Source organism: Sturnus vulgaris, chromosome 4 (assembly GCF_052056855.1).
Source record: "Sturnus vulgaris isolate bStuVul1 chromosome 4, bStuVul1.hap1, whole genome shotgun sequence".
Lineage (NCBI taxonomy): Eukaryota > Metazoa > Chordata > Aves > Passeriformes > Sturnidae > Sturnus > Sturnus vulgaris.
In genome coordinates this window covers 50530032-50666042 of record NC_142246.1, presented here as the reverse complement: position 1 = coordinate 50666042, position 136011 = coordinate 50530032, and the positions used below count along the sequence as shown (strand labels likewise).

The window sequence follows — 136011 nt, the reverse complement described above, 5'->3', positions numbered from 1 at the left end:
TAGGAAAGGAAAGGAAGGAAAGGAAAGGGGAAAGGAAAGGAAAGGAAAGGAAAGGAAAGGAAAGGAAGGAAAGGAAAGGAAAGGAAAGGAAAGGAAAGGAAGAAGGAAAGGAAGGAAAGAAAAGGAAGGAAAGGAAAGGAAAGGAAAAAGGAAAGGAAAGGAAAGGAAAGGAAAGGAAAGGAATAGGAAAGGAAAGGAAAGGAAAGGAAAGGAAAGGAAAGGAAAGGAAAAGGAAAGGAAAGGAAAGGAAAGGAAAGGAAAGGAAAGGAAAGGAAAGGAAAAGGAAAGGGAAAGAAAGGAAAGGGAAAGGAAAGGAAAGGAAAGGGAAAGGAAAGGAAAGGAAAGGAAAGGAAAGGAAAGGAAAGGAAAGGAAAGGAAAGGAAAGGAAAAGGAAAGAAAGGAAAGGAAAAGGAAAAGGAAAGGAAAGGAAAGGAAAGACAAGGAAAGGAAGGAGGCCAAAGGAAAGGGCTTCTGAGGAGGCTGGGTCCCCTGTGATTTACACCTCCATCAGCCTGGATTGGATTTGCACATGAGACGAGGGACAGGACTGAGCTATAAATAAGGAACGAGATGAGCTAGTAAAACACAAGACAAGTGCTCCTTAGGTTCTCTGCTGGTTTCAGTGACAAATACAGCTTAATTCTAGGTAGCATTTAAGCCTTGAATACCGTGCAGCCTTTGTAAACCCAGCCCTACTTTGATATTCTTGGGTGCAATTTGACAATACATCTAAAAATATCCGCTCCTCTGGTTGTGTGTACATATCTCTGCCAGCATGTATACTGTTACCTCCTCACTCATTAGCAGCTACCCACCAATCTTAGTCCCAATTAAAAGCAAAGTAAAAGAAAGTAAAACAAGCTTTATGTCCACACCTAAACAGACCAACTAGGGAAGTATTTTATTCCCCATTGCAGTCAGTATAAAAACTCCCATTGATTTCAAAAAGACCACAATTTCAATCATTATTTTAACTTGAGTGAAAATAAGAAATCAGAGCATCATATGACCACACTTGCTGGGGTCACGCTGGATTTATAAGCCGACAGCCAGCCCACTGCATTCTTTAAATCTCAAGCCCACTTTAGCAGCAACTGACTGGCCAGATGATTCTGCCAAGCTAGTTCTGTCAAGGAAATAATTTCAAGGATAGTAAACTTACCCTAAAAGGTGAAGTAACCATGTACAGCTACCATAATTATCCGAGTCTTCGATTACAGGTGGATACTTTAATGTTCTAAACAAAACCTTCCCCGATGTTGCTCCTTGCTATAGGGATTAGGAAGCTAGCCTGACTCTCTGCTTGCTTCTTTCTTAAATCTTGGGACAGCATTAGTTGGAGCCACTGGACTACTGAATAGCTAAGAAGAGAATAGAAACTTCTAGGGTGCCTGGACATCAAAAAGGGGCAGGAAATTTGCATCTCATGTGTCCTATAAAGGCCTACAACATTACAGGTGCTGAGAATACCACAGGCACAGAAGTCTGGGAGGAGGGAGAAAACTATCTGTGAGACTGGGAGAAACTGTCCTGTATGATCAAAATAAGCTTTTCCCAAATCCCAAATTTCTTTTAAAATAGTGAATTAATCTACTAGTTCTTAGGGAAGCAGGACAACTATATAAAGAGAACTAGATTGCCAAGCTGGGTGAACCTTAAAATCTTGGCTGTGGTTCAAACCTTAAAAGTAATGAACTGCCATGACCTGAGCTATATTACCACTTCCAAAATGGACTTTATGGATGTGTTCCAGTCCAGCCTTACAGGTTTCATGAAGCCATGAGCACATTTGATATTTGATAGAAAATCCATTAAGTGCAAATTAAGGTGCATCAGCTGATAGGTTTGGTCACCCAACCACTGAAGACATAATCCTGTCATACGATGGCTTTGTAGCCACTACACAAGTGTCAGCATCCTACTGCCAGTACAGGTCTGCTCAGGGGTGCTGAAGTCACACTGCACTGCACTTGTGCTGGGCTCTCAGCAAGGAGTTTAATCTGATTTAGCTGACAGCTTCCGTGGGGCTTGTGTGGTAGCTCTTGGAGACATGATATTCCCTGCAGTGACACTCCATGCAGAAATTATGCCAGCTGGCACAAAGGGGAAAGGGGAAGGATGCAAGGCGCCTTGCTGTAGCTTCATCCCGTTTTTGAGGGAGGGAAGCACATCAGGATATTTTGTCCATCCTTTCAGAGAATCCCTCTATTTCTTTTGGTTCCTGCAAAATGCCAAGTGGTGTGAGTGCAGTACCAAAGGGAGTAAGGAAGCCTCTGAGGCCTGCAGTCAGTAACCTGTGTTTTCCTATGGCTCCAGGAAATCCAGCTGCAGTCTGGGCCCACAGCCAGTGCGGAGTTCATGGGGGGACTGGCCATTGACATCTCTGGAGGGATGGAGTTCAGCCTGTGGTACCGGGAATCCAAAACCAATGTCAAGAACCGGTGAGCACACACTCCCAGCACATGCTGTAGCTTTAGACAGCTCAGGCTTCTGAGCCATGGTAGCACCAATGAGATGAATTTAAATATAAAAGACCTTGCAGATGAGTTAGAATTAAGCAATTAAATAAATAGAATTAAATAGTTATGTGCATGGGAGAATGTTTGTACTTCTCTTTTCCTTCCCACCTGGATAATACCAGTTCCCACTAGTCTCATGTGAATTCATATACCTTTACATGAAGAACAGGCTCCTTTGAGGCCAGGTTTTTTGTATGTATGGTAGGACTGTTGGTAATTAAATTTCCTCCTTTTTATTGTGTTTTGAAATCATTATAATGCCTGATTTTTTTTATAGGGTAGCCATGTTTATAGCTGGTAACACCGAGGTCGATTCATTCTTTGTAAAAACTGGTATGGAAACCACTTTGGAAACAGAAACATCTTTAGACTTCATCTCCACAGTGCAGTTTTCACAGTACCCATTTTTGGTCTGCATGCAGATGGACAGAGTGGACTCTCCATTCAGGTAAGAACTAAGAGCACACACTTTCTGAGATGTCCTTCCAGCCAGCTGCTGAAACTTCTGTCTTTGACAGATGCAAGAGATTAACTACTGATGCCAAATTCTAACTTAATACAATCGGGTGCAGTACAGGCTGTTACACACAGGCCTCTTTGCTAACCCATTCCTCCCTGTCCCTCACCCTGAGACTCAGAAATAACCTTTTTGAAGATCACAACTGATCAGCTCTGAATGTACACTTCAGTCCAATTTTTAAATTTGATTTTGCAAGTGAATTAACTAAAGTGGCAGGACAGTAGTGTCCTCGTGTGCACTCAGTTCTGATGGTGACCTCAGGCTTTGCCAGCAGTAGTTCTCTATTACACTGTTGAGAGAGGAAGTGCAAAGCCATAAATGAGCTGAAGTGGAAAATTTTCTTCATCATCTGCTATTTACTAGTATCAACAGAAATACCTGGTCTGTAAAACTCTTGCAGCCATTGTGTTCTATCATACTTTACTAAGGCACCAGTTTTCCTGAAAACTAAACAAGTGTGTGATAAGGTTAAAAAGATGCTCTTCAGTAGCCAAAGAATAGTGATTAAATTGGGTTTATTGGGTCTACTGCTCTCTCCTCATCTCTATTTGCTAAGACCTAAGGAAGATAACATTTGTAGAGCCTGTGCCGGATTTCCATTCAGTTTTTTTCATCCAAAAGATGGTTAAAAACTTGAGAGGAATCAAAGACCTTGAGAATGTTCAGGAAATCCTAAGAAAACAGCGTCTGCTATTCTGCAGCTATTAAAACATCTGCTGATGGTATCTGCTTACTGTGGAAGTGCCACCTCACCTGTGTGCAAGGTGTTTGCAACAAGGTGCGAGCTCTGCATAAACCTGCTAATGCCAGAGCCCGGTGCTGTGTCTTTGCAGGACTCAGATGACCAAGTATGAGAGCCTGCCCTCTGGCAGGCGCTACACTGCCAGGAGGGGGACAGCAGCCACGTTGGCAGGGAATGAATACCCTCTCCACCAGGAAAACTCCAACATGTGCAAGAAGGTGATCGGCGCAAAGTCTGACTCTGCTGGCGGCTGGTTTTGAGAGCAGGACCTGAGCTCCTGTGTCCTGAATCCCTCAATGACTTAGGCCTGCACGTACCTTACCAACGTGGAGCTTGACCTTGCACTGCTGCAGTTAATGGGAAATTTGCCATTGATTTCAATGGGCTGGGATCAAACTCTCAGTGCGTGCACAGTGTTTACATATTAACCTATATTTAAAACTTTTGTAAAAAAAAAAAACCCTAAGGCAAATAAAGACCAATTTGGTGGCATTCCATGCACTCCCTAAAGGGTGGTGCTTGTTCTTCATTTTTACTTTTTTGTGCCAAAAGCAAAAGTAATCCTTCATTTTTCCTTCTTTGGAGAATACAGAAGTCTGTGTTTTTGACATGCAGGAAGAACAATTATGATATATAAAGAATGATTATTTATAAATGTGTTTTAAAGTATTTAGATGTTTTAGGCCTATGACCAATCCCCATTCAAATATTCCAGTACAGTTAACGTCCAGATAGGACCATGAATTTCTGCCTACTCAGTATTGCCTGTTTAGAAAAAAGCAGGTTTTATTTTACATGATTTTAAAGGATTTTGTGGGTTTTTAAAAGCAGGCAGAACTAGATTATTATTATTTATCTTTTGGGGTTTTTGTATTAACTGCTGTAGTTAAATACAATTGATTAACAGCGTGGGGTTGTGTTTCCAAAAAGACTTACAGTTGCCTTAATTCTGTTCTCATTGAAATCAATGGTATAATTTCTGAAGCTACCAGAAGGAGGAGCAGACTTAAGCCAACACTGACTGCTCATAATGGTTGCCTCCTAAAAATTTGTCTCCCTGTGTGTAATCAAGGAAGGTGCATTTCAAAAAATGAGCACCCACTAAGGCAATTCTGAACTACGAAGAAGGAAAGGATCTTGAAAGAAATAGGTTTTGGATGCACAGCATAGCAAAGCCTGTGCCAAGCCAGAACATTTTCTTCTAGGTAAGTTAGACTTTTATTTCAATGGAAAAAAATAATCACTACTCAGATGAGTCCTCTGATTAAAATTACTTTTACACCTCAAGCAGTGTCTTCATAGGATCTGTGAAGAAAAAAAAAAAGCTTTACATCAGCAGTGTGGATTACAAAAAAAAATATACCCCGTTGCAGCTCAGCTGATCTCTGATCCATCTGATTTAATTTTTATAGGATGCTGTTCACAAAAAAAAGTAAAATAAAAAGCCAAGAACGATTATTTTTTAAAAACCCCAAACCAGGCAGGAAAACCTCATAAATTGTCATTTAAAAAATTATTACAAGATTAAGAAAAAAAAATCCAAATTCTTTAGTGTTGTAAAAAAACAAGAGTGCAGAAATCTGCCAAAATCAAACTGTCAGTGCCATGAAATAGTTTGTTTGTTGTTTTTCCTGAAAATGCTGGCACATTTCGAGTCAAAGCCTAAATAAAACAGGTAAAAATACAGTGTGAAAAAATTGTTTCCAGTCTTATTGTCTGTTACTTTCTGGGAAGGGAAAGCCTTTCATTGGAGAAGGAATGCTGTTGATTGGGATAAGAGGAACCATTTTACTCATCTTGACAATATGAAGCAATAACTTAAGCTGGCACTCACTTGTCCTGGGCTCCCTCTCTAATCAGGAGATGGATGCACCATGGGCTGGAGATGCCTGCCCAAACCCTCTGTTATTACTGCTTGCTCTTTGTGTCACACAAAACAGAAATAAGAGCAGAGCTACTTACTCTCTCACATAGCAAGGACAGTCTCCTCCTGCAGTGACCTGACACCCTAAATATAGAAGGTGGACAATGAAATATCTGCCATCACTATTTTACGTGGAAAGAGTCAAGATACCAACAGATGACACCTCAGACCTGCTCTGCCAGGCTTGCTGATCCATTTGCAACCCAACATCAAAATAAAAAGGTTCTAGATAATGCAATTTATATCTGTAAGATCTTTGATACCAGCAATCCTCCTGCAAGGCTTAACCCTTCTCAGTCTTATCAAATTGAAGAACCAGCCTGTAAAGGGAAATTGTGGACCTCCCACAGCTTTTACACTCAAACAGAGCCCCTGAGACCCACATTACTCCTTCAGAAGTGATATGTGTCTTCGTGGATACCCCCTGGCATGGCAGCAGATGCTTCTGAAGCTATCTGACCCCAACAGCTGGACATAATGGGGATTCCAGGAGAGGTTTAGTCCAGCTGGGTAATGGAAGGCCATGGCTTTCTTACTTGGGCTCCATAGCTACGGAAACAACAAAAGTAACAAACTTCTAAAAATAAGGTAAAATTAGTTGCTCGAGCTTGCATTTGAAAGGAAAAAAACAGTTACAAACAGAGCAAATGTTCGAAGTGTTTATCAGATCAGTGGGGGTTAATCAAGATGTAAAATATGTATTTAATGGTATTACATGTACTTTTAAGTAATCAGCAGTGGTAGCAATTAAACAATTCATACCTGAAGTTTAGAGAAGCAGACAAATGCTCAGTCTTTTCTACTTGGAAGCCACAGAAGGAACAGTGCAATGGTAATCCAGCTGAGGCCAAAAAGCAGCTCACTTGCAATAGAGACTTGGAAACTTTCCTCTTCAGGTTCCCAGGAGTGCTAATTTTTAAACATTATTTTTCATCTACTCTTAAAAAATAAATATTCATATGTATAGGAATACAGTTTGGGTTTGGCAGGCAGATTACTTGTTCTCAGTAGTGACAAGCCCAGGGTCAGCAACTCTAAAGTAGGTGCCTTTTTTTTTTAAGTGTTATGTTCTATATTTAGATAGCTTGTTTAGATCTGACATCAGGGAATTATCTGCTTCTCATTTTACTTTGATCCTACTCCTTTTGACAATAGAGTTGCGCTTTTACCATCTTGGTCTCCTCATTCCTACCAGTGATATTTTAATAACTGTGTAGAAATTTACTAGATTTTCTCCAACAATCCTTGAAAATCTCAGACATATTCCACCTTTCAGTTTATTTATGGTATTGTAAGAAATCCTCATACTTTGATTTCAATGGATTCGTGTAGTGTGAGGCACTTTGTGGCTGGACAAACTCTGATTGCAAGAGGGGACCTCTTAGGGGAAGGTTAAAGTTCACGTCTCTCAATTTATTTACTTTTGACCTCTCTTTTGTAGAGGTTTCTGCTTCAATTTTTCATCTATTGTGAGAAACCAGCAGTGCTGTGAAGGTCTTGTAACACAGCTCCACTGAAATCAAGGTCCAGGAACTCTCCTTCAGGAAAAGTAGAGTTCCCAAATTTTTCTGGTTCACAACCCCAGGTCCCTTTGCAATTTTGGACTTCTCTGATTTGAACAAAGGGATCCAAGGCCTTTCTCTCTGCTCTGCACACCCAGTATTATTTTGTGTCTGTTTTGGTCACCCTTTATCTCCTGGTAACTCACTTGCTCTTGTTCAGCCAAGCCAGTGGGGCTGCGCTCTTCCCAGTTCATTCCTCCCTCTTCCCCATTCTTCCTTTCAACATCTGTTCTCATTCCAATCTTAAGTCTTTCGGGGCTGCCACGCGTGTCTCTGTATGGGAATCACTGCCTAGACATTAGCAGTGAAGCCACCAATTATATCTATTATGGATGCAGTGCTAAGGTACAAATTCCAACGAATCTGGAAAGAGAGGGAGGGAGGAAGTTGATAACACCAAAGAGCTGTTTTACCAGTGAACCTGTGCTTCCAGCAAGGTGGGAAGGTCATGAAGATATGTCTCAGAATGATAAGCAAATTCACAGCAGATGTCTTCATACTGTTCTGCTTGCAGTTAAATTATGAGGTGTGAATTTCCAAAAGTTTTCCTTTAAGTATCTCCGGCAAATGATTAAAAGGAAAGACCATTTTAATGTGCCCCTTACATACTGAAAAGTGAGAAGCAGAAGTGTTCTTTTAAAATGCAAAAGTAATAATTTAGTTTTCAAGTGTATTTTGGGATTTTTTGGTGTTTGACTCATGCTTTTTTAAACACTTGGACTTAACAACAGAAACCTTCTCAGTCTTCATGAAGATAGAAGGCAGCAAAAGATTTTTCCTAGTAATAGTTCTAGCAGTAATACTATCCACTAATAAACTCATCTTATCTTTGCTTATATTGCCATATTAGGCAATGAAAATACCAGAAAGTGAGCAGAAAAAAGTTATTTACCTCACCAATTGCTCTCTCTGAACACATTACAATAGACAAAGATGCAGTTCTTCGGATCCCCAAACCCATACACCAGTCAAAGTTAGTTCACTGAAACTGGGGAGTTCTTTCCTAAATTATACTTGCTTAAAAAAATAAGCAATGCCAACTTCCCTTTGTCCTAAGATGAAAGAATAAAGAGAGATCAGATCGGAAAGAGACTTTCAATACTGGTACAAACTGGGGAGACTCTGAGTGCAGAGTTTTTGATCTGCTCTCTGGTGAAATCCTTTCTATTGCTGTTCACATGTTGAACCAAGTAATGCCTCTGTTTTCACTTGTTCTGCACAACAGCCAAGGTAACTTTGCAAATGTACTACCAAGCAGGATTGCAGGCTTACTTGCAGTGTGTCTTTTACTGAAAAATACATTTTATTTATCATAACATTCAAGAAAAAAAACAAAAAACAACAAAACAAACCCCAACATAATACAAATGCCAACTCATTCAGTTACAAACTTTGGTACTTGGCAGTTTCAGACAGTCTGTTCTCCCGTGGCTGTGATGCATTGAAGTGTTCCCACTGTGCAATTCCCAGAGTGACTCCACCGTCCTTCAATCCCAGGCCCACAGCACCCCGCAGTGGGATCACTTTGGCTTTCAGCTACACACTTGCCACAGTGTTGTCTCCATTGAGAGCAGCTCAAAGAGTCCATTTCTCTCCAGGTGTACATCTCCTGTTTCTTAATTCTTCCTCCACAGGCAGCAATCATCAACACAATGCGTTCACCATTTTCCCCTTTGCCTTACAGCCCACCCCTCTCATCAGACACACCACCCACATCCTCTTAGCAATCATTATCCTTACTTCACATTTGCACCTTTGAATATCTTTACACTGATAACTAAGCACCCCTTTAAAAATGAGAGAATAAAGAAAGGGGCGGGGGGAAAAAAGAAGAAATTTTTTAAAAAAAGAAATAGGTGAAAAAAACAGCACAAGCATTTTTGAAGCATTTGTTCTCAGATAGCCACAAGTTAATGGCAATATATAAGCATAAGGAATGACACTTTGGCCATCAACACTAAAGAATAAAGGTAGCACTGAATACAGACAAAGGGGGGAAAACACCTCACACAACCCATAAATACATTTCAAATCATTCACCAATTGATTCACCAAGGGCTAAATTTGATACTGAGTGAAACCACCCCTGTTGCAAAAGACCAGAACAACATTCTGGTTGGACCATCACTCCAGTCCTGCTCAAACTTTTAATTGGATCCTGACCTAAAATGCTGGTGCAGCCCTCAAACCCTGACAGCAGGACTGGGAGGGAACTTGAGTGGTGCACAGGATTTTGCCATGCTTTGCACATGGGGTGAATTTGAGCTGTAACATACTCTGACTGCACTGTGAAACATATAATACTAGCAGCTTGTGAGCCCTGACATGGAGGGCTTGACTCTAATCCAAGATATGTGGTTACACATCACCCCATCCATTGGAGAAATTCACCACTGGGTATACGTGGAGGAGCACCATATGACCACGGTTTTTTTCTGGTGATCTTTTGTGGCATTGTCTGCTGGGTCCGGCTTAACTCAAGCCCAGAGCTCGGGTTTTGTAAAGTGAAGGACCTGGTGCTCAGATCTGCAAGGCACTCAGAACTCTGGGATGAGTTCAGCAAAGCTTTGCATAGATGGGTGAAGGAAAAAAATCCTTCCACTGAAGTCCCCAGGAATCTGCTTAGACATCTGAAGTTGGAGATGCATGTGAAGGCTTTGCTGGTTTGTGAAGTGAAGCACCTTGCAAAACTGACCCCTTGATGCAAACAAGAAGTCTTTTTAGTAATAGACAAAATCAAGTAAACAGTTTGACATTAGGATTGACACATTCCACTGAAGTAATCTCCCCTGAGAAAATAAGTAGCTGTTGGTATTCCCTCATTTCATTGCTTTCATCTCCATAGGCAGTGAAAAAAAAACCCTGCAAGCTTTTCCTCCAACAAATACACATTGAAATCCTGGGCACTTGTTTTCTATGCATTTTTGTTTTCCTTTCAAGTACACCGGGTGAAACTGTAAACCTGAGGTTGTGTGTGCAAACCTATATCTTGTAAACTGCAATGTGAAACTCTGCTCTGAGCACCGATATAGGGAAAGGTAGGACAGGAAGATATTCGATGCTAGTATTATACTGAATGTCCTGCACACGTGTGTGTCACAGGGAACCCTCTACTCTGGTACCTGCACTGTCCTGCAGTCCCAAGTACTGTTCTGTTTAACACTGATACTCTAATCACAACACCTACGGACTTTTCAGTCATGAGAAAGGTGGAGAAGCATTCATCTCCTCTATGAGGCAGTCAGCCCGAATCCCAGTGGGAGGTTAAAGCTTGTAATGCAGACTGTACAGCTGAAGAGCACAGCTTAGATTAGCCTTACATGATATGTGCTCTAGCTGGGCACACCAAGCTCTTTAAAAAGGGTTAGAATATTCACTGGATTTCCACAATGATGAAAATGAGTGAGAAGTTACATGAGAAATCACTTGCTGTCTGCACACTTGCAGTGCATTTCATCCTGAGGCAATTACAATTTGTGCCTGTAAACAAATAAATTGCATTGAAATACAGTCTCACACATATGGTTAAAGACAGTTCTACCCGAGTTTTCTGTACCTCGTGAGTTACTCAGGAAAATGAAAACCCAGGGCTTGTTTTAAAAATGGCTGCAGGAAACCTCGAGAACAGGTGGAGAAAAATCCCGCCTGTGGGCAAATGCTTAAATAAAGACTTCTGGGGTTTGCATTTAGACTTTAAAATTCTAATCTGTTACCTCAAAAGAACTTTATGTTTTGTAATTCAGGTTTGCTCTTACATTTATTTGCTTGCAAAATGCTTCACTTAATCAAAATTTCGGGCAGGGAACAGACTATTGAATTTTAGTTTTACTGTCATAATAACAGTTCTCTGCAAAAGAGACAAACTAGTTGCTGATAATGAAACAATCACTTTGAGTAGAGTTGGACATATAAATCACTGCACTGTTAGTAATCTTATTGTATATTTTCTTGTTCAAAAGGTAAATATTTTCTTAGCAAGTTGTAATTGTAGCCCTCAGATAAACCTGTCAAACAGCTAAAGAAACAACTACATAGTAATGAGGTTGTAACATTTAAAAATTCCTCTCACAGGGCATTGACTAGGATTATGTTTTCAACAACATTTCAATTTAAGGAAGAATAGACTGCAGTGTTAAAGAAAAACAAATGCTGTTCTCTCCTTTAGAACCAGGATTTTAAAATATTACAATCAATATCTGGTTTCCCAGTATTTAAACACTGTCATAATTAAGGCAACTTGTGATATTCAACACAGTACAGAGGAGCAAACAAAAAATGAAAGCAATCAAATATGTTTTCTGACATTTACACAGTTTGTTTTAAACCATGCCAAAAAATAGACAGTAAAGATAAATTTAACACTACAGCTCTCGGCATTTGCAATTCCAAGTGGGAAGCAGAGAGTACAAAAAACCATCTGATTGCAAATTGTGACTAACACCTATATGGCAGACCCTCATTTATTGTAATAGGAGAGAGCTGAGGGCTTTATTCTGTTTTTGAAGAGCCAATGGGCTCATCACAACACATTCCAGGGACCTGAATGAAGCTGTGTGGTGATCCACACTGAAACACTGCTGCATTTACACCCTGCATTTTACAAACAGCATGGCTGCCATTAGCTACCAGCACAGAGGCAATGCCTAAAGCCTGCAGATCAGCTTCAGAACGAAAAGAACTTTGCACAAAATAATGCAGTAATTTAGTGTTGCTCACATAATTAAATGTAGGCATACTCCAAAACAGGGGGACATTTAGGAGAAAACCAGAAACTTACATGCTTGTTTTGTATGATGAAGCAAAAAAAATTGAGAAAACTGTAGAAGCAGTTTTTAGGATTAATGTTGAAGTGTTGCCAAGTGTATTCAAATTAAAGAAGCGTAATTCTTCTTTCTTATCCCTGTGAAAAAAACAAACAAACAAAATCAGAAAAGCATAATTAATAGAGATTGTTAGAGAGCTGCCACAGCAATCTGAACAATCTTTACTCCTCCAGAGACATGCACTAATACCTCCTTTCTCATCACACTATTCTTGCTCCTCATTTCCTAAGTTACTGCCAACAATCAGACAAAGGGCACTCGACTTTTTAAACTAAGTCGAGTTTTTTGAGCAGAACCCATCCTTGCTGCTCGAGGTGTGGAACATGCTGTGCCTTACAACCCCACAGCTCCCAGTAGGCTGGACCTGGGGAACCCCATGGCCATAGGTGGAAAGAGGGCAGTGTGATCTATGTGGGATTTAAGCGATCCATCCGCTCAGTTAAAGACCTGGGCACTTTTCTTATCCAACACATCATCCAGCATGGAATACATCAGGAAAAGGGAAACAACCCATACCCACGTGCTTTAAGATTTAAATACTGGGTCAGGGAATCATCCTGGGCAGGAGGAGTTACTAGGGCCACCATGAGCTTTTATTGGTACCAAGGCTCAGCAGTATTGAAATGTTTCCTAAGTAGCCACAGTTTTGAACACAAGGTCATGCTTATTTCCATTTGTAGACTGATTTACTAGATCAAATGTTAGAGCCTGTTTGGTTCTTGGAATATTCCAGTATTTCCCACTCAAACTGGATAAATTTTGTACCAAATTCTCAGCAAAGGCATCAGCTTAAGTTAATCCTATTTGCTGCATATTACGCTGTAAGTTGACTTCTTGATTTAGTAAAGTAGAGCATACATCCTGGACAGAGAACAACTAAAACTAAAAGTTTTAAAATACCAATTTATGAGCCTTTTAAAATAATTTTAAATGCTATACACACAAAATTAATTTTAAAGGCAAACATAGATTATATTATAGCAGTTAGGAAGAAAACACAACTAATAAATACATATGCATATATATTCCTGTACCTATAAGGTGTTTATGCTCATGGTTTAAACAGAACAATGAAAAATACCTTCTAATATTGGCAGTACAATTTACTACAGTTGCTTTCTACTTTGCTACCTGTTCTTTTCTCATTTATTTACCTAACAGGAGGAAGCAACTCCAGAGGGTAAAATGTGGGAATAGTCACAAAAGTTAAAAACACATTTTCACTCACTCATGCTGGGAATGAGCTCCTGTCAGGCAGTTCACTCTCTACAGGTCGGTTCTGTCTATGCTTGGATGCAAGTTTATTTGAACTGAAAATTAGCATCAAGGAAGAAGTGCAGCAGGCAAGGACGATGTTGCTAAAGTTCCCCATTTACTGTGAGTGAAGAAGAGGAGGAAGAGAAGCAACCTTATGATATATGCACAACCTCAGAAATATGCACATATTTTCCACTCTTTTCTGCATGTCAAAAACTTAAGAATAGTTCAGAAATGGCAGCTTGGATTTGTCAGAACACAGACTAATGGAAGTGCTGGAAGAGCAGCAGATGTGTAGAGGATTTGGTGTCAATCCACCACGGGCATCACACCATTACCAAAACTTCAGGTCACAATGACCTCCCACAGGTGACAGAGAGCAAGATGGAGCAGTCCTTAACACAGTGATACAGTTTGTGAATGAAGGTGTGAAAGAAATAGAGCAAAGAAGGGAAAAAGATAGTATGTGCAGTGCAGAAAGGAATTCAGGAGTGGAGACAGAGAGCATTCATTCAGCTCATTTTGCCTAGTAAAAAAGGGGACCTGAAAGGACAGTACTTTATTCAACTCTCACACTCAAAGGATGAAATCTGGCTGGTTTAAAATCCATTTTAGGATCTGTATAGCATTGCTGCAATCAAAAAACCCTGATGTGGTGTGAAAGAAACTAGCTGGAATTTAAAAAGTCACCAACAGTTCACCCTTAGATTCACATGAAATTATACTGCTGTTCTTGTTAGGGGAAAAATACCATGCTGAGCAAACAAATGCTTTTCATTAGGAATGGAATGGCAGAAGATAGAGGAAAATAATGGAAAACCAAAGACAAAGTAGATAATAAAAGAGAGAAGATGAGAAAAAATTATCCACAGGGGCATGAAAGTTATGTAGGTGAATGAAAATAACAGGAAGAAGAAGGCTACAGATGTGATTCCTCTCTGGCATAGACCTAATTTTCCACTGAGAGCTAAGATACAGGAATAACCAAAGTCTAATGACAAGTTAAACACATTCTGAAACATGTAGTTAATATTATTTATTTTAAGAACTGTCAGAACAGGTCAAGGGAAAAAAGTGCATCCATTGTCCAGCAGCAGGACACCTCCCTCAGCAGGTCTGAGACAGCCCAGAGGGAGCACCCCTGTCTGTATCAGACAACGAGTGACTCGGCATGATCAAAGATTGAAAGGATGCTAAAATTAAACTGAAGTCTGCACACTGCTGAATGACCTTCTGTACTGAGTGTGCACATTTTTGCATCACCCAGTCTTTTGGGGCAGCTTTCACAAACTTTTGCAGTGGTAGAGCTCTGACTCAGCACAACAAAGCAGAGTTTCTGCTTTAACTTCACCAGTGAGAAAGATTAATTGGGTAAGAGCATCACCTGCCTCACCAGGCACTGAATACAAGCTGAATACATCATAACAGGATGAACTAAGGGAACTGAGGGGCAGGGCACACCAGGAAATATGTTTTTCACTTTTAAAGAGTGACACAAAGAAAAGCTGGAGGTTTTTGTTTAAATAGCTACTGTTACAAATACATTTACTACATACCCCATCTCTTCAAAAACGTCAAGTCTCTAATATGAAATCTAACAAATTCCTTCTGCTAGCAGTGTCAATTCAGCCTCCAGAAATATACGAAAGAAATGAACTACTTTTTGCCATTTCATCTAGGTTCTCTGACTTTACTGGCAAGATGAACTCAAGTAGCACAGCAGAGCTCAAGTTAAACTGGCATGTTGCCTGTCCTGAGTGACCCATAAGGGCCAATGAAAACAACTGCATCCACAGCCAGGATAAAAGAATGAGACTTTCAAGATAAAATAATTACAAGCAGAGAAGTAAGTGTATGAATCACATTGATAAGGTTTCATTCAACAAATGATCTACTACATAGTAGATGATGCAAACTAAAAAAATATATTAAAGCAAAATAAATAACCCAAGTGCTGAAAGACAAAATTTGCCCTCAAGCATACAACTGGACAAAGCTGAGCATGAACTGGTGACAAACCCAAACTTCTGACTGTTGCCACTCTTCCACTCTTTCTCTTTGCCTTTTCATATACATCAAAAAACGAATGCTGTGAGTTCTTGGTAAGCCACAGAAGATTTGTCAGCTCTGTCTAATACTGCATGTGATAAAGTTGAGGCATGCATTCTAATGCAAGAGGCAGAAGGAGCAGTGACACCAGTCCTGAAGGCACTTCCATAATATTTCAGGTCTTTTAAAATGAAATCTCATGATTCCTTGGTTACTTTGCACAGGACATACTGCACCACACTGGTTCCAGTGCATGCTGTATGCCAAGTCCTGTGCCCTCCTCCTTGCTCCAGAACAGGTATTCAGTGCCCCTACATGTACATCCCTGAACTGGGAGGCTGGCTCTCAGTTACAGCCCAGGTAGCTGGACACTGTCAGGACTCTGGCACTCCAAGCTCAGAGTTGCTGTGTAAAACTGCTTTGCAGCAGTGCCCTGGGGAGCCCTCCTGCAGCACAGGCAGCTGTGGGCACCTCTGCCCCTGCCAGCAGCCCCATGGTTCCAGAAGAGCACCCCTGGGACTGCTCCATGCGTCCTGCTCCCTCACCCCACCAATAAGAAAGACCCAAAATAAGGATTTGCTTCCATCAGACCCCTCTCCCACTCTTCTTGAGTTTGAGGAGAAGCAGGTTCAGGGGAAAGAGAAACATGATCACCTCCCCTTGGGAGGAAGAGGTGAGAGGTGAGACAAGAGAAGGATGTGATGCCAAGGTGAAGGGGCTCTTTCATGGCTTGCAAGATGGGTCCAGATGATGGATCCAGAGATGCCCAACCACACTGCCATCCCCGGGAGCAATGGGAAGTGCCCCAGCCATGGGGCTGCACAAATACAGTCTGTGTGATGAGTAGCTATGGTAAGCTTCTCTGAAACTGCCAAAAAAAGAAGCTCCAAGGAATACTGAACTGCACAAAGGGGTGTACCTAACCTCTCTGTATTTTGCACCCTGGTGAGGGTCCCTCTGTGGACCCTCTTTCCCCTCCGGAGAAGCTGTGGCACTGCTGTCATTTGGCCACTAACCCGGTCTACCGTGACCCATCACGGTGACCGCCGGGCCCGACGGGCAGCAGCCACTCACCCGCGCTCTTCACCGGTGCTCCACCACAAAGCGCATGGTGGTGCCGTCGAAGGAGGGCGGCGCGACGATCCGAGGGCCGGTGGCGGGCGCTGTGATGCTGATGACCGGCTTGGCCTCGGCTGCCCCGTGCCGCGGCGGAGGCGGGCCCTTGCTGGTAGCCACGAAGTAGGGACTCTCGGCAAAAGCTGCCTCTGCCGCGGCGGGGCTGCCAGGCTGTGCCGGGGCACTGGCATCGCTACCCGTGTGGGACAGCGGGCGCTGCAGGGCGCCAGCGGGCAGCACTGTGGCGGCAGGCAGGAGCCCGGGGTAGAGCATGTACGTGGCGCCATAGGCACCGGCATTGAGGGCGAGGGGCGAGAGAGGCAGCGGGACGGGAGCGACGGCCGGCTGCTGCGGCACCGGCACCTCCACGTACTGCCCCGTCTCGGGGTCGAAGAGGCGCCGCTTGAGGGGCTGCTGCACCGGCGTGTCCACCAGGTAGTACTGCCCTGTGCTCACGTCCAGCAGCACCTTGCGCTGCGTCTGCGGGAAGGGCTCGGCCGCTGTGGCCGCGGAGGGCACGGAGGGCGAGAAGCAGAGCAGCGGCGGCGCGGCGCCGGGCAGGGCGGTGAAGGGCAGCGGCGGGCGGTACACGGCGGCAGGCGGGCCCTCGGCGGGCGGCGGGGCGGTGGCAGGGGGCTCCTCTGCGGACTGGGGTCCGGACGGCGGCCTGGGGTTGCCGGGGGGCTTGGCCGTGCCGAAGGGCTGCAGGCTGCACAGCGCCGTAGCCGCCGCTGACGCCGACACCGGGCCGGGGCGGACGCCGCCGCTCGCCGCCGTGGCCCCCGGGGACGGAGGGGAGCCGGGCTCGGTGGCCGCCTTCAGCGGCAGGGACAGATAGTTCCCGCAGTCGGGGCCGCGCTCCACATCGCCGCCGCCGCCGCCTCCCGCGGGCAGCCGAGGGGAGCGCGGCGGTGCCGGGCCCCGCAGACCGCCCTCGGGGGGAGGCTTGGCCGGCGCGGGGGCTGCGGCTCCGCCCGCCCCGCGGAGCGTGAGGAGGGCGCGGGGGGCGGCGGGGGGCTCGGCGCGGGGTGCGGAAGGGCCGCGCTGCCGCTGCCGGGCCAGGTTCTCGAAGGCGGCCGCCTTGGCCGAGACCTTGTCGGCGGCGCTCTTGGAGGGGCGGCGGGGCAGCCGCTCGCCGCTCGGCCCCTTGCCCGACGGCTCCTCCGCCTTGTCTGTCGGCGGCGGCGGGGGCGGAGCGGCAGCTGCGGCGGGTCGGGACCCGGCGCCCCGCTCCTGGCTGGCGATGAGGGAGAGGACGTGGCTGTCGGTGATGGGCAGAGGGTCGCTCTTGCGCTTCCACTCGCGCTTGTTGAAGCTGTAGAGTTCCTCCATGCTCCGCACCGCCGCAGTCAGTTTCTCCAGCGCGTTCTGCACCGGCGCTGCCTTGCTCTCCTCCCGGGGGTCCTCCTCTGGTCCCCGGCCCCTCTCGGCGGGCGGCGGCGGGGGCTGGTGCCGCCAGGGAGCGGAGGATTTGGAGACGATCTTGAGCACAGCCGGCTGGCGAGCATCGCTCTTGTTCGGGGCGATGGTGGCCACTGGCAGCCTGCCCGAGGTGCGGTGCACCAGGACGGTGCCCTCTGGGGGGCAGGCGGGGACTTTGCCCGCCGCCTTGGTCCCCGCCTCGGTGGGCTTGGTGCCGGGGTGGCCGACCGCCTGGCAGGTGATGACCACGGGGGAGAGCGACCGGGGGACACCGGCGATGACCAGCTGCTGCAGGGGCTTCTGCTCCGGGCCGCCTTGCTCGGAGGCGCCGCTGCCCTTGTCGCTGCTGTTATCTCCCGAGTCAGCGCTGTAGGAGCTTTTGATGAGCTTCCGCACGTCCCGCACCTGATGGAGGATCCCCTGGGCTCTGTACTTGCTGTCCCTCACGTCGCGCACCAGGAATTGTGGCACTTTGTCGGAGCCGTCGCCGGCCTTGAGAGGCTTGAGCGGCTGTCCCCTGCCCTCCTCCGGCGGTCGGCCTGCGATCTGCGGCGTCAGCAGCTGGGCGATGCTGAAAGCGGCGTCCCGGGGCTGCTGCAGGCTGCCCAGGCTGATCTTGATCTCGGGGGCTTTGGGCTTGGCGGCGGGGGGCGAGGCGGTGGCGGCGGCGCCGGTGGCAGGCGAGGAGACGGCGGCGGCCGCGGCGAAGCACTTGGTCGCCCTCTTGCCGGGTTCTTTCTCCCGAGGGGTGTGCTGAATGGCAGGGACGAACAGGCGGGACATCTTGGTGGACTTGCCGGCAGAGATCTCACCCAGGTCGGCTCGCCAGTCGTGCTTGGGAGACAGTTTCAGCTTACCGACGGGTGCCCTCTCCTCCTTCCTTTCCGCCTCTCGTTCTTTCCAGGACCTGAAGGCGCTGTTCTGACTGCGGAGGAAGGTGGCCTTGATGGCCTCCGAGGCGCTGCGTTTCACCTCGCACAGCTCCTCTGACAGCGCCCGGTCCAGGCTGCGGTTCCCCTCGCGGGGCGTCGACGCCTTGGAGGCCGGAGACCGGCCCCCGCCGCCCTCGCCCGCATCCTCCGCCGGTGTTGCGGCGCAGTCCGAGCCGCCCTCCGAGTGCCGGGAGTTCTGCCGCTGCACGCCGCCCTCCCGCTGCCGCTCCCGGCCGGCGCTGCCGCCGGTGGGATCCGGCTCCCGGCCCGCGCCCGGCCCGGTGTAGGAGGTGTCGGTGATCTCGCCCCGCTCCATCTTGAACTCGTGCTCCAGTTGCATCTTCTTGGAGATGACATTTTTGAGCAGGCTGGAGGCGAACCTGGACTTCTTGCTGGACCCCTTCCCGCCGCCCTCCGCCGCCGGCGGCTCCCCGGCCTCGGCGGCATCGCCGAGGTCCAGCAGGGTCACCACCCGGGAGCCCGCCCGCAGCCGCCGCGGCGTTTCGACATGGGCGATCTCCCCGTCGAGCTTGCTGACCACGAACTCAAGGGCTTTGGTCTGCGAGCGGCCGGAGCGCAGCAGGCTGGGCTCGGCTCTCGGTCCCAGACTACCGCACTTGAGGTCCAGGTAGGTGGACCAGCGGTTGATGCCCAGGGCATTGTCGGACAGGGAGGCGGAGGAGGCGCGGGAGCCGGGGCGCAGGGTGTCGAAATAGGGGTACGCCAGGCTGCGGAAAGCCCTGGCCGTAAGGTTTCGCACCTCTTTGTCGGCATCGTCCAGCTCGCTGACGGCGCTGGAGGCGCCGCTGGAATGCTCCCCTGCCCTGGCGGCCCCGCACCGCGTCTGCAGCCGCGCAGGCACCGCGATGAACTTTTTCGCGTGGTCGCGGACCGCATCCTGTTTTAAACTCGCACTGCGGTCTGGAGCCGCGGCGACACGGAGACTCATGTCGCCTTCATGCTTGGCAGCGTAAACAGTATTTTGTTTTCCGTGCACGTTGCTAGACTCATTTATAGCCCGGGAAGCAGCTTTGATTGATAGGAGAAGCTGGGCGGCCTGACTCCCGCCGGGGAGGCCGGGCTGCTTGGACCGGCTTTCCCCCGAGCTGGCGCGCTTGTCCCCGCCGGGGGTGTCGTGTTCGGAGGTAAGGCTGACGATCTCGGTGCTGCTGGTGTTGTCGATGCTGTCCGTCTGGTTGTTGGGGTCGCTGGTGGTCGTGCTAAGGTAGCAGCTATTCTCCTCCTCCTCCGTCAGCGTGTCCCCCGGGGTCTCGTCGCTCCCGAAGGAGGCGTAGTCAACGAAGGAGTAGATCACGTTGTTATCCTCGAAGTCCCAGCGGGCGGCCAGCCCCGCATCGAAGTCCATGTCGTGGTCCACCTCGCTGAGCTGGATCTCCTGCGTGCTGATATAGTGCGCCTCGTCGCGGCCGCCGCCGGGAGGGGTGCCCGGGGGGGTGCCGGGGGGAGTCGCCTTGCGCCCCGCGACCTCATCCTCCACTTCGCTTTCGTAGCCGAAGGAGGACGAGGAGGTTTTGCCCTCCGTCGACACCGGCTCGCTCATTGCGGGAAAGTCGTCCGCCTTGGTCACGGGCGAGGGGCAGGAGGAGGAGGAGGACTCCGGGCAGCCCCTCGTCTCCGGCGTCCCGCCGCTCCCCGCCGCTCCCACGGAGCCGGGGCCGGTGTCAGCGCCGCATTCCGCCGCCGCCGGGGAAGGAGGGCGATCCCGCCCGTGGACCAAGGATGCTGGCTCTGCTTCCTCCCCCGGCGGTGCACCGCTCGCCGAGTCGCCATCCCCGGTCCCACCGGCTCCGCTGTCCGGTGCGGAACCGGCCGCTCCCTCCGCGCCGCCGGCCGCGGCCAGCTCGAGCTTCTGGCGGCTCTCCTCCGGCCCCTGTGGCGAGCTGCGGATCTCCACGTACGCCGCCTCCTCCTCCTCCTCCTCCTGAAAGGGCGCGTCCAGGCCGGGGTTCGGGCTCGGGTCCCGTTCTGCCGCCGCGCCCTCCGGGCCGGCTCGGGGGCTGGCGGGCCGCTGGCCGGGCGCGTCCATGCCGGGGCCGTCGGGGCGCGGCAGTGGCCCGCGGGGGCGGGCAGGCACGTGCAGGGGGTACGGGGGGGCAGCGGCCTCCCACGCCCTGCCCTCCCCTCCTTGCCCTCCCCTCCTCTCCCCTCCCCTCCTCCGCTGGGCACGCCGGCTCCCGGCCCGGGCGGGTATCGCCGCCGGGGGGCGGAGGGGTCGGGCCGGGCTCAGCTCCCCCCGCAGCGCTCCGCGGCACAGGGCAGGCAGTGCGGCCCCCTCGGGGGAGCTGGCCCTGCGCATCCCAGGTACTAGGGGTTTTCCGAGATGGTCTTCGCTTGGGCGGCCCCAGGCGCGGACTATACATAGAGTCGGCGTCACTTAGGCCGCCTGAACGGAATCCTATTTTAAACATCTGTGTTTGCCGGAATAAAGGCGCCCGGACACACCTTGGAAGGGGAGAGCTGCCCTTGCCTACAAAAATGCTGCCACTGCCCAGCTCCCCGGGAGCCGGCGGCACCGACTGCGGGAGACAACTCCCCGGGCACCGGCTGGGCGCGCAGCCTGCCAACAGCTAGTGCACTGCCCTCGTTCTACACGCAGCAGTGGCTAAACAGCTCCTTTCTTCCCTAAATTATCCCTTTGCACGCTGTGTCCCCATTTGCAGAAGCTGTGGTGACATAGGGACGCCCTATGGATGGCAGCCTGGCCCTGCACCTTTACAGTGGTCCAGAGAGCCACCGGTCTCCAAGAAAACTTTTTCTTTCCAAGAAATGCTGGTTTAGACACAACCAGCACCTGAGACCTATTAATAGGCATTTCTATGGCGTGCCTGACGTTTGGTGGCTGAGAGCTTTACTGAGAAGTCCCCAAGATGACAAACCAAAAATCAGTCCAGCACCATGGAAGTTTTGAAAAGGAAAGCTGTTAAACACTGGGGAGGAGAAACAAAGGAAAGTGAGCAATGCTGAGGAGCAGCCCTCAGGCGTACAATGCAGATAACATCCTAAATTTACAGGTTTTAAAACAACCTCCCAAATTTACAGTACCTGAACACTGAGGTGAGCAAACTGGCACTGGGCTGGTAACACTGAACTGAGGTGGGGGAAAGTTGTGGAAATCCCTAAAGTGGTTACCAGGATCCAGGACCTTACAGCTGCAGGCACTGGCATGGTGCGCAGCTCTGCCAGAGATGCCACAGGAATAGAGGAGCCAAGATGCAAAGCTGACGCCAGCCCAGAAGTCTTCCCAGCGCTGTCCATGTCAAAACAAGGGTTTCCCAGTGCTCCCAGCTCCTCATCCCACCCTGTAGCCACGCTGCTCTGCTGCCATCCTCTCCATGGGGTTGCACTCTTCCTGCTGCCTCCAGGAAAAATTACCTGCCTTCTTTACTGAACCCAAGAACAGTCTTGTGAGGCTCCCTGCAGCAAGGGCAGGTTCATAGCCTGTTTCAGATAAGGGTCTCTGCTGCCTGGAGGAAAACAAGTGAGGTGGCTCCAGTTTTTAGTACTTCTCATAGATACATGATTATGTTTTAGGCTGTAGATTGACAGGATGGAAAATATTACTGAAGGACCATGAGATACTTTAACAGAAATACACATACCCCAAACCCGGAGCATTTGGAGCAAGTCGGGTCCCATGCAGTGAGGCTCTCCCCAGGCAGCAGGGATAACTGATTTCCATCCTTACTGAATCTGTCCTGCCTCCAGAGTGCTGTTAATGAGAAGCTGGGCACCAGTTTTTATGAGTACTAGGCTCCCTCAGCCTTCATCTTAGCCAGGTTTATGTAGCTTCAACTCTCCTGGTACACAGAGCAACTGCAGTTCTCCACAGAGCTGTGGTAAATGGCATCCTCATCCCTAAACAGCTTCACTGGGTGTTGTGTCCCATCCACACGTGTTACAGGCTTGCCCCTCTGTCTCAAGCAGCCACAATAAAATCATGACGTAACTCGAGAGAGGCAATATTTTAGCACATTATTAAGAGAGATCTTAGTTTTAATTGATGCTGGGCTGAGAGTAGATCCTCAAATACAGTCCTTTCCAAATGCCTGGGATGCCAAGGAATGTGTTTTAAACCCTGATCATTCATTGTACTTGGGTGACTGCTGGCAGCTGTAGCAGCCTGGCCTTCTGCTCTGCCTCTGCCTTCCACCAGATGCCTCCTCTCAAGCAAGGTGTCCACTCCAAGTTCTCAATGCCCCCACACTCTGATCTCCCATACCAGGGTCTAGGGTATCAGTCTCTCAGACTTTACTCCGTCTTCTACTCTTTCGTTTTCCTCCATTAAAGGTACACAATGAATCAGATCTTTGCTCCCCAAACCTGCACAATTAAAAGTGGTGGTGGTGGGGTTTTTTTGAGTAACAGTTGTTCATGTATTCCTGCCAAGATAGCCAGACAAGATCCCCACCAAAATGAGCATCAAAACTTGACTCTTTATTTATCCATTTTCACAGTCTAGTTTCTAGCTATGGTCTTGAGATGTTTTTTTCTGCTCTTTTCCTTTGGTGGTATCTTGAACTTAATCTACTCAATCAGTGACTCTCACAACTGAGGCAGAAACCACAATGGAGCACTCACACATGTATGTTTATAACATACTTATGTCTCCAGCACAGGGAATTTATGCCCCTGCTGACAAAAATACATACATAAAATCCACACCTGTTCTCCACTTTCAGTCATGGCTAGCCCTGGAGGCCTGCATGCCTTAGGCTGTCAGATCAGGGTATTTCCCGTGGCACTGAGATGTTGCTACAGGGTCCAGAGCCACACAAATCTGAATGTCATTTGTAAAAGTGAATCTTTGACACCCAGCTTAAGTGCTCTAATCACTGTATGGTGTTAGAAGAGAGGAGGGAAATGAGAAGGATTTCCTCCTCTTTTTTTTTGTATCAGAAATTTCTGTTCTGATGTGGTGCCAGCGCCTCAGAGATGCTTTTGCTGCGAGTCTGGCCCTGAGCAATGCGTAAAATTCCATGGGGTTTAGGCTTAATGCCTTGTCCCCAGCCTTTCCTCTTAGCTACCATAGTGTTAGCTTTTGTAAAGCCTGTTTTGGAGGTGTCTAATAGCCTCCATGCATCGCATTCAAAGCTTGGGTGCACAGCTTGAACCTGGAGCTGACTCCCCAGGTCTGCTCCCCTGTGGCACTGCCTCACAAGGGATCAGAGTGCTTCAACAGCTTTGCAAAGGTGTAGATGATTTTGGGTTTAAGTTTTTTCTGTCTCTATTACAGTTGCCAGAAAAACTCTACTCAGTGATAGACCTGTTAGTCACTGTCAAAAGTACACAGAGAAATTGCAGCTCCATCACATCTTCTTGCAAGTAGCAATTTCTTGCTCTGTGCTGGCATGACATCTCCACTGACTGTTAATCAGATCAACATGATTTGGTTAATGATGTGGGACACAAGTAACTAACATGTCATCCTTATGATTCTAGCAATACTCAGCTGAAGCATGCATTAGCATCAATTACTCTCTTGTGGTTTCCACATTTAAATCTCTCTCACTCATTAAAGGTACCAAAGCCTAAGATTTCTGCATCCAAATCTATCATGAGGTGTTACTGGAGCTCACAATCACAGAAAACCTGTATGCTTGATGCCTTTTGTAACATAGCTGGTACTCTATTTTTAAATGCTTTCTGTTAAAAATAACAACATACACTTTTTAATCACATTCTGTCCTTTGCTCATAGAGGTTAGGTCAGACAGGTAAAGGTGATGTGGAAAATGCAGATAGGCTGAATTAGCTCTGCACCTCAAAAGACATTACTCATGGAAGTAACGGGGAAGTGGGATTTAAAAGGCATTTGAGAAGAGGCACTTAAAAGCAGAATCAAGAGATGAAGAATGAGGTTAAGGAGACTGTAACTATACAGTCACATAGGAAAAAAGCATAGGAGTTTTTTTCCCTCTAACTGAGACACACAGGAAAGTGAACAACCAGTGGGGGAGTATTTAGTTGAGTTTTCTGTGACTAGGGAAAGGTAAAGTATTAATCTGTTATTTTAACCTTAGAAAATGTTAATACCACTTTACATATTTTAGCTCTTACAGTGTTAAGTCATCACAAAGGAGTTATAAAAATCAGACTCATGCAGAAGAAAAATCAAAATATTATTTTCATGGAGAAGACAAACACTGTTCCAGTAACTAAGATGGTCTGCAGAAGAGGTTATACTTCTTGCATGGAAAGCAATGTCTTTAACAAAAAATAAGGAAACAGCACAAGAATTCTGCTGAATCCCGTGCACACAGCAAAAGACACTCACTACAGGTTCAGAGAGAGATGAAGAATGATAGAGTCATAGGGAGAAGCTTTAATTTTTGGCTGATTATTCTCTTGAGTAGCATTTCAATACTGCTGGATTAAATTTTTCTCTCAGTAATTTTCTGGTAACATTGCACATTGTGAAAGTGAGCTCTGTGGTAATCTTTGAAATCAAAGCAAAAAAATACATTACCGGAATTTAGAGGGATTTCTCTATGTGTGTGTGTGTGTTTGTGTGAGTGTGTGTTAAGGAGAAGGAAAAACTGAAAACAGCACTCTAATTTTCTCTCAGGACTAGTACCCAAGAAGGAGTGAGCAAACACCAATAGGAGAGGAATTTGTGGAATAGAAGAGGTGGATTTTTGGCTTAGCAACAAACAGTGAAGCCCAGCACACATTATATATCTCCAAGTGCTACCAGATATACTGAAAGGAAATACAATACCTACACACGTGCGTTGGAATGGAAACTTTCTAGCAAAACCAAGCAGAAATAAAATTAGACTTTTGTAGCCTGCACTGAAACTGTGTTTCTCATGGCATTTAGTCTGAATGAAAAAGCAAAAACTAGGTGAAAACCAATACCTGGATGACACAATCCTTTCTCTCACAGAGACCATGCTAATCAAGGGGATCTTTCTTTCCTTTCCCATCCCGAGCCTGTTGAAGAGATTGAGGGGCTCTTCTTAACACTCAACCTGCAAATGTAAATCAAATGTGCACTCCTTCCTGGCAGACCTCTCCCTCTCAGTGAGAGTCAGACCTTTCAAAAGAAACTCCAGAGCTGGGTGGATTTCAAGACCTTAACCTGAATGCTTGAGCTTGCAGGATTCAAAAACCTTGGCTTGGCACTTTGAATGGGAGGCCACTTTTCCTCCTAGGATGAGATAGGATCAAGTTCTGGCCGCTGCCTTATGCTCCGCAGTGCATTCCCGTGTAACTGAGCCCCTGTGAGCAGCAGTGGTTGAAGTGCTGGTGAAACAACAACCCCTGCCCTGCCCGCAGCTCCCTCCGGCCCTTGCTATAAGCAGCTCCTGCTGGATGCCTTACAGGGGCTGCAGAAGATATATATGCTTTTAAAACAGATCCTCCCCCTTGCTACCCATCCTTCTCTTCCAGACCCCAAAATCTCATGCCAAAGCAAACAGGCAGGAATATAATCCCAGAACGAGTTTAGATTTCTGCCCTACTTTCCAGTTGTGCTGCAAATACAGTCTAAATATGTGTTCGTGTATTTATATGGGGTGTCTGCTACTCAGACGAAATAAATCAAATACTTGCTGAATTTTGTGGATGTCAGATTAAACTGTGTCTGCAAGGTCAGTGATACAAGAGAATAATCTGGTGGCTGTTACATGTAGACAGCAGTAGCACATGCAAACTGCAGGAATCTGTTCAATAAGACTAATTATAAACACTTTATTGCTTTCACAAACATCCTGGCAGGTGCCTGTCCAGCCTGCACTGACAAACTTCTACTTGCAAAGGCTTCATGGCTTCCACAGGCCAATTCCCTGGCACCTGATTGTCCATATACCATCAGAAAGATGGTCCTCAGGTCCATCTGGCTTCTCCTTGCTGGAAATCCATTATTTCTGCTGCAGATGGAGGAAGAAGATGAGTCCCAGTATATGCTAGAGGGTTTTTTTCATAACTAAGGGTGACCAGTGTGCTTCCTTCAGTTTCCAGGTTTTACTAGGCCTAGATTCACTTTGCCTGTTGAGCATACAAGCTGGATCTCCCATCGCTGCTCTTCAGATGTCCTTTAGCCCATCTCTAGGGGCAGTGAGAAGTGGTGCCTACAAGATAACCAGATGGAGCCTCCCCCTCAGTGAGAAGAGGGAAGGAATAATTTTGCATTCTGCTCATCCCTCCCTGGGTAACATCTGTTGTTTTCATGTTCATGTCCTTCAGCTTGTGCCCTATCCTGAGCAAGTTTTCCATTCCTCTGCCAGGCACTAATGAAAATACTGAACAAACACTGTGGTGTTGAGCCCCATAAGTTCACTACTACACAAATGATGCAGTATTTGTAATTTACCTTCACGCACAATCCAAACAGTCTTTTCTCACCTCACAATTTCACCAGCAGTGCTTCCCTACCTGGCTAACAGAAGAGAATCATGCCCTGTGAAAGGCAAACCTATTTCTGCTCTCTCTGCAAAGCCCGTTGCCCCATTTTAGAAAAACTCACCCAGAACAAATCCCATCAAACTCACATTGGTATTTATCTGTTCTTTATGTTTCTTTCTTTTTGCCTTTGGAGTGCAAGTCTATGCCCACGTTTCTTCAGGGACTGAAGTGACACTGACTGATTTCAACTTTGCTGTTCCTTCCCTCAGGTCTCTCAAAATCCCTCTTCCACAGGAGCAACTCTCCCAGGTGGCTGGGTCTGTTCAAATCTCCAATCATGGGCCTGCTTTGGAAATGAACTTTTCCTCAGTGACCCTATTCTTTGTACAGTATTATTGGGTAACCCGAGAACTGCAGATGTATCTGATTATTGGAACTGTGGATATGATTGCCAAAAGAACCCGAAACCGTGACCTTTCCTTGAGTTGTTATCAGCCAAGCTGGTGGGGGGAAAGAGAGGTGATTTATGACCATTCATTAAAATTACACAAAACTGATTATAGAGGTAGATTTCAGCTGAAAACTTCAGGCTCAAAACCTGCCTGCATAGTTCAGGGTATTTGGACATGAGAAAACAAGGAATTATCTCTTGAAGTAATGTGAATGTAAATGGATTTTATTTTTATAATTTTTTATGTTATATTTTAAAATATATCTTATTTATAGTCGAGGTATTTTTCTTAATTTTCTCATGGTTTATTAATTACTTATTTTTATTGCTAGGTTTTGTTAAATCTAGTTTTATTATTTTAGTATCTTTAAAAATTAGTTTTTAACTGGCTAGGGGCCATCACATGAAAACATGACACACTACCATTTTTTTCCCCACTTACTTTAGAATTAGAAATGCAAGCAGTCAGTCTGGATTTTGTATGGGATAATACCATTGCTTTAAGCAATCAGCTGCTTTGCAGAAGGGTTTTGAACTCTGGCAACAATTTGCTGACAAAGAAGAGCTCCCACAGAGCTCTCGAGCCGTCAATTGCAGATCTGCTCCAAGACCGTAACATGAAATTGCCATGCTTTGGAGAGCAGCCAGTGTCGGATTGGGATCCATTTGCTCCCAGCGTTCAATAAATAATGTCGAGAGGGCCCCGTGGAAAGCGATCCCAGCTGGTTATGCCCTGCTCTGGCCACGGGGATTATGTTTGGGCACCGAGTGGGGTACAGTGAGTGCAGCCCCATCCTGAGGTGTTTCTCACGGGACTCCCAGCAAAAGCCAGCTAAAGTGCCTCCCTCCCATTGCCTGGCAGGGACAAGGACACCGAGCAGGCCCTGGGGCGAAGCTCCCTTGGGATGGAGGGGTTATATATAGGGGAGCTCAATAAGCACCATCATGATCTGCGTGCCCGGAATTAAGGTCACATCCATGCTTTTGTGTGTGTTTCTCCACTGGTTCGCTTGGCTTACAAATTAAATAATTGCAGGTGAGAAGCTGGCTACGTAATGAGGAGTTATAAATCCAGCCAGTTTGCATCTGGGAAAACCTTTTAGTCAGTACATGAGGCAACTGCAGAGCAAAGTAAGAATAAGATTTTTAAATCCACGTGTAAAATCCATTGTAAAGGTCAGGTTTATAAGGAGACCATCCCAAAACACTAATGACATGACGGTTTTATGAGGCTGGAAAATGATAGCTTGGCAGAAGCTGAGTAATACTAGAGCAAGGGATTTATTTAAATTGGACTACTTTTTTATTTTTTTATTTTGTCCTTGATCCTTCCAGATCTCACAGAGATGAAAAACGTGTAAGTAGCTCCCCACACTCAGCTGACAAGTGAGGTAAGAAAAGGTTATTTATGTGAGGCATTATTCTGTAATTTTACCCTTCAAAATATTTTTTGAAGGGTAAAATTTGGTTTTACATATTTTTCTGCAGAATATGTTATTGCAAGTTTTACAAATTTCAATGCCTATACTTTGCAAAAAATACATAAAACATCTCTTTTATTTTATGTATTATTTGCAAATAATACATAAAACCCAACTCTTAATAGCTAGCCTCAGAATCAGAAATAGTAAGAGTTTCTACAGGAACTTTAACACAGTTTTAACTTAGAGAAACTGCATTTATCCATAGAACAGGAGGACAACCTCAAAACATACAATGCTTCTCAATCAAAACATAGCTATAGATATGCTATTGCATATTATCTATAGTTAAACAAAACATACATTATTTATCTATAGCTACACTTCTGTGTTTCCCACAATTCCTTTAATCAACAGTGAAAAACAGGAGTATTTTAAAAAATAGGAAAAATAGAAATACTTTGAACACAAAAATGGTGTATTCTCTTTTCTGCAAGGAGGCTGAGGTTCTCTCTCCAGTTCTGCTACTTTCCTTTACCGTAGCATTTTGAGAACACAGATGGTGTCTCGGCACCCAGGGGTGTGGGGTTTAGTAAGGTGCTCTGCACAGAGCATGCAGGCCTGATCCTGTGAGGTGTTGAGTGCTTCCCAGGAAGTGATGAGCTCTCTAAAATCCCTGTGACTTACATCCCCAGACCAGGCAGACACTGGCTATGTCTCCCCCGACACCCTCCTGGGAATCCTCCTCTCTGTAGCATGCACCAACCTTGTCCTCAAGTGTCACCTTCATGGAGGTTCTCCATTAACAAATTGATCATCCTGGTAATGAGGCAGGGGGATTTTGGGCAAATACTGGCTGCTGTGAAGTTCATTCTGCCAAAATACTGAAGCACTTTGTGACTACGTACCTGCTTAGCAGTGGGGACTGGTGTGCAAACCCTCTGGGGCAATGTGCTCCCTAGAGCCCATGGATGCTGCAGGTCACTCCTCTTCCCTCAGCCCCAGAGGCCAGGGCCAAACCAACCCCCATGGGGCAATGTTCCTCCTCCGAAGAAGCCTCTCGTGCTCAGAGGCTCTTGCAGTTACTGGGTGGCTTCTTATCCTTCCACCTGCACTGGCACACCATGGCTGGAGGATCATGGAACTGAGCATGGATCGTATTCTGCTTTGGATAACTCTCCAGGCTGAGGGAAATGAGAAGGGAAGCCTTCCCCTTCCTGTCTTTGAATGGTTTCCAGACCTCTCTGTGCATCAATTTGGGAAAAGAAAGCAAAAAACACTCTCTGTTTCAGAAAATCTGAACACTTAACAACTCTTCCTCCTCTTATGAACCATTTGCTGAACTTAACCCAAATGAACAGATAGGTTTGAAGTGGTCAGTTAGTAAAGTGACCAGTAGGAAATTGTATTTGGTCACACTCTAGTAATAGTTATCTTTTGCTACCAATACAAGCCTAGATGGCACAGAATGTTGCTACCCGGTGACACGAGTAACAACTGTATTAGCTGCTGGCTGCAGGGCAGCACGTAGCACAGAGATTCCTGAGACAGTTTTAAATTGGCTGGCTGGGGCGCTGGCCATTTGCTCACCTGCAAAAGCAGAGCAGTTAAGTTAGGGTACCTCATGTTTGGATATCTTTATGTGAGCATTTTTTCCTCATCATCACAACACACCTTCTGCAACTGTGAAGGCCCTTCAAGGGTCAAACCTGACAATGTGCTCCTTGTCAGAGAGATTTCGTTTGTTTTAGCATTTGTGATGGGAACGAGATTAAAAATATTTTTTTAAAAAGAGAGAGCCTAGACTTTTTTTCCCACAAAAGCTATTTCACACCTGCTACTCTGTACTTTAAAAGATAGGAAAATTAGAACCTTAGCTGAGTTTTATCCCTTTATTTTACATATTTCAATAACTATGTCCTGACCCTGCTAGGACTAAGCCCAGAAAGGAGAAAATGCTTCTAGAGCATAACTTTTCACCAAAACTTAAAGAACAACTGGCAAAGGGAGAGTTCAACCCACCTAAAGTCCCAGCTGGTCTGTCATTAGCAGACAGTAATTGGCTTTTTACTTCAGATGAGTCACTTTGGAGCATAAAGGCATGCATTGTATATATAATTATGTATACTGGGGAGTCTCAGTAAAAAGATCTGCCAAATGGGTAGCTCTATCCAAGCTAGGATCAGTGATCTGGCTGAGCCTAAGTGGTTAAAGGGATAACAAACAAAATCTGCTTTGTGCTTTGGGCTGTTTTGTTGATTGGTATAAAACTGTATGAGTGGGTTTGTATGGAAAAAATGTAGTTATATATAAGCTTAGTGCCTTGACAGCACTGCAGGGATATATTTAGCTTGAATGAACTCCTGAGCCCTGGCTTGAATGCATTCAACTAGGGCATGTTGCTCTCCATGCTGGAAAAAGAGGAGTCCATTAAGGTCTTATTCTGGTGCACCAGCAGTTCAAGCCACTTAACTTTCCATGCAGTAAGTCACATGAATTGAATATATAAAGCAAGCAGAGAACACAGTGTAATGATTTTTTTATTCTTGGCTGATAAAAGGAAGCACATGCTGATCTTTTTAGACAAATCACTCTCTCAGCTGAAACCTCCATACCTTCTCCTGTGAATATGCTGAAGAGGATGGGCACTTAAAGTGGTTGGGCAAAAATCCAGCATCACTTGACAATAAAGCTTTACTTAACACGTATCCTGTTGTGGCTGTACGGTTGTTTTAGTGATCAGATCCAAACAAAAGCAGTTACAGGGATATGATGGCAACTTGAGAAGAGCTGTGCAATGATGGAGAGAGCACAGCCCATAGACTGAGCCGAGCAGACCAAAACTGGTCTCTACTGTACATGGCCAGGCTCTCAAGTTACATGATTTAGGCCATCGTGATAGAACTAATCACATATATTTGGGGGAAAGGCACGATTTATCAGATCCTAACCCACAGGTTCACGTTCTCTCCCTTTACCCAGAAATGATGGTCATCCAAGGTTACAGGAGAAGCAGCTGGGACATCAGCAGCAGCTCTCCTGGCAGCTGCCTTCGTCGGTTAGGCAGCTTTGCCATTCCACAGCACACGGTTTTGCAGCTGGCACAAAAGCCAAACAGACGAGGCAGAGGCACGCATACAAAACCTTTCTGCCCATGCATGCATTAATGCCCCCTGAAGAAAAGTCACACTGGGCTTTCACAGAGAGCTCTCTGGGTACCAGGGTGGAAGAAAGTAATGACATTCTTTTTTTTTTGCAAGGTAGTTTGGTTCCCAAGCTTGGTCACTCAGGAAATGACTGGGGAGGTGAATATTCAGTGCATCACAGTATTCTGCTGCAAGAGGTGAAGACATGATTGTCATTTATCACATTCTGCCTAGATCTTATTTTCAGATGTCATGTTTATAAAGTTAAGCACTAGAAGTAGTGAAAAAAATACTTAGTAAGAACATATTAAAAATGCACCTGTGTTTAAAGAATATCTCAAAAAAAAAACCACTAAAAGTTCATGGAATAGCTTTTTCTATTGTGCTTGTCAGATGATGGTATGACCTGTGACTGAAGTCAAAAACTGTGGCTTTGTTTTGGGAGGACACCATCCCCCTCCTCCATTAGCAATCAGGAAAGTCAGCAGAGCTATTACTATTCCTCATAATGCTTTAATTCAGATTCGTGGAAAATTCTGAGTTAGAAGGAACCACAGGAATCATTGAGTCCAAAGTTTTCTGCAATTGTTTAACCTTCCTGTTCTTTTTGTGCAGAGTGTTTCCCTGAAAATGAGTATCATTTACAGAAGAAAAACACAACGTCCTTTGAACAAAAAAGTTTATCTGATATTTTGTATTTGCAAAGTAGATAAATTAAACCATATCCAGGGCTCGTATCTGGGTAATTTCCATTGATCAGGTGCCCATGAATGTGAATCTTCTCCCATTTTGACCAGAGAAACAGTTTTTCTGTTGGTTTTACAGCACTTCTCCAGATTTACGCCAGCATGAAAGCACAACTGAATGCTCGCTCCACCTGCTGAGTAACCTGCAGTACTGGCTGCTCCAGCACTTTCACCAGGCACCAGCTGGAGATTTCCACCCAGCTGGACATTACTTGACCTAAGTTTCTAGACAAAAGAGCATGGTACTGTACCGTGTTGGATTTTTATTGATCAGGCAGCATTTTAGCAGCTCTCCTCAGTCTAATTTTAAATGCAGTGTACCATAGCAAGAATCCTCATTATCTCCTTTGTGCTGGACTGGACCAAATTATATCTCAGCTGAAGTCAGGAATAATAATAATAAGTGAGACATACAGAATTTTTTTGCCTTCAGAACCTGGTACTGTCCACAGACCGTTTTTTTTTATTGCATTAATGTGATTTTGTCACCCAAGTGTTGAGGCAGAGATGCAATAGCTGCACTCGCTATTTATAGAGGCACAGTATAAAGATCAACAGATGTTTTCAGCACAGCCCTGTACTTCAAAGGTTACTTGCGAATTCAGAGCATTAGGAAAAAACGTAATTCAGAAATTCACAATAAAAGCCCTGAATTGTTGATGTTTTCTAGAGGATCCACCAGTTGTTAGGCTAATTGCTGCTGTAGTCTGACTGTTGGGGGCTACTTCCATTTTGATCAACAGTGGTTTAAAACACGGAAGAGTGGAAGAAGCAAGCCAAAGTTTGAGGTGCAATAATCACAGCAACACCTCAGACAAGGTACATGTTAAATTCTTGGCTCTTGATTAGAAGTTAATTTTGTTGCCAGTCCCAAACATTTAAAATTGAAAATTAATCCAACTTTTTTAAAATGGTGTAGATAGACGTACTGGAACATCCAGTGGTCACTGTCAAATTCTTCCTTTAAATCAAAGGTAATTTTTAATGAGAGCTGACGCTGAAAACCAACCTACATACCAGAACACAGCACCAATTCCACCACATCGTGGCAACATTGCTGGGCAGCTGTGGGTTTTCACTAACATCACACAGTAAGTACAAAGTATCCCCTTCAAAATACACCACATTTTGGAGACAGACTGATTGCAGAATGCTTCCAAGGCAAATTTCAACTAAGTCTGTACAAATGCATAATTATTGGTCTTCTCTTTGAAAACCTCTTTCTCTTTGGGTTTGTTTACCTAGTCTTGTTTAGTGCTAAGACTCTTGCCGAATTTGCAGGGTGAGCTGCCTAAGCAGTAGTTATTTCAGAGTGCTTTAATCTGCAGGGTAAGTAAATGCACCATGTCTGCACAAAAAGCAGAGGCAGTGCAGGTGGAACAGCCCTTAGGCATCTACGTGGTCAAGGCTTTTTTATAGGGACTGGGAGCTAATCATAAAAATGATCAACATTATCACTGTTAATGAAGGATAAAAAAGCTCAAGCGAACCATGTGGTAGAGCCATCAGGAAGGATGTCAAAAATTGGCTAATAAAATTTAGTAAGTGTGAAGTTCATTTGACCTTTCCATATGGAAAGTGAGCTCTCCATACAGATTGGACTCTCAGGGCTGCCAGATGGGAGGAAATATCTGCTACAATACCTTCCCTGCTCTCAGTTTAGCCTGTTGAGCAGAACAGAGCCTGCGCTTTCACACATCTCTCGTTACATCTGACAGCAGCATGGATAACCATCACGGAGAATACTCTGACCTTCATTAGACATTCACAGAGCCCTGAGCCAGAAGTGGCCGACTTTACCAGCATCCTGATAAAATTCACCTCCTGCACTTGAAGGCAGCCCAGAACACGGCTGTGCTTGGGTCCTTGGCATGGTCTGCTTGTGCAGTGGCACAGAGGAGAGGCAGATGAAGAGTTTCTTTCCAGAGGGTCCCAGTGAGGCTCCAGTAGCCTTCATCAGGTGGTCACTATGCTCTGCTGTGCTGGGCCTAAATTACAGTCCTTGTTGCCTTAAAACATTCCAAATGGTACAAAGAGATGGACAGCACAGTTTCCTACTCAGGGATTAGAGGTGACCTCTGCCCAAATATGCTTGACTACTTTTACCTGAGCTACTTTTGCTTTTGCAAAGTAAGGATGAGAACTTGCTTTATTTGAACTTTTTCAAACTGATCTGACAGTCTTGTGGAAAGTCTCAGAAAAATTCAGGTTGTTGTGGATTTTTCCAACACCTTCTTGTCTCCCAGCTATAATTTATAGCTTATGTTCAGTTTAGATGTTTGCCTCTTACAGACGAATTATTGCAATACTGCATGTTGCAACCACATTTTAAACAAGCTAACACCTAGCACTCTCCTTGATGGGGCCAGTGTCTGCAGGAACCTTGCAGAGTCCCCTGCTAAGCAACAGCAAGGGAGATGAATTTAGGGGCACCTAAGGGGCAGATTAGCACCTGTGGGACAGAAGAGACATCTGTTGTGCCCATATTTCAGCAGTGCTAATCCAGGTCAGGAAGAGCAGGTTTGAGGCCCTCAGGGTCTAAGTCAATCATATTGAAATGCTGTGGGTGGTAGACGGTCTAATCAAGCTCTGCATGGGTCATGTTCATTCAGGGCAGAAAACATTTGGGAATTTTAAGGAAAGCTAAACCCTTGCCAGCCGTGCCTGGCTGAAGTAGGTGGCAAAGGAGAAGAGGGATCAGCTGCAGCTGTCTTGTCTTAGTGCAAGAGCGCGGGGGTGGCTGTGCAGTTCCCAGGAGCTATTTGAGAGGCTCTGGCTTTGGGCACAGGGACAGTGTGCATGGCAAGAGGTATACAAGGACACCCAGAACGTGCCCACTTTGTGCAGGGCAGTGCAGGATGAGTGTGTCCCCCATCCTCACACATTCCTGCACCTTGCTGTGCAGAAGGAGCAAGGACTATATCCTGCTGTGACCATGTGCATTCAGCCAAGGCAGTTCCCTGCTGCATAGTTCTTGAGTGTGGTGCCTACATTGCTGCTGACTCTAGAGCCAGCTTACCTGATGTTAACTTTGGCACGTCGACACCCGGCTCCCTTGCACGTGTGTTCTTCACTCACTGGAAACCGAATTTACTGCCAGGGCAGACAGCCTCAGTTAGGCTCACAGAGATACAGACCTCATGCAGCTTTTCTCCCTACAGCCTGGGAAACCATGCCACATCATGACTTACCTTCCACCTCCTTTTCTAAGGAGCCAATATATTTCTTACCATGCCCCTCAGCATTCAGCTGGGCAGCCTAGCTGAGTAAATGCTACTAGAATAATAGAATAATACCTAGTGCCCACTGTAGAGCACTGTTCGTATCCAAGGGCGTTTAAAAGCATTGAGTTTCTTCAGCTCTGAGTAGAGACATTTATGATCCTGATATATCTAGGTTGTAAATAATTTCTGAATATGGCGAAATGCATGAAGAAATAATTAAAGAGATTATGGCTATAAAGCCAATAGCAGTTTGGGGAAGAATATTACACATACAAGTTCTCTCTGAAAGTAACAAGACAGACCAGCTTTGACCATATCTTTTTGGTGAGAAAAGCTTTTAATAAGTCTTTGTACAGAAATATCCTTTTCACTGCTTTTTCATAGTTTATGGATGTGATCGCATTCCATTCATTTCCTTTACAGGCCACAGGGTGGCAAAGATGGCTTGGTGCTGGCTTCTGCACAGTGAGATGACAATCTGGAAACTGAGGTCCTCAACACTTGGATTGGTGGAGCCAAATGGAGCTGTCATTGCCCTGGAGTGAACAGAAACTGCAGCCACAGCAGCATGAACTCCATTGTTTGGATATGCAAGTTACAGGCCCTTCCTACAGGAGGGACACAGGACAAGGAACAAAACAAAGATTCAGATGCTACAGTAGAAGATGGGCTTCCAGGTAGAGTCCATAAAAGGCCAGGTCTTCATGTGTTCCAGGTCTGCATAGCCTAAAATGGACTGATGGTACTTCAAGGCCCTGCTGATGATTCATGCTGCAAATAAACTTCAGGAGGCAGCAGGTGCCAGCACTCATCAGAGGATGAAATGCAATTGTTTTCTAGTCAACAGAGTAATTAGAAAAGTATTTGTGCCATCTTGCTAAAAACACAAACTGTGTCACATTTATTTTTAGGTGCAGATATCTATCCAGGAAGAAACCACAACCAGTTACGTCACACATCAATAAGAGCTAACTGCTGATATCATCACAGAGTCTACTACAGAGCTTTTTTAAGTGGCCAGCTACACAAATCCAAGGTTATGTTTTCCTTGCCACACAGCAAGGAAAATTATCTAAGCTTTAACCTACATCTCAAACTACCTGCTTTCTCAGGAAGTAAAATAATCTCTGGGATGGAGGTGTTGGGCAGGGAAGAGAGACTATGAGGAGCAGGGTTGCAGCCCTCTACTCCTTGACACCCTTTTATCCCACACTTCTGTCTTTTTAATCATAAAAATTATCCCACACTTCTTTTAATCATAAAAAACCCCCAACCAACTCCTATATCATCAACAAAGCTTGTGCTACAGAGCAGACACACGAGTCTTGGAAAAGGATGTGTTAATCTACTTGTATACAAATTAGGAGGGTTATGTCAAAAGAAAGAACTTTCTGAAAGACTTCCTTAGAGTACCAGTACAATAGTTATCCATTGTCTCACACTTCCAATCCTAAAAGGCTGTTTGACCCTCAGTTCTTTCTGAAAATAACCACATCATTCATGGTGCAAGGTTCTGAAATTATTCTTTCACTATTGCCACCAAAAATTAGCATTTTATCTACATCCTCTTCACTTTTTTGAAAATTAGGTCAGCAAACCCCGTGTGAACAAACACTACTTAATTTAGTAAGGCCATATGTCTTCTGACCACATAAATAATTTAGAATACATAACTTATTTTGAATATTTAGCCAAAAGACCAGATGCAAATCCACACATATCAGCGGATAACATTTGGGATTAATAGTTGTGTTTTAGCTCTAATGTTAATGCTGGGGGATTAAGAGCTAAGAGCTCTGATGTCATTTTGTCTTCTTTTTCCTCTGAATTTTTATCATCATCCTCACTTTTTATGGCTACATACTGAGATAATTATGATGCAATTACTACACTGACAAAATCTGCTTTTAAAAACTCATGAAAATGCCCTTGATAAGTGCACAGAGATTGGGCAACAGACTTATGGATGGAAGTCAGACTGGATGATCTCCACATGCTGTTCTGTCTTCAATTTTCCCTTAATGTTTTTACATGCTTGTTTATATGCCAACGTTTAATATTACCCTTCTGTACATTGGTTCATCCAAACAGAAATAACCCCACAGGGCAGACAGGCCTTGGAGGCTGACATTGCTCCACTCCTCTTGTGCCTTTTCAGGCCAAGCTCTGAGGAAAGGCACTGCACTGTTCCCTAAATACCACATGGGCCACATCCCTGGGGAGCCCAGCAGCTGTGGCATCCAGGAAGATGGGCACACAGACCTGGCAGCTACTGGCATGAAAAGACCTGCAGAGAGAGTCAGTTCCTCCAGACACCAAGCCTCTCTTTCTCCTTGCAGGTAAGGATGAGGTGTTGCTGTGCATCATCACATCCCCCAGGATGAAATTCTCCAGCATGGGCGATGCTCAGGATAAGTAGCACTGGGCAGGGTCTCCCCAGCTTGTCCCTTGCCATCGTACACCTCTTGTCTTCTACCTTTGTCTCTGTCACTTCGCAGCTGTCAGTGGCCTCCTGACCCTGCTTCTGATGGAGTCTCACATTTCTGAAATCCCTTGTACTTTTAGTCCAGCCCATAAAACAGCAAGGATAAGCCATTAGTGCTTTGGTACTGAGAAAAGCAAGACATCCACTTGCCTCGGTTAAAAGTGATGTTCTCCCAAACCGGCCCTTCTGCAACATGATATGGTGGGTACTGTGTTCAGTGAATGCCATCCCTGTCCTGCTTCCCAACAGTGCAAGCAATGTGTAGTCCCTGTGTTTTCAAAAGCACAGTCTATCTTGGGCACAAAACTATAAAAACAGCAAATTCTCCTGTTTCAAATATCCACCAGCTTACTACCTGCCCAGCACCCAGGCAGCAATTCCCGGGTAGGCTGGTATACCTGCTTCTTCCTCAGACAGCTTTCTCGAGATCCTGCCTGCCAGTGTTTCCCTCCTCCTGGATACACACATATATTAGTTCATCATAGGGACTTCTTTGCTTTACTACATCATTTTGGGAGCTACAGATTGTAATGGAACCTCAGTTTCTCCATCACAGATTGTGTGTATGATCCAGAGACACTTAGTGTTAAGGTTAAAGAACTATATCATTTTAATTAAGCCAAAGATTAAGATTTAAATTCTCATTCTAATGAAAATAGATATTCCCTACCATCATTCTTGAAACAGTAATACTATTCCCTACTTAAACCCAGGAACAAATCCATCAGATATTCTTAACCTATAGGTTGCATTAGGATCCCTCAGACTGACACATGTTTACAAATTCCCTTTTTTTTCCCTCCTTAATGACATTAGCTTTGAGGAGGAGCAGCTGTTTATATCATGACCCACAGGTACTGAGAGCTATTTTAATATAGTCTGCAAAAAGTAATTGCTAGGACTGCAACTACAGCCAGCAACGAGGCTCTGGGCTTGCTCTTTTATTATCTGCCTCTCACCATTTCATTCCAGGTTGTTTCTTTCTTTCATCTTTCCTTCTTCATTACTTCTAGTTCCTATCTACCCTGTCATTACTTTTTTGATAGCTTGTCTGGCTCCCTGACCATTTGCCTACAAGTTTGAATGGTGCATGTCCTGTGCTGCAAGAAAACATCCGAGCTTTCCTTTGCTTTCATGTTTCCCAAGAGTTCACAAGCTGCTTTCAGAACCCAAGCCCCCCAGGAGTGTTATTATGCTGTTATTATTCAGTGCCTGGGGCTACTCTCATCCATCTTTCTTCTGCTGGCATTATGGAAACACTTGTCCAGAGCATCATTTCCACCCCTCAACACAGAAAGGCTCTTTCTCCATGTAGTATCTCAAAGGGTTTTTTTTCCCCAGTGGTACCTCAAAGCATATATTAAATGCACACAACCTTCCCAGCCAACAGTTCAGAATTAGATATATACTTTACCTTAGTTACTTTAGTTACCTTAGTTACTTTATCTACTCTGAAGTAACTAGGTACAAAATATTGTTCTGATGCTTAGTTTTAAAAAAGGTATGATATTACCTACATTTTTTCTTTTGGTAACAACTTTTTCTCCTTTACTACTGCTTTAGTGTAAGTGGTAAAAGCACTTAAAATACCGTGAACTTGTTGATGAAGTTAAAAAGGTAGGAAAGAGAAGTGTGCTTGGATGACTGTTTTCTGCCCTCATAATTTCTGCACTCCTTTACTTCCTCTCATGGTATTATTTTCCTAGTGCCACAGAAATGCTCAGAGTGTTTGATTTTGATGTATGGCTTAATGGTGGCTTGACTTGAAAGGCATATTTTATTCTGTCTTCAGTGAGAAGGCAGGGTTCAAACAGGACTGCTCACCCTTCATTAGAAAGGCAAACCAGAAGTCCCTGGCTAATCACCAAGACATGGATGTGGCCCTCTGAACCTCTCATTCTTCCCACTCACCTCCCATGGCCTAAAGCAAGGCAGCCTGGAGGTCTAGGTAGGTGCAAAGCCAAGAACAACATCACCCATGTATCATTTATTTGGTCTGCAGTATGCATCCTTGATTTTCTGTTCCTGATGGGATGAGGCAGGGATGCTGTGATATGACAACTACACAAAGAGCACAACATCTAACTGAAGTCCTGTGCTTGTCTCCTGATCAAAACATAAAACAAACGAACTATCCTGACTAGCTGATGAGAAATATTGGGCAACTCTGTAACTGTCAGACAAAGTCCTGCCAAGAAGGAAAATTCCATTTTTTCCACTCCTCCGGCTTCAGACTTCATGTGCTAACCCTAGTTGCAGAAATTTAAATCTGGTCTTTAAATTTCGGTGACAGGCTGCCTTTGTGGCTTATCTGGATAGTTCCAACTCTATCCCAAATGGAAGGGGAGGGGTTCAGAGCAATCACTTAGTAGTGACTGATGAATTCATAGGTATTACCTTGAAGAATTTCACGATGATCATACCCCTCAGAAATGACAAACTGTCATTGCTGTCTCTCCTCTCTCTCCACTCCTTTTACACTTTATTTCACATGACTATATTAAAATTACATTCAGAATTACTTACAAAACAGCAAGTGCCTTCATTCATGCATACAGCATTTGCCTTTCTGATTAATGCTCCCCAAAAAGCCCAGAGAGCTCCTGACCATCACCACTACTGCCACCATCACCCCTCCAGAAGCCTGTGACCACTCTCCAGGGATGACTGTGACTGATTTCTCTGCGCAGGTGTCTGTTTGCAAAAGGTGGGTGAAGCATGACTGCCTCAAACCTGTGCTCTGTAGCACATGAAGGGAAGCCAGTTGAGCCCAAAATCAACAGTATGTTAGCAGGCCCATGAAGATTTGTACTCTCCTTCAATGCTATGGGGGCAGCAAGCCTTACAGCTCATGTCTATCACAGCATAGCTCAAAACAGTGCTGTCAGCAACAGAAGAGGTTTGTCCCAGCTTTCCTCAATGTACATGCCGGCATTGAGTCCCAAGGTGGGAGGTCAGCAGTGAAGGAATTCATGGTGCCAAAAAGCAGCTCAAAATTCTCCCACCACAGAAACCCATTGCTAACTCTCATCTGTGGCATCCTGGGCCCTGTCAGTGACAAGAGTGACAGACAGCTCTCTGGCAGTATTTATAACCACAGCCACCACTGCAGTATCTGGTGAGTGTGGTATAAATACAGACCCAGCAATAACCAGGAAAGCCCAAAGAGTGAGCAAGGAGGGTGAGTGTCCAAGGCAGCTGAGAGACCTGCTGATTCAGTGCATCTCCCTCAGTTGTCCTTAACAGCAGGTTGCCATGGACTAGAGGTTGGGAAGATTGAAAGAAATGAACTTTCTTTTTCCCTCTCCCCTCCAACAGGTCTTTCTCACTCTTTAATTGAGCCCTTCATTTGAGTCTCCAACCACCGCCCTTTGCGTTACATCATAAAGTAAACACGTTACTATTTCTTCTTAGGAGACGATTTGGCTCATGCCTTCCAGCCTGCAGCACTCAAAAGATGAGGTCAGAACTGACATCCCTGCCTTAGAGATGTAGAAATCCGTGCAAAGGGAAAGCACAGAAAGCATCTTCCCTCAGAAAGCCTGTAGCTCTGCTCAAAAGAAAGAGGTTCATGATTTCACTTAAAAATCCAGTCACAGGGCTTTTAAGACAACAGGTAGAAATGGGTTGAAATGCAGGGGAAAAGGAAATTGTTGTTCAAGAAAAACTCCTGGACATGCATCTCTCTGTCACATGTTTAGTTCCTTCCCAACAAATGTTAAAGACAAGTATTTCCAACTGTCTGAACAGCTGACTTTCAGCAGTAAAATAAGTGAGAATTTGAAATATGAGCTTTGCACGTTGATTTCTTTCTTCTCTAGAAATAAATTGCAATTCTCTATTCTCAAAGGAAACCTTCGAAATAAAATAGAGGCGGTGAAGAATCCCTCACACAAACAAGGGATTTGCCACAGGTATTTACAAGCGTGCAGCTGGCATAGGGGAGCCCATCTAATCTAATCATACTTGAGTACAGCTCCTCACTAGAGAAGGAAGGGCACTTTGCTCTAGTTTTTCCACTCAGGATACTTTATTTTATTCTGAAGGAATGTGACTGCCACAGCAGCCGACCTACTTGCTGCAATTCCCACAAGAAGGGCTTCCTTTTGGACTCAGTTGCTCTGCAGGGAGCTGGACTTGTCAGCAGCACCCTGGTGCACACAGAAAATACTTAGCAACTGCTTTTTGTCACGACTTCAGAGCCTCTTGTACAAAGGGAAAGGCTGGAATGAACTGTTCTTGAGAGTAAGATCAGATTTAGGTGAGTGAGATAGGATTTGGAAGCCCCTTTCTGCCTGCAGCAGTGGAAATGGGGGGGGGGGTGCATGAACTGCACTTACAGTGCAAACCTTTCCTATGGCTTATGGAATTATAACCATTTTACTAATTTGAGCTATTTCTGCCCTTGCAAAAGAAATGTTCTACTTTGGAATTTTGTTGCTGGAAAACACTAAAATTACTGCTCACCTCTTTGCGTTCAGAAGGGCATATGGACATTACCTCGTGTGAACAGCATTTTTCCATCTGTCCTGGCTTGAGTCATTTAACAGCCTGGCTAAGGACTCTCTCTCCCTGGTAATTTGGCACACCAGGCTCTTTAGTAGATCACCAAGGTAGTCTAAATCAAGCCCAGCTTTATGTCAGACCCTTGCTTCTCTGTGTACAATCACTGGGAGAGCTTTTGGGAAGAGCTCTTTGGCAGATACCTTCTTAGCCCACGTCTTTGTGTAAGGTGCCACAGCACCAGCTTGCTTTGCCTTGGCTTGACTGCAATGCTTGCTCAACAATATTTTGCAAGTACAGGACACCCTTCCAAAACATCTCAGTTGTAGTCATCTTTTCCCCAGTTTTGCAGCAGGCTTCAGAGGAAATTACCACAGTGACTTTGTTGTGGAGGCTGCTTTTTTTTTGCAAGAAAAAAATCTATAATAAGAAAGATCTATTTATCACCCTGACAGTATGAGGGCTCCCTGAAGCCACGGGGTTTGATCATGAAAGATCTTATGCAGCCTTTTTTTCCTTGCAGTGTGTGCTCCTGTAGATAACCATCTGTTCCCTGAAGGGCCTGACAGACCCACAGTACCGGCTATGTGCCAGCTCCTCCTGGAGCTTTTCCTCTGGAGCTCCTTTCCTCTTTCCTCCCCTGCTGCTGCTGTTACTCACCAGTGTGAGCGTGTGTTTATGCTTGGACATCCCTGAAGCAGCTCTGCTTCAATGTATTGTATTTCTAAACATTTCTAATGTTAAAGCAAAATAGGAGGACAAAAAGATAAGGGGTGTTCTGGTATCAAGCTATTTAACTTGCAAGAAGTATCATTTACACTCCTGGTATTTAGATCCTAAGGGAAGCATAGAGTACTTAACTACATGCTGGTGGCAGAGAACAGCCAGCTGAACCTTCCCACAATGTGAAGCAGCCCAGAAATGTGAGCAGAACCTGCCACTTAAAAATCCAAAAAGCAGTTTTCACCTTGAATCCCAAACAAGCAAAAGCTCGTTTTTCAAAGTGCTAATGGGGGCTGCTGCTGCCTATGTTATTTCTTGTAATCATGATAGCAGATGAAGAATCAAAGTGACATTTTACTTCTTGGCATCAACCAAACTGCCCCCACCTTCACCCTCGCACCTGACTCCACAGGTTTTTTTTTTTCTGGAGATGTTGATTAAGATCCCTATTTGTGAGCTGGTGAGACATGTCCAAGGTATGCTGGATGTGCAGCTCCATTTTGATGAACATGATTATGAACATGCAACCGTTATTTAAATGGATTTTTATCACTTACAAAATACGCCACAGAATAACTGCTGTTCAGCTTCTTGGAGCTTTGTTACAACCAGCTCAATTGCTATAAAGTCATGGTCTGCAGCTTTGCCAGAAACACTCTGACACGACTTGCAAATGATACAAGTCAAAATAATGTTCACCAACCCAAGCAGATAAATATTTTGCTATATTCTGAGATTTCTACACTGAACCTGCATTTTGTATACTGAGTGGTTTTGTTCAATGAACTTTGATTTACAGAGTTTCAGTTTATTTCTGTCAGTCTCAGGACTGCTGTTAAACCTGTACTAAACCAAACTTGCATTTCAGCAGCATTTCCCAAACAACTGAACTTCGTTTTAGCAACTTAAAAATAGTTTCAATTTCATCAATGTTTTTCTCTGCCATGCCATTTCCATCCCAGAAGACAATGACTTTCAAACTTTCATTAGTGATACAAAAAGGGATTTGCTTGTAAAAGCACCTGTGTTCTGCTCCTCTGTGGTAGCAGAACCACACAACCCACCTGGGTTTCTGACTATGTGTCTCCAATATTTGGTGCTATTCTGTGACCAGTTTGGAGCCATGCCAGAAGCATAAAAGCTCACAGATCTCTGTCTGACGCTGGCACACGCTGTCCCAGCACATTTCTGTGTGTTTCAAGGAAAACAGCAGCATACATGTGGTGAAGTGCTGCAGGCGCCTGCAGCTCTGCACTAAAGTCTCTTTGCTTTCATAGATGTTTAGAGTGTGACTTTTACCTGGTCCTCAGGACTGAGAGGATGACTCCCAGGGGCAGGATCCTATGATCCCTGCAAAAATATGGCAGGGAAGCCTGATTTATACTTGAAGCTCCTGTGCTTTTTTGTATTTGTGCAATATTTTTTACACCAGTTAGTAAAATGCTTTCTGTGTGTATAGAGTATATACTTTGGCCAGCACCATGGGGTTTTTTTTAAGGCTACAAAGATCTGGGTTGCTATAGACAAGAAATAGAGTTAAAATAACTGAAATTTCCTGAATATAAGTTGAGGGCTTTTACCCTTCCTAATAACACACTTCCTAATAGATTACAGACCATGGGGTTTTGGTTTTATTCCAGCTCTGGTGAACAGATTCCTGGACTATCAAATGCTTTCAAAGCAAGAACGAATTAATTAAATTTTAATGTTCATAAAAATAATGATGTAGAGAGCTAGCACCTTATGAACTTCATGTTTCAGACTCAGGATTTCCTGTGAGCTCACTCATAGCCCAGTCCCCCTCCAACCCATGACATGCCCTACATGTAAATACTGGAGAAATGTCAATAAATAAAGGTGGCCTACAAGAGGTCCCAAATTCTGGATCCAGGTATTACAACTCACAGTCTGTCAGAACTGAGAAAAAAAGCTAACTCACACACTGAATAAACATGCAAATTTAATTTCTGAGTTTAAAGAGGAGATTCTCAACAGCCTGAAACTAAATCAATCAATAAATATTATTTTATAATAACAATAAAAGCCCCATGTTTCTAGGAGTCTCCTCCACTTTCTTTACAGTGTTCAGGCTGTGTCTCAAATCCCAATTTCCTTGATTCTACATCTTAACCCAGAAAAATCCCAACTGGTTCATTCTTGGGTCACCCACAAATTCTCTCTTTGTTCAATTACAACTTGCATCTCAGGCACCTGTACTGCAGGATACAACTGTCTTTTGATTAGTTTCGCCTATCTGCAGTGAAATTAGATCAGTGGCTAGACTTGGAGCACACCCACAGTGTTGACAAGGCCCGAGCTATATCAACTTTACAGCAGTTAAACATGAGTGCACCCTGCTCTGCTCTAAGGTAGCAGATCCAAAGGCCACTACCTGAGAGCTGTATTTCATTCAAACCAGAGTTAGTCTACCATGCCAAAACCACGGTGACAAGGACACATCTGAGCAAACTCCCCAGCCCCTCACTATTTCACTAGTTTATGTCAATCAGTTTGGAGACTTTTAACATATGAGTTATGTTTATCTGAACCAGTTTTCAAGGTCTAATTATAACACGTGAAGTGGGGTGAAATTGCTGCTATGAAAGTCGCAGTATAAATAAGAGGGCTTGAAGGGCTGAAATGTTGGCACAGGCCAGACCTCTGTGTCACGTGGGTGCCCAGTGCAGCTGTTGTGGTCCATGGTACAATAAATAGCTATAGGGAAGGGAAGCAGCATGGTCAGTCAGGATTTTTTAATACCCTTTACTGTGCTACTTGGCCAAATGCACTCACTTTGCAAAAAAACCCCAAAAACAAAAAAACAAAACAAACAACAACAACCAAAAAAATCCCAAAGACAAAAAAGACAATATCTGCAGTTTAAATACAAAAAAAAACAACAATAGTCCACATGCTTTTTGAAGGCTCTGCAGGAAAGCATGGCAGAGTTGCCTATGTCCACTGCCTTTCCTCTTTTCACACAATCCTCCATAGATGACCCAAGCTCGGCTTTCCCCTCACCAAAACCAGCAGAGTCCATGCTCTGTTGCCTTGAACAGGGAGAATGTGCTGGGCATAGCAATGTGCACAACCTCTCCCACTGCTGCAGGAGAGATCCCCTGCCATCGCCCCGAAACGGGCATGCACAGATGATGCCTGCAAGCACGGGCAGATGGACATCTCAGGTAAGACCAGGCTTCTGGAGAGGATCTCTATTTATAATCTGGGCCCTGCCAGAAGACTGCTCTCGGGTGTTAATGTGACAAAGTGTTGGTTTTTAAAGTCACTGAAATGCCTGAACACGGAATGGAATGGAAGATGAAACTGCTGCTGGCTTGTAAATGGCCATTGATGCCATGTACTGGTGGGAGAAGCAGCCATCCATACCAGGCATTTGCAGTGCATTGAACACCCATTAGACCAATCAGGGTCCACAAAATATTAGTTACAAAGCTTCTGCATCCTTCCTAAGTTAGGCTCTTATTCATTTTAGGAAAAAATCGACCTGCCACAAGCCATATGCATCTTTAAACTAGCAACTGGCAGTGAACTGTGCTTTTGATGAGGCACTGGAAAACACCTGGCATCTGTAATTCCAACAAGATGTCTTCTGGGATAACCCTAACATATTATGCTCACATAATGTTAACATATTAACCAATACTTCCTCTGCAAGAAAAAGGCACTCTAACTGTAATCATGGTTCTCAGAAAGCAAGCTGCATCCCCGTTTTGACCCAGATTATCTTGCTTTATGCATCAGCAGTGCCATAAAATGAAAAATGATGCAACATTCAAATGTTTTCAGAGCTACTGACATAACATTTTATTTGAGTAAAATAATTTTTCTCCTGAGCTCCTTTCTACTCAGGTCTTGGTATGACTCCTAAAGCTTGTCCCTGTATCCATAAACAGTTGCATAAGGTGACAGTGATATCAAATTTGATAGTGCACAGATATATTTGTATTATATATTATTATTATTATTATTATTATTATTATTACATTATTGTATTTATTATGTATTATATGTTATTTGAACCTAAACTTTGAAGTTGCATAGAGGAAAAAGGAAAAAAACCCCAACATATGAGCTCTAATAAGATTGCATGACAAACAGTTTTACAAAACAGCAAGTAAGACTTCTCAGCCTTTTTTCCCCTTACCTTCTCTCTAGTTTAAAATTTCATTTTGTATTCTATGACACTTTTACCTAAGCCTAAAATCATATGCTGCATCTCCATCAGTTCTTGTGTATGGTGGACACCGGTGTGTGTGTTCAGTCCTGCTCCGGGTGCAGTGTCTGCCTTAGGCTCAACAATGGGATCTGTGAAGAGCTGGGAGCCAGAACAGAGGTGGACCTGGCACCCTGAGCTTTGCTGCAGCACAGAGTTATGGGTTGGCTTCACAGGCAAGCAGGAATCCCTGGAGCAAATCCCAGTGTGAGGACATTCAGGTCTCCAACCCTAAAGGTGCTCTCCAACCTAGATCAATACAGCCAAGAGCCATCCTTGAGGGAGTCAGGGGAGGCTCCTCCTCTCTTCATCTTTAATTATTGGGTAATCTCAGAGCACAGACTTGTCAGCCAGGTCTGATTGCTCTTGGACAGAGGCTGAACTGCCAGCAGGTCACTTGGCTCAAGGCACCACATAGCCCACAAGAGGAGCTGCCTGTCTCCAAACTTGCTCCTCACCCTGCCCTTTGGCAACAAGACCTGCTCTACCCCACCTCCCCATGTGTGCTGCCACTAACAGCCACTGAAACTCACATTTTCTAATTTAAAGATAATTTCTAGGTGTTTAGGTTTATTTCTTGAGATTATCTTGGGATTTGGCTGGACAGGAAAAACATTTGCACATCATCTATTAAGAGAGCATGACATTGCCCTAAAGTAGGAAGTTTTAAGGAGGCTGGCTGTGTCTAAGAAGACATGAAATATGTGTTGAAGGCTTCAAGCACACATGTACATTAAACAGTGGATTGACAAAGTTCCTAGAAAGTTTCCCTTGTAGAAATGAAACTAGAAACACATAATCTTCCCATCATTATCCACATTATTGAAACGGTGAAAACCAAACCACGTGCAGTAACACAGCTGTTCTAGCTAGAGGCATTTAATCTCTCACTATCATCTCAAAATATACATGCTCCAGCTCCTGGTTATGCACACAGCCATTAAGGGCTAGGAAAATTTTAGCAAGCATCAAGGGAAACTTCCTGTACTTATTTCCATGTCCCTGTTTAAGTTCAGAAACCATAAAAAAATTCCTCCTGTACTTAGCTCTAGAGGAGTAGCTGAATTAGAATAGAGGAGAATAGAATGCTAGTATTTTTTTTTACTAAGGGCAAAGTTAAGAGACGTATAAAGCTGAATTACTAAATATCTCTGGGGTCTCATACATCATCATATTCCTTTGTGACATGGCTAAGCCTATCGTAGTTGCAGGAAACTCCACAAAGGCTTGGGAAGGCATGGCTGTTTCACCTCTTGCTGTGCTTAGGTAGAGACAGGTTCCTAATCCAGGCCTGGGGAATGAACCCTAAAAGCAACACAACTATTGTGATCTTTAGTTATAGAAACTCTGCCCTGCCCAAACTGTGGAGAAAATGGGGCAAGAGCAACCCTTCCTTTTGCACAATTTGCCTTCAAGCCATTTTTCCCTAGGAAGCTGGGTAATTTCAAATTCCTTTTCTCACCACCGTTCTGTGTTTCCTATCTGAATAGACTGCAGACAACACAGGGCTAGCTGGCATGTTCTGGAAATGTGTTGACCGTGGACATTAGAAACACATTAAATAAACATGCCTCGTGTGCCTCAGAATCCACAAAGTAAACTCATCACTATGCTGATATCCAGTATCTGAAGTGTTTTCCAGCATAAAAATTATTTCCAAAAAATGCTCCGAGACAATCTGTGCCACATTCAGAAGGGAAGAATCAGGTTAATTTCAGAAGATGACATTAGTGTGCATCCTGTGTTTGGACATGGTGCAAAGACTTCTGTAGCTGCTTTAGAGAGTTTCACAGAATGCCATGGTGTCATACCTGAGTGTAATAGGGATTAGATGTCTTGGGCACTGCAAAACTATCAAATACAGTCACCTAAGAAGAATAAATCAATGGCCAACTCTCTATTGTGTAGGAAACCTGTACTCTGTGGGTGCCCACTGAGCTCCATCCCAACCTGCCTCTCATCCCAATTAACAATGTTAACAATGGCTTTGTAATATATCTGTTTCTTTTACTTTCATTTGGGTAAAATCACTGTTTTTGTGATTGACCATCTTTGCTTGGATGGTTCACAGCTATCTATAATCTCTTCAGGTTACTGGAAGGTGAAATGGTAAAAGGTAAAAGGAAAGAAATTAAATTTTCAATTCTTTCCTGCCAAGGTCTGTCAAGTAACTGGACTTACTTAATTGTACTTTTGCAGCAATCATGTCTATTTATTAGTCACATGCCAAGCCATATTCTCTTTTATTTAGTGTATTTAAAAGTATATCTAAAAATTACAGCTACATGAAAAAAATTTAAAACTTTCAAACAGGTTTAAACAATTGCTGCAAAAAAACTGGAAAACCTTGAAGAACCAACATGATCCTGGGATCTGACCACTGATCTGACCTTTGAGATATAAGCTCTCAAAGCAATCCCACAATTTCTGCCCAAAGAAAACGCACAATCTTCAAAAACGCAATCATGAAAGCAAACACCTGCTGGATTGAGAGACCTGGTGGCTGCACTGTAAAGCATTTACTGGGTTTTGAAGTTTGCTGGTAAATATGGCATTCTGGAATAACCTAGTGTGACACAACACGGGGAATAATTGCACACGTATCAATCGTTATTGACCCTCCCCATTTTGACAGCCACAATTCTCCTTTTGTTTTTCATGACCTAAATGTAAAACAATAGGGGTTTGGCGTTTGTTTCCTGTGAGATGGTACAGTTATTCAAGAAAGACTTGAAGAGATTGTTTTTTTTAATTAAATCACACTTTGGTTTTTAACTGACAGCTGTGAGGGGATGACTAGAGAGCTAAATTGTCTTTTGGGGGTGCTCTGTGGCCAGCAGCGCTCGCGTTGAGCTGCAAACACCAGAGCACTGCTGCTATCTACAGGTCTGCACAGCACTCACACTGCACACGGAACCAGTCCTCCAGCAGGGATGCCCGTGCTTGGGAACAGGAACAAAACACAGACACTGAAGTATTCTGGCTTTGGGGAAGTGCAAGCTGGCAATCTGTAGCCTTTCTGTCCAGTGGCTAACCTGTGTCAAAAACCCCAAATCAAGTGGGCTTCATTAAAAGGAAAGATAGTCTCTGCTACATGAGAGTACAATTTCTGCCTTTTTCTTTTTTTTTTTTTTCCTTCCTACAAATGAAGAGGAAATATTGCACTCTCAGGTGCAGAGTAAGAGGAAGCATCTGCTCCCAGATGGGAAACCCCTCTCACCACAACACACTAGTGCACAAAACACCACGGTGTATACGAGGGCTGGAAACCACCTCTGAGCCTTCATTGCTGAACTTTTAAGACCATTTGGATATAATTAGAATTTACTAAAATTTAGTTGTGGCTCTTTGTTGTTTGGAATTTAATTAATTTTTCCTTCTATGCCTTTTCCTCTGTAATCCAGAAACATTGATAGGTGCTTTTCTGCCTCTATCAGTAAGACAAACAAGATAACCTGGAATGAGTTCATCAGTGTTGAAATCAAACACAGTGGCTTCCATAACAGGAGAACTATAAAAACTACACCTATCCAGCAAATACAAGCAAACAGTGAAGACATCAAAGCATCTATTTAACCAAATGTTGTGGATTTCAGAGTCAGGTTACCAAACAGAGTATCTGATCACAAGCTTTCAACAAGCAATAGAGGAAGGGACAAACTCAGAAAAAAGAAGAGAGTATTTTTCCCCACTAAAAATTTTTTTTTCCTAGTAAGGAAAAAACCCCAGCATATTTGCAAAATCTTTACAGCTGAATGTCTGCCTGTTTGACATGAACACAAGAAGCAGAGCACCTTGCAGCCACAATTAAAAGCTCAAACAAAGTACAATCTGATCTGACACATGGAACCTCTCTGAAGATTTTCCCATTTGGGAGGCCAGAAAAGCTCAAGACCAGCAAGAGCTGCAGGCTGAAAAATCCTGTTCCAGATGACTCTTAGCTCCACACTGAGCATGCAGTTCATACAACTGCTTATGGGGAAAATAAATAGCTGTTCCGTCTCTTAAAATACCAGTTTTTCTGGAAACAGCTGATTTTCAGTACTGGATACCTGGTGAAAACTTCAGTATGACTGGAAAGAAACATTCGCTTTTTAATTTTTTTTTTTTTTTTTGAGTCCTGTTCTTTTGTCAAAAAAGTTTTGTCAGGAATCTGCTACACCTATAATAATTACTGTCCATGAAGTATCAGGGAATACCAAATAACCTCTAGTATTTTATTGCAGGAGATCATTTAAGCTGCTGGAAAGGACACCAGATAACGCTCAGAAATTTCTCATCCACAAAGCTCAGTCCTCTTGATACTTCCAAAGGGGGAATGAAGTTGGAAATTTCTAGCAGTTTACGTTCGTATTCCTGTTTCAGATTCAAAGCCGGCAGGATCCTGGAGGATCACACGGGAATCAGGGGGTCAGGATGCCGGAGCCGCGGCGAGGCAGACCCTGGGCAAGGAGCATCCCCCCTTCCCTGGCAATCCAGCGGCAGGGCCATGGAAAGCTGCGCTCGGAGGGGCAAGCCACAAACCCCCTGGGCTCTGGGGGCTGTCTGGGAACAGGATTGAACACCTGGCACTTGCAGAATAATACACAAATTTCACCTCCACAGATTTCCTCGCTGAGTACTTTGGCGGATACAGAAGAGGCGAGGGTTCAATCAAGTCATTGATTGATGGCAGGAGAAAAGCGAACGGACAACGAAACCCTTTTGGAACACGAACTTCTGGGAGGGCCAGATTAAAACAAAGGGAAGTATGAATTATTTTGGCGATAAACCCAAGTGCCAGCAGTATGGGAGCGAGCACCGCTGGAAGCCGGGGGCTCCGGCTGCTCTCGCCGAGGGTGGGAGTCTCCTCTGGGGCCGGGGCGCACCGGGGCGGGAGGCGCTGGGCCGGGCAGGGCTGTGCCGGGCCAGGAGGGGCTGGGCCCTTCCCGGGGAGGTGCCAGGCCGCACTTCCTCAGCCCCACGGAGGCGGCGGAGCAGCCGCGGGACCATGGCCCAGCGCCGGGAGCCGTCGGAGGGGGAGCTGATGGCGCTCGGGTAAGCGGCGCTCGCGGGCCTCACCCAGGGAGCCCTCAGCGACAGCCTGGGGGTGCCGGGACACCCGGCACCTGGGAGCTGTGGATTTCGGGATGAAATGAGGGATGGGGTAACGCGGGGTCTGTCGGAGCGAGGCCCCCAAAGGGCTCCGTGTGTGCTGCGGCCCCTCGGAGAAGCCCAGCGCCTCGTCCCGGGGGCAGGGCTGAGAGGCTGGCACAGGGGACCGGGAGAAATGAATAATTAGAAAACCGGGAGCGCAGACACACGGTTCGAATGTAGTGGAGAGCTGGTGGCAGGGGTGCAGCTTCCCTCAGGGAGCCTCAGTGGCCTTGAAGCCATTGCCATCGGATAGACAATTCCCAAAGGTGGCTGGGGCTTCAGGAGGGAGAGCAGCGGATAATTCACAGCCACTCCGAGGAGGACATCACGCTCACCGAAAAGCAAAACCCAGGAGCATAAAGGAAGGCAGAAGGTCGCAACAGACCATGTTCCTTGTCTGATGTGTCTCGCCCGTTTTGTCCGCCAGTTAGTTCTGGATTTTACAGGAGAGAGGCTTGGGTCACTTTGTCATGGGCTGCATTGCCGTGGGCAAGAGGAAGCACGGGCTGGAGGAGCAGCACAGGTGGGCGCAGGCAGGACGGGATCGGTGGCAGCAATGCAAAGGGGAGGCAAAGCAGAAGAGAGGTCAGCGATCATTCTGACAAAACAAAAAGGCTCTGGTGTCGCCTCTGCCTTCAAAAAGAATTGATGAAAAAAAGTAACGGTGCTTTGCTTCCTGAATACTTGTAGACTCGGACCAATGCGTTGCTTATTTTGGTTCATTCACTTAGTGAACAAATTGGAGTGCAACAAAATCGGTTGGAATTACTATTTCCACACTGGTGCTACTTTCCTGTATAGAAAAGAACCTTTTAATGAAATGCTTGTTAATTGAAGCACCTAACAGGTATGAAATTAAGTAAGGTCACTTTGCAGTGGTACCCAGAGTAGCCCATTATATACCTTTTCTTTGCATCAGTGAGATTACGCTCATCCTAAAACAGTATCTATAGGGAAGAAGGAAAGAAAAAGTAGTTGCAGCTGTTGTGGGAAGCGTGATTCCCAATTACCAGACTTTTATAGATTTCCACAATGTGGTCTGAGTTAATATATGCCAGTAACATCTGCCTATAAACAGCAAGGAGTTAATACTCGTAGATAGCCTTGTAGAAATGCAGCTTGATGTGTTGCTTAATGTGGTTTCCATGAGAAGGAAGGAGTACAGATGAGCAGGCTACAAATACACATTTTTAAAGCTGTACCTGCTTTATTTTACTTCCACTTTAATGGAAAACCTAAACCCTTCCACAAAATACTAAGCATCTCCTTCAGGGAAATGTGTTGAGTTAAATGCGTAGAAGTTGAATAAGCAATGCCAGGCAAAGATTTCCTTCAAATTATTAAACAAGGCCCTTGCTTTTCAGCTAGTACTAAAACCACTTTTCTTCTCTTTTTTTTTTTTTTTTTGTCTAAAGATGCAAAATAAGTCCTCATGCAGCAGACAGTCTTGTAGCATAATCTGAAAGAATGTAAATACCTTTTCAGGTGTGACAAATAGGTGTATCACTCTCCAGAGCATACAATGAAATTTTCAGTCATCACAAGGGTTTTCCATCCTAAACTTAGTCCCATACTCTCACAGTGCAAAGTTCCCCTGACAGCTGATGCAGTGTCCAGCACAACTGAGACCCAGTTCTAGTGAGGAGTGTTGTCCAGCAGAGACAATAGTCATCAGCATTCACATACCTCTGTGGGGGATTTTGAAGCAGTTTATTTTAAAGCTTCTGCTTTCTGGTGCAAAAATCAAAGAAGTTGGATAAGATTTAAAGAAGTGTGAAAATGGAAGGACTTTACTCTTAAGAGGCCAAGTACCAGGATATACTCACAGTTTATCAGTTTAGCTGCTCAACAGAATAGAAAGTTGTCAGCAATATAGTGAAAATTGAGATTATAGTCAGCTTCGTGTTATTGATGTGTATTGATGTGTGGACCTAATGCTTAATAAAAAGATCAAAGTAGAACACGTTGTTAAAAACTTGTTGCTTCACTCATTAGTTTTGTCCCTAAATCTATCAAAATGTTTAAAAGGGAACTCTGAAGTTTGCCAAAAGAGACATAAGCACCTTTAAAGGAAAGGAAAGAAAATAAGGCTTTAAAGGAAAAGGAAACTGGCAATGGGATTCTTCTCTGAAGGCCTTGTTGGTTATTCCTGGGGTCGATCCATTTTCCAGTTGCCTTTGCTGCTGTTAGAGCTGAAAGCAAAGCTGGATACTGCAGCATGGAGCTGCTGTGGCTGAGCACGTACTGCGTGAGCTTGGGAAATTCCGCTTTGCAGTTATTTGCGCAAGAGATGAGAATGTGGAGTATCTTGTCATACGAGTAATTACAGGCTGGTCTGGTAGCACAGTTTCCATCCCAAGACAGCATAGTTTGGGTTACACTGTTTGTCTAAAGGGAAAGGCACAAGGCAAGAGGAAACAAATTTTTTGTAGCCTTTTTTGCTCCTATAATCCAAATTTCCTTTGTCACCCCTTGCAACAGAGCTTTTATGCTCTTCCAGGTCTGACAATACCATTACAGATGATATTTGTAAGGCTGGACAATGTATTTCAGGCTTAGTTTTAGTAACAGAAGAGAAATTAAGCCACAGGCCTAAATCAGGTGATAATAAAATTGAGGAACTCAGGAACATGTTAGACTGGAACAGGGTAAGTAGTCATAAGAATTTTTTTCATCTCTTTTTTCTAATTTAAGCACAATAAAATTAAAGTGACTAGAAAGTGGGCCAAATAATGGGTGAAAATCAGAATGAAGGCCGTTGAAAGAAAGGGGAGAGAAAGTGGAAGTGCAAAGCAGAAGCTGAACTAGTGAAAGTCTATAGTTAGAAGACAAACCTTAAGACTGGATACAATGATGTTATTTCCTCTTATTTCTATCTTTAAATTATTTTCCCCCATATAATGGCATCCTTATATTCCAGCAAAGTACTTTACTCAGATTTGTGATTAAGTATTTCAGTGTAACACATTAAAAGGATGTCTAAAAAATACCGATTTGTAATACACCTGTAACTTCTTTCTTAGCAATCTTGCCCTTTTGGAGATTCTCTAGAGCTCTGTCAACTCATGCACCATTAATAACATGGACAAAACTTCACTTTTACTGATATGAGGTACAGAGAACCCTTTTGCAATTTTCAGATGATGGGCAATGCTTCTAAGGTGTGATATTAGGAAAAAAAATTTTTAAAATCCCAATCTACTAAACTTGACAGATAAGAGCTAGAAGTTGCTGAAATACAGAGTGCCAAAAATAGAGAAGTAGTGAATCAGTTTTACAGTAATTTTTGGATGTTATACAGTTTGCACATAAAAATGGCTCTGAAGAGAATTATCCAAGCCACTCTGCATTCACCCTTTCATGCAAGAGTGTTTGTGTTCCTTGTGTATTTTGTTATTGTTAAAAAGTCCACCTGATGCCAACTACAAATTTATTCAGCAGCACCTATTTACAGAGGCAAATTTTTGCAAAATATCCACATGATTTCTTTGAAAACAGCATTATCAGGAATGACAGATGCCATATCTAAGGATTCTCATCCGTAGGGGACACAGAAATGAAGTTGCATTGACATTTTTCATTGGAACAGCTTAGGCTGTTAAAGAATGAATAAACATTTTGAGGATGATGTTCTAACCTAAAAAGGGAGTTTCCCACCCTAAACTTTGCTGTAACATATTCCTGATCTTCACCACAGTGCAGATAGCTCTAGTCACTGCATTAACTATACAGAGACCTTCTTAAGAAGAGGTTTTAATGTGAGTGCATCCTGTTCTGGAGTTGTGATGATTAGCACAGCTGCAGGGGCACAGCTGGTCAGCACAGACATGTTCTGCAGTAGCCACCAGCTTATTCCATGGGGAAACCCCACTGGTGACTGGAGGGGCTGATCTTCAGGGCAAGGCTGTAGGCTCTGATTAGTTTGGGCATTCTGGGACGTTGGGTGTCTCATTTCCTTCTCCTTCCTGTAAAAGCTGTCAGTAAAGTCCTTCCTCTATGCTGTCACCACTGCAGTGTGACCTAAAGAATAAGCCGGTATCTGAAAATGTTTTTTTTTCAAAGGGTAGCAAAAGTGATCTCACTGGCTGTGCTTGCCCATCCTAAGACATGCTTTCACTGGCCATTCCAAAGAGCAGGAAGAGTGGCGTGGTCATTCAAGAACACACACTGACAACACAAACGTGCTTACATGGACAGGATAAAGAGATTTAATGTCATTCAGTATGAAGTTAAAGTAACAAGAATGAATAAATGGCAGCAGCTATAAACTCTGAGCCTGAGATTGCTAGTCAAATTGCAGAAAAGGAACCCCAAGAAGTTGACCACGCTTTTTTTCTTTTTTAATAGAAGAAATGAAATAATTAGGAAAGAGAAACCTCCCAGAAGTATGTATACATATCAGGAGAGTATACAAGGCCAAGGGCAGCCAGAAGAAGCGGCTTTGAAGCAGGGAAGGAATTTCATCTGTCTTTCTTGTGTTTCTCAGAGAAATCTCAATCAAGAACCTCAGGCAATTTTTACACTACCAATGATTTTCAGTCTGAAAGGTGTCAAAGTACAGAGCATATTTCTGGATTTGTTTTGTAGTGAACACAAGACTCTATAAAGATGACTTTTGGAAAGACCTTCAAAAACATTCTGATTATCCAACATTGTCCATTGTGTTCAAACCCAAAGATTTAAGACAATTCAGCTCTGCGAAGGACTTTCTAGGGGCTTCAAAGAGATGGCTGTTTGTAAAGCATTTTAATTTCCTTAATGTCTTGTTATAAGATGGCATGAAGGTAGATACAGTATTGTGTTTTGTATCACCAGTTCCCTGCTCCAGATGTAACTCAGAAGACAACCAAAACTTCAGCTGAAGGTGGACTGCCTTTTACAGTTTTGCCAAGTAACTCCGGTCTTGATTTACCTGCCAGTTTCAAAGAACTGCATAAAGGATTTTTTCTGAGACAGATAAATAGAAGGATTCTCCCTGTGAAAAATACTTACATTTGCCTGAAGTATACCTAGTAGTGTCTAACCACAGGACTGTTTGGGTTTACTTTTAGTCCTGGTGATTTCTACTTGTACTGTCAACTCAGGCTTGATTGTGAGAGCAGACTGCATAGGTGTGTATTTGTTTACCTTCCTGGTGGCCTGTGGTACCAATTCTAAATTTTCTGCAGCATTTTAATATTTTACCTGCGCTTATGCAAGAGGAGCAAAGTTTGTGTGACCATTTTCACAGCGGAATATTGAAGTAACCTGACCAAACCATCTCTCACAGTCAGGAAGAAGAAAACACCAAAACTACGTGTGACAGTCCCTTTGACACTGAGATCTGCGTTACTGTCTCCCATCCATTTCTATTTTTTGAGCTGAACAAGAGGAACACAGAAACATTTGAGGGATTTTTGTCTGATACAGCATATTTAGGCAAGAAACTAGTGCAGCCTTGTCAGCAAAGTTTTAAAAGTGCACTTTCCCAATTAAGGGTTTTGTTGTTGGTTTCTGGTTGATCTGTCTATTTTTTTGTATGGTAGTAATAATTCATTAGTCACTGGTCTTTTATGTTTAAAGAGAGAGTGGATTTAAACACAGCATTTTAATTTAAGGGACTTCTCTTTCAAAAGTTTAGTAAAAGGGCATTTTTTGGAAACAAGGTAACGACGCAGTTACAAGCAACCTCAAACTAAATTCACCTCCTTTGTCACAATGACCTCTCAGATTTTCTCAACATCTGCTTCTTTTGCACAGAAGTGAGCCAAGTAGTGTTACAAAATCCCACCCCAAACAGTCCTGCATTCTCAGCTGCAGGTCTGGCCATGCCAATACGATCCTTCCCACATCAGGGATGATCTAACCTTTGCCTGTTACTTACTTGGACAGTTAATCCCAAAGCAGATTTTGGCTAACAGGTGTTCCAGAGGATGACACTTTGATCTTTAAATGTTCATTATTTTATTCTAGATGTAGATGGACCACATTCTAGAGCCAAAGCTCAATACCCTGCCTGTATTGAGTTTCACATGGATCTTCTCTTCCTCTGGGTTAACAGTCTGGAGTCTCTCATAAAGCAATTTATCAGCCAGCTGGCCTTTAAAATAGGCAGCCGTCCAAATTCAGAGTTAAAGCTTTGTGTGAGATGCCAAGTTTGGTGGAAACTTGGGGTGAACAGCTAAGGAGAAAGAAGATACAATTACACCTGGTTTCATTTCGAAGACTGCCATGATACAAGTTCTGGAAAGTGCTGCCATGGCACTTCTGCTTTCAGTGAAACGATGTTTTTTTGGCTGAGGCAGTGCCAGGCTTTGTTCCCAATGCTACAGGCATTTTAAAGGAAGGGAAAGGTGACCTGGCACCACTCCACATACAGACAAGGAAAGCTTGCTCCCAGCAGAGCCTTGGATGTAGTATCCCTCCCTCCTTCTGCTCCAGGGCCTTGTGTATACGTGCATGGCTATGGTTATTATCATGTGCCTTGCAGGATTGCAGCTCCAGCCTTTTATAGCTCCAGCTTTTTGTGTTCAGTCTCAGGTTCATTTCCAGTGAAATCCTTGTCTCTTGTAAAAAACTTGAGTGTTTCCATTGTGGAACATTCTGAATGGAAACAAACCAGTAAACTACACTTCCTGGACTTCTTTGCAGGATTTTTTTCCTGTGAAGTCCTTGCAAGACTTTTCATATAAAAATGAAGTTAATTTTCACTGAAGATAAATTTAAATAGTGTTTAGATGTTTTCCTTTGTTGCTTGGATCACACCTGGCTGAGAGGCAGTAACAGCAATATATCTTAATTTTCACTGAAATTATGTCAGGTAATTTTGGTCCCTTTAATTCTAAGCTTAGGCACGCATATTTAATTGCAGATCTTGGCAGTGAAGATGCATTGCGGGAAACACAAAGTTTATGAGGAGTTTAAGTGCTGCCCGTTTGCCCAGAAGAGGAAGTGTACCAAAGAATATACAAATGGCAGGAAGTACAGCTTCTGAAAATAGACAAAGGATTCTGTGTACCCCCCAAAACTGCTTTCACCTTATCAGCACAAACCTGGATAATTTGTTGCTCATGCAAGTAGAATTTTCAGGGTTTTTAGATCCAGCAAAACAGAGAGCTGTTTGCACAGAGCTTTGTGTTAACGAAAAGTATTTTTTGACTGTGTTAAAAGGAGGCCACTGCAAGGGGCACATATCTGTGTAAACTGTGAGTGCCTGTGATAAGGGTGGTAACTCAAAATTGTAGAGGAAGGACTGCAACTAACACTGCTTTTCCTACCCCTGCTCCAAAAAGCAGCAGAGGCCAGTAAAGAGCAGAGCGAAGGATGCTTTGACCCCTTGTGTCTCCCCAGGTGGTACCATGGCAATCTCACCCGGCACGCAGCAGAAGCGCTGCTGCTCTCCAACGGGCAGGATGGGAGCTACCTTCTGAGGAAGAGTAATGAAAGGGAAGGTTTGTACTCCCTCTCTGTAAGGTAGGCTATGGGCAGAGTGAGCTAATCCAATGCTGCACTTCCTTCCATGTTTGAATATCCCATGCATTACAGGTTGTTTTTTTTTCCTAGGCCTTAAACTATTTCGAAATACATTCCTATTGATATAATCTCACTAAATGACATTTTGCTAGGGGAAAAAATTGGATTGGATTTCACAACTGCTCTCACTTTTCCAAATTATGAATGAATCTTACTGGGAGAAAACATGATTCTATAGAATGGCTGTAAATTTTCAGTCTGTGTGATAAAAATCTGCCTGTCAGTTAAAAGAGCTCAGCTGGTGGGAATAGAAAAGTTTTATGATGAGGACAGCAGCAAACATTTAACTGGTGCTAACCTTACTAGTTTCTGAATCCCTGTGTAGGAACCATCATCTGTGAAGGATGATCCAGTGTTTGACTGCCTGGTTTTACTGCTCTGTTCTGTGCTGAGGTTCAGTCTTAGGCAGGTCTGCGAGACGATATTAAATAGCACCTTGTGGATGATCCATGTCAGGGCCTTGAAGTCAATTACTGCAATTTAGGACACAACTGTTCAGGATACAACCAATACAGAGCAGAGGAAGCCCAGGCTGGTTACTTCACTACTGAATCACATTTAAAGAGTCTCCCAGAAGGAGAGAAGCCACAACATTTTAGCAAGGCAACCTAAGGACACATATATTAGGCTCACAAGGCAGTCCCTGCACATCGGCTAGGTGGGGGTAACCAGCCCCAAAAACATTTGTAGCCTTTAGCAACTGTGTGATACAAGAAGCCTCTAGACCAACATTTTAAGCTGGTGCATGCAAGCTCATTCCTGCTGCAAACTGAGCTTCTGAACAATTCGTGGCTGCAACTCAGCTGAATCATTGTAACTTTTAAAAGTCACTCTGTGTAATGCTGCTGGTTATTTATACCGCTGACAGGAGCACAGCACATGCCCTTCAGATTGTGGCTTTCTGCATATTCAGGACAAGGAGCTGTTACAATTTGGAAGAGTAGTTGCTTGGGAACTGAGGAAAGTCCAATTTGCACATATCCTGTTCCCCAGGAAAGACAATAATGAGATGTTTCACCCATTTCTGACAGAAGATCTAGGAGCAAGTGTGCCTATATACACACTGTTGAAATTATTACCACTATAGGCAGCCCTTTATACAAAGGGTGCCCAACAGATCTGAAGGTGATGTTACAAAATGAATATTCAGAGTTGCAATGACTGAATTGAGTGCAAGTGTTGCCAAAAAGAATAGTGTCATTTCAAAGTAATAGCTTTCCTTAAAATAAGTAATTTTAAATTAATCATTGTTTTTCTGGTTAGTATTTTTTTACTTTAAAATGTTAAGCATTATTTGATATAACTACCTCAAACAATTAAAATACATATATGTGTATCTTGAAGGTAGTTTTAAAGGGCAATCAGGAAACAACTTATAGTAATAAACCAAAATTTAAATAGTTCTTTTAATAGGAAACAGAAGTGTTAGTTAATGAAAATAAATTTGCTGCTTTAACAGATTCTAGTCTTAGAAAACCTGCAGAAGTCAATTCCAGGCCCATTTCAATCTCTTGTTCAGCTTTTCATGTAGCAAGAGTTACTTACTGCATTGCCATATGAACCGAATAGCCCAGTCTGAAGTTTGATCTTTTATTCTGTTCTGTTAGTTTCTGTTTTTTCTGGTGGTACATCTCCTTTGAATACTGATTTTGATTTTGAAAGAAAACTTAACATTAACCAGTAGAAAAATTGTAAAACATTTTAGTTTTTTGACTAACATTAAAACTTAATTTTAGAATAGGTAACTCAATTTTGTTCTGATACATTTCTGTAGAAAGGATAACTTCAGCAGTTCTAGCTATCATTTCTGTCATTTTCCTTCTATCCTAAAATGTCTTCTGTAGCTTTTGCTTTATTTTCTGCCTCAGCCTCACAAGGAACTTAGGTCAAGATTATAGTTCGATGTTTTTCAAGGAAAAAATGCTTAGCCATCCCTTGAGGTTTTTATTGACAGCTGTAGGAAGAGAAACATAATGCCTGAAATCCCCTCCCCCAGCTACATAAGTTTGAAAAGGAAGTAGGAAGCAGAGTAGAATTTGCTCCCATTGCAACATTGTCTTGAGAAATTAAACAAAAAGATGGAAAGCCTTGTAATTGCAGTAGTCACAACAGCTCTTCCCTGGAGTGGAGCATTTGTACTTGGCTTGCTGTGCCCCAGCTGACAAAATATCTGGGAGGCCCATAGAGGCATCTTCAACGGTATCATAAATACTGTTCAAAGATAAATGTTTAAATACCTGTTTGAAATCATAATCTTATTTGGAAGTGGCAATAAACAATGAAAGAGACACTATAATTAATTTTCTTTACCACATTTTTTCAGTATATTTGCTATATATTTCCTCAGACAGTTTACTCAACTATTTTGGATGCTAGTAACATTAACAATAGTAACTTTTTCACTGGAGAAATACTTGCGATAAGTGCTTCACTGTCTTTTGAAGTCAAAATAATCAACCACCCAGGAAGTGAGACCATGCACACTTCTCTAAATGCCATCAGGTTTCATAAACAAAAGCTGTTACTTCCCTTACAGAACAAGGACCCTGGTTCATGTTTGTCAGTGCCCATCCTAGTGGAACAAATCATCCAAGTATAGAGACAAAGCAAACACATTCTAAAGCCCTAAATATTTAAAACTAGGTTATTAAACCCTTGTTTTGGTGCAAAATGGAGGCAGCCTATTTTTCAAAGGGAAACAGAAGACATTTTCAGTGAGATTGGGATGCTACTTGAAAAGCAAGACATATACTGAGTACACCTTCAAGACTGAAGTCCAGTAAGTGAAAGGATTTCATCCTATTTAGGCAGAAGGCTTGAAATCTCTTTTGTGAGTCTTTTTGCTGATGCAAGAGATGAATTAACCAACTTGGCCTATCTAGGCTTTCATTATCTCATATCTGTAAATCAGCTATTGAAATCTGATTTTCAAATGCTTTGAGTATTAATGGCTGTAGTATCACTACAAGGACAGTGATTGCCAGCCTGTGAACTGGGTCAGATTCTCTGTAGTGAAAGCTGCCATTTAAGGACTGTATGTGCCAAATGCCTTTGGCATTTATGTTTTGACAAATTTCCCTCTATTTTAGGGGAAAAGATTCTGTGAAACACTTCCATGTTGAACATACAGGAACTTCATTCAAATTTGGATTTAATGAGTTTTCTAGCTTGAAGGAATTGGTCATGCATTTTGCAAACCAGCCTTTAATTGGAAGTGAAACAGGTAAGGAGAGCCATATTGTGTATACGGACATATTTGTAGCCATGCTTCTTTGTGGAGATCTAACTAAAAGGAGCTTCTCACATACTAGCAAATAGATCTGCTAAAGTGTTCATCTTCATAAATTCCACTTAAAAAAATCTTTCAAGTTCTTTGAAGTTAAACCATGCATATGCTTATTGGGCTTTTGCTAACCAGGGCTATGAGCTCCTTTCAATTTCTCAGAGGAGGAAGCATTTCAAGATATTAGGAGGATTAGAACGTTCTCAAAAACAGCAAAACCAAAGCATGGTGCTAGTGAGGAAATAAATATGCATCTTAGAAGTTGAAATTCCTCAATAAGAATAAATGGAAAAGTGACTTGAAATTGTTTCATCTCACTTATTCTTTGTCCAAGGAAGGCATTTACATTGTTATGCTCATCTTTCTGTAGGGAATCTCCTGTTCTGCCTTCAGCGCATCACCATGCTGATGCCACCTGCCATCACTGATTTGTCTCACTTTTAAGAGAGAGAAGAACACTGGTTTTTTTTTAAACAACCAATGTGCTGCCTGAATTAAGGGTCAAAATACTAAACTTGATTCCTACATGTGAATTGAACACCATTGGACTAGAATCCCTGGAGAAACAAAGTGGATATTATTACGATAATGTCAGTTTTATGTTTAGCTTCAAGTGTAAGAGTTGAAGACATGTCAGTGCAATTTAATGCCGAAAACTTCAGTATCCTCTGTGGCAAGTGTATGCAAATAACTCAGAGCAGTTCTCATTATGTATGCAAGAGTCCAGTTAAGTGGTGGCTGGCACATGCAATAACTGTAACATGTTACACACTAAATATGCACCAGTACTCAGCTAACACAAACATTAGATTCAAGGGCTCTATGCCAATTTCTTCTCCTGAGAAAAATGCAGTTGTACACTCAATATGGCACTTGCATCTTTCAAAACACACTTTTTAAATTGCTTTCAAGAGTGGTTCAAACACAGAGCTCCTACATGTATCCTCTGTTCCAGTGGATACATGTGCCTTTTTCCTGGGAAATCAGGCATGCACTCACAGGCCTAGCTCTGCAAAGATTTCAGATGACATAAAACTTGTATTTCCCCATTCCTCACTCCTTCACTGCATGTGTTACAGACATTAATGAGCAAAACATTGTTTTTATCTGATCTCTATGGATGGGATCAACACTTGTCGCCTTAAGATTTCCTAATAAGATTCTGCTGGCTCTGTGAAACCTCTAAGATGTGCTGCAGAATAAAAAAAAAAATCCAAAACATTGAACATCATATCAAGAAACCTTCCACCTTACCATACCATGAGAAACAGAGAGGAAGAGAGAATTAACACTCAGGCAATATTTCTTCAGATACAGGTGTCAAATTTCTCCTGGGTCATAACCATCTTTTGTCAAAAATAGGGTATGGGCTCATCAGACTCAACTCCAATCCAAGCATCATCAGATGCAGATGTGGCAGAATAATCTTGCTACAGTGCAGCTTTTGCTAGATCTTGTGTATAATTACCAGATTATTCTTCACAATTGTCTTTGTGGAAGAAAAAAATCCACAGAGAACTTATTAGAAAACAAATACTGCAGAAAATGTTATATTAGTCCTTCCAGTTCTGCAATGGGGCTTTTTATCCATGGTGTACAGATGATGTACAGATTCTATGTAACAGCTTAGGAATAATTTCTCTGGAATGATGATGGAGCTGTTCTCAATTTTATTTTAAATGGTAAAGCATAATTTTCCTGCAAGGCCAGATAGAAATAAACCAGTGTTGACTTTCCACCTATGGCAAGTTGAATAGATCACACTTGCAGACACCCCCCGTGTCTGCAAACAGATTTCAGCTGGTTACTTCAAATACAACTTTTCCACTTCTCTTTTTAGCCCTTCCCATTACAGAATACTTTTAAATTACTCACACATCTGTGGGTTTCAAGTCCAAGTTGTTACCAGTTCTAGCATCCCTCCTCTTTAAGAGCTGCAATATCAACATAAAATGCAAATGGAGCAGCATTTGGTATGCTGTGACATTATTTTAAAGAATGGAGTTAGACAGTGGAACAGTTACTATTTTCAGGATCTTCTTCACTATTTTGAAAAGTACAATAGATTCACTATTGAGAATGCAGATTTTTTTCAGAGAACATGCAATAAACATGACCTAACTTGGAGAAAAAGAAGAATGGCTATAATGAAAAGGTTTACCTGGGAAGAGCTGTGTTAAAAACTGTTGAAGGTGATGGTAATATGAGTTTACTGTTAGCAAGCCTGTAGCCAAAGCTTTGACAGATTAAGTGATTTAAGCATCAGTTATTGGGATGTTGGCAAACCAAATTACTCTTATGGCCTCCTGTCTAGTTTAGCATCCTGACTACCCTCCCAGCCAGTCTCTTGGGCAGGAAAGAAATTTAATGAGTCAAGAGATTTCATGCAAGCATTTGCAAGGGTACAGGTTTTGAAAAGGTACTGTATATTTACAGTTTTCACAGCTGCCTTTTTAATTTTAGGAAAAGGTTAAATTAACCATTCCTCAGAGATGTAGCTACTGACAAGTTATTTTTTAAGCTCGACTTGCCAGATGACTTGCTCCTGCTCTTTTCTCTCCAGGAACTTTAATTGTATTGAAGCATCCCTACCCATGGCAAGTGGAAGAACCTTCCATTTATGAGTCTGTCCGAGTTCACACTGCAATGCAGACAGGAAGGACAGAAAGTGACCTTGTCCCAAATGCTCCCTCAGTAAGTTGTGCTCTGGTGGGAGGGGTGCTTCTGGCCTGAGTCTAGCATGATTGCTGGAGTGAGCTATGGAGTAAGACTGGTTATTAATCCCTTTATGGGTTTGTAAATACAGGAAGTCTTTGCCAAGGAAGGCAAAACAAATACAGACTTGCTCAGTACAGTCCCATGGCAAATAAAGGCTTTTATAAGTGTTGTCACTTCAATGCTGTCCCTGGAAAAACTTTGTCTGCAGCTGAGCTGGGTGAGTCTGACTATCCTAACAAAGAATATATGAATTTAATTCTCATGTTATCTTTTAGATAATGTTTATTAACATTATCATGAATTAAAAAAAACCAAATGCACACGCACAAAAAATGATCATACATATTTGCGTCACCTATACTGACATTTGAGACTCACTTGGACAGCAATTAGAATTTTTAAATCCCTTGTAAGCCATATCTAAGTGAGACAGGTGGTTTCTCCAGAACAGTTTGCTCTGAACAGAAAGCATATACTGTATTTTTGGGGGAAAAGAGTAAGAGTTGTATTAACTCTTAATATAACATTAAAATGAGGTAATGAAGTTGCTAGAAGAACCACTTCTGATGTGTCTCACAACCAACCCTTCATCACTGAGTTACACTTTAAAGAAAGCTTGACTCCAAAGAAGCTTGACTTCCACATACCACCAATAAAAGCAATATTTTTTCAAGAACAAGTGGTAACTTGGCAAGATTTTGATTTTCAGAGGTCTTCAGTCTCACAGCCAGGTCCCTACACAGAATTCCAGTATCTGAGAAGTCATAAGGTCCAAGTGTCACTCATGAAGCCAGAGAAACTGTTCAAATCCCAATTTTTCAAAAAGCACGTTGAACATAACAGTTTTTCTTCCCAAGCGTGGGCCTGGTTGAGAGAAGAGAACAGCTCAGTAAAACAGCACTCTCCCCTGTCTGCATTTGAGGAGCATTTTCTGGGGATAATTCCACTATTATATATCTGGGAATAAAGCCACTAATTGGATAATTCCAGTTCAGTTAAACCCCATGTGCTTCTGGTCACAATACATACCTAGGCAACCATGCAGCTTTCCTAAGCAAAGTGTAACTGCAGCTCTTTTGCTGTGTATGGCTGAGAAGGTGCAGGCCAGAAGCTCCCTGAGGGAGGCACAGTCCAGGGGGCTGCCTTCAGAGCCAGCACAGCTCCATGCTTACCCTGAGATGGCTGGATCCACCCGAGGGGAGCATTGAGGGCAGCGGAAGTGTCTCTGAGGGTGTCCCAAAGAGCAAATCCATCTTCCTGATGTAGGCAAAGGGAGGGATGTGGGAAATAGATGTAGAGCTCAGCCTCTAACCTCAATCCCTTTCTTTGTTACTTCACAGCTTGGTACCAAGGAAGGATATTTAATAAAACAAGGCAAAATAGTCAAGGTAAGGAAACTCTTACTTGTTGCTTCTGCTCTGTGATCACTCACAGAAGCTAAAGATGACCTGGAGCTGAAATTGCTCCACCTGTATTTCCCTGCAGACAGGAACAATTTGTGTTTTGAGCAACAGCAAAGCACAACTGTAAACCAGAGCAAGCCAGCAGCTTTGAAAGTTTTTCTTTCCTAAGAAGTTTTAAACTAAACTATCCCAAGAGTTACCATTCGTTCTTGATTTTTCAGAGCTGGAAAACAAGGTGGTTTACACTGCATAGATATGAACTTAAGTACTTCAAAGACCAGACAGTAAGTAGCAATTCTACCTTTTAAACATCTACTCAGGCAGCTGCAGCCTCCTTGTATCTCTGGCTTCTCACATCTGTATCACAGCTTTCCAAGCTAAAGCTTCCCAAAGTGTCAGAGGGGTCAAACCTATCAAATAAAGTCAGTTTTGCTGATGGCTTCAACGGGAGAAAGTAAGTTTTACAGCTGGAAAACATTTATTGTGCTCTGCCAGTCTTAGCTACTGGATAGAGTTTGTAGGGCTTTTTTTACAGTCACGGAATAGTTCGGGTTGGAAGGGACCTCAAAGATCTTCTTCTTCCAAGCTCTCCACCACAGGCAGGGATACCTTCCACTAGACCAGGTTGATCCAAGCCCTGCCCAGCCTGGCCTAGAATACAATTTTGGGTTGCTTTGTTAAATGGATTTTAAGCTACCAGCACAACACAACCTTTATTTGTAGCTTAGACACAACATGACAGAGACCGTGCTGCTAAAATAGTTCTAAAAAATACTGGTAGTATCCTTTGCATTCTTTGATTTCATCCTTTTATTTCAAGTGGTCTCATGGGATACATGAAAAACCATTAATTTAAAAATTCCTTTTGACAAAGATTAACCTGCAGCATTCTTACAGTCGCTGCTCCATTTCTATCTTAATCTGTGTAAAGATAAGAAACACGTCCAGAGTTTCTTTGCCTTTACAATGCCTCTGTTTGTGGTTCCTTCATAAACACAGCCAAACTGTTCACCTCTGCCAAGCCCTATTTCAAGCCTCTAACAGATTTTTGTATGAGAGCAGATGCAACTGGCTTCTCTCACTAAATATTAGCATTTCTAAACAGTTATGTTTTTGCAGGGCTATCAGTTTTCATTTCAGTTCAAAACAACTTAAGTTTTCAGGATAGCATTCCAAAAAGCAGCACTCCATGAGTGACTTACCAGACAAGATTTCCTGTCTTTGTCAGGAATACGACCTCCTTCCAGGCAGCAGCTCCAGTGTCTCCTGGCACTCCTGTTGTTGCTGTGGGGTTGCAGGTACCTACACGTGAGCAGCCTGCAGCTGACTCTGGAATACCATTTGATATCACACCACAGCACAAGGGGCTTTCTTTTAATATAGGGTATTACTAACAGCCACTCAGTCAGCAAACATATTAAGAGAAGGTAAGAAAGCAACAGACACCTCCATACACCTGATGAAGGACTATGGAAACAGCTAAAGTGTGTTTGGGCAGAAAGCCATTCAGTTGCCTTTTCTGAGGTCTTAACAGTCTGAAGCTGAAACAAATAGAGGAGGAGCTCTCACCTAGGGAGAATAAAACTCCTAAGGGAGATAAGTTGCTGTTATACACAACCTAAGTCCATGCACCTGAGCTTGTCCAAAGAAACTTTTATACATATATATATATATCTATCTACACACGTGTGTGTACACATGCATGCATGCTTCTCAGGCAGCCAAACCTACTTTGGCTTTGCTTCTATATTTCTCCTTACCCAGCTCCACCCTTTTAAGGCATTTAGGAATTAATTAAACCTCCAACACCTGGCTAGGTCTGATAAAACCTATACCCATGCCTTTGCCTCTGTAAACCTTAGCTGAAAGTGTTACCAGAATGGCTGCTGTTTCAGTTATATCATCCAAACCCTCAGCAGCCTCCATGTATCCCAAACATTCCTGCAGTAGAGATCTCCTCTTGTTGCTTGTCCAGATGTGAACTGTCCTGCATTTTTCATATTAAGCTCACTTCATATCATGATACCACTAATGTTATGCTTGCCAGTTTGGGCTTATAGTGTTCCAGCCAGTGTTACTATGCCTGGAAAAGTCTGTGAAGGTCCCTGTAAAGGTCTAGATGCACTGAAGATGACCTTAGATAGCCTTATCTTCTGTTTTCATGTGTCCACGTTTTAAAAACTTTTTTCTTCAAGGCTACAGAACCTATTCGAGCACTTGACTTGACTGAATGCTCAGCTGTGCAATTTGACTATTCCCAGGAAAGAGTCAATTGTTTCTGGTAGGTTGCAGGATTTTCTTCATATTGCTGGGAAATTCAAAATAGAAAGGGAATTTTGAAATGTAAACAATGTGTGCTTCTTAAACGTCCCTTGGTGGTTGTGACCCTACTCATCTTCTAATTCACAAGTCTCTTTCTGTCAGCCAGTCTCTGTCAGTTCTGCATGGCTTTGACAAATTAAGCCTGCCAAAAAGTGAGCCCATGTGTAGTGGGCATTTCTAATTCTAGAAGCATCTATAATCATCCCCTAGACTCATGGATCTTGGGGTCAAACACTGATACCGGTCACATAGTAATCTCTTCTGTGCCCAAATGTGGGTCTTTTATCCTTAAAGACCCTGGGCTGTAAATGACTGTCACCCATTCGTGGTTAACCACCCTCTTGGTGGCTGAACAGAGCACAGCCTCCCTGCCCTGCTGTCTCAGTAACTGTTGGTACAGGCCAGCTGGGCTCAGTTTTGGGGAGAACTGCCAGTTGTTCTAGCAACTTAAGAAAGCTTTGTTTACTTACAGTTTAGTGTTCCCACTACGGACCTACTACCTGTGTGCAAAAACTGGGATAGAAGCTGACGAGTGGATTAAAATCCTGCGGTGGAAACTGGTAAGGCTGTGTGCTGTTACACGACATCCCAGGCAGCAGCACCTGGTGCTGCCACCATAATCCCCCAGGGCTACAGCTCTCAGCACTTGCAACAAGGGACTACTTGTTCTGGCTGCCAGGCCAGTTAGATTGGAATATGCAGTTTTCCCATAATCACAGAATCAATTAGATTGGAAAGGACCTCTGAAGGTCATCAAGTCCAATCTTTGATCAATCATCACCTTGTCAACTAGACCTTGGTGCTGAGTGCCACAGACACACCCCTGTCTTTTCTTAAGCACCTCCAGGGATGATGACTCCACCACCTTCCTGGGCAACCCATTCCAATGTTTAACAACCCCTTCTGTGAAGAAATTCCTCCTGATGTCCAGTCTAAACCTCCCCTGGCACAGCTTGAGGCTATGTTCTCTCATCCTGCGGCTAGTTGCCTGGGAGAAGAGACCAATCCCCACCTGGCTACACCTTCCTTTCAGGGAGTTAAGAGTGATAAGGTCACCCCTGAGCCTCCTCTTCCCCAGGCTAAACACCCTGAGCTCCATCAGCTGCTCCTCATAGGACTAATGATCTAGCCCCTTCCCCTCCACTGCCCTTTTCTAAACTCAGGCCCCTTCCTGAACTGAGGAAGAAGTGGACACAGCAGGCAAGGTGTGGCCTCATCATTGCCATGCAAAGGGGCATAATGTATCTGCCAGCAAACCCACTTCAGCGTTTTTGGGGTGCACTTTTAACAGGCATGCTCATTAGTAAGAAAAAAGTACTTCCATCCCTTAGGATGTCATTACATGTGCTTATGGAATATGGATCATCAGCCCAGACCGCATGTCCTGGGTCATGATGGCAGGAATGAGAAGACAATATAAAGGCTTGAAATCACTACTTCCTAAAAAAGACCAGGACTTGGGTTGGTTGTACTCACCCACATCCACATGCAGGCAGACAAGCAGTAATGGACTGTCTTTCTGTTCCAGTCACAAATCCGGAAGCAGCTGGAGGAGCACAACGCCACCCTCAGTTCCTAGCTGTGCACCAGAGCTTCTGCTCCAGTGGCAGGAATTGCCTCTCTCCGAGGGGAAGGCACTGCTTACCAGAGGGCAGCCTCACGTCTCCAGTCTGTGCCCCCACACATACGTCATCCAGCTCTGCACACACGGGATCCTGCAGCTCTGGGTGCTCTGGGGCTGCCGAGTCACACTTGGAGGCAGTTGCAGAACCAGAGTGTGGGTTTGATATGTGTGGTGTATGCCTGTAATGCACTTAATTCAAACAGAAGTGGGCACTGTTCAAAACCTTTGTAGTTATTCAGAGCACTCAATAATTTATTGCAAGCTCCATCACAACTAAGCATCAGTATCATGTTCTGCAACCTTGAACGTTTTATTTAAAACAGGTCCTTTCTGGAAACATTAAATACCTTTTTATTTAACCTGTTTAGGCTTTAAACCAAAAGAAAAATGTCAGAATTGCATTTTGTAAATAGTATCTCTATTGCAATCCAGAGAGTAGTATTTAAAGGCCCTTCTCGAAGTGACAGATGTATGACACTTAGTTCTGGTCAAACAAATTTTTATATGGTTTAGCCTTTATACCACAGTGATGGCTACAAGGGAATGTCTGTTTCAAACAACATCTGTAGGTAATGGTGAGCAGCATCACATAAGCACACCTGTATACAAACCAGGGTTATGAGAAACAGTAGCTGCTTCCTGCCACTCATAAGGCACGCATTTAAGAGAGTTGTGGCTCACTAGAGAGACAAGAAGCGGAACCCCATGATGTTGGTGCTGTAACATCTCAAAACAGATGTTCCATTTTGGAAGCAAAGTTTGATACACTGGAGAGGCTCAAGACCAGCTTGACCCAGCTTCAAGATCCCCTGAGCAATCCTGTGCCTCCTCGAGGGCTGGGCAAAGAGTGAGGAACCCTTTTCTCCCTGCATAACAATCAAATTTATGCTGAAACAGCATCTGCAAACCTCTCCTGCTGTGAAATACTGCAGTCTGTATTTGGCATTGCTTATGCAGAATGTGTTTGATAATTGCCTTTACTGGGAGAAGAGTGCAGAAGAGGAAGGCAAAAGCACATTGTAAGAAGAAAAAAAAAATCTAGATTTGGACATATAAATAGCATTTTATTTCAACTTAGAAACTCAAAGTATTTGTAAATATTTTTATACAGATTGTTTTCTGAATAAAATGTCATTATAAAACTACCACAAGTCTTATATTCCTGTACTGTAGTGTTAAAGCTTTCTTCTCCTTTTCCCAATAATGAAGCTTTAACAAACTGGCATCTCCCATTTAGTTAAAAACCTTTGTGAGTCTGTGTGAGAGAGAGGCAGCATAAGGGGAAGAGAGAGATTATATTCTCCAACAGCATCATTGTCCTGTGAACATGGCTTGGAAATGGAGCTTGCAGGGAAACCACAAACATAGCCTTCCCTTTTTCACAGCAACTGGCTGCTTCACAAAACACTGGAACCAAGTTCAGCACATAGTGTCACAAACTGAAACCAGTGAAAGAAACGCTTGGGTGGCCTTGGAAGCTGTAAGAGACAGACAGGTTGAGCAGAAGCAAACAGCAAGGGGAGGCCTTTGCTGGAATGCAAACGCATTTTGCTGGAAATACACACACCTTCCAGCTGCTTCTGTAATGACCAGCAACAAAAGTCCCATTCCAGCTTAGTTTAAATGAAAAAGGGTTGCTGAGAAGCTGTAATTTCTTTTTGAGCCAAGAACTCCCAGTTGTCATTTCCAACACCATTGCTTCTCCCCCATCCTGCCTGATGCACCAAAAGTCCATGAGGTGTGAACACGGGGCCATGGCAGCCCCTTTCCCAGCCTGGGGCACACACCCGCCCAGAGCACTCTCCCAGGCCGGCAGTGCTTGGCAGTTGTCATAAGAGGACATGGGAGGGAACAACAGCGTGGGGCTAGGAGCACAGGCTTGATCCCCAGCAGCAGGATCTCTGCACTGCCCTGGGATTTGGCATCCTTCCTGCCCAACTGAGAGATACACTGGTTGGTTTTCAGCCTATAAATTCATGGATTTTGGACATTTACAATTAAGAGACCCATTCTCTCTAGAGACAGGCAGATGTGCTCTGGGATATTACAGTGCAACAGAAGAGTAGACCAGGCTCTGTCATTTAAAAATACTGTATTTTATTTATATTTATTTACTTAAGAAAATCTAAGGGTAAATAAGCTGAGAGTCTCATCAGTGATGAACCCACACCAAGACTATGAGACATGAGATCTTCACAACCATATTACACAAAAACCCCCATGAAGAAGTGAGACATTGTTTGGGTGCTTTTAGCTAGGCATCATGAAAATCCCTAAAGCAACAGCTTCCATAGAAACAGCTTTCTTCCTAGTGGAAGCAGGATGCAGCTAGCATCCAGATTAGTAGCACTCCCTTGCCAAAGTACACCCCATGTAAGAAAGCTGGCATATTGACTGATTGTACCAACACATCACTGCTAACACATTTGCCTCTCAATGCCTCCAACCACGTCTTTGCTCACTCTCTCCACCTGATCTGCTTTCCCACACGTAGTGGTGGCCAGCCTGAGGACACACCCTGCCATGTGCCTGGTGCCCTGTAAAGCAAGAGACCTGGGGGTTGCTCCTTTGAGCCAAAGGCATTGTGCCGGCCTGGCTCAGCTGGCTGAGCTAAACTCCATGGGAGCTATTTTGGTGGGCTCTCCAGTACTGCACAATACAAGAAGCATGGCCTAAAGTAACATCCACCTACAACATACTAGTAGATCATTTCAGATTCAGTACTATGTACAATTTACTCTTACTTAGTAGACTAAGGAGTTGTGGTATTTCTTCTGAGATGTGTTATTTGACTGACGATTATTGAATCTTTCTGTCCACTGGGCTGCAGAGGAATGCTGCACTCTGGCTATACCATCAGGTTAAGAAACTTCAACAACCTGCCTCAGTTCTTCAAACAGGGGCGTGAGCTCCTTCTCCAAACTTACAATCAGCCCTGGAAAGAGAGAAGAGATAGAATATTCCATCAAACAACATCACTGAGAAGCCTCTCTCCAAAGCCTGCAGCTCCTTCCCCCTCCCAAGTCACAGTAGTGCTTTTCCAAGCCTGAAATGTTTCATGTGAGCTACTCACTTTCCTGTGAACACTGCGAAGCACCTCCAGGAAGGATGTCTACAGTCCCTGGCACTAAGAGGCAGACAGTGCAGCACAACTCTCCCCCACTACTGCCTTACTGCTTCCCATAGCTACTGTGGCCAAGAAGCTGTACCAGAATTAAATGCCTTCTGCTCATATTCATTAGCCAAGGCTAGGGTCTGGCTGAAAGATTTCCCCACCCCACAGAACTGAAGACAAATCTGCACATGTTCCTTCAGAATGCTAACTTGACTGACAGAAAGAGACCAAATAGCTGGCTTGTACAGCACAGTACCTGCCTGTGCAGCAAGGGCAACGCTAATCACAGGAGAAATATGCTTCTAGAAGAATAACAACTCCACCAAGCCACCTATCTGTGAATTTTTACTCACACCTTTTCCTTTTCACCTTTCACAATAAGCTGACAAAATTCACAGCAGGAACAAAGTTAACATAGCTTGAAATGAATTCAAGGAATTTATTTTCAATTATTAAAATACCCAGGCCTTAAAATATTGCAATCTTTAAAACAAATGTGTAGACATACCTGTATTGGCATTGCTGCTAGCAATGAAACTCACTACCAAAGGTAAGCGATTGAACTGCACCACCTGCAAGGAGAGAGAAGTGCTCAGCCAGCAGCTAACACATCTTGGAATTTATGGGAGCCCTGATATCCTTCTGCAACAAGCAGCCTCCTCAGTTTAAAGGACAAGCAGGAGCAAGACCCACAGAGGTGACTTCTCAGTGTATCTATTTCTTAAGATTCATGGTTAAAAACAGCAACAGAATTTACACTATAGTAGAGAGAGCTGCACATGGAAAACCTGGCATTTTCCTCTGTCTCCATGTTCTACAGTGTGCTGTCCACCAGAACCCCACCTCAGCTGCAGACTACACTATGGAGACCACACCCTCCACAGGAAACAGGAAGGCAGGCAGGTTTATTGCATTAAAATACTGTTCCCTGTACAGAAGTATCTGTTCTTCCATTAACAGGGAACTGGCACCTTGGGCATAACTGTAAGCTAATAGCATCAAGAGAGTCAAACCAATCTACTGATGTGAGCAAACCACTTAATTCCCAAACAAAACTTGACACACTGTAGGCTAAACAGCTGGTCAGTTTACTGCAGTCATAATTAAAATCTCTCAGGACCACCAGAACTTGTGAAGGAGCAGAAATACAATAGATGATGGACTTCTGGACACAAAAAATCAATTTATTTATGAAAAATGTGAATGGTATTTCAAAGCTTTCTTACCTCAAAGCCATACTGGCATCAAGACTAGCTATGAAGTAGGCTGCATGTGCTGCTTTAACTAATGTTAGATGTCACTAATTATAAACATTTTTTATACAAGAGAACATAAATGCTCCATAAAAGATATGGAAGACCATATGAGCAACACCTCCTGTAAATTCAGAATTATTACACTTTGCCATTGTCAACCAGTACATCTCAAGTTCTGAGAGATATAACAGAAGTTAAATAAATACTGTGAAAGTTTGGCTTAACATTTAAGCTGTGTAGGAAATAAACCAAAATTACTTCAATAGCAGCCTAGGGAAAATCTACCAGAGCTTTAACAACCTTCTTTCTCTTAGTCAGTGTAATGCAGGAACAGCTCAAGTCACTGAGGACAGGGCACACTAAGGTTACTCACCTGGTATGTATTGTAATAACAGATGATACTTTTGTTTTTAGAGAGTCCCAGTTTGCTGCCCTGATCTGTGGCCAGGGCAAAGGTGGACAAAAAGCCAGGCCGCAGTGCATGTTCTGGAGCATTATCATTGGCAACTAGAACAAAACAAGAAAAATCCTTATCTTTACATGGTGTCTCTGACTGCATCCCAAACCCTCATCCAGCTTAGTGCTCTGCCAAAAGCAGAGAAGCATGCAAGACATCTAAGGTGCTCCCACAGGAACGAGCTGTACATCCTTTAATGCTCTCTGTATGATCAAAGCTCCTCATACCAGCATCCTTTCTAGCATACCTAAGAAAGAGTCTTTTCCTTTAGGATGCACAGCCTAATGTGCTGATGCCCCTTTGGTTCTGTGTCCCACATTGTTTGCACCCATTCCAGCCTCTGAACTGATTACTGGCACACAGTAATCACTTGACTGCAAACAGATGAAGATGTGCATGTTCTGCTGGGTGTTTGAATACTCTGGGGCATTCAAAATAAATCTGCAATACTTGAATCTTTGTAGCCTTAAACTATTGTATTCACAAGCCAAAAACACCTGAAACAAGGACTGCAGAAGGAAAAAACTGCACTACCAAAAAAGCCAACAAAACACTGCAAGCTCTCTCTACTACTTAGTGTCAGCCTGTGAGGGACATGAAGATACAAGGACCTTACAGCACTCCAACCCCTATCTCCAAGGAAAACTTCCATGGATTACAATTAGAGGGCAAAAACAAAAGGATATATTTAAAGAGGTGCATAATCAACACCTGAACTTTTATTTCAAGTCCAATTTATATATCTCACTTGAGATACTCAGATATTTCGCATAACCAGGATGATTTTTCTGTACTTCTCCATCCCCAGCTGTTCAATCAGGATTCCAGCTGCAGAGCACAGCAAGAAGCTGAAGTTACCTTTGATAACAGGCACACCATCTCTATCTGAGACTACAATAGCATGAAGACCTTCAACGCTGCCAGAAAAAAAAAAAAAGGAAGAAGAGAAACCATTTTAAAAATACAGTAATTAGTAGGAAAGAGCTTTTTGTGTGAACAAATGTGCAAGGAAGGGGAAAACACTAAAAAAAAATTATGCCTTCACTAATTTAGTATTTGTTTAGTGTTTATTTCTGTTTAGTACAGGTCTGGTGGCCCCAGTAATAAGAAGGAGATCGGACTGCTAGGGCAAGTCCAGAGGAAGCCATGAAGTTGATACGAGGGCTGGAGCACTTCCCCTGTGAAGACAGGCTGAGGAAGTTGGGGCGTGCTCAGCCTGGAGAAGGGAAGGTAGAGTGGAGACCCCACTGCTCCCTGCCAGTATCTGAAGGGGGTTTAGAGGGAAGCTAGAGAGGGACTCTTCATCAGGAACTGCAGTGACAAGACAAGGAGTAACGGATACAAATTTAAAACAGGAACTTTAGCTTAAATACTGGGAAGAAATTCTTTACTGTGAGGGTGGTGAGACACTGAACAGGGTGCCCAGGGAGGCTGTGGATACCCCTCCCGGAAGTATTCAAGGCCAGGCTGGATGGGGCTCTGAGCAACCCGGTCTAGTGGAAGTGTCCCTGCCCGTGGCAGGGGGTTGGCACCGGAGGGTCCCCACCGCCCGCCCCGCGTTACCTCGGCAGCTTCTTGTACAGGAACCGCTTCAGGTCCTGCGGGCAGAGACAGGCACCGCGTTACTCAAGGCCGCTCCGGAGCTCCCTCCCCGCCAGGCCCCGGCCCCGGCCCCGGCCCGACCTTGGCATTCCCCGACCCCACCCCTGCCAGAAGCCACCGCCCGTGTCCCTCCTGCCCGCCCCGCGGAGCCGCACTCACGTCGGCCATGGCTGGGGCCCGCCCGGTGCTGCCGCCGCCGCCACCTCCGCGGGCCTGCGAGACAAGACGAGACCACCCCGTCACCGCGGGCGCGGCCACCGCCTCCGAGGAGGAGAGCGACCGGAGGGAGGGCGCGCTCCGTCCCCGAGGCCCGGCCGGCCGCCCCCCCCCGCCCCGCTGCCATGGTACAGCCGCTCCCAGCCGCGCCGAGAAGGGCGCGCGCTTGGGCCGAGAGACCACCGCGCGGCGGGAGGGGGGTGCGGGGGCGCTCCCTGCCCGCCCCGCCGTACCTGCCCGCGCCCCCGGCGCACCCCGCACCGCTGCGCCGCCGCTTCCCCTCGGAGCCGCTGTCACATGAGGCACGGCGCCGCCCTCCCGGCCCGGAACCGCTTCCCCGCCGCCTCCGCCCCGCGCCGCCCCGTCCCGGCAGCAAAACAAACCAAAACCAAAACAAAGCTTAGCACTTCTGTTAAAGAAGGTCAACAACAGAAAGCAAACGGTTCTTTCTGCCGAGTAGACTTACTGCCAGTTTTACTCTTCCACTGCTGCCTATTTCCCCTACTTTTGGATCTAGTCCATCAAACCGTGGACCTGCATGCTAATACTTTAACAGCTAATGGGAAGAAATAAAATAGATTGATTTCGTGGATGCCTACAGTGTAACAATGGTAACTGCATATCTGTTTTTAAAGTCTTCTATCAGAATGCAGGACCCCTGTGGTACATCTAAAAAATCTTCAAGCCTGGTCTGCACGCAACAATGCTTTTTCTCTAAAAAAAGAGAAGAGCTGCTACAGGCCAAGTAAAGAATCACAGAATCAATTAACTTAGACAAGACCTCCCAGATCATCAAGTCCAAGCTATGACTGAGCACCACCATGTTAACCAGACCATGGCCCTGAGTGCCACATCCAGTCTTTCCTCAAACACCTCCAACAACAGCGATTCCATCACCTTACTGGGCAGCCCATTTCAGTATCAGTCACTTTGTCTGTGAATAATTTCTTGCTAAGGTCCAACCTGAATGTCTCCTAGCACAGCTTGGGGTAATTTCCTCTCATCCTGTTGAGAGGTAGTGTGGGAGAAGAGGCTGACTCCCACCTGGCCACCCTCTCCTGTCAGGCAGCTGCAGAGCAGTGCGGTGCCCCCTGAGCTGCCTCTTCTCCAGGCTTAGAAAAACCCCCAGCTCCCTCAGCTGCTCCTCACAGGACTTGTGCTCCAGACCCTTCCCCAGCCCCATTGCTCTTCTCTGGACACACTTCAGCCCCTCAGTGTCCTTCTTGCAGTGAGGAGCCCAGAATGGACACAGCTCTCAAGGTGTGCCCTCACCTGTGCCCAGCACAGGGGGCAATCACTGCCCTGGTCCTGCTGGCCACACTATTGCTGATCCAGGCCAGGATGCCATTGGCCTTCTTGACCCCCTGGGCACAGCTGACTCATGTTCAGCCACTGCTGACCAGCACCCCCAGGTCCTTTTCCATGGACAGCTTCCCAGTCACTCTGCCCCAGCCTGTGGCACAGCCTGGGGTTGCTGTGACCCAAGGGCAGGACTCAGCACTTGGCCTTGTTGAACCTCATAAAACTGACCCTGGCTCATTGATCCAGCCTGTCCAGATCCCTGCAGAGCCTTCCTCCCTCCAGCACATTGACATTACCAACTTGGTGTCACCTGTGGATTTACTGAGGGTAGACTCAATTCCCTCATCCAGACCGTCAGTAAAGATACTGAATATTTGAACCCAGGGGACATCACCAGTGACTAGAGCATTGTTGATACCTAAAGATTTTGCTTAGATGCCAGTATCCAATTAAAATTTTAAAAAGTGTAAATTAAAATTTAAAAATATATACATATATTCACTTGGAAATTGCTCATATTTCCACACACAGAGGTCCACTGAAGTTCCCAAAAAGCCCAAAACAGAGATAAGCCACTTTTTGCAAGTAATGGAGGAAAAGGTCATTCAAAAGAACAAATTTATTTGAATACTGAGAATCCATACCTCCTTCTTAATCCAAGCCATGCACACACAGCAATTTGATAAGGACTTGGTCATATTAGAGAGATACTTAAAAGAGAACCCCATAAAATCATAGTGTGAGCTTCTGGTAGTATTTTGAAAATGCTACCTTGAACAACCTCAGTCTTCTCATTTATTAAAATATTTTGTACTATACACTAAAAATGTTTAAAAAGGCAACTTTTAAAAAAATTATTATTTGCAGCCATGATGCTCAGTGACTTATTTTACTTATTCCCCTGTCCCTTTTATTTTGAATAAAAACTATGCAAAAGCATCTATGAGATCACTCCTGTATTGCTATTAATGGGAATTTATTCTGCTCTCCCAATGACAGTCTTTCTATACATGGAATAAACCAGTACTTAAAGGAGAAGTGTATTCTGCATGAACGGTAACATTGTAACTAAACAGTGTATTTTAACATTACTTTTAAAAACGTGGAGAAGCCCAATATTCAAACCTAATTCCTGCCAGACTGAGAAGAATGGGAAGTACAGTTTATAGTGGTGTCCTGCTTTCAGCTGGGATAGGGGAGTTACTTTTCTTCCAAGCAGCTGGTACAGTGCTGTGCTTTGGATTCAGTATAATGTTGGTAACACACTGATACTTTGGTAATTGCTGAGCAGTGCTTACCCTAAATCCACGATTTTTCAGTTTCCCATGCTCTGGCAGCAAGCAGGTGCACAAGAAGCTGGGAGGGAGCATAGCCAGGACAGTACACCTGAACGTGCCAAAGGGATATTCCATCCCATGGAGCATGTCATGGTCAGTGTATAAACCAGGGAGGTTGGTCAGGAGCTGCTGATTGCTCATCAGGGACATGCTGGGCATCAGTCAGAGTGTGATGAGCAATTGTGTTGGGCATCCCTTCTATTTCTTGGGTTTATTCCTCTCTCTCTTGTTGTCTTCCTTTTCATTGCTATGGATTATTGATATTTGATTTTGTTTTGATCATTAAACCACTGTTTTACCTGAGTTGGATTCTCCTTCCCGTCGTGCTGTGGGGGTGAGAGCAGCTGGCTGCATGGTGCTTAGTTTGTGGCTGAGGCCAAACCACAACAAATGGCCTATTTCTTTCCTATACTTATTACATTACATGTAAGCAATTTATAGCTTCAGGAATTAATTTAATATTACGTGCTTTTTTAAAAACAAAATGCTTTTACTTTCTTTCTCTTTGACAGAGCTATAAGAATTCAGAATAACAACTGCTTAAGGGTGAATGAAATTTATGAACAACCAACCTTAAAAAATACTCATGCCCTCCCATTTTAATCCTTTTACAGCATTTGTTACAAAATTATATTAAAAATATTTATAATTTAAAGTTGTCTCTGCTGTCTATTTAAATGCATCTGTTACATTTTTAGTGCTGTAATGTTCTACCATTTCTTGGAAAGTCGTAAAAGAAGAAAGATCATTTTTAAAAAATGTAAAAAATTCCAATTTAGACTTGTTTTACCCAAACACAGAACTTGTAGGGAAATGTTCATCAGATGTGAACACTGAACTCGCTCGTGACTCAGGATGCTCCATAAATAGAACACATACTGATGTTATATTTCAGCAGATGCAAATCATCTCCTTTTTTCATTAGGCTATGTCAGAGTCATGCCAAGATTTTTCTCTTTTCGCAGGGCTTTTCTGCTTGCCCTTTTAAAGGATAAAACCAAGGACCCATGCTCGTGCTATCTTTAATTCTAGATTCAATGAAAGGTAATGACTAAATAAAAACAGTAAGGAGCAGGTAGCTAAAATGTTGACAGATTTTTTGTCAAGCTGTTCAAAGACAGTTTTGTTTTCCCCTTTTCTTTCCAATATCTTATTTTAATGAGAACTTCGCCTTCTGAAGAAAGGTCATCTGAAAAAATTTAAGTACTCCACCCTCTTCAATTTGCATTTTGCTCATGAGAAAATTAATTCTGAACTTTCCAGCAGATTCCCTCAACAAATCCAGGGAAGACACTGACATTTCTGAAGAAAAAAACCCTCCAGACCTGAGGAAAAAAAGCAACAATCATGAGGAGAAAAAAACACCAACTTGAAATATTAAAAGAACGTTTGCAGGCCACATTTAGAGCAGCTTAATATTTATGCCACAGGAAATCACAGCATCCTTTTGCACATTACTATATATTTCAAAGTGTGCAACTATTTTATCTGTTAAATGCTAAGCAGCATACTTCCACCAGTATAAACACATTATTTCCTTCTCAGAAAGTACCAATTGGAATAGGTAGTCAAATGAAATGTTGCAGTCTAGGTCTCACGTTAAACCTTTTGGGATGTCTGTGCTGCCATCGGGCACAGCCAACCACATTACTCCAGTTTGCAGAGGGACTGATAGCAGTCGAACCATGCTGACACAGCTCAGCATCCATCCATTTCCCCACTCCTCACCTGCACCAGAAGTGGATGCAGGGCAGACACAGCCCACAGGATTATTATAGGCAGCTTTGCTAAGACCATCTGACTTCACAGTTACAATAATATTTGATAAATGTGTTATATATCCTTTTTCCTGTTAACTAGAAGATCACTTGCAAGCTCAGACTCATTTGTACACGAGAAGGCTCAAGTACTTGCTAAAGCCTTTGGAACAATTTTCTTCTTTTAAAAAGACACAGGAGTACCAGCATGTACTTTGATAGTTTGTTTTCATTAATATAATTACAATACATTCTGGACAGTTACAAAAACTGGGGAATCTCATTTTCTCAATAGATTTTGATAGCATATTTCAAACAACTGGATGCCATTCCATTCCATCTGAACCCTTTTACTATAGTCTTAGCAAGGACATTCAGTACAGCAATAGTATTTTTTTTGTTGTTTCAGCAACTTTTAGTTCTGTTTTGTGCCCCAGGCTTTTATGTCCACCTTGAATGCTGGTTTAGCTGCTTAGTTAAAAGCCTGCAGCCTGTCTCATGTTACACCAATTCAAGAGAAGACATTTCCACTGGGACAGTTTAGAAAAGGCATATATGCAAAATTTTTTCTGGGTCACTTGGAGCAATAGCATTTAGTATATTTGTAAAGTCATATCCTGCTCTAGATCAGAAGAAATTGCCATGAAGTCAGACAAAGTATTTAAATTTTCAATTTAGGAGGAATATTTGGTTCCACATGAACTGATAGCATTGTTCAAAGGTAGTAGTTTTCTCAAACAAAATATATTACCCATAATACAAGCTATCTGGTATTCTCAAATACAAGAAACATTCCCCTGCATAACACCGTTAAAAAGTAAAAAACATCAGCTACTGAACCTAAAAACATTTTCAACGCACTTTGATAAACTTTAAGTACATTGTACTTAGCTGCTTCAGAACACCTCTTTGCATCAGCAGGTGTGGCTACATATAGTTTCCATTTCCAGACCACTGAGTTACACGATCTTCTATCTAGGAGCCAAACAGTAGGCTTGCTCATTTCTAGGAAGCCAGTCCAGCTACATTCTGGTCCCAAAAAATGCATACCCTACCCTCTTCTAACAAGTGATAGGGCTCTGACCATAGGAGCACACTGCAAAGCAGCAAAGCATTTAAACAGTTGGCAAAAGGGTTGAAAGGCACATAGCTTGTCCTTAGCAAAATTTCCCTGTTCCACTTGCGGTGCCCATTGAGGAATCAGTATTGGGACCTAGCTTGAAATAAAAAAGTAGTAAGAAAATGGAAGCCTGCCAGGAAAAAAAATTAGGTCGCATTTTTATTTTAGTGTTAAGATTTTAGAGTTGCATGTTTTCCTCTACCTTTCCAGTGAAAATTAAGAAAGCTATGGATGCATGTTAACCATACGTATGGACTTACTACTACTGGAATACCAAATGGTAGAGCTGCTGCAAACTGTTGCAAGTACTAAAAGCAATGTTTATAATGGTCTGTACAGCATTTGCAAATATTTACTTTGAAAAGAGATTAGTGTAGTTCTTATTTTTCTCAGCATTGCTTAGAAATGCTAAAAAACTACAACAGCTAAACTGCTACTCTACACCAGATCAATATACCCCAACAGATATTTAGGAATATATGCCATTATATTTAAAAATACCAAGTTCCTCTAAGCAGTAAACCTAGAAGATTTTACATAGAGTTAGAGATAAAATATTAAAAATTATTGTTTCAACTCCACACACTTGACATCTGAATAGGAGTGATGTAATTATACTATTTATTCCATCAGTGAGACAAAATGTAGTATGGAACTAAATTTCTGAGATTTTTAAATAGAAAGTCATTTAACTCATATATACACAAAGTGTTCTTTCCACAGATATTTACATAGCAAATATGTTAGAGGAGAACCACTATGACTAAATCTCTACAAGTATAGCATCCTTTCTGAGCTATTCTCTCAGCTGAAAGAATTCACAGAAGCTTTGAAGTAAAATCTAGACAATTAAAGTTACCTATATTTCACAGTAGGTAAAGAAGCCGTTAAATGATATTTCAGCATAAGGTTTCTGGAAACAGCTACACAGTAGAGTTTTACATCCACCCTCTTTTCCAGCATCCATGGTGAAACTAAATCTCTTCTCAGTTTACAGGAGAGATAACAGCACAGGTAAGATGTGTATGTAACTGTAGCTCATCCTTCTCGGTAGAGGCTGGTCAGCCGTTCTAGTTCTTTGCAGTTCTCCATGGACATGGACTCTGCTTTCTTTCGGAGGCGATCGTCTCGATATACTTTTGCTGCATAAAGTAAGTCTGTTTCTTTAAGGAGACAAGAGAATTTTTTTTTTTTTAGTTACAATTTGAGTACTCCGCATGTACAAAACACCTCAGGTTTCAATTCTTGCCCGATTGTAACTTCCCTCAGATGCCACCTAAACAGAACCGCTACAGTTTTCCTTTGCTGGATCTTTGTAATAAATCCATCTTTTTGAGCAGGTAAAGCTGTATCACCCTTCCAGCTCCCTCAGAGCAATTCATACAGCAGTATCTGATTAAAAAGAAAACACCACACCCTACAAAAAAACTCAACAATAAAATAATAAAGAGTCCCTTACTAACGCTGTCAGACCTCATTAAACATTACAAATATAGGCCAATCTCAGTGATCCTGCATTGTTATTGATAGCTCTAGCATCTTGTCTGTGCCCCAAAAACTCCAATCTGAATGTTAAGCTTTTTACTTCAACTAATGCTGATTCAGACTGTCAGTGCTCAGAGCTATTAATAATTAAGAGATCTCTGCATTATACTGGTGCTCAACAGCTTGTCACTACTGAGCATTTTAATTCTGTAAAATCTTTTTACATCTCAAAAGTCACTCAAAATGCAAGACATTCTTAAACGTCAATCAATCCCAGATAGATTTTAACTGTCAAGGAGATTTAACACACAACAGGTATTTTAGATCCATAAAACCACAAAATCAGCTGTTTCTACAATCAGAAAAAAACCAAAACTATTAGAAGCCTCTTACAAAAAATCAGTTTGGGTAGTTTTCACAACCTGATAAATTACAAGTACCAAACAACTGGACTGCAGAGACTAAAGCTGGGCAGGAACATGTGATCTGACTCAGAGAAATGCATTCTATTTGCTTCTGGCCAGTTTACTGACAGTTCATGAATTAATTATTTTTCCATTTAGCTGTGACTGAAGTTTACCACCTGAAAAGTTAAAACCATCTGGTTTCAACACTGATGTAATTTTAGCAGTGCTGCTCCCACAGAGCTCACAAAATGGTCTCAGATAACAGAATAACTGGTTAAAATTGATGCTGATTTAGATGCTCTTCAGTATTCTTGTGCTTTAACACTAAATTCGAGGTTTCTGAAAAGAAGTAACTCATCGTATAATACTAGATTGGAGAAACAGATGGCAAACTAAACCCCCTTGTTTTACAGGACGTGCTGCCTGTCCTTGGTTGCCTGGAAAAGCAGTGTTTGCATGTACTGCAGTCCAAGGCAGATTATTTTTTCGTCTCTCTGGAAACACCTATGTAAGCTTCTGGTTATTTATTTACTTATATAAAAGCAGCAAGGGAAATGAGCTATTGCCATGATAAAGTAATGTGGAGGACATAAGAATTCTTAGAAATCACAGTGAGTTAAGGACAAAAGTTTTGTCATTATCAATTTAGTGAAGTCTTTAATTTTCTGAGAAATGGTCACACATAATAAAAGCAGCAGGTTAAAATTGCTGATAATTTGCAAAAGGTTGTTAGATCACTGAGTAAAATTCCAAAACTAAGTGACACTGGGGACAATTTTAAGGTGACAAACAGCAGGGGACATTACACTTTTGCACTGAGATATCGTAATAATACAAGCACTACCTTCTTGCCTGAGACAATTTATTTTTATAGTAATGCATGACTTCATGAAATTACACATATTACCAAACTTACTTTGTTGCCTCTCCTTCCAACAGTTATTACGAATGTTGGACACATAATCCTCTTCCACACTCTTTTCCACTTTCTGTAATGACACTCCTTTGTATTCATTTCTAAAGTCCTTATTGACATAATAAATGACACCCAAATTTTCTGTCTGCATTTTTATGGTCTGCCCTGTACTTCTGCAAAAAAGGAGGCAGGAGGAGAGAATGACTAAATATTAATTCGATTATTTTTTTCCACCACAAATAGACTTAAAAAAATATTGCCAATACAAAATAACAGTACATTCCTACATTTGCCATTTCAAGACAAATAATGAAAAGAATGGCTCTATAATCTGCTAGAGAATAAAATCATTGCATTTACCTGATCATTAAACTTCTGCTGCTTAAACACTTGATCTCAAAAAAAAAAAAAGTCCACTTTACTAAGGCACTTATTTCATACCTCTTCAGGCAAATATAAGTTAATAATACAAAATTACATTCAAACTCAATCAAAGCAGGTCACTATTCTGTAGCAACCCAGTACAGCCATCTCCATTCTGAAGTGTTTGCTGCCAGCCCTGATAAATTCATCTTCCTGCTGGCATTCTGCAGATTAAAAATCACGGACTGGATGCAAACATTTTCACAGAGAAGCTTTTCTAAGCATTATAACAGCTTAGTTGCAGAAGGGAAAAATATCCTACTCCAGAAATAGAGAACTTTGAAAAACAGGAGGAAAGAAACCTTTCTGTTGTGGGGCTGAGAGCTCTGCAAGGAACTAAGGACCTTTAAACGCATTGTGGTGAGTGGGCTAAGTGCACCAAGATAGCTGCACACTTGATTCAAATTATTTGCTTCTCACAAGAAAAAAAAAGTTTTAAGTATCCTACTGTACAAAACAGGTAAGTTTCACAAGCAGAATTCTTCACAAGAAAATGAAGATTTTACCATCACCTAGAATGAAGCAAAGAACAGACCATCTTCCCAGCCATCATTAAGTTTAACACTTTTATAAGGATGAGAAAGTTGCTTTCAAACTCTTCACCTTCTACAAACACAGATTACCCCCAAAAGAGTAATGAGCCTTATCAGATTTCAGGTTTTGATTAAGTATGTTGGACATGTAAACACCTTTGCAATATGCCATGTTGCATGGACCCACTGCCTTGTACTAGACCTCTCTCCTTCATTACATTCTCACAGCATGTTCTTTGCACCTAAATTTTTTGTTCTGTTTCATCTACACCTCCCCTCCCTTTCCTCACTGTGGGAAATCAAAGATCAACTAATGGAAGACTCTCCACAATGCTTCTAAGTGGGAGAGGGTGATTACAATACCCCCCTCTCTGCTTTAAGTTGATGTAATCAAGCATTACTTACGATCTTGGGTATAAGGCATAAGGAGGGTTAGATACCATCAACTGGCTCAACAAGGAGACAAAGATCAACACAATAATAGGCATCAGCTGAATGACCATAGAGAAACCTCCCTAAGGAACAAAATAGATTCAGGTATTTCACAAATCATCAAGCAAACAGGTAAATTTGACAATACTTAATGCAAAGTGTGACTTTTTGCTTTAAGCCTAAAAAGCTGCTAGGAAAACAGTAACTGCAAACAGTGTGGCATTATCTGAACTTTCAAATTCATACACAATATTCACAGAGAGCTCAAGCTGCAAGAGTTCATGGATTAGCACGTACACAGAAGCAACTACCAAATAAAAGCTGGATTCAGCTACGTTGTATGGCATGATTTTGTCTCATCTATACAGTGATATGTGATTATACAGGACTAGAGATAATTCGTGTATTATCTGAATATTGAGCCGTAAGTTAAATTCTTACCACACCCCAAATAAATTTTTAAATGCATACAAAGATTAGTGGCCAGAATTAGTGGCATAGTTAGGTTAATAATTAAGATAGTGACATACAACAACAGGTTTACAAAACCAGGCTAGTACCTCCTCAAATTTGCATGCCTATTTACCAGTCAGCAAGCCAACCACCTGCTGAAGTTTAAAATACCCAATAGGCAGGTACAAATCCACCTCTACAGTACAGAGCTCCTGTACAATCACACCACTGAATGCAGATTTCATAATTTAAAGCCAATGGTGCTTAAACTTACATCACCCCTCTCTTCCTCCCTCTCGTGCCCACTCTGACGGTGCTGGTTCGGATGGCTGTAGCCAGCACGACCACTAGAAAATGAGTGTACACTACCTGAGGAAGGAACATCCACATTTAAATCATGTACAAAAATACTATTTAGAGCCATTACAGAAGCAACATAAAGCACTTTACATTTCCGCGCATAAAATTGCATTAAATTAAAAATTACAGTTTCAAAGTTGCTTAAAATAAGGATTTTAAGCTCTATGATAGTAACCCTGAAGAACTGACATTTTTGGGATTTAGCAACACTTGAGAGAAAAATAAACTGATACAAATTGTAGAGTTGGGGTTCAAGGCTGGCTGGAATAATTCTGCTATTTTATAATGTCATAAACTCTAATGCCACTCTGGGCAGTACATCTTGACAATTATACTGATGTATACAAATACCTGTTGGAAAGGCCCCTCCAAAAAACATGTTGAACAGATCCTCTGGAGTAATATCTGCCTCACAACCTCTATGGAAGTTGAATCTGCCATTGCTAGGGTGATTGCAAGTTTGCTCGTCGCTGCCTGTAATGTCATACTGCTTTCGTTTTTCTGGATTACTCAGCACAGCATACGCATTTCCGATTTCTGAAGCAAGGAATAAAACACAACTCCCATAAATGTATGATAAAAGTTATTCCAGCATGAAAATTGCAACTTTGAAATCAAAAACAGGTACTGTATGTTACAAAACAACTACAGTAGACCATAAGTCCAGAAACATCTCCAGTTTTCTTAGAATAGGTTCCACAAAGTTTCCCACCAACACTATTCAAAGGCCTTTTATCCTGTTAAGAGGCAGGAGAGCTTTATTTCATTTTCTAGGGGAACACCTACACCTGTGGAAATGTTCTCTCTCACTGCAATTACAAAAAAAGCATCAAGCATTACAATGAGACTCTGAAGCTGGGTAATTGCTCCAGCAGCCTAGCTTAAAAAACCGTCATACACTCAGCAGGTTTTCTTTGGTTTCGTTTGGTAAGCAGTCATTTCTTGGAATGCACCAACTTCACTGTCCACAAGAGTGTGAATGTATTTTTCTTCATGCTTCTGAAGGTATTTTGCAGATTACATGAATAACACAAAGTTTTGCATGATGTAACATGAGGAGTACAACACGCACGTGTGACAGGAATGTGTGTGTCCCTCGGGCAGTAAATATGACCTCAGTGTATGGAGGGGCCAGGCCTGGATGCTTGTCCCTGTTTATGCTATGGTATCACAAATGAACAGCTTCAATTTTGGCAGTAGGAAGGAAAAAGCCTCACTTAGGTAAGCATGGAAAAATCAGCAAGAAAACCCACATATTCTGCTGACTTTAGAAGCTTTTTTCTCACTGTAGAGATATAACCATCTTGCAGATTGATGGAAAGTTTGTGTTGCCACTCAATGAACAACATTCAGTCAGTCATATCCTCATTAAACCATTTCTGCCTTCCTCTCTACTCTCTCCTCCAGGCCTCTCCAACAAAAGACTTCTTTTGCAGCCAACCAACCCAAGGCACAAGGATTATGATTTTTAGTATTGAAAAGCCATCAGTCATCAAAAGTTCATGAAAGGTGCAACACTATAACCTCAACACAGGCAAATAAGACTGTGGCTTTAAAATTAATATTTTAAACATTATCCAATCTAAGCAAAAGTTAATGAGTTTTAGCTATGTGTCTTTTAAGATGCCCTTAGGAAAAAACATCAGCAATTCCTTTAAGTGGAGGAGAAAACCCAAAGAAATGAAGCCTGGTATTTTGCATTGAAAGCATGATATAAACTGACATCAAATATTGCTCTGTTGCTCAGTACAAGGATAAAATCGATGGTAAAAATTTAGATTTTCCCAATAGTTAAAAACTTAGAGAGATAAATCAGGTGACTGCACATAAAGTGAAGTGACCATACTCTCACAATATGCCTGTTTCTTACTTGATCTTGATTATCTGGTGCTAATTCACAACAGATTTGATTCCAATATAATTTTCTTTTCAAAAAGGACATAAAAATGAAAAAAAACACTTCTCAAAAGTTTCAAAGGAAAGATTTTTGATTAAATTGGTAAAAGACAGCAGAAGTTATTATATTTGCACCAATTTTTAAATTTAAAATTCACTTCAATGAGACTGTTCAATACAATAGAAGAGTAGTACTAGGTAGGTCAAGATCTAAGTAATTATCTTACCTATCATGAAACTTGTTTTATAATGTGACCTTTCCTTAAAATAAAACATTACTATGAAATAAAAACTATTATTGTGAACTTCTTTTTTCAGATGGATGTCAAAAACTGATCAGACACCTTTAAAGTAAAATTAAATCATAAATTTACTCAGCCATACAAAAGGATTATGATAACTTCAATGCAAGAAAATGCTAGTTGTCATTAAACAGCTTTTGGTCAATGAGATTCCCCTACAAAATTTTTTGTTTATTTAGTCATCTAGTTAAAAAACAGAAAGGGAAATTCAGCTGAAGAAATCAGACTTGTACAAAGTGCTCATGTTAAATAAAATATTAAGAAACTTATTTTTAACATTTTAAAGATTATTAGAAATGCTATCAACAAGGAAGAACTATTTTATTCCTAGGGCCTGAGACAATTTTATAGGAATAATAACTTTTAGATAAAGACATCACACAGCTGTATTAAATGAATCGATAGCAATCAACTTTCCTGCTCTGCTGTATCTACTTTTCACCTGGAATTGTTAATATATTATTATAATTACCTCTTAAAGTCTGTATCGGAAGTCGTGCTCAGGACTTTTTTTTTTCTTTTTTTCCCTCCCCAATTTAAGTGTTTTATCCGAATGATTTTTTCAAATGTCTGCATGTAAACCTCACACAGGAAAAGAATAAAAAGATGTACCACAATCAGATTGTTTATGCATCACTATTTTTTACAGATGCACATTTTTCTTCATCTGAGATGAAGGTGTAGTTTTCTTTAAAAAGCTTTCCTTCAACAATTCCCCTTGTGCAGGGCTAAGCTGGGCAGCCTTAAATAAAGTTAAACTCTAAATTTTACCTAAAAAATGGTCAAACTCAACTACTAGTAAGGGCGTGCTTGAACTCAGGTGTTTTTGTGCAGAAAACGTAGTAAAACTACACACATACAAGAAATTCTAAGGAAGAGGTAACTTAGTGTGGCACATGGTTCAGTAAAAACTGCATTTTGCTATAAAGGATTGCTTTATTTTTTCTAGCTCAAGTACAGTAAAGATACAAGGTAATAAAATTTAATGACTACATTAAGTAAAAAAGTGTAATTGGGTTTCACAGATCAAGTATTTGTTCCCTGTACTGAACATTACAGTCAACTTTCTGAAAACAAGCCCTACTGCCAAAGTCCATGTTATTTATCTATACTTCTAATATGACAAAGGTCAAATATTTTCTTGAATAAAAATGTCAGTTTAACAATAGCTCAAAAATACATTTACATTTGTAAAAATACAGGTGACCAATCAGATAAATACGTTTTATTTGTATGAAGTTTAATCATAAAAGAAATTTAAAGTAAAAATGGTGTTTTACTTTTAAAAGCCTCTGTTGCTCCAGGTGCATGGTTTTTGTCTGGGTGGAATTTCAAAGCAAGTTTTCTATAAGCCTTCTTTAGGTCTTCTTCACCTGCATCCTTTGACACTCCAAGGACTTCATAATAATTTTTACATTTCTTTATACTGCAAAAGAAAATGACATAAAATGTTGCAAATAAAAAGATGCAAAAGTAATGGGTTAACACACAGCTGCAAATGAGGTCATACATAACACTAGTGCATTACATTACATCTTTTGCTTTCAATATATTCTAAAAATATCCACTCTAAAAACAAAGAATGTAATTTTTTCATAACAAACTCACTATTGAGCTTATTCCATACATTTCTTTTACTTCTACTGCAGAACTACCATAGCTCTAAGAAAGGGCTTCAGTTTGCAAGCATTGCACTGTAGCATTTCCTCATCCACAATTACATTAATATTGCTTTTAATAATGCATAAAAAGAAGGTTACAAATTTACTTTGAACAACTAGCAAGTAGGAAATCTGTTTTGACTGTAAACAGCAAATGCACTTCAGTATGAAGGACATAAAGCAAACAATACCTCCCTTTCTCCAAACAAAAGTCAAATCATATCAGCACTCAAGTATTCACTTCTCAAAAGAATAAACATGTGAGAATACTTCTGCTGCTGGGAATGCACCTGGATCTTAATAATTTTTCTGTAAGTGTTGAGGTAAATGCAAAGTCACAGTAGCAGCTCCAGCAATTACATATTTAGCTCATCTCATATAATCAAGTGTAGCACTTTTTAAAATGGAAACCTCAGAAATATTCTTTTGTAGGCTGTCTAACACAGATAGGAAAATCAAAATCTGGAAATGATGTAATGATTCAGTATACTTTACAATACCCCAGAAGAAAGAAAGAGCACTTACAGGAGAAGAGAGAACATTAATTCTGTGTCGGCAGGAAGAACTGATCAAACCAGTAAATACAGCTCAACAATCAAACCAAGTTACTTGGGTAAGAATTCAGAAAGAAAAGGCTGAATCCTAAACTTGCACTGCAGAAATGAGGCACACTGACATTGGGTGCATGCCAAAAGAAATGGGCTGGTCTGAGCAAGAAATAGAAATTACATCCATAAATACTTTTAAAGCTTCATGTGAGTCTCTTCACATGGTTGTAATTATATCTGCATTCTCTTACAGGCACACATTTCTACGTAAATTTGGGTTTAATGCTTCCAAGACTATACACAGGGCAGCCATGTGGAAAACAAGAGGGCAAGCAAGCCTTTGGCATTCTCAAGAAACAAGTATGGGTATTCTGTAATTAAGGGAATGTGAGCATCAGAAGTACAACCACAGTATCATGTGTGGTCCGTCCTACTTCAGATTGATCAAATCAAGCTTCATCTGGGGGATCCTGTTGCCTGTGTTCAAATACAGGAGCTTTTATGGAAGTCTCAGTGTAATGCTCACAAGAGCACTGAATTGAATGTATGCAGGCAGCTGCCAACGCAAACATCCTGTGAAATAAATATAGCTCATTATATTGAAGTAACATTTAATAAGCTCCAATTAGGAAGCTGATAGAGCTAACTAAAAAGAGCACAGTGAATCCATTAAGAAAGGATGGAAAGAAAATACATTATACTATACTCTTTAGCATAATTTGCTAAAAGTACTGGTAACTTTTTCTGTAAAAGCAGAAAAAAGTGTGGTAGTGTACAGATCCCTTAATCCACAGCCTCAATGCCTGGATGATTTACGAATTTGTATCAATAGCAGGTAGCTTTATTTAAATGTGTAACAGTAGCAAATTAAGCTTTTATTTCATGAAATTGCTATCTCAGCATCCAATCTAAGTTCGCTTCAATAATTTTTTCTGAGCTATCTGTTTACAGGCCAGACTCCTCAGAACTTTGGCTGATATAAAATTACATAACAAGGCGTCAACGTTTAGCAGAGTTACTTTTTAGGATTCAAACTCTGGTGTTAAACATTCATTCAAGTGTTTCTAAGCACTGTGCATCCTCAACAACTCTCTCCCTCAAGAGCATATTGTCATTTTTCATGAAAAAAAAAACCTAACACGAAAGTTTACTTATTTTCAGACCCAATTTTCATTTCACAACTACAGAATGCGAAGAGGAGAAATATGGAAAAAAAAAGAACAACGCAATATATGCCAACCTGTTCTTCTAACTCCCCAAAATCCACTTGAGAGTTCCCTCCTGTTCACAACCAGTGGATGTTCCATAGTGGACAACCCTCAAAGGAGAAGCAGCAACGATGGGTATCAACCAAAAGATCTAAAGGATTAATGCAATCACCTCCATGCAACAGCTATCCTGAAGCTGGCTTACTAACTCCCCATTTTGTATTGATGGGCTATTTTTGTTGTTCTTTATTTCTGGCATATCTGAAGTTTCGTGTTTTCACTGATATTTTGCTTGGGGTTTTGGTTTTTTGTGAATTGCTTTTCTCATATTTGTCATTTCTGGTTGAATCGCTTCTGTATCTGAATTACTATCAAATTATTTCTGTTGTTTAGGTAATTTCTCTCCTTGTTGAATTGTTAGTCCCCTGCCAACACCTTGGCACTGTCCTTCTCATTAACAGATTTGCTGGCTGTTCCTGAAGTAACACCTGACTTTTACAGAATAGACTTCTCAAACAGCATGAGAGCAAGTGATGGCCTACATTCACCCCCAATCTGTTGACAGAGGTATCTCATCATGATTTCCAGAGCTCCACTACCCCAGCTTGCAGCTGACAAGGCACCTGCAGCAGAACTGGTCAGCCAGCTTCAAACTGCAGCATCAACACTTCTGCTGGATGCTGGGCTCTTCTCCATGCTCTGATGGCTGATGGCAGAGGAAGCCCTTCAGGTCCTGAAATGTCTCTTCTCACCTGCAGAAACCCTAGGGCTACCACCACTGTTTCTCCTGTGACTACAAAATTTTGTGATCCTGCTGCTGTGCTTGTCAGATCACTTTTCAAATCTACAATTCAGATTAGGTCAGCACTGCCAGCTTTTATCAGATTAACAAAACCTATCAGAGATGCTTGCCTTATTGTATCAAATACCTGCAGCAATGCACAATCATGAAATTTGGAATATGATGAGGCATTTCAAAGCCTCTTCAAAAGCCTCACAGGAACAGCCCAAAAGACAAATACTTCAACCAGAAGCATGTCAATGGAGCCACAATTTTTTCTCCCAATGGTAATCTGAACTGAGCAGCACAGAGAGCAGCAGTATGAATGTTACTGACAAAGAACTCAGCAAGAGGAAGCTATACTGACTTCTGATCCTAGAACTGAGCAGAAAAACACAGTAAAATGCAGACCAAAATCTATACAGGTCAAGTTTCCAATTATGCCAGAGAGCCTGATGCAAATGGTATCTCACAGCTGAGTTGGGAATGTGCCAGTCACAGTTTGGGTGATATAAACATGCCTTAAAGAATGCTCTACATTGGGAAGAGAAGGTCACAGCATTGTCAAGGAACTCGAGCTGGTACCAGCATATCCCTAGTTTCAGAAACAAATGCAACAGAAGTCTCAGATCCCTGTTGCACTGATAGATTAAACAACACATGACGGTGCTTGTCTTACTTCCTTGCTCTTGGATGTACCTGATCAGTTTGTTTCTCCTGTGTGTATTATATGAAATATTCAAGGCTGTGTTTACATCAGCCTACTTTTCTCTAGATTTTATTTAAGCTTTTATTTTAGTTACGAGCTTTCTGACAAAGTCCATCACGTCTTCTCTGCCACTTTTCTGTGACAGGCTCTATGACTATGATTTCCACCTTAATTTCTCAACCATTCAACTGGATAGTTCAACAATTCATGGCAGCTCTACAGCCTAATTAAAGGCATGCCCTGATTTCTTTGCTTTGATGATTTGGGTTTTTTTAAGGCATATTGATTGCTCTTATTAATCCACTTCCAGTTAATTATCTTTTTGACATCATGCTAGAAAAGAACCAGTATCTCTCTTTTTGCTGTATTTGCAAAAGCGTCAGCAGAATGCCTGGAAAAAGTCAGTCACACAACTCCTACTCCTAGTTTGATCCATGAAATGTGTAGAGGCAATATTTTGGTTCACTACATGAATTCGAATCAAGCTATTGATTATTCCTGACCACTAGTGGATGACACTTAATCCTGCCTTGCAAGGTTTCTACAGAACTCATGCCTCTATTCATTTGTTTTGGTTCTACCTCAGAGACCCAAATACAAAATTTGATTCTTGTGCTTTCTTCCAAGAAGCAGCCACTGGCAAGGCAGGAATAGCAGTATGCCACCACAGTTTTCACAAGACAACAATGCAAATTTAGCATACTACTAGTCATGGCAGCCGTCTTTCAGAAGTCAAAAAGGCAATATGGAATACATGCTATGGCTTATTGACTAAAAAAAAGAGACCAAAGAGGTCAAACACGAGTGTATTTTAAGATCATTCAAAGAGAGCCTGTATAAAACATACAAAATGAAAATGCTTCCTTTTTTTGTTGTTGTTGTGCACATGATTCTCACACATTTGTCTTAAGCTGACATTGCTTAGCTTTCAGTTGCCTAGAGACTTGTAGGGCACTTGCTCTAAAAAGACATTAAGTCTACTATGGGTCCTAGCATAATTCTGCTAGTCTCCTGTCAGTATCTTCCACATGCAGGTCACCTAAGGGTCTAAAGGCAACTTGATCCAGTTCTCAGTGACAAGGTAAGAATCATTAAGAAAAAGATGCATGTACTACAAATTGGATTTTGAAACGTTTCCATTTAAAAACAACAGAGTGCTGTGATATCTCTCAAGCTTCAAACTGTCACACTGAAATAGCGAGCAGTCTCCCACAAAGAGCAGCATTACCCAGCACTTACGCAATCAGAGGAAATATGTTACATCTTACACTTCTCCCTGTTGAGCAGCTTGCAAGTTCATGCAATACCCTACGGAACTGTTATGGTAACTTGCTAGTGATCGGTATCCCCTGTGTATGTGGAAAAAATGAAGCCAGCACAGAGGTGCTTGTTTGTACTCATACCTACTCACATTACTAGAGTAACTCTGATGAAAATTAATGCAGCTAAATTAGTTACATTGCTCTAAGCGTTTCTTCCCTATGCTTCTTAAATCTTCTGTCACAAGCAATCTCAAGATAGCTGAACAACTCCAGGAACTTTAATGAGTGATCCAAGCCAGGGAGCTCAGAGTCAGTCCCCTGACTGACTGCTCACTAAAGCTTACAACAAAAGCATTGGAAATGGCACAGAAGTGTAGCTGAAAGCAGAAGAGCTTTCCCTATGTCTACATTCAATTACTGAACCAAAAACTCCTAAAGGGAAGAATATTTGAGAATAATGACCTTTCGAATCATGCACATGCAAACCAACCATCCAACGTCAAATTCATGCTGAGTGTTAGAATTCATTGAAGTTTGGAGATTTCGCTACCTTGCTGTCTATAAACTTCTTCCCCCTTACAGGAAAAAAAAGGCAAAAACTGGGCATGAAGCACTGTTTAAAACCACCTCTTTTCACACACTATTTCCTTAACCAATTCAAACATCTGAAAACCATCCCACTGCAGTACGGCAGAAGCATATGGTGGTGACAAATTCTATTCTCTAAAGAATATCCTCCCCAAAGGGGCATGCTTCATTTAATTGGAAAAATCTGGGGCCTGATTGAAGCAATATCATATGCTGCCTGTCATGTTTCCAACTAGAAAGCTCATTCTCACTGTGGTTTAAACATGAACTTTCTCTCAGTTATCATCACTGAATGTGTTATATTTTTCCATTTAGTTTTAGTTTGTATTTAATTCTGCTCTCCTTGGCAAGGCACACACATTTTTTAATTCTTAACCACAAATTTTTTAAGTAGTTTGTTTATGTCACTAACTACTAATATGACAAATATTTCAAAACTTCCAACATGAACTGGAAACTTGCTCTGTTGATTGCTGCATATGTAAACAAAAATGCCATCTCTCCCTAAAGGTTCATGAACTACTGTATTAAAGGATGGCAGCGATCCCCAAGCGAGGCTGAAGATATTGTTTTAACACATGATTTTAAGTGGTATGTAAAACTAACAAACATGGGTTGTCCTGTAAGGTATTACAATTGCTCATTTTGCAAAGATCTTGGTAAGTTTTAGAACTCCATTTTCAATATTCAATATTCTTGAAGCAATGTTGCATCAAGATTATTCTCAATGTGCAATTCTTGAATACCCGTAACTCTGGTCCTTATTTCACCAAACTAGATTAAGTTTAAATAGCATCGAACAAGTCCCTTCAAGAAAGTAACACCCAATACCACAAAAGCTTATCAGAGAAAAAAGTTAGCTCTACAACACCATTTCAGTCAAGACAAAGTAGGCAACATACCTTCTGCTAAAACAATCAAACAGACTGATCTTGCAGGGAGCCTGATGTCAAAGCAGACTGCAGCTCAGAATAGCACATCACAGGTGAGTGACCACTGGCACCAATACAGCCCTCCTTGCAGCAGCTTTCTGGGAGTATGTTACATGACTTATTTTGACCTAAGCTGCATTTACAGAGGACTTCTTTCTGGATATTTTGTCTCACACACGTGTGCACATGCACATTCTGCATTCATTCTAACAGTTGATATAGGATGGCAAAAAATGTACAGGCTTATCCGGGTTTTACTTTAGATGTATCACAAAAAGCAGTAACATTAATTAAGCAGAGATGATGGTAAATGAAAAGCTCTAGTAAATAACACCAAGAGGATAATCATGGGAGAGCTGCTGCTGTCTACCTGCCTGAATGCAGCGCTTCTATATCAACAAAGAGAAGCTACTTCTTTCCTCACTGTTAGCAGGGCTGAACAGATTATTGAATTTCAGGAAGATTCCAAGATACTAAGTATCAACAGTAACATACATTACACAGATGCACACCAAAAACAATCTTTCACAAATTTCTGTTATGCACAACAGTTCATCCAATATACACAAACTAGGAGACAGAGACCTCTTGATTTCCCTCCAAGCTCCCTTGAAAATATTTGGGGTAGGCTATTCAGAAAATACTGGGGTTTGAGGTGTGCAATTTCCTTGCTATATCCATAGCAGAAACCTGGGAACATATCAAACAACACTTTTGCTCCTACAGCCAGAAAGTGTGCAGTAATAACTTTTGTAACGACTTAAGAGGTCCTTGCCTCAAGAGGACATTTTTATTGACCTTTGTTTCTTTTCACACATCCTTTCCTGAGGTCACCGCATCTTAATACTGTCAAGCTGCACTAAAGCAGAGTTTATACTGCAATTCAGACTATGTGTTCCAGTGCTTCTCAGACACCTTTATGTTCAAACCAAAATAATTTTAACACTTGTCTAAGGCCAGCCTATACAGCAAGATTAGCTTGAAAATAAATTTTAGGAGTGAGCATGTATCTTTAGTATAAAAATATTGATTAGGAACACTGTCCTGCAAGTTATACAACAGAATTTTCATCACTTTTTCCATTTACCATGAGATCTACTCAATAACTATTTTGAGTATTTTTTCGGTAAAGTAGCCTTGATAGTTTGAAGAAAGAAGTAGCATCTTTCTTGCAGAAAGTGACAGTGTCGGTGTTTAAATCCAGCAAAACTCTCCTCTTCCTTCTAGTCAAAGTTCAGTACAAGTAACCCCTCTGAGCTAACCTCAAACTTCCTGTGGCTCCTTTAGATGACAAGAGTTGAAAGGATAAGTACATAATACAGAAAATGACAAGCAGTGACATATTTAAGCCATACCTTAATACTCCTTCCATTTGGTCTTTGTTGTAGCCTTTTCCACTTTCACCTGCAGCAGATGCATTGCTCTCCTTCGTGCTATTTGGCTTACTTTGATCACTGCTACTGGCTGGTTTTCGGCAGTAAGCGCCTCCCCCAGCAGTACTTCCATTCTTCATAATAGCTTCCAACAAGACTATAAAAACAACAGTATATCATAGTATCATTACAGGTATTAGTGATTAAGGCAGGGCTCTCAAGTATCTTAGATGAGAACACTACATTACAAGACTAGCTCCTATATCCTCCTTCCTTATCAATCACCACTTTGTGCCAGTCTAACAATTCCTTTTCGTGGCAAATCTATGGAAAAGTGCTTCAAAATCAGTGACTGGACTCCTCCCATCCATCTCTGCCAAGGTAATGTAACACTGGAGAGAATTTGTCCAGGTGCTTAATTTCTAGATGTTTTTCACAGGCACTGAACCTGTGGCTTGGGGTGAAAACATCTGAACACCTGAATAAGCAACTGTAAATTGATGAAGAGGAACTAGCCTTACAAGCTAGAGAAACTGGAAATTATTCCACACAAACATCAAGCCCATCTCCAGCACATTTCAGTTCCTACAGTACATACCTATCTGTAACCTGAGTCATTAGTGGCCACAAACTGATGCTCTATTCCTTCCAGGCAGTATCAGCTTAAATTCAAACCATTGTTGAAATGCCACAAAAAACTCAGGACCAGCCAAGTATACCCAACTCAAGACCTCAATCTTGAAAACCAGTAGGCTTCTGCTAGTTCTTGAAATCCTCTTTCATTCCACGTTCCAGCAGATCTCAAATTTAGCAGTTTTAACAAACATTATACACAAAGTCTGTTTTTTCTTTCTGTATATAAGCCTGTATTTTGGGGGTATCTGTCTTAGTAATGAATCAAAAACAATACCATTCTAACATAAGGGACTGTGCACAAAGTATAATAGAGATCAAAGATTATTAAATAGTCCACCTTTCCTGAAAATAGATTCCTTCAGAGCAACATGGCAAACTATATAGGCTAAATTTGTTTCATAAAATGAGTTACCACCTGCATTAAAAGTGCACTAATAAAAACTGCTAAGGAAAAATGTCCCAGGCACTGTGAAAGCATAGCACTTTCTTCTAGAAAGCTAGTGGGAAGAACCCTTCAGAATTTTCTCCTAAACTAAAAAAAAAAAAATAAAAAAAATTCTCCTCTGCCTAGCATAGTCTTTCTTAGAGCAGCAGAAAACTGGGATCCTACACTTCATAGCTTGTATAACACAGGAAGAAATTAAAGGAGAGCTTTGTTGAAAAGAAGAGCCACCACTTCTTAAAAGCTCCCCAGTATTTACTCCTATACCCGCTTATTAGTGAACAAGTACACTCAGCCTGAACAAGAAAGTCAGCTGACTTCAGAGCTGGTCGTGCCCTCCACCTGCCTCAGCAAGACTCGTGGATTGATCAGATCAGGCTCTTTACAGCAGATATAAGGAAACAACTAAGCTTTAGATGTCTAGTTGTAACTGAGGAGATGCTTTCACTACAAATGAAATCTGGAGCTTGAAAACAGTAGAGCTACAGTTGCATTATGGATTATAACTGAAGGACATATTCAATATTTGCAATACTTTATTCTAACATCCTCCATTGTGGCATATGAAGTTCTGAGGTAAATGAAATAGTAACAACTCCAACGAGGTGACCAGGTCTGCAGGTTAAGAACTAACCAAGAGCAGAGCTTTGAACAGACAGTGCCCTCAGAATGAAGCATTTCTGTTAGAATGTGCTCCAAAGAAGTGCTACCAGAAAACAAACAAAAAAAATTTATTTTTCTCTCCAGTGAGTACGACATTTAACAATGGCACCACACAGAATCCTATTGGACATGTGGCCTTCTTGAAACAATGCTTACTCAAAGTTTTGCAGTTCCTTCTTTTATATTGGTATTGCTCTAGAAATTTTTCATCCCTGCACCAACACTTACGCAGAACCTGTGAGAGCAGAAATGCCAGAAACACAGGCATGGGTGACGTTTTGCATTTTTAACACCCAGTTTCCTCACAGCAAGTGTAGCTCTAAGGCTCTTAATGAATAGGTTTGGCTGCAGTATACTTTAAACACTATTATTTTCTATTCCCCTTCTCAGACCTTATAGAGGAGCTGCATTGCTGAGAACACAATGCAGGATGCTTAAAAAATAAAATTCAAATATATCAGTGTGAACTTCTTAAAATAGCAGGACACAGCATATACAAACATGCCATTGTCCTACACTGAAAAAAAAAGCCACATAAAGGGTATGAGGCCATTGTTTTCTTCAAATAAAAGATACAGTTTAGATATTCAGAAAAAACTCTGACTCTTACATGAACTGCTGGTGGTAAAACCAGCTGCTAGAACCGTAGTACTAAGAGTGCACTAAAGAAAACTTTCACTGTGCATCTAGTATTTCAAAACAGGGCATACAGGGAACCAAAGGCTTATTTTGTTAGCAGGTAAGACAACAAATCTTATCTCTGAATGTCTCTGAAGCCTCTCTGGTGTGTACTATTACCTGCTGTTGAATGAAAGAATCTTTGGACTACATTTGATTGCATTATGCATTGAATATGACCCACATACACACACTTTCACCAATGTAAAATTGTGTTTAATTCAGAATTTTCTCTAATGCAAAAGCCCAAAAACTAAGCTGATATGCTCCCAAAAAAAAATTGCTTTTAAAGGCAGCATCAGAAACGAGGCAAGAAAATCTTAAGAAGCACTGAAAAAAGTTCTTCTTAACATTGTTTTCTGCCTTCAAACAGAACTGCACGTAAGTCTGAAAGGGACATCTTGTCCTTTGTTATCTTTAAAGGCACTCTTAAAAATCTTTATCAGGCAAGCAATTAGGTTCCATTCAGTTGCAAGATGAATCATTAGCAAAAATCAAAATCAAACAATGCTTTGAACGGCTGAAGCATAAAACAATTTTCTAGCAAAGAATGACGTCAACGTGGACACTACAACTATGAAGTCATTAGCTCAGTATCATTAAATAAGCATTGACTTTACTTTTCACACTAGTAAAGCCTTAAAATAGCACTGCTGCAGTCAGCGTATTTCAGGCAGAAGCTTTGTTTAGCAAAACTAAACTTCACTGATGACTGAACTAGTGCTGAATGCCCTTTGAATGTAAATGTTGCCAAAAGCAGATCACACATAGTATTGTTTTACAGACAATAGTTAAAACCTATTCTCTGTCCTTTTGTAATCCACTGTAACATTTGGAGGAGGAAACGCTCACCAGTAAAAGATTCAGCATTACCATTCTCATTGCTTTTATGACTGACAGAACTTCATTTGTGAAATGTCGGGCAAGTGTTCTCAAAACGATACTAAAAGTACAACATATGAAAAATTTGCAACTTCAGTGAGAAATTAGTCCAACTAACTTCTAACACATACTCCAGAGAAAAATCAGTGAGCAGAGCGACAACAGGGGCTGCATCACATTGTCCTAGCACCATATAAACCCAATGCATTATGACTGTAAAATAAGACTTTGTGTTAGAACTAAATGGGTTCACAAAACCTTAAGTGCTTCTTTCTCTCTAGAATGTGCTAGGACACATTTTTGAGTACCTGAATTATCAATTATGGGTTAGATTTTTTTCTTCAAGTGGACCCCCCACTAAAATATGCCAATGAGAGCAATTTAATTTGTTCTTAGTGTAAAACGACAGTTGTAATTTATTGCGCCCCTTCCAGACCCTGTCCTGAAAAAAACATAGTCTGTGTCCTTGCACCCTAACGCACTTTAAAAGGGCCATTTAAGTGCCTCAAACTTTAAAACCAAAATAAATTCAATGAGTTGGCACTGTTTTGGAGGAAATCAGATGAGTTTAAAAGATATAACAACCTCCACAGCTAGAAAACTGAAGTACAGAGATATTAGACATTTACAGAGTCCCCTTATTTCTAACTATCTAGTTCAAATCAGGCCTAGGGCCTGAACTTTTATTATTAGTGCATCTACAAATCTCTTTAGCTTCAGATGGAGCTTTGACTGCCCACCAGTTCACAAATCAGGCCCTTGTTTCAAGCTGAATACCTGAAAAACGAAGCAACAGACAATTATTTGGTCACTAATGGAAACTGACTTATTTAACATCACAGAGAAATTCTGTGAAGCTTTTAGTTTAAAAGACACAATTCCCCAGATTACAGCCCACTACCACAAGGCCATCTTCTTTTCCTCAGGTCTGTGCCTTATTTGTGATTGACTTTGTTAATTTCCACAGTGAATAAAACAAGTGTCCTACAGACAATAGCCTAATTAGTCATCTATTTCTTGCACTGAATACTTTATAATGGTGGTTATGTAGTGGCAGTCCTACTTAAAAAAAACCAACAAAATGCTCAAAACAAGCCAGATGAAGACTTTTTTTCTGAAAGCTACTCTAACTCTTATCTTTGAGATATAAGATGATAATAAGCTGTGTGAAGACAAAACTATTTGCTCTCCTTGGAGGAAGAAGCTGAATTGAAATCCTCTACACCCTCCTGCCTCCTGACCAACACAGATTCCAAAAAGCTCAAAGTATTTTCATGCGTGTCATGTTCTCAAGCCACAGAAATTTTGGGGAATATGGCAACATCCATGCTGTCTTTCAGGAAAAAAATAAACACTTGAAAAATTAAACACTAATTAAAAAGGAAAATCGCCAGTGAAATCTTCATTTATTGTCTGCATATAATAAGAAGTCAGGAGATAAGAGGCCCAAAAATGTTCATTACATCTCCTCACAGTAACTTCCAGTCAAGATTTTGCCTCAAACTTACACTCCAGAAATGGCAAATGCTGAGACCTTTAAGTGGTACAGGGAGGGCACTGAAGTTGTTCCTACTCCTTCCACAGCATAGACCACGTAAGTGAGAACCACAGGAACGCAACAAGTCTCTGCTGCATCCAAAGGTGTTTTGAGCTGACATCTGCACTGTGTCACAGAAAGGCTCCAAGAGAGGTAACAGTTCTGCACACACTGAAACCTTACTAGTGTTTCTTTCAAACAATTATTTCTAAACACCTTTTGCTAAAAGGTTGCTAAATATTTTTCAAGATTTTAGTATGGAATAATCAGAAGAGCAAATTAAGTCTTGGAGGAAGCCACATATTCCATTTCCTCTAGGAAAGGTAAACCCGTGTGCAATTCCTATGTGGCTGCCGTACAACCAAAAGGGAACCAAACCACAAGTATATTAGAGAAGGAAGACACGGTCCACTCTGGAGCTGCAACTCTCATCGCAAGCTGTTAGAGAGGGGTGATTCACCATGACAGAAAAAAGCCAACCCAGCCTTGTCTCGGCCTGGGGCCTGAGATGTCCTGATGTTAATCGAGGCTAAGCCTCGCATGTATGGCTGCGCTTTTACTGACGGCTGCAGGGAGGAGAGGGAATGCAGCGAGGAGCTGAGTCGGCCCTGGGAGAACCCCGCTGGCACCGGGGGAGGCAAGCCCACTCCTCCGCAGCGCCTGACGCCAGAGTCATGCACTGCAGAGGGGAAGGCACCTGCCCTGAGCGCTGCTCCCGGGCACGCACTCCGGCCTCCTCTCCCAGTCGAGCCGCGCGCCCCGCCACAGCCCCCGGGCTGGCTCTGGGGCCGGGTCCTGCTCGCCTCAGCCTGAGGAGGCTCCCCCGGGGGAGGCTCCCCCTGCGCCCGCCCTCCTGCGGGCCCCGCGGTCGGTCCGGGCTCGTCCGGACGAAGCCGGACCGCGGATAGCGGGAGCGGGGAGGGGGCCGGGCTTCACCTCGGGCAGTCTCGGTCGGGTAGAGCTTCTGCGCCTTGCCCAGGAACCGGAGGGCGCGGTCGCGGTTCCCGGCCTCCAGCGCCTCCCGCGCGATCCCGATGCACTTCTCGGCCTCGTCCCGGTTCCCCTCCATGGGCTTCTTCTTCCGCCGCCTCCGCCCGCCGCAGCGCAGAGAGAAGGGGCCCGAAGCCAGAGCGGAGGCGGGCGGGGCGGAGGCGCCGGGAGCGGCGCGGGGCGTCAGGCGGGGCTGCGCTCACTCCGCAGGGCTCATGCCGCCGCTGCCCCGGCGCTGCCGCAGCCCCAGCGCGGCGCTCACACCGGTGCCAGACCGGCCGCCCCTTCCGGGCCCCGCCGCGCGTGCGCCGCCCCACCCGCCCGGGGCTCCGCCACTGCCCGGCCTGGAGCGCCTGGAAGGGCCGGGAGCGCTGGGATCGCCCCAGCCGGGAGCTCAGCCGCACGCCCGGCCCCGGGAGGGAGCCGGCTGCTGTGGAAAAGTACCGTGCGCGCTGCCGCAGCCCCGCACAGGAGTTAGAGAAGCCCGCGCGGTGCCGCTGCTTCCTGTGCCTGGCCATGCCTTAAGGTACTCATTAGCGTCCTAATGGCTCACTGTAATTAGCGTCATCAATTAGAGCGCGACAAGAACTGCTTTGCCGCGAAGGAAGCGCTCGGGTGCTGATCCGGGGAAGCACCGCAGCGCGAGAGGAGTGCAGTTAGCACAGCTCACAGCGGCGTCCCCGATCTAGGTCACCACCTTACAGCTACAGTGCTGCAGTAGAGATTAGTACCTGCAAAAGCTTAGGGAAACACAAGCGTCTGGTGTCAGCAGAAGCATCTCTATTTGCAGTATCTCACTGCTGACTAAAGCTCTGGAAGCTGCTCACAGTAACCATCCCTTCCCTCCTTAACGAAAGGCTTCCCTTACAACAGGCAGGGTTTTGCTGTACGAAATGAACTGAGTGGAAGACAGCTGAAGGTGTTCCCAAACCTCCCTGTAAACCACTGCTGCTGAAGAATGCACTGCATGGCACAATTTAAAGGTTGCTGCAGTACAGTCCCTGCTTCCACTGATGCCTGTCCAAAGCTTTTGCAAGGCCAGGCCCTAGCATGAAATTATATGAAACATGGCATTACAACATCCCTTCAACTTATTTTACCCTCCTCCCTGACAGACCCTCTCCCCCTATGAAGGCTGACACTGAGTAAAATTGGACTTAAATGTAGTATCAGCCTTTATCTGCCCTACTAAAAACATATTATACAGCAGGTTCAGTTAGGAAAAATATAACTTTACAGGAAAAAGTCCTGTGCCCTTTCACTACTTGGTATTTATTAACTGCAGCATTCTCAGGCTTTATTTCAAGATGCCCCAAGCCCAGCAGGAAGAGTTATCAGTTACATGCTCTTGGAACAACTCCAAGAGCTGCAGAGTGGAGACTACATTTTCCAGTTAATGGAAGAGAGAAAAATCAGTCTTGACATAACATTTATTGAATATTTCCACTCTAGTAGATGAAAAGTCTATACAAAACCAAACATTCCCTTTACTTAAACCAATCTAGAAACAGTCAGCTGAATTGCAACCCACTACAAACACAATAGCTTCTTTGAAGCCATGGTAACAACTTAAATATGGTTAAGACTTCAATGCAGAAATTTGGTTTGTTAAAAAGCTCAAGGGAGCTTTAGCTTCTCAAAGTTAAAAAAAAAAAAAAAGGCAAAATTGTGTTTCACAGATACAGTCCACTGGATCACCAACACTGGACAAATTAAGTACTTCGAGTCCTGAGATAACAAGGAATCCTGGTATCCTTTAGACAGTCTTCTGTTGTCCTTTCTTGCCAATGAGGGACTTGTGGATATGCGGTATTACACCTAAGAAAGAACAACCAAGTTAAGAACATGCAGTTCCTCTTCAGCAATTTTCCTAAACTTTATACTTGAAATAAAATGACAACATTAAAGAACTTCAGGTCTGTGACAGTCCATGCCACTCAAGTACCCATAAACAGGAAGCGTTTGACATACCACCACCAGCAATTGTTGCCTTGATCAGAGAATCCAGCTCTTCATCTCCTCTAATGGCAAGCTGCAGGTGACGGGGAGTGATACGTTTCACCTTCAAGTCTTTGGATGCATTTCCCGCCAGCTCAAGGACCTGAGACGAGACCATTTTTCAACAGTTACACAATCAAGTGAGACCAACAGCTCATCATCAGCTGTTTGATTCTCTGTTCCAAAACACTTGTGACTGTTAGTGATGCCAAGACAGCAAACAACGTCTCTTTTGAAGGGGTTCCTCCTTTGGAGCTCTGCATTTACTTTTGCCAAGAACAAAATAAGTGTTCTACAGCAGGTATGTCATGCTCTAATGACCCACTTTAGAAGTTATTTCACACACTGCATTTTTCCTAAAAGTCACACTACAGGATTTGCATAAAATGCAGTGGAGTTGTATTTCATGGCCTTTTGCTGATGTAAACACTTAAAAGTGTCTCAATACACACAGAGTTCACAACCCAGTTCAAACTGTCAAATACAGTAGGTGCAGGCCATTATGCCTTTTGGGGGTTGACCAACTTGCTTGCACTGCTTACAGATATTTTACCTCAGCTGTCAGGTACTCCAGGATTGCAGCACTATACACAGCAGCTGTGGCTCCTACACGCCCATGGCTGGTTGTCCTAGACTTCAGATGCCTATGGATGCGGCCAACAGGGAACTGGAAAATAAGAAGTATGAACAGGCTGCGATGACAGAAAGCCTCTGCACAAAACTGCATCCTAGGCAGCAGAATGCCGGTGGCAGAAGCAAGGGCTGTATTTCCAAACTCGAGAATCCAGTTAAGATACTGCATGCCAAACTCACAACAGCAACTTTAATAATTCTCAGCACAAGCAGTAGCAAAGGCCACAAGGGGAACTACCTTCCTCCCTACACAGATATGCAAAGGTCTAAAACCGGTTGGGTGTGCTAATGTCTAGTTAACGATCTGTACATCATTCCACAGCAACAACAGCAAGGCTACCGTGTAAAGGATTCACACCGTACAAACAAAACAACAGATGGAAGGCCAGCCCAACTTTCACGCACCCACATCTCAGCCCCCGCTCACCTGCAATCCAGCCCGTTGGGAACGAGACACTGCTTTGGTCTTGGTCTTCCCAGAGTCCTTCCCAGCTTTCCCACCAGCCTGGCAATGCCAAGAGAAGTTCAGGAGCTGACGTCTCCCAGCGCGCATGCGCCACTCCCCAGCCCTCCCCCCCCACCCGCGCAGAGCGGCACGGGCGTGCGCGCCGCCCGCCGCACCCCGCGGCACAGGCCACTCCCCGCGCGCATGCGCGGCCACCGCTCCCCGTCCCGGGAGCGCCACCGCGCGTGCGAACACCCTCCCCCACCCCCCCCCAATCGCCTCCGCCCTCCCCCCAGTAAGCCCGCGCACGTTCCCCCCCACCATCAGCAGCATGGAGCAGCCCCGGCCCCAGCCACCACCGCGCCCACCCCCCGAGCGGCCCCCGCGGTTCCTCACCATAGCGAACCGGAGCACAGTGTCGCGCAGGAGAAGGCTGAAGCAGAGAGCGTCCCGCACACACCGAGCCCGAGGAGCAACGCCGATGTACCCCAACCCGCTGCGATTCAAACTGCGCCCACTCCCGCCTTCCCCCGGCCCTTTATATTCGCACCGCGCGGCCGCATCCGGGAACCCCGGCCTCGCCGCCAACCAATGGCCGCGGGCGGGGCGGCCGCTCTGCCACAGCGACAACCAATAGCGAGGCGGGGCGGGGCCGGCCGCGCGACGCGGGGAGCGGGAGAAGCCCTGCCCCCACTTAAGGAGACAGGTGGGGGTGAAAGTGGGGGTGGTCTCGGTCGTGTCCTCCGTGGTTTGGGGGCGGCGTTCGCCCCAAGGCGAAGGCGGCTTGTGCTGGGGATGGGGCTCTGTGGGGTCACTGGTGGGGGAGGCCCTGCCTAGAGTCATTCCACTGTTTTCCCAGGATTTTCCCAGGTCTCGCTCCGTCATCGAGCCTCGCCTGCGTAATACTCAGATGGCTCCAGAGCCGCCGCGCTGCCGGCCAAGCTTTCTTTCCACAATGGAGTTAACTGGCTTTGTGTGCAAAGCGCCTCAGCAGCAGCCTGAAGGAGTTTATGTCCCGGGTTTGGGATGAGGAGCTATTGCATTGCGTTGGCGCGGACACGAGGCTGCTCAGGGGCGTCGAATAAAGCTCGCATTAAGTCCTCAAGATTCCGGGGGTGGGGAAGTGCCAACAACTGTTCACCTGCACTGGTTTTTATTTTTTGTCTCTATCATAAGCAAGGGATGTGCCCATACCTCGGGCCATCCAGCCTCAGACCCCTTTGTGTCGCTGGATATTTCTTTTTGTCTTTGTGTCACAAGCTACAGTTAAAAGCAGTTTTTCGTTAATTCTGCTCCAAGTGTAACAATTAGTGCTGTGCAAATTTCCTCACCTTGGGCTCTTTGTTTTTTTGCGGTGCCATTTTCAGTAAATTACCATTTAACCTCAGAGCTTAGCTGAGGGCGTTCTTGGTTAATCCAATTCTTTCAACTTCAAAAAGGTAACAATTCACTGTGCTCTTCCAGAACACTCTAAGTCTGTATTATCTGAGAGATGTGCTGTTCATCTGTGAGCATGCAATGAGCTCAGGGAGAAACCTTGGCCCTTAGATGGCTGAATAGCTCTTTAGAGGGAATACGATCAGGGCACTTTACCAAATTGATCAAAAAACCCACTTTGGTAGATGTACCTTCATATTGAAAGGTCCTGAGCACAATGAATACTCTTACAGCTAGACTTTAATGAGAGGCAGAGCTGAGGGCATGAAGTTCTCATGAGGATTCTCTCCTTACCATAACTTTCCCCCTTTATTCAGGTCTACAGCAATCGAAGTACTTAGAGCTCTAGGACAGGAGGATGTGTCCTCATCGCTAGAGCTTCACTTAAAGGTCTTTTGAGCTGTTCACACGAGTAATAAAGATTTAAAACTTCGTGGCTCTTCTTCTCCAATGCAAATACTTGGTTCCCCTGGCTACAAAGGACCCTTTGCTTGAATCTCTACACAGCCTAAGGCCACATCATCAACGCCTTTAACACCCTGCTTTACTTCGGGCATCTAGTCCCAGCTGCTATCGCCTCAGGGTGGGGAGACCTATTTCCAGGCACATTCACAAACAGTCAGGACTGAATCGAGAGCAGACACTCCTACATGCAGGGATCTGGCAGTTTGTTTTTATGTAACTGTCTAGTGCTTCTGTCTATTTGAAGCATCAGTTGTTTATACTCTCCTTCAGCAAGAAAGAAGATAAAAGGGTTTGAAGGATTTTGGGTTTTTTTTAAAAAGTTTAAAAACAAACCTCAAGATTTTACAAAAGCCTGCAGAACTTAAAATTTTGTTCAATATGCTGTTTAAAAACTATTTCCGTTCGAAATCAAGGATCCATGTGCCCTTTACCTTGCAGTAAAAGAGAACCAAATTGTAGGCCATAATACCTCTGTGGAACACCATTCAAGAGGTAGGAAGGGAAAAAAATTTTTTTTCTTTGGTTTCTGTCCACAGAAGTGCTAGAAAGAGGAACAAGAAGGCCTCCTATTAGATGGAGAAAATCCCTGCCACAGACATTCCCTGGTTCACACGTGAACTTTCCACACAGCTCACTTTGGCTGCACACTTTCAGCTGCTCAGAGCTCCTTACAGCTAGGATTACCAGGCAAGGCAGCCTAACACCAAAGCACCAAAGGCTAAGATAAAGCAAGGATGTATACTTACCATACAGGTCAGTTTAGGGACGTGTCAGGTAAGAAACCAGACTGACATGAAACCAGCCTCAGATCACCTTATGCCAGCTAACAAGCTGCTCTCACAAGCACAACCTGAACTCCCCTCTCTGCTGTTTAAAGAGACAAATGGAAACAAACATATGTACACAGGAACAATCCCAGGCAACTGCAGGTCCAGTTGTGAGCACAAATAACCTCAATGCCACGTGCATAAAGGGAGTCAAAGGGAGCACTTACCACCTCCATCTTCCTAATGATATTTGTAATTATATTTGTATGGAAAGCCTCTGCCCAAGTGTCTTACCTTTGAAGGCCACAGTGGTGAAGGGCTTTGCATCATATACCCAGCCCTTGTGCCCCTGCTTTTTTTACTGTGAAGTTTTTCTGGTGCTTCTCATTAGAGATGCTGTGTGGGTGCTGTCTGTGCTGGGTAGGCTGTGCCTGAGCTGCTTTTGCTGTGCTCCATCACACAGGGCCCAGCATTGAGGCCACTGCTGCCTTGTCCTGGACCATGGAACTTCCTGCCTGCCCCGGGTAGATGGATGGCTTTGCTCGTGTCCTGCCTGAGCCAGCTTGGGGCAGGTCATTGCTGAGAGACCATAAGCCTTGCAGTGTGAACTGCTGGGTAAAGGTTGCCTCTGCATTGGAGACAGAGTTGTACCTGAAAGACATTCAACCACCTGGCTGTATTCTCAGAGCCTTAGGAGAATTGGGGTGTAGTGTTGCTTTCTTTTCTGCTCTTCCTACTACTTGGTATCATTTCCTTAGAAAAAAAGCACTTATTTTCAATTGCCTCAAAAATATAAACAGATTCTCTAAAGCAGGTACTACTTCTCACTCCTCTCTAAGTACTAGGTTGTGAACATATTACTTGGACTTTCTCAAATTCATTTTTTGCAGGATCTTAGGTTCTGCAGAAATGGTGGGAATCATTCTTTAGTAGACTGATGAAGCATTCCCAGGAAGCTCTTTGTACCACAGCCTTCAAAACTTTACAGTTTCTGGATCCTGCATAAGCTTAAGATACATGTCAAAGTGCTCAGCTCTGCCATGGTATTCCCAGGATACACATCTGGATATCTGTGCAACTTCAACAACGAGGTAGCAGAAAGCATTTAAGCATTTAAGGAATTAATTTTTTTTAGATGACAGCTAAGCAGTTCAGTTTTTAGTACCCAGATTTTAGTCAGAGCTTTTAGTATGCCAAACTTTGAACTAACTCCCCTTAGGTGAGTAATATAGTTCATTCGGGGTTTTTTTAAGACAACATTTAAATTATTTAGGCTCTAGTTTTTGTAGTGAGATGAATTCCAGTATGACTTGTATTTGCCCCCAGGGCTCTTTCCCATCGCAGAGGGCTTCTCTTATGCCCTTTTCCAGGATCTCTATCAAATAACAGGATTCTGCTCAGCTGGGTCTCCCTGCTGGCTGCTGTATTTGGGTTCAGGAAAATCCCACCCTTTCTGGCTGCACTGTTGTATTGTTTGCAGTGATGAATGGATTCAATTGTTCAGCTTAACAGATATATCTATTAATCTGTTATCTCTAAACAGCTTCACACATTGTAGGAATGAGATATGGTGGGAGATATGTAGGGGAGGGATTACCATGGGCATGATGGCCTGCCGATGGGGTGATAGGTTATCTGTAGGTTGTATGTGATTCTCATCACTGCCATCCAGCTGGAAGAGGGAGTAACACTCAGGTGTCACAATCCTGTTTGCCCTTGACCAAGTCATACAGCCTTTGTAATCTCTCTTTTTGTAACTCTCAGTATTCCAAATTTAGGCATAAGGTGTCTGCCCCTCCCCTTTGTCATGGCATCTGTCAGAATATTTGCTTAAATTCTCACCTCCACTTTTCCAAAAAATGTGATTCCATATTTGAAATCCTCCATGGCAGAGGCACGGTCTGCAAGACATGTCAAAGGTCTTACTCTTCTCTCCTTCCCCAAAGTTGGGATGTCTCTTTGGTAAGATTTACATCTCTAGAACATACCTGGAAACACTTGTACTTGTATACGTTGTACTGTATATTTATATTTTGCACATCTGGTGAATCCATCACTGCCAATCTGAAAGAATCTACAATCTGTAGTTCCAATAAACTGCACTGTTTGTGAGTCTGTATTTGTGCAAGTTCTTCTGAACCCACCCAGACTTAGAGTGTCTCATTGGTAAGCTGCACTATTTGTGAATCTCTGATTGTGAATGGGACCCACTGTATTGGTGCCTCTGGGATCTTACTGAATGCAACTGAACTTACAGTGCTGAATTGGTTATAATAAAAAAATTAAACCTGGCTGCACCCAGCCCCTCTGAGGACCATCTGGAAAGCAGGAGGGTTTATTTTCTGATAAATTTCTATACCCGTAACAAAATACAAGTCTCTATAATAGTTCTGCAGATAACTCTTGCATACTGATTTCAGAAAGACTTGAACTACTCCTATATCTACACTGTTGTTCATGGTACACCTTTATATTTTCTATTAATAGTGTCATAATGACTAACCTGGATAAATTTTTATCTTGTTGTTTAGCCAGCTCTGAAAGGAAACTACAGCTAGGTAGGCAAGGTGAAATGAGAGTCTGTCAAATACAGTGACAGCCAGAACTCCTTAGCCTCATCCTTCCCATTGTCTTACACAGAAACTTATCCCTCAACACTCTCTTTCTGCTTTTTGCTTTGGTCCTCCCTCTTCCTCATATCTGAGCTCTGTTCAGTATAGTAATTGAAGCTACATTTACATGATATTTTGTGTTGGCTACAAAGTAATTTCCAAGCACCTCATCCAATTATGTTCAAGTTGAGGAGCTCTCAGGTGAATATAATTTGCCTTGTGATACCTATGTCCCGAGGACATTGTAATCAAATAGGCTTTTACCAGCTATGGAAAATTCGTTATACCAGTTTATTTGCCTAAGAAAGCAACCTGGAAAACATGAAAAAGAAATGGGAAGAAAATTTTCCTGAAGATGGCTTTTTTCATGTTTTCAAACAAAATGCTCCCTTGCAGGAGCTGAAAATGGTTCTACACAACTTATGTGAAAATGAAAGGAAAAAAGTAATACCATCTGCCTTTGGAATTCTGGAGAGAAAATTCTCTGGGGGGCTTGCCCTTTCCTTGCCAAAGTCATTTAAAGTAGAAATGATCCAACTCTTCTTAGGTGGTAGAAGGCAGCTACTACAGCTGTAATTTCTTCCTCATTGGGTAAATTGGGTTTTGTAGATAAGGTTTTGTACCACACCTGGCTTGTGACACAGACAGCCTAGCCCTCACTGAATAGCACGTAATTAATAATAACATGTTTTCATTTTTAGTCATCTGCAACAAAGAACTGCAAGCTCCAGGGCCTGTTTTATACTGAGAAATTACCAGTTTCACAGAGTGAGTCGAGGTGTCAGCACAAATTCCACTGGATTCTATACTTTTTGGCATGGCCTCAGTGGCCATGGGGGACCCTCACCACCAAGAAGACCAGATGGAGGGGGAAAATGAGACCTTGTCAGGACCCCTGGAAGGGTGATACATTTCTACCTAACCCCTGTCATTCTCTCCCTGTCCCCTGACCCCCCATGCACACTTCTTTTTCTATTCCTTCCTTCCTTCCTTGAATCCTTCCTTCCTTGAATCCTTCCTTCCTTTACTATCAAATAAAATGTATCAGTTTTTTGACACCAGCATCTAACCTTACTTGGTTTTAATCACATTTCTGGGTGTATTTCAAACCTTTCTGTGTTTGATCTGCTTTATTCACAGACACTTCGTTTCCTCTGCTCTTCTGTGTTTAAACCAGATCGTAATTTTTCTCTCTAGTTTAAAATAAAAAAACAGCAGTAGAAAGTCACACTGCCCCTAAGGTTGCCGTTTCAGCCCTCATGGCAGCAGCAGCAGCAGGCAGCAATCCTAAGACCAGGACAGCACCAGAACCCTCACAGACCACACCAAAAAGGTAGGGCTGACATGTACAGTCTGCAGAGGGACAGGCAGGGGTTTTGGGGTGAGGGTTATACTCCAGGAGTTCGGGGTTACAGGACACAGCAGTAGGTCTGGGTACAGATAGGACAGAGTAGTTGGGGACCAGATCAGAGTCCAGGCTCCAGAGCCAGGGGTCAAAAGCCAGGGGACAATGGTAAGGGCTGAAGGGTAAGGGTCAAGGATTGGGGGGTCAAGGGTTACAAATGAGAGTGCAAAGATTGGGGGTCAGGGTTCCAAGGTCCTAGGTTGTGGGTCAAAAATCAGGGGTCATAGATCAAAGGGTCACTGTAAAAAGGTCAGGGGTCACAGGTCAAAGATCAAAGGTCATGGGTCTAGGGTCAGAGGTCAAGGTCAAAAGGTCAAGCAGGGTTGGGGACTGCAGGTTACATACCAGGAGTTTGGTGTTACAGGAGATGGTAGTAGATCTGGGTACAGACAGGGCAGAGTAGTTAGGGACCAGGCTAGAGTCCAGTGCCAGGGTAAGGGTCAAGGATCAAAGGTGAGGGGTCATAGGTCAAAGGTTGTAGGTCAAGGGGGGTAATTGTTACCAGCATACCTTTACAAACAACAGTAAAATTAACTCAGGAATTCACTTCTGCCTAAACTTGGGATTATATAAGCTAAGGGCATCTCATTCCCAAGAACCTCCCAGAGAGGTTGGTTTTGTTTTACTTTTAAATTTATCTTTAAATTTCAGTAATTGTACCTAAAGAAGAAAATAATTTTAAAAAGGCAAGAAGGTAAGTAGACTCTTAAGTAAGTAAGTAAGTAAGAAGGTGAGGTCCTTCTTTCATCTCTTCTTTACTGTTTGCTGCAGTGAAGGGCCTTTTGTACTGGACTTGCTTTGGAAATTTCCAAGGCTCCTTAATGCAGAGGTTTGCACTTGGAGGCATTTGATCTTGCAGTATGACTATTACTGCCCAATTAAATTTGATATACTGTGAAAATGAGTCACACTGACCAGGGCTATAAAGATGACTCTTCAACTGTAAAGGGGCTGTGATTGATCAAATGAAATTGTCCCAATGGTGGCAGCATAACATAAGAAATAAAATATGAAAATATTAAGGGTTTCCTCTTCAGTAAGGCTTTTTAGGCTGAGTCATCATCACCAAAGAGGTATTCTTGTTCTCTGGGGGTGGGGTTGCTGTTAAAATCAAAGCACAGCACTAATCGCTGTAAAATTTGAAAGAAAAACATTTTAATTTTTGCAGTCAGGAGACCAGGCAAAGTCAGCATTTCACACGAGATGGACCTTGCCTAGCTGCAAGGTTAAGGTCCTCTGCTAGGACTTCAGAGCAGGAAAGATAACATGCATTAGGGATCTTGTGTTAAAAAGGGATTTTTTTTCTTTAAAAAAAATTAGCACGTGAAATTCACTAGATGAAGTTACTGCAGATGAATAGAGGCATAATTATACAACTATAAAATGATTGACTTTACCAAGTGAGCTCTTTTCTAGCTTAAGAAACCCCTCCCATCCTGTCAAATTTTGTGGGGGGGTTGTATGTCCTGATAACTTTCAATTATACATCATTGCATCTTTTCTAATTTTCTCACATGGGCCTGCACAGTCTTGCATTTATGTCCCAAATCCATGCATGTAAAAAGCAGAAAAAATGTAAACAAGTTGTCAAATACAATGATTTAATGGTGAGGCCTTGCAACACCTGGGAGCAGTCTGAAAGAAGAGAAATAAATATTCAGCACAGGGAGAGTTAAACATTGGTGGCTTGAAAGGCTTTTGTCAGGACCATCTCTTCTGTGATTCTTCAAAGGGATCTGTATCCATCCCTCTTATCTTAGTGAAGCAGCTGGGCTACTGCTGCCATAAATCAGGAGCAAAATGAAGAGATGATGATGGGTAAGAGTTATGGCAGGGTGGTGGTGGTGCCTGGTGAGAGGGAGAGAGGAACTTAAAACAAGGTGCTCAGACTTCCTGCGGGAGGCAGAGATGGAGGACACGAAGCCTGCAGCGCGGTGGCGACAGCAGGGAAGGAGCAGAGCTGATACCTGTGGGGCAAATCCTTCTCTGGAGGGTGGGAACCCCCACCCCCCAAGCTTGGCATGGAGCAGCTGGGAGGTAAGAGTGGGGATGGGCTCAGGGTGGGAGTGCTGGCAGCAGGTGTTATGTCACACTCTGCCTCTGAAAGTCTCTGGTGCCAGAGTGGGTCAAAGCCACAGAAGCTGCGTGCACACAACAGCCTCTCCAACTGCAAGGCTTGCAATGCCTTTCTCAGCTTGGGGAGTAGAGGCTTTTGCTAGCACACAGTAGTATTGCATCTTCAAATGCAGTGATTATGGATGGAATTTTTAGGCATTCCTCTTGGTCATCATTTTGATCCTGTTCACCTGGCTTTGGCACATGGGTGATGGTGCAATCAAGATGCTGAAGCTGTTGTATAGGAACTGGGTTGCATATGCATATATAAATGCATATGCACAGCCTGATTTGTCTCTCTCACTGCCTGGTTCCTCAGCAGAGCCCCAACAACAGCACTGGGCTTCCCCATGTTTTAGAGGAGCACCAAGGATGCAGGGTTCAAAACATGCAAAGTAGTTTCTGACGAGTCACCATAGAAAAGGGTGTGATGAGCAACTGAGCTACCCAAGACTACAAAGGTTGTTTCAGGGCAGTCATCTGCTTCACATCTCTGCGTGTGGCAATGCAACAGGCTCCCCATGTTCCTTCCTGCATTTGAGGTGGACTAATACTTGCCCAGCTGGGGTCCCTGAGGAGCTCTTGGTCTCAGGGACTGTTGGTGCCTTTAGTCCCTCGTGCTGGCTGTGAGCGCAAGGGGCTGCAGAAAGAAGCCCAGGGGACTCGTATCTCCTTCCTTCATCCCTTCTCCAGGCAGACCTTACTTCAAAGTGACCCCCGTCCACCAGCAGCTGCACCTCTCCTCTCTTGGTCTTGGAGACACTTAAAATAGCACACAATTTACCTGAACTCAGATGTAACCACAGTGGAGGACAAAGGAGTATTTTTGCTAATGTCTGTGCTTTTAGTACTAGCTGTATGCTTGTAAATGCCTTTTCAGACGTTGATGGGCAGTCAAGCAACAGCTGTTTGTGGTACTGTTATGAATGATGTTCTATTTTTCTCAATTTATCAAGCAACAAGATTAAATTTAATAGTAAGTTTTTAATAGTAACAAAATGAATACAATCAAAGTATTGGAGATGACAATTAAAGTATTGGAGATGAAACAATCAAAGTGCATATATTTAAGAATATACAAAATTTGGCAGTAAGTAATTTAGTATAATTGAGGTTCGTATAAAGCATAAGCAAAACCGACCGGGGAGGGGCCCCCCTCCGACCGGGGATACGGGGAGTGGTTCGCCATTCCTCACGTATCAAAGCATCCAGGCTAACAATCCCACTTATATACTGTAGGCTACAGAAGTTTCTAGAAAGCTCCTCCTAGTTTCTATTCCTAAGATCTACGTAACTATACTGCACGGCGCATGCTCTACTAATGGGTTAGGGGGTCTCTTATCCTTTTAAGGGTCTTATTTCCGGTGAAGGCCCATCATCATCATCAGTGACCGAGGTGTGACCTGCAGGTAGCGCAGGCGCCCTGTGTGACTGAGCAGATGTTTTCCATAACATGACTTTAATTAAGTCCCATGCTTGTGATCATTCCATTTTTGACAGCTTCAAGGTTGAAGCTGTATTTCTAGATGCCGCTTATCAGACCTTCGTCCTTCGACTATTCTTATCTGACTTTCTTCCAACCTCCTTCTTCGACTCCCAACATCTGGGAGATGTCTTTTATCCTGTCTCACCCATCTCCCCCTTCTCACTCTGTAACAATTGTCTTCTATTGATCTAAATACAATTTTGTTAATATAGTTACAACTTAATTAGCACGAATCACATTTATCACAGTACCATTTCTGGAGCTGGGATCAGTGCACTCCAGCACTTTGTGCACCTGCCTTTGTCATGAATAGGTCTCCTTTTTTCTCGATGTTTAGGAAAAGAAAATAGAAAAAAACCCACACAAACACAAACCTCCCCAAACAAACAAACAAACAAGCAAATCAGATTAGGCATGCCCAGTGATCAACTTCTAAAGGAACTCATGTGAAATGTGAACTTGCCATACGTATCTGTGCCTATACAACTGCAAAAAGCTGAAGGCCTCCCCTCAAGAAACAGCGTGGGACAAAATGCAAACATCCAGAGGTTCCTGTGCCTCCTTCCTCAGAGAAGCCAGGCACATCTTTGCAATAGTGAGGGTGGAGGCTTCCAGCAGGGCATGGCTGATCATTATGGACATTGTTGTGGAAAGGTGGTGTCCCACAGAGAGCATATGTGCCAGGGTGTACCCTCAGGGCACTGGTGCATGGTCACAGAGGTTTCCCCTGTGAACTTGCTTCTGACCATATGCTTTCCCCTTTCACTTACTTGGTCATTTGTTTGCTGTTGCATGTATTAGATGCACCAGATTTGCAATAGAAACAGCTCCTCCAAAACCTTACATTTCCTACTCCTTTCCTGAGGCTTCAGGCAACCTATCATGGAGCACAAAGAAGACACCACAGCTGTAAGCATCTTGCAGGTCACAGATCTGCACCTATAAAAGCACTGCCACTGCCTCTTGCAGTATGGTGTGCCCTATCCCCTGCAGCCACATGAAACATTCCCTGACATGATCCAGGCCCAGGCACTGCAACAGTGACAAAATAGCACAGTACAAGCCCATAGCCACTGTGTGAAACCAGACTCCTGCTCATCAGCTTTTGCACTGCTTCAGGAACACTGTCCTACACTTTACCATGGATCTGTACTCAGCTTTGCCTGAGCTGGACCTTTAACATCAGCCACATCTCCAGCAAGAGGCACTTCTTACCAGGAGTATAATTTCCTCCTCTTAAATAAGATCAAAAGCATTCAACAATAACCAGTTTGATCTATGACTTGCATTTCCTCTTGGACTTGCCATTGGCTTACAGGGATTTACATACCCATCAGCACTTTCAGAACAGCACCACACAGACTGAACGGGTGAGTGTTTGTCCAAGTTTCCTACATCCCTAAACTTATCAGTCAAAAAATCAAATGTTGGGGGCCTTTCCATGTCATTATAGCTCACCTATTTTATCTATTTAGCCTAATTAGCTAACTAGGCTCATTTAGTCCTCAGCATTCACTAGTCCCAATTAGAAATGAGCCCAAACCAGGACCTGGGTCCCAATTAGGAGATAACAAGCTCTTGGCAATCTGCTACCTCCAGCAATTTCTGCAGCTGATCCTGTTGTGTGGGAGTGCAGGAGACCCCATGAAACAGCAAGGAATTACAAACCCACATCACCTCTGTGCTCAAGCTCTAAAGACAACTGAGCAGCAGATTAGGATCTAAATGTATCATTTGCTTTGCTGTGGTCTGCATATATCTTGAGCACTGTACCCTCTTCCTCTGCCCCCCCCAAAAGTGAAGAAAGAGTAGGTTTTTGCACCTGTCTGTATCAGTTGCATCAAACCATCCATAGTGGCCAGAGGAGCCCCTGACTATCAAAGCTCTTATATCTCCTTGTCCTTTGCAGCTGCTTCTTGTCCCCTTGGCTCATTCGGAACATGACATGGTGATGAACGCACACACATGCTGTAGCCATTATGCAAGAAATTATGCCCAGATGAAAAAGTGAGCTTGTTCTACAACAGCTGTGGTCAACTGGACAGACCTTGGGGCTTGCTTCTAACTTGGCTGTTAAAAAGGGCCACTTGTGTCAGCTCTGCTTCTGCATGCACAAGGGAGGGACAGTGGCATGCAGAGCGCCTGCAGTCATTTCAGCATGTCCCCATGAACATCAGCTCCGAGAGTGCATCACCGTTTCACCAAAGCTGAAGGATGTGGTATTAGTGGTCTCCTGCAGATCCCACACCCTCAACATGGTTTCTTTCAGCACAGAGTGGCACAGAGAGACTGATCAGCACTTGCCTCCTTTGTGTTTTCAAAAAGCTGGGTCTTCCACTCAGGACTATACGTGGTCCATCTTCCCCTGTGGTAGGGAAGCGTTTTGCCTTCTGCAGGGCTGGCACCCCCAGCGAGACATGCTGCATTCCCCTCCAGGGAGGCAAAGGGCTTCTGGTAACCTATGAAGGCAGGAGGCTCCACATGGCCTTCCTACAGCCTTTTCCTAAGTATGTTCTTCTTCCCCCAGCCAGGAACATCTGACTCTGCCAAGATGTGGATGCATAAGTTGCCAGCTCCTCTCACTGGAAGCTAATAGCTAGCTCACTGAACAAAGAAAATCCAATTTGGCACCAAAAAAAGCAAACAGTATTATTCTGGTCTCTCATATTTTTTTCCTGCTGGTGCAGTTCATCAGACTTTTCACTGACTTATACCTTGGATGCAAGAAGGGTTTCTGACTCAAGGTTATTCTCCTGTCAGGTGTAGGCATGTCCTTCCTGTAACACAGAATGAAAGGGTTTATGAGCTGTGGATGCTCAAAAGGAGAGAGACATGGAGCTCCTGGAGCAGGTCCAGTGCAAGGCAATGAAGATGACTAAGGGATGACGACAGGCTGAGGGAGCTGGGCCTGTTCAGCCTCAAGAAGAGAGGAATTCATTGATAATTACAAGTGTCTGAAGGAAGGATGTCAGGAGGATAGAGCCAGGCACTTCTCACTGGTGCCAAGCAATAGACACGAGGCAATGGATAGAAACTGATGCACAGGAAGTTCCACCTGAACATGAGGAAGAACTTTACTGTGCTGGTGACTGAACACTAGAACAGATTGCCCAGAGAGGCTGTGGGGTCTTCCTCCCTGGAAATATCCAAGAACTGTCTGGATGCAATCCTGTGCAATGTGGTCTAGGATGACCCTGCTTGAGCAGGGAGGTTGGACCAGATGAGCCACTGTGGTCCCTTCCAGCCCTGACCCATTTTGTGATCATGTGAGTGTTCACATCTGTATGACAATAACGTGGGCAGTGGTGGGCCACAGGACCCCGGGTGCCTGGAGAATGAGGCTCCTTCTATCAAGTGTTTTTGATGAATGTTTCTAAAAGCTTGATGGCACCTTAGGGTTTCTTTTTTTCCCCTTTTCTTCAAGAGAACCACTAGAGAATTAAATTACTGTAGTTTCCTTTGCTGTAGCAGAGCTTAAAGGGGAAATTAACTCGGGAGCTCATACACTGCTCACTGAATTCAGCAGGGCCTTTTCTGTCAGCTTCAATGGAAGTTCTGGAACTGGCTCTCTATCAAAGGTGACTTTGATTTTCTGCAGTTGTGTGGCCTTTCCTCCCATTTCTCTATGGGGAATGGCTTTGGGAATCTTCAGAGTTCAGATGAAATATTTGCTGTAGCTAGCCCTCAGCTTATTTTCTTCCTTGCATCATGACTGTTCCTCTCTTTTACAGCTGGCAGCTGTAATCACCGCTGGCCTCCTCCTGCTCTATATCCCACTGTGCTATGAGGATTTCCATTTCCATGTGGCTCATATGTATGCTCGCCTGGGGTACCCCAATGCACAGCACATCCTGGGACAGAGGTATTTGCAAGGTAATGTTTCTCCAGTCTGTGGCTAATTTGCTGTCAGAGTGTGCATGCTTATAAACCAGAACCACAAATGTGGCTTTTTGGTACCAACTCACTGCTGGATTTTGGACACTGTATTTTATAACCTGTCTGTGACTTTGCTTTGTCTCACACCCAGGAGCTGGAGTGGAAAAAAATGAGGACATGGCTATGCACTGGTTCAGGTGAGGAACAAAAATCCCCCAAGAAATTCCTGCCATAGGAAATTGGCTTCTTCTGGGGAAAGGCTACACGTGGTATGGGAGGAGGAAAAAGCTGGCAGTGCTTTGGGGAGAAACCTGCACTGAGCTGTCCTGTGCTGGTGGGAAGGATGTCCACAGGTGGCAGCAGGGACAGTGGGAGTTCCTGACTTCTCACTGTGGGTTGCATTATGGTTTGCTCCACTTTTCCCACCTGCTATTGCTATTTTTTTTTTAGTCAGTGGGAAGAAAGGAGGTATCTTGACAATGAGAGTGCAGAGGGATGCTGGTGCTGTTGTATGGCTTTTTGGGGAGGTTTGAGCTGCAAGTGGGCAGCAGGAAGAATACACAGGTGCAGGAGGGGAGTGAGCCAGGAGCTGCTGAGGCAATGGGAAATCAAGTTACAGCAGGGTATTATTTTCCTGCTCTCAGCACACCCTCCTAAGGGGTTCCTGTCATGTGAGCAACGCAGCCATGCCTGTGTGTGCATTTGCTGTGGTACCATAGTAGTTACACCTCTGGTGGGAGCCTGGGCTGCATCCCCTGAAATCCTTCCATTCTTGATGAGAAATGGGAAGGACTAAAGACAGGGAAATTTACTGTGTTACCCAAAAAACAGAGGGAGAGGAGTAGGCATGTTGGATGGTATCTCTGCCTGCTCAAGGCATAGAACAGCATCAAGCTGCAGGACTTTTAGGGTTGAAAGAACTATACCTGTGACAGAAGGAGATGTAAACCAAGGAGGAATCATTAAATATATCCATACCTAGAGAAATGCTGAAGCCTTCATGTTTTTCTGAATAAGGATGTTTCCCAAATCAAGGCCTGAAATTTCAAAGGAGTCACATTTCAAAAAGTGAATTATACATAACTTTTCCCTTATTATCTCTGTCCTGGTTTAATCTCAGCTAGCAACTAAATACTGTGCAGCTGCTCACTAGTTTCTCCCCTCCTCTCCTGCTCCTGTGGGATGGGGATGAGAACTAAAAAAAGGTAAAATCTGTGAGTTAAGAGCAGTGTGATAATTATAGTAAGGTAAAACATAACAATAGTAATAAAAAAGAGGAATAAACCCCAAGAAATAGAAGGGATGCCCAACACAATTGCTCATCACACTCTGACTGATGCCCAGCATGTCCCTGATGAGCAATTGGCAGCTCCTGACCAACCTCCCCGGTTTATACACTGACCATGACATGCTCCATGGGATGGAATATCCCTTTGGCACGTTCAGGTGTGCTGTTCTGGCCATGCTCCCTCCCAGCTTCTTGTGCACCTGCTCCAGAGCATGGGAAACGGAAAAATCCTGGATTTAGGGTAAGCACTGCTCAGCAACTACCAAAGTATCAGTGTGTTACCAACATTATTCTCATACTGAATCCAAAGCACAGCACTGTACCAGCTGCTTGGAAGAAAAGTGGCTCTCAGCCAAAACCAACTTACCTTGCTTGAAAACATTCAAACTCTGGTTTTCTTCTTCTGTACTTCTCTTACCATTTTCTGTGCTTGTCTCTTCCTGGCTGTAGGCAGGCTGCGGGGCAGGGCCACCCCCACTCCTCCTTCAACCTGGCAGTGGGGACACTCAGAAACATGACTGTGGCACTTGAAGAAGGGTAACCTGAGATAATCCTCTTCCTTCCCATTACTGCTTCATTCCCAGCTCCTCTTGGGGATGGGGGAGGAACCTGGTTCTGTAGGTACTCCATGCACAGAGCCACTCCAGCATTTCTAATGCCCTCTTTTCGTATTGTTAGTAATGCAGCCCTACCTGCAGCAGAGAAATGGAAAAACACAGTTCGTCCAATGATATTTTAAAAATTAGGCATCACAGTACCTAAAATGCTTGTGATCTGATTCCATATGTTTTTCCATGATGATTTCCCAATGAAGGCAAGGGACAAAACCTGTACTGGTAGAGAAAGAGCTATTGAAGTGACATGTGAATTTTCTGCTATAAAAACCTGTCTTTCTCTTTTAAGGGAGTTCCCTTTTCACTCTCCTTCCATCTAGTGGGGTAAATGAGAAGCTTCCTGTTGACTGCCTGGGGGTTGGGTTGAAACTGCCCAGGATGAGTTTCTCCCCCTGATGTGCATGTGCACATTGCACACCAGTGTTCCCAGCAAGGCCCACTGATAAAGAAAACTTGCCTTGTGCTTTGTGCAGTCACTGTGGCAACTTGTCCTAGGGCTAAGTGAAGCTGAGGAAACTGATCCCATCACAGTGAAACCCAGCCCTTTTTTGATTTCGTGTATTGTTTCATTTTGATTATTTTCATTTGCTTCAAGCCTGAAAATTAAAATTAAGGTTGGGGAGAGCAGCTGTATGCTAAACGAGGCTAAAAAAAGCATTGTTTGGACAAACCTTGTGATATGAAGCCAGTGCATTTAGTTTCAGTCTCCACTGCATATTGCATGATCAGACTTGCATATTGGGTGGTATTTCAAGAAAGCCATTTCTCCAAAGCCATTCTCCTTCAACTAAGATGAGAAAATCACCAAACCTAGAACATATGTGTTCAGACCACAGGAAAAAGCAGAAGGAAAGTTAGATAATTTTCTGAATAGGGGAGAGTTAACTTTACAGATGCTTTCATATTCTGTAGCTGTGTTCCTGTTATAAAAGCCTGTGTAATTAAAATTTAGCTGGGAATGAATTTAGGACTTCCTCCTAGATTTTCTTGATGAAGGTTTCATGTCCTTCAGGGAAGTGGAGAAATTCCTCAGTGTGGCAGCAGCCCACAGGCTCCGAGAAGCTCAGCAACTTTTGGAAAACATCTTCAAGAGCAGAAACCTTCCCTGAGTGACTGCTGCAACACTGGTGCTTGTCCAACCTTGCCACCTTCTGCACTCAGCAATCCCACTTTCTCCTTGCTGGGTGTCTAGTCTTCAGGAATTTGAATCATTCACTGGACATTACATTTGCTTTGTGCTGCATGTCCATGGTCAGGTCTATAGCAGTCATGTGCTGCTGCTCCTTCTCCATTTGCTTCCTGGCTTGCCACTTCTGAAGACATCTGGAAAGGTGAGGTGGAGGAGATCAATAGCCTTCAAGGTTATACTGATGATGAGCATATGAATATTTTTGAAAAAACTCCCATCATTGTTGCACCAAATCATCTGCTAATGCTAAGTTAGATCCAAATATTGATCTGGGCTTGGTGCAGTGTTGCTTGCATGTCTGTGCCACTTTTCATGCTCTGCTTAGGCATTGCAATAACTGATCACGACTAAGACTTTATCACTATAAATCAGCATGACATGTATGCATGATCCATTTGTACTGGAAATGACAGTGATTTAATAGAAAATATAAATGATGCTCTCACTTAAAAGCTATTGTTCCTTATCAACATTACTGTTGTCATGCCAGTTCTGGGGAAAAGTCATTCAATTTAATGGAAACTGCCTTCATTTCAGGGTGGTCTCAGTTTAAAACCACAGTGAGCAATTGCATTTCACGGGAAGTGCATTCACTAAGCAAAGACCCGCAGAGTTTTGCTAGCAGTAAAATGGTTTCCCAGGGCTTTTCTTGGTGTGCAGTGTTTCCCCTCTTCCTACCATGATTATTCAGCTCACTTGTTGCATGACACAAGGTCCTGCACTTCCCCTGGGTGCCTGAGGCCACACTGGTGAGCCTGAGAACAAGGGGCTGCCACTGAGGGAACAAATGGGACAGCAAGCTCATGGTGGGGTCCAAGCTTTGGTTTCTGGGAATTGCTATTGAGCCGTGACTCATAGGCAGAGGTGAGAAGGATTTTATCCAGGCTCCCGTTTTCCTGTCCCCTCTTGGATGTCAGCCTCAGTATCTTTCTAGGGTGATCCTGGCAACAACTGGGGGGCATCCCACAGACACAGCATGCCAACACCCACACAGTAGAGACTGGTGGAGGCTGTGTGGTGGCCACACATTAAGGAAGGGATGGCTGGGCTTTGCCTCTTCTCCACCTGGCTGTCCCCAGGTTGGGCTCCTCAGAGCCAGCTCTGTAGCCTGCTCCCAACAAGAGAGGACAGAGAGGAGACCTGTGGCCTGTCTGTGCTGCCTCTCTCAGTTCGTCTCTGTCAGTATGGTGCACACCAATGCTCTCTGGTGCAGTGCAGCTGCCTGCTCCCCCCACTCGTCTCCTTTCTCTTTCCCTTCTGTGCTCTCTCCCACACAGCCCTTTATTAAATCTGGTACCACAAACTGCACAGCACAGCAGAGCTCCAGGTGAGTTTTTTCCTTTCCTACTCAAGCAGAAAAACAAGACGCCATTTGCCAGCCTTCCTTAGCAGACATCTGTCTTTCAAACCAAGACACCACTGAAACCCAGAACCAGTGTGTGCTGCCACTCCTCTACCCCCAAAATCATCCTCCTTGTTTTCTCCATCCTCCCTAACGGCAGCAGCCAATGTCAGAAGGACATCGAAGCATGGCTGCAGAGAGCCATATCCTGCCAGCCAATGATGGCGAAACTCATGTACCTTTCACACTTTTCCTATTGCCACTGGGTCCAGGATGATGCTGTTAGTGGCCCAGATATGACATAAGCTCAGTGAGCTAAGGTGTACTTACCTGGGTAGGTAAGGAGCAAATACACTGAGGTGAACAGGGTCATTGCATTTCACAGTGTGCTGGATTGCCCCTGCCAGGATGCCAGACACTCATCAAAGCCATTCTCTCACTCCCCTCTGCAACTGGACTGGGGAGAGAAAATATAGCAAAAGGTTCATGAGTTGAGATAAGGACTGGGAGACATCACTCATCAAATACTGTCACAAGCAAAACAGACTGAACTTGGGGATATTAATTGAATTTACTGCTAAAAAAACCCAGAGCAGAATGATTAAAAAGAAAATAAATTTTAAAACAAACTTCTTCCTCATCCCTCCCTCCTTCCCTGGCTCTACTTCCTCTCCTCCCAGCAGTGCAGAGAGATGGGGAATGGGGGTTATGGTCAGTTCACCACAGCTATTTCTGCCACTGCTGCCACCTCAGAGAGAGGAGTCCTATTGCTCCAGTGGGGGGGTCCTGCCCAGAGGAGACAGTTCTCTACTAACTGCTCCAACATGGGTCACTTTTCAGGGGTGCAGTCTCCTTCTGCTCTTCTTTGGCCACAAATACATCTGTGCAATAACTTTTTTTCCTTCTTAAATATGTTATCACAAAGGCTCTCATTCCTGACTAGGCCAGCCTTAGCCAGCAGTACTTTTGCCTTGGAACCAGCTGGCATTGCCTCTGTCAGACATGGGGAAAGCTTCTGGTAGTTTCTCACAGAATCAGCCCATAGCTCCCCTCACTATCCAAATATGGCCACACAAACCCAGTACACACAGGACTTAAGAAATCACCTTTTTAAGTCCCCCAGCCAAAATGAGAGAGCAGGTTTTGTATACTGATCAATTTTCCCACCTGAACCATGTCATTGCCCAACAACAAAATGGGCATTAGCACCAATCATAAGATTCTGCAGCTACCAGGCAACAAATAAGCCTCAAGGTTCATGCTGCCTTCACTTTAATGACCAGGTGTAATTATTTTGCTTTTTTTCCTCAAAAAACCCTGTTTTGGATTACAACATATCAGCTGTAATTTTCTTACTGGTATATATGGTCTTGTACAATGGGTGAGTGACCTATCATACAGTGCTATCCAGGTGGTCCTCTTTATTAAAAAAGAGTAGTAAGAGCTGGACAAGAAATCTTTGGAAACAATTTGGCATATGATTCAACAGATAGAAAACAATTGTTGGTTTAATAAAGTTGGTTATCAAACAGCAGCAGGAAGAAGCCATTGGAACTCAAGATGGCGACAGGATTTTACCAGAAAAAGATGTTCACTGTTTTTCTGCAATTTACAGGATTAATGCTTGCATTTTTATCTTTGCACCACCTCCCCTTGAAACACAGGTGTCTCCCACCCTAATTGCTGTCCATACAATTTCACCCTGGATTTTCCTTCAGCTCATGGTTTTGCGGTTGATGGCTGAGAGTGCACACATTCACATTCCTTCTGCTTTTTTCCCTTTTTCTCCCAGACCTGCCTTGCCACGGCTGTTCTGGCCAGTGATAGATGTGGGAAACCTGTCCCCCCTTCGGGGAATGGCCCTCACTTGTGGGGCATTTGTCTCACACAGCACTGGCTGGACCTCCCCAACAGCTGCCAGCCCTCTCCTCCTTGGCACTGCCTGTACTCAGGCAATTAGAAAGATTTTCTTTCCCAAAACACAGCTCTAATTATAATCTAATTCATCTTATCTGAAGTACAGTTTGGTAGTATTTCCATTACGCAAATATCAATTTATTATCCTCACATTATGTTTTGACTACAGTTGTATTGCTAATTAGAGGTAATTTAAGTGCTTTTAAAAACCCCACCCTCTCCTCTCCATGCACCCTTACTTCCTTGCAAACCACACAGTGCAGATATTTAGCACAGAATCAGTGATGAAAACCTGCAGTTATCAGCTCCGTTTGCATCACTCTAATTGACTTTCATTATGTTAGAAACCACTTAGAAAGCACGATTTTTTTCTGATTTACTTGGGAATGAGGATGGAGACATGAAAGAGGAAGGTAACTTACTCCAGCTGCATTTCTAACATTTTTCTGCCCAGACTTCCAAGTGCCTTTTGTGTGACTCTCCCAGTAACTGACCACGCTGTTGCCTTTGGCTGAGGGGGAAAATTAGAATTACATTAATGCTAGTCTAGGAGAGACAACACATTCCTGTCATAAGAGAAAGAAAAGCTGACTGCAGGAATTTGGCTGAAAAAATCCTAAACTTGGCCGTTGTGGAAGCACTTGTGTGTCCTGTTTGCCCCACCAGCAGAGGCACTAGGAAACTAGGATAAACCTTATGATAACAGCAATTCCCCTCTGCCCTGGCTGAAGGCAGTGGGAAGACTGTAGATTTTGGTCATGGAGGCTTCCCAGCTTGGTACAGGCCTTAGAACGTGGGCAGTGGAGATAATTTTGGGGGGCAAATGAGGCAGCCATGGGGAAATGTGTGGGAATAGGAGTTTATGGAAGGCTAACACAGTCTGTCACCAACATCCTTAAAATCCCCACAGGATTATTCCTCTTCTAACCACGTCTTCTACCCACCTTTCTTCTGCAGGCTTTTCTGTTGGCTGTGTTAGGTGTGTTTGCTGCCACAGCTCAGGACAGGGAGGGATCCTATCTGTTATGCAGGTGGTTTCTGCCTCCCAAAGCATCTCCAGGGTCATCCTGGTTTGATTCAGATGGCATGTTTTCTGACCACAGAAATGTTGTTTTACTAAACATTTTGAGGACCTCTTAGAGCTTCCCAGAAAGATGACTTTCAGCAGGGAGAAATGAGTGTTACTGTCTGTAGTAAAAGCCCACCAGAATGATCAAACCCATAGCTGGGTAAAGAAGCTGTGCAGCTCTGGCTTTGAAGTGCTTGCTTCAGCAGTAGCTGAACATTAGGGGTCCCCAGTGGACTTTCAAAAGCTTTGTCAGGAAAAAAAAAAAAAAGGAAAAAAAAAAAAAAAGAATGACGCTTTCCTGAATTTGTCTACAATATTAATCCCAATACCCCACCCACCTACCAGGCAAGCTCTGTTGATACCAGGGGCGAAACAACAGCATTAATGCTCTGACGTAAAAAGAAGACAGCAGCCGCTGTGCTGTGCCTACAGAAACCCAGGGCTCTCAGAGAGGGCCTTTTCTTTCTGCCCAAAGCTAAGCTTCAAAGCTTCCTGCACTGTTTAGTTCTTAATTGAAAGTGCTATTGCAGTGGGAAGGGTTGTTTTTGTTTTGCCAATCCCCTTCCTCGTTTATTTTCCTCAGGAGACATTATCTTTCATTTACAGAGTGAATTCTGTGTCTTGTAATGGAGACTTAATGGTTGTGGGTGGGTTTAGGGGAAGCTCTGCTGTGGCACTGCCACACTGCACCTCCTCCAGCTGGGAGATAGCTAGGCTCTTCCCATGGGAGAGAAGCCGGCAGTGGGATTAGGCAGATCATTTGCACTTTTTGCATCCATCAGATGTTGAAAGGGCAAGGGCCACGAACCCTGCTCAAAGCCCCTGGCTGTGGCATTGGTGAGGTTCCTGTCTCTGGGAAGGGAGAAGATCTTACCTACAGTGCAGACAATAAAGCCATTTTGCTAAACATCTCACCACTGAATAGCAGTACTTGAAGGAGATCCCCAGAAAGGGAAGACACAATGGATTTGTCTTCCTGAGGCTAAAAGAAGTATTATGATAAAAGTGTCCGACAAGGCCTGACAGCACTTTAAAGGGCTGTCATTTCAGTGTCCCACAGCTGACAGCTCTGTCATTCAGTTCTCAGATATTATCACATATGATACTCCACATCGTTTTGACTCATGAATTAAAAATACTGTAATACTGTAATACAAGCATCCTTAGTGTGCTAAGAATTTCTTAAGGTAAGACAGATGCAAGATGAGCTTTGCATTTCTGCTTGGTTTATGTTCTGCATGGGATGCTTCCAGAGGGCTGCTCCCAGAAGGATTTAAGACCTTTTGCACACAGTGGGTACTGCTGGGACAGCACGTAGCAGCATCCCCTCTCCACTGGCAAATTCCTTTTTTATTTGGTGAAAGTTACAAAGCCCTGAAACTACTTAAGGTTATCCAAAGCCTGGATGGGATGGTGTTAATTAAAGGGGGAGTGCTCCTTGCTGGGAGTGAATCATGGTTTCAAAGAGTTAAGATTTTTACTAAAGGTAGAAGTAGTTTCCATGACCAAGATGTAAGCTAGGTAGAAAAGTCGTAGGTTAATAATTACTAGATGCTTAGGTAAGAGCTAAATTGGTATAATTATCTGCTATTATGAACCTGCGTATAGAAAAAACGTAAAATAAGTAAACCGTTAATCGTAAAGCACAGGGCCTTGGATCGTGCCAGAGGGTCATCGAGACCTGATGAAGACTCTCCTGACTTCATCCTTCGAGATCACTGACCCATTTCGAGACCACCGACCCAATTCAAGAGATGAACTGCGCACGCGTGAAGGACTAATGGACTCATTTTAATATGGGGTGGGGATGGGAGGTGCTGGGGTTATGCATATGTATTGTATGTAAGATCTTGGGGAATAAATAGATGGCAAAGAACCTTGTTCAGGGCGGTCATGCCTTTCGGAGGTGACCCCCGTGTCGCCCGCCAGTGAATAAACACACCACTTTCTAACTTTAATTAGAGGGTCTTTGTCCGTGATTATACCGGGTTTTTTTAATGATTCAGGAGCACTCCTTGGCACGAAGAGTGGTGCAGGGGATGCTGCAGCTCACAAGAGCTGGCAGTGCGCTGTCAGCCCCAGTGCAGCTTTGCATCGCAAACCCACAGCACAAGCCCAGCCTTAGAAGCAAACTCCGAGGTGTGTCTGGCTTCATCCCCTGCCCTGGATGTACAGGGAATAAAAGCAGTACAAGACAAAAATCCAGTCCAGCCCTCTCTGCTCCACCAAGTGCCCTGGTGCATGTCCTGTGACTCTTTTAGAACACTCTAAGATGGAGGGGCTACTGGGTTGAAACCCAGAGAAAGCCTTGGGCATGGGGAGAAGGAAAGAAAGACCTTCAGCAAAGAAAAAACAAACTGAAGTTATTTTTCTTCCATCTTTACTATGCTTGCCTTCAGTATGGGATTAATAAGGGGCATTGGAATATAATCATATTATAACGCAAAATGAGTTCACAAAAAAAAAAAAAGTCCTCCCTTAGGAAAAAACAAATGCTGGACACTGGTTGGAAACTAAAAGCAAAATTATCCTCCATAGCTGGGGTACAGCAGCAGGTGGCTATGACAGAAACAAGGGGATTCCCTCCCTTACCCCCTTTCATCTTGTCTGCCCAGGGAAGGATTGGTAGATTTTGGAAAAAAAACCTCTCAGAAGTGGAAAGGGTTTTCTCAGAGTTCAGAGAAAATAGATGAATTGGATTGACAGCCTCTACCTGTTGCTACCACATATCTAATACGTCTCCAATTCCCCACAAAGCAACCACTTAATTAAGCTTAACAAAATTAGAATAAACTCTGCTGGAGCTTAATGATGACCAGATCCTTTTTACTGCCAGTTTTCCTCCAAAATGAGTAGAAGGCTATCATGGACTCCATCGTAGTTGACTTTCGCCTGGCTCTCCTGTTTGCCACTCACATCGATATGGCTCACTGCCTTAAGAATAGCAAAATCAGCCAAATTTCCCCCTTTCCCATATGACTCATCCATAACAACACTGGTTGGTACTCATTTGTTTCCCAAAATGCCTGTGTGGTGGTGTCCAAGTTATCACCAACAGCATTTTTATGAAACACTTTTAGCAAAATGTCAGTGGCTTTGCCCAAGCTCTAATAAATAGCTGCTTAAGATGAACTGAATCCAGCAGAGACTTTACTCCAAAGTCCCAATTCAACAACACAATTAAGTCCACACTTAAATTATGTTCTATTAAATTATTTTATAAAGTGGGATGAACAAATGAGTCAGGGCCTTGGGTCTCTGGCATGTTCAGCATTTCCCAGGCTGTTTGCCCAAAGATTAGTCACAAAACAGCAGTAACAGCTATAATAGAACTCACCTTTTCAGTGATGAGGGGAAAACCCAGTTGCACACATTTTCCCTCTTACATGAGGTAGGAACCAGACCAGTAAGTAGTTTCCTGTAGACATTAAAAGATATGATTTAGATATTTTTTTTTCCTTATATATATAAAATGGATGAAAAACTGTAGAATGAAAAGCCTTTCGTGGATGCTCCAACATTTAGAAAAAAAGGACTAAAATATATTCTCATCATCTAGAGGATGAGTACTCAGCAGAGAGGTGGAAGTAGGGCTCCACTGCCACCGAGGACTGGCACAGCATTGCCAGTGCAGCTGGTCCTTTCCTGACCACTTTTACACCTGGCTCTACAAGGGCAGTTTTGTGAGCAAATGTCCCTTCTTTCTGATACCCCATGGGCAAGGATTATCTTGTCCTACTCTCTCCAGAGGATGAGGAAATGACTTCAGTGTGAGAAGGTGGATGAAGGCTACCTCATCCTGGTAGCCAGCTCAAACGGCAGGATTTGTTTCTCACTTCACAGCATGAGGGTGCATCATGTTGGTTTCTGCTCTCCAGTACTGAGAGGCTAATATACTTCAAAATGAAGTAGGGTCCTCCAAGCTTAGCATGACTCTGATTGCATAGTCTCTGCAGTCTTGAGTAATTATCATTGAACTCTGAGGGCTCCTCAGAGTTCAGCACAAGGACCTCTGAAATTGCAATCATGCAGAGGAGTCCCCTCCTCAAAAACTCTTTCTAATGCTCTCTTGTGTTTCTGACCCCAAGTGCTGCTGGGAAAGTTGGTCAGTTCAAAATAAGAGGGCTGGGTAAAGAAAGAAGGCCTCTTTTCTTCAGTTTCAAGGGTGCAGCACTAACACACCATTTTGTCCTGCTGCTCACAGCACATCTCAACTCCACTGTTCATAGAGCAGCTTGTCAAGGGACAAGTTGTGGTCCCCACTGTCTGGGACTATGAAGCACATCCTTGGTGGTGAGCAGGATTTCACACTGCAAGGACCCTCTGTTGAAAACTAAAAGTGTAGTCTCAAGTATCAACACAGACAAGTTTATTTCTTGAATTTAAGGATAGGGCTATGCCAGCAAGCAACTGCCTTCATGAAACTAGAAAGATGAGGGTGGCAGAGGAGGCTAACAATTCACAGCAGTGCAAAGATCCAGCCCCTGTAGATGACATCCCACTTGAAGACACTGCTTGACATTAAACCCATAATGAGTGTAAAACCTGCTTGTCCTGGGGGGGCCGGCGGTGGGTGGGCATAGGATATTTTCCCATAGCTTGAACCACAGCTCAGCTGTGACTCTTTTGCAACAGCTCAGGAAAAAAAAAAAAAAAAAAAAAAAAAAAAAAAAAAAAAGAGAACTGCTGGATATTTCAAAAACTGAAGAGCGAAGACAAAAAAAGCAGCCACCAGCCTGGGGTTTGGGGAAAAAAAAATTAGCTTTTGCTGCTGAAGAAGAACTGAGAAACCAGCAGGGAGGCTCTGGAAAAAGCCAACAGAGGAAAGGTCAAAATACTGATGGTCTGCAGTGGAGCTAAGGGATGGACACCCAGAGCAAGAAAAGACTCAAGGCCAGAATGTTCAGTCCCTCTGCTACAGGAGCTGCCTT

At 43.4% G+C, this 136011-nt stretch overlaps 8 protein-coding genes and 1 long non-coding RNA gene across 10 annotated transcripts in view; 5 read left to right on the top strand and 4 right to left on the bottom strand.

The window, feature by feature from the left end:
- MTTP (microsomal triglyceride transfer protein) overlaps window positions 1-5467 on the top strand; it is a gene marked incomplete in the record, with an annotated part of 28852 nt that extends 23385 nt beyond the window's left edge. Inside the window, 3 exon segments of the mRNA XM_088163899.1 lie at window positions 2317-2441; window positions 2797-2967; window positions 3873-5467. Coding sequence (XP_088020025.1) covers window positions 2317-2441; window positions 2797-2967; window positions 3873-4041 — 465 coding nt within the window.
- An 11012-nt stretch (window positions 5468-16479) lies between these two features.
- C4H4orf54 (chromosome 4 C4orf54 homolog) lies at window positions 16480-20913 on the bottom strand. The gene has a single exon (XM_088163898.1). The coding sequence runs from the start codon at window positions 20911-20913 to the stop codon at window positions 16480-16482; it is 4434 nt and encodes a 1477-aa protein (XP_088020024.1).
- Window positions 20914-33006: 12093 nt separating this feature from the next.
- LOC148224020 (uncharacterized) lies at window positions 33007-52969 on the top strand. Its single transcript, XR_015803316.1, has 4 exons — window positions 33007-34087; window positions 36644-36897; window positions 38379-38559; window positions 52771-52969. It is a non-coding gene; the product is annotated as an uncharacterized LOC148224020 (long non-coding RNA).
- A 142-nt stretch (window positions 52970-53111) lies between these two features.
- Window positions 53112-73308, top strand: DAPP1 (dual adaptor of phosphotyrosine and 3-phosphoinositides 1). Its single transcript, XM_014875280.2, has 9 exons — window positions 53112-53202; window positions 60631-60753; window positions 63903-64036; window positions 66660-66790; window positions 68155-68202; window positions 68439-68501; window positions 70413-70498; window positions 71012-71099; window positions 72068-73308. Exons 1-9 carry the CDS (start codon window positions 53156-53158, stop codon window positions 72116-72118), a joined length of 771 nt encoding a protein of 256 aa, XP_014730766.1. The 5' UTR covers window positions 53112-53155; the 3' UTR covers window positions 72119-73308.
- Window positions 73309-74238: 930 nt separating this feature from the next.
- Window positions 74239-79112, bottom strand: LAMTOR3 (late endosomal/lysosomal adaptor, MAPK and MTOR activator 3). The gene is made up of 7 exons (XM_014875282.2): window positions 79043-79112; window positions 78753-78806; window positions 78555-78589; window positions 77850-77908; window positions 76908-77041; window positions 75787-75850; window positions 74239-75098 (listed from the first exon to the last, which is right to left on the bottom strand). The coding sequence occupies exons 2-7, from the start codon at window positions 78759-78761 to the stop codon at window positions 75025-75027; spliced, it is 375 nt and encodes a 124-aa protein (XP_014730768.1). The 5' UTR covers window positions 78762-78806; window positions 79043-79112; the 3' UTR covers window positions 74239-75024.
- A 4304-nt stretch (window positions 79113-83416) lies between these two features.
- On the bottom strand, window positions 83417-106721 carry DNAJB14 (DnaJ heat shock protein family (Hsp40) member B14). Its single transcript, XM_014875277.2, has 8 exons — window positions 106369-106721; window positions 100577-100751; window positions 92813-92958; window positions 89686-89871; window positions 89249-89343; window positions 88495-88604; window positions 87134-87306; window positions 83417-85488 (listed from the first exon to the last, which is right to left on the bottom strand). The coding sequence occupies exons 1-8, from the start codon at window positions 106499-106501 to the stop codon at window positions 85364-85366; spliced, it is 1143 nt and encodes a 380-aa protein (XP_014730763.1). The 5' UTR covers window positions 106502-106721; the 3' UTR covers window positions 83417-85363.
- Window positions 106722-107834: 1113 nt separating this feature from the next.
- Window positions 107835-109606, bottom strand: H2AZ1 (H2A.Z variant histone 1). Its single transcript, XM_014875283.1, has 4 exons — window positions 109481-109606; window positions 108974-109087; window positions 108394-108523; window positions 107835-108240 (listed from the first exon to the last, which is right to left on the bottom strand). The coding sequence occupies exons 1-4, from the start codon at window positions 109604-109606 to the stop codon at window positions 108179-108181; spliced, it is 432 nt and encodes a 143-aa protein (XP_014730769.1). The 3' UTR covers window positions 107835-108178.
- A 202-nt stretch (window positions 109607-109808) lies between these two features.
- On the top strand, window positions 109809-110493 carry LOC148224019 (uncharacterized). Its single transcript, XM_088163897.1, has 2 exons — window positions 109809-110204; window positions 110358-110493. The coding sequence occupies exon 1, from the start codon at window positions 109830-109832 to the stop codon at window positions 110133-110135; it is 306 nt and encodes a 101-aa protein (XP_088020023.1). The 5' UTR covers window positions 109809-109829; the 3' UTR covers window positions 110136-110204; window positions 110358-110493.
- Window positions 110494-117558: 7065 nt separating this feature from the next.
- Window positions 117559-127208, top strand: LOC148224018 (uncharacterized). Of its 2 annotated transcripts, XM_088164445.1 has the most exons (5): window positions 117559-118221; window positions 123517-123658; window positions 123813-123858; window positions 125400-125486; window positions 126576-127208. In XM_088164445.1, exons 1-5 carry the CDS (start codon window positions 118012-118014, stop codon window positions 126670-126672), a joined length of 582 nt encoding a protein of 193 aa, XP_088020571.1. In that variant the 5' UTR covers window positions 117559-118011; the 3' UTR covers window positions 126673-127208. The 2 variants fall into 2 exon arrangements, with proteins under 2 accessions (XP_088020571.1, XP_088020572.1); XM_088164446.1 differs by lacking the exon at window positions 125400-125486.
- Window positions 127209-136011: the final 8803 nt, after the last annotated feature.

Coding starts and splice junctions, on each gene's coding strand:
- C4H4orf54 (XM_088163898.1), bottom strand. CDS start 20,913: ATGGACGCGCCCGGCCAGCGGCCCGCCAGCCCCCGAGCCGGCCCGGAG.
- DAPP1 (XM_014875280.2), top strand. CDS start 53,156: ATGGCCCAGCGCCGGGAGCCGTCGGAGGGGGAGCTGATGGCGCTCGG. Junction 53,203..60,630: donor GGGGAGCTGATGGCGCTCGG/GTAAGCGGCGCT, acceptor GTGTCTCCCCAG/GTGGTACCATGGCAATCTCA. Junction 66,791..68,154: donor TTGTCCCAAATGCTCCCTCA/GTAAGTTGTGCT, acceptor GTTACTTCACAG/CTTGGTACCAAGGAAGGATA.
- LAMTOR3 (XM_014875282.2), bottom strand. Junction 77,042..77,849: donor TGGTGTGCCTGTTATCAAAG/GTAACTTCAGCT, acceptor GTTTTGTTCTAG/TTGCCAATGATAATGCTCCA. Junction 75,851..76,907: donor GTTATTACAATACATACCAG/GTGAGTAACCTT, acceptor CTCTCCTTGCAG/GTGGTGCAGTTCAATCGCTT.
- DNAJB14 (XM_014875277.2), bottom strand. CDS start 106,501: ATGGAGGGGAACCGGGACGAGGCCGAGAAGTGCATCGGGATCGCGCGG. Junction 89,872..92,812: donor AGCAACAGAGGCTTTTAAAA/GTAAAACACCAT, acceptor TCCTTGCTTCAG/AAATCGGAAATGCGTATGCT. Junction 85,489..87,133: donor TTGGAAGGAGAGGCAACAAA/GTAAGTTTGGTA, acceptor GTCTCCTTAAAG/AAACAGACTTACTTTATGCA.
- H2AZ1 (XM_014875283.1), bottom strand. CDS start 109,606: ATGCGCGCTGGGAGACGTCAGCTCCTGAACTTCTCTTGGCATTGCCAG. Junction 108,524..108,973: donor TGGAGTACCTGACAGCTGAG/GTAAAATATCTG, acceptor GTCTCGTCTCAG/GTCCTTGAGCTGGCGGGAAA. Junction 108,241..108,393: donor GGCAACAATTGCTGGTGGTG/GTATGTCAAACG, acceptor GTTCTTTCTTAG/GTGTAATACCGCATATCCAC.
- LOC148224019 (XM_088163897.1), top strand. CDS start 109,830: ATGGAGCAGCCCCGGCCCCAGCCACCACCGCGCCCACCCCCCGAGCGG.
- LOC148224018 (XM_088164445.1), top strand. CDS start 118,012: ATGGCAGGGTGGTGGTGGTGCCTGGTGAGAGGGAGAGAGGAACTTAAA. Junction 123,659..123,812: donor GGGACAGAGGTATTTGCAAG/GTAATGTTTCTC, acceptor TCTCACACCCAG/GAGCTGGAGTGGAAAAAAAT. Junction 125,487..126,575: donor ACTGTGGCACTTGAAGAAGG/GTAACCTGAGAT, acceptor CATGTCCTTCAG/GGAAGTGGAGAAATTCCTCA.